Genomic DNA, 144179 nt, shown 5'->3' on the forward strand with positions numbered 1-144179 from the left:
ATTCCATTTTCATACAAGGTGTGCCCAAATTACTAAGGACACCCAAATATAACTTGACCATTTTTCGACTATTCCACAATCAATTCATAATTTCTTATCACAACAACCACAATTCAAACATGCAACACAACACCCATTCAACAATGCAACCACTCTCAAGTCAAAATATAATCCAGCTTGCTAACTACAACATAAACACACAACCCAGATAACTCGAGCTCCACCACAATTCCACAGTTCATTGCACACACAAACAATCGATTCCAAAGTTTCAATACCAGCAACAGATTCTGATTTACCCAACAAGAACCAAACTTCCACTCAAGAAGTCGAATTATACCTTCGGAAGTCGACTGCAATTGAACCCAACGCACTGCCGGGACCGGGAAAGTGATGAGCTGATGATCCCTTGTGCTACAACCCAAAAAGCTTCACAATCTCTCGTCTAGAGCTACAACCGAAGCCGAAACCCAGACCAGAAATGCAGGAAAAGTCGTCGGCGCTGAAGAACACGGCAAAGCCGTAGCTACCCAGAAACGTAAATCATCAAACTTAAGCTAAATCGAAAAATAATTGCACAGACTTGAAGATCATGACGAGGAGAGGAGGTTTTATACCACAAACGGCCCAGAAGGTGGCCGGAGACGCTGGAAATTGCAAAGGTTTCCGGTGAAGGTTCGGACTTCTCGTCGTCAGGTTTTCTTCTCTGTTCAGTGCATGGACGATCCAAGAGCATGAGGCTATAGGCGACGAAGAGGCGAAGAAGATGGTGGTCGTCCGTCGTCGATCGGTGGCCGGACGAAGTGTTGGAGAGTAGAGCAAAATTAGCTTAGTATAGCTGTCAACATTTAACACATTCAATCTGAATCATCACATTGATTCTCTGTTAAATGTTGACACATTCAATCTGAATGATCACAGTGATTCTGTGTTATTAGGCATTAATAGGGCTAGAATAGTTTTCCTTTTTGTATCCTAGAATCAAGTTGTATTCTTGTATATATGTTATACTAATCAATAGAGCAAAACATCTCCAACAAATCAATCTTTGTTGTTTTTCATGGTATCAGAGCAGGACTCACGATCTTGACTCTTCCCTAGCCTTCCCAACAACAAATTCACAAAAATCACAATCACCATGGCTGGTTATAAAGTCCCATCACCACCACCCAATTCCAGCAAGTCCAATAATTCAACATCTGATATCTCAAATCCATTCTTCACTCACCATTCAGATCATCCTGGATTGGTCTTAGTCTCCAAACCATTGAATGGAGACAACTACACAGGTTGGAAGAGGGCTATGACATTGGCTCTCAATTCTAAAAACAAGCTCGGCTTTGTGAATGGTTCAATCAAAGCTCCATCACTCGAAGCTGATCCAGAAGGATATGCGACTTGGTCAAGATGCAATGACATGGTCCATTCATGGATCGTTAACACAGTCAGTTCTGAAATTGCTGACAGTATCATCTACTATCCTACAGCTCATAAGGTATGGGAAGATCTAAGTGAGCGTTTTTCACAAGGAAATGCACCTCGCATATTTGAAATTCAGCGAGACATCGCTTCACTCAGGCAGGAACAACAATCAGTTTCAGCATACTACACGAAATTGAAAAGTTTATGGGATGAATTGGAAACCTATTCAGAAGCATCACAAGGAGCACAAGCAGATCAACAGAAGCTTATGCAGTTCTTGATGGGATTAAATGAGACTTACAGTGCAACCCGCGGTCAAATCCTCTTGATGAACCCCCTTCCAAGTGTCAGACAAGCATATGCTGCCGTTGCACAAGAAGAAAAGCAACGTTTCATTGCAGCAGCGGAGTCCAGTTCAAGTGCCGCTGCCATGGCAGTTCGAAGTGGCAGCCGGCAGAACCAGATTGGCAGCAGAGGCGGTCGTGGTGATCGACCGAATTTTCAGACCGGTAGGGATGCAGAACGCGGCTTCACCGCGCGTTTTGGTTCAGGTCGAGGAAGGGGAAGGCCTCACTGTACCTATTGTGGTGATCCAGGACATTGGGTCCAAACTTGCTTTCACTTGATTGGTTTTCCTCCAGGTCATCCCAAAGCAAAGCAAGGATCGGGCAATTTTCCCAAGAAGCACACTGCTGCACCAGTTGCGCCCTCTCCTTCTGCTAACCAGGTTAGTGCGACAGGCATCGTAGAAGAGGAGACTGGATCAGCAATTACTTTATCTGAGGCCCAATTCAAGCAGTTTTTAGCTGCTCTCCAACAAGCCCAAAAGCCCAATCCAAATATTGAATCGAGTTCCAAAGCAAATGCAGTAACGCAGCCAGGTTTGTCACGAGTCGCTTCCCGCAATTGGCTAATTGATAGCGGGGCGACAGATCATATTACTTCGTGCTCTAAATTATTGAATAAAAATATAAAATATGCATTACCGCCTGTTTTGCTACCTAGTGGAGAAAAAGTGCATATTGAAGCCACAGGTTCTTTGCTTCTGAGTACCGCATATTATCTACATGATGTACTGTTTGTGCCAAAGTCTACTCCTCTTTTGTTGCTCAGCTTAGTGCCGTCGCTGAACCGACCTCTTATTCTGAGGCGGCCAATGTTCCCGAATGGAGGGATGCCATCCGATCCGAGTTGGAGGCCTTGCAGGCCAATGGTACGTGGACCCATACCACGCTGCCCCCTGGGAAGATTCCAATTGGTTGTAGATGGGTTTATAAGGTCAAGCATAAGTCTGATGGTTCGATTGAACAATACAAGGCCAGGTTGGTGGCCAAAGGCTTCACGCAGTTGGCCGGTATTGACTATCAGGAAACCTTATCTCCTACTGCTAAAATTGTTACAGTCCGTTGTCTCCTTGCCTTAGCTGCGTCTCGTGGTTGGTCCCTTTCTCAACTCGATGTCAACAATGCTTTTCTCCATGGCAACCTGGATGAAGAAATTTATATGTCTCCACCACCTGGGCTCCGGAGACAGGGGGAGGAGCATTTGGTTTGTCGGTTGCATAAATCCTTGTATGGTGTGAAACAGGCTTCAAGGCAGTGGTTTTCTAGATTTTCAGAAGTTATTCGATCTGCTGGTTTTGTGCAATCTAGAGCAGACTACTCTCTTTTTACCAGGAGGCAAGGCAAGTCTTTTACAGTCTTATTGATATATGTTGATGACATATTAATTACTGGCAATGATCCTGTGGGTATAGATGATGTCAAGAAATTTTTGCATAAAACATTCCGTTTGAAAGATCTTGGCAGTTTAAAGTATTTTCTTGGCATTGAGGTTTCAACATCTAAGAAAGGGATATTTATTTGTCAGCGCAAGTATGCGTTAGAAATTATAAAAGATGCAGGATTATTGGGTGCTGCCCCTGTTGACACACCTATGGAACGTGGATTAAAGTTGTCCGATAAGACTGAGTTACTCAAAGATCCAGAGAAGTATAGGCGTTTGGTTGGAAGATTGATTTATCTCACAGTGTCAAGGCCAGATATTACATATCCTGTTCATATATTAAGCAGGTTTATGCATCAGCCTCGAAAAGCTCATTGGGAGACAGCTTTGCGAGTGGTACACTACCTCAAGTCAGCTCCTGGTCAAGGCTTGTTCTTTTCCTCAAATAGTGACCTTCGGCTACGAGCTTTTTGTGACTCAGATTGGGCAGGATGACCACTTACAAGAAGGTCTACTACAGGGTATTGTGTGTTCCTAGGGCCTTCTTTAATTTCATGGAAGTCGAAACGTCAGAAAACAGTCTCTCTTTCTTCAGCTGAAGCAGAATATTGTGCTATGACAGGAGCGTGCTGTGAGTTGACTTGGTTACGTTATTTGCTTCAAGACTTGGGGATTTTACACCAGGAAACGGCATTGCTCTATTGTGACAACAAGGCTGCTTTACATATAGCAACAAATCCAGTGTTTCATGAACGTACAAGGCATATAGAAATGGATTGTCACTATATTAGGGATAAAATCCAAGATGGTTCAGTGGAGACACGGTTTGTGAGTTCTGGAAATCAACTGGCTGATGTTCTGACTAAGGCTCTTGGCAAAGAGGACTTCGAGCTTATGATTCGCAAGTTGGGTGTGCAGGATATTCACTCTCCAACTTGAGGGGGAGTGTTGGAGAGTAGAGCAAAATTAGCTTAGTATAGCTGTCAACATTTAACACATTCAATCTGAATCATCACATTGATTCTGTGTTAAATGTTGACACATTCAATCTGAATCATCACAGTGATTCTGTGTTATTAGGCATTAATAGGGCTAGAATAGTTTTCCTTTTTGTATCCTAGAATCAAGCTGTATTCTTGTATATATGTTATACTAATCAATAGAGCAAAACATCTCCAGCAAATCAATGTTTGTTGTTTTTCACGAAGTAGCACCGGTCGGACCCTGTTGCAGGTTTCTAGGTCGCGTCGGGTCAGAGAGCACCGAGCTCTCTCTCTCTCTCTCGAGCTTCCTGGTATTCTTCCACCCTTGATCTGATCAACACCTAGATATATATAGGTTGATCCATTTAAAAGTGAACGGCCACGATCAAGCAGTGGGTGGATGGATGGCCAAGATTGCACCGCGGAAATTTCTTTTTATTTAAATGAATTTCCATAATTTCCAAATTTCGGAAATTCATTATAAACACTTCGGAAAATAGTTAAAAATAGCTCGGGTATCCGGAAAATTCCCCGAAAATTTCCACGAACTCGTCGTGACGTGTACTTTATTATCCAACTCCTAAATTGAGGATTTCACTTGGTGAAAATTCCTGAAATTTTCCTCCAGCGTGGAGACGATTATCGAGATCGATAAGGAAATTATCGAACTATTTTACTTTAACGCGAAAAACTTTTCCGGAGCTCACACTCCTTATCTGATTCCTTTATTTATCATCAGATATTTGCTTTTACTTTTAGAGAGAGAGATACACTGTATTTTTGTTCTAGAGAGAGAAGGGTTGGTTTCCTCTGTTTCTTTTATAACAAAGTTTTGGAGAAAAGTGAGATTCATCTCTGTTTATGCTTTATTTTTACTTGGATTTTTTTTTTTTTGCATTGATTTTGGAGTTTTATTTATTCATTTGAGATTTTGATTTAGTTTGGTGATATTTTGTTTTTGGTATGAATTTCAATTTGCTAGTGGTTGTATTCATTTTCATGTTATATGTTTCAGATGTCAAGTCAGGATGCATCAGATGAACCTCAACCTGAGATGTCAGAGACTAATTTGCAAGAGTATAGTTTGGAAACCAAAAGTGACATCAATCAGTTGAGACATACACATGGGTTTTGCAGATGTTCTTAGAGTCTATGGAGGGCAAAAAACCTCTGGCCATTTTGACCGACGCTGATGAAGCAATGAGAAAGGCTATTGAACTAGTGGTTCCCGGTTGTCCACATCGTTTATGTACATAGCATATTTCCAAAAATGCTCAGAAAAACTTACGCAACCCTGAAATAGTTGCAGAGTTCAGACGCTGCATGTTTGGTGAAACAACTCCTTGTGGTTTTGAGTAATGATGGAAAGCTTTGGTGGAAAAATATGGTCTTCATAATAGAAGTTGGGTGAAGATGATGTATGATAAACGAGAGAAATGGGCAGAAGCATTTGTGAGTGGACATTTTTTCGCTCGCATGCGTAGCACTCAACGATGTGAGGGCATGAATAGGTATGTGAAGGATAGTCTCAGCTTCAATGGAGTGAAATTGATTTAACTCATTCCGCAACTTGATAAAGCATTTGAACGACTTAGAAATAAAGTAGCTGAAGAAGAGTTTTGGTCGAATAACTCCACTCATGTACTTTCTACCCAACTCAGACAGTTAGAGAAGCATGCCTCTACCATCTATACGGATAATGTGTTTAAACTAATATGTGTGGAGATAGATTGGGTTGGAGGACTAATTACTTCAAGGATTATGCATCTCAATTCATGTCGTGTGTACATTACATCTAGTTGTAACAATGATGAAGAGAAAGAGTGCACGACTACTTATTACCATCAGGAAAGTGATCCTTGACAAGTATGCTCTTGCAAACTTTATGAATGTGAAGGCATCCCATGTTCTCATTTATTTAATGTAATGAAGCATGAGTGCATGAGGGAGATACCTTTGTCATTAGTACTAAAGTGGTGGACAAAGCAAGCAAAATCTGAAGTTCACTCCACAGTTCCCAAGGGAAATATGCCTAGTGAAGCTATACGATTGGCCAGGTACATAAACATCCTTGTTAATATCAGTGATAATTTTTTTATTTATTTCATATAATAAGTTACTCTAATGAAAGATCTCTTTTATAAATGTAACTATATTGCAGGCATGGAGATTTAAGTTATTTAAGTAGCAAGATATCATATCTTGCATCACAGTCGACAAAGGAGGGTACCGACATTTTGAAGAAAGAACTCAGCAATTTGGATCACATAGCATCACAAACAAAAGGTATACAATGAGTACTTGTACATCACATTCCTAAAATAATTGCTCAATATATTAACACTTCATCATTTGTAGATATTCATCCCCATCTTGGATCCAGATACTACCACTATGCCAAAAAGGCCTTCAGACGACATAAGTATTGTTTTATGTCGTCTGAGTAATTTTTTTTATGTTGTCTGAATATAGACTAAAACCATACTCATTCAATTTGAAAAAATGGGGAGCATTCAGACAACACATTTTTGTTGTTGTAGAAGATGGTGATTTCCTATATCAAATTTGGAGGGATATCCAAAAGTTGAGAAGTACTTTTCCCTCTCAAATAGCCAAACCCTAGTTGACTAGAAAATGTTGTGGCATTCAGACAACATTTAAATGTTGTCTAAGTGTGGAGGTTGTTTTAAAATTTTTAGAGTTATTTTGACTTGTGCTTTTTGACCTCTATCCCTCGCAATTAACTCATTTTCTCTCCTTCTCACTCTACTCTCTCAACCCGACCTAGAACCCGCGACTTGTGCTTTTTGACCTCTATCCCTCGCAATTATCCTTCTCATCAGCTCTCTCAGATCTTGATTCTCACTCTCTCGATTCTATAATTGGGGTAAACCTTTTGGTAATTACTCCATTTAGAACAATATTTACAAGTATATGGACAATATTAAAAATTGATGACAAATGTGTGCTTAAAAAGGTAATTTTAATTTTTTTAAATTGCCATGTGTTAAAAATTGAATGGGTAACCTGATGACCAATTCATCAGGCTACCATCTTATTAACTTGTTATATATTTTTAGGGCTAAATACAAATTACTACCCTGTGGTTTAGGTCCAAAATCAATTCAGTCCCTAAACTTCTAATTTCATCAAAAACACCCTTGCACTTTCAATTTTGATCTAATAGGTCCAATTTGTTAGTTTTCCGACAATTGAGTTATTTAACTTGTTAATGTGGATCATATATGGCCTATATTTTATGATGTGGTGTCAAGGTGGTCTGCATTGTCAATTTAGGAGTGAGTCCTACTATTAAAAATAAATAGTTTTTCAACAAATAATCCAACTATTTGAAAGAATATTAACGAATTGGACCTATTAGATCAAAATTGAAAGTGCAGGGGTGTTTTTGATGAAATTAGAAGTCCATGGACTGAATTGATTTTGGACCTAAACCACAGGGTACTAACTAGTATTTAGCCCATATTTTAAAAAAATAAAAATAAAAAGGTATGTCATACGGGGGGTACTGTAGCTTGTCTCTTGTTATAGATGGGAAACTTTTTAGCACTTGAGTTTTATCTTGTTCTCTCTTAACATGTTTGGTGCCTCTGTTGGGTTCTATGTTAGGGATGGCGCGCGTGCGCAGCCACACCCACACACACTCATCTCTCAGGAACTAAATTCCCACACACACATCTCTCAGAAACTAAATTCTACCTCTGCAAGAATTGCAGAATGCTTTCAAGGCACAATTTGGGTGTTCTTTAAATCTACAACAAAAAACATGCCGAAGTTGACGACATTTTAACTTTACCTGTTGACTGCCCTTCATAATTGCTTCCATTGAATTTATGAGTATCATGCGACCATATCCTCTAAATTCTTAGGTTTTAATTTGGGCTAAATACTGGTTACTACCCTGTGGTTTAGGTCCAAAATCAATTCAGTCCTTGGACTTCTAATTTCATCAAAAACACCCATGTACTTTCAATTTTGATCTAATAGGTCCAATTTGTTAATATTCTGCTATGGGTTCAACTTGTACGTAGTTGGATTATTTGATGAAAAACTTTTTATTTGATAGATTTCTAATAGTGAGACCCACTCCTAAATTGACTATGCATGCCACCTCAACACCATATCATAAAACATAGGTCATATATGAGCCACGTCAACAAGTTAAATGACTCAATTATCGGAAGACTAACAGATTGGACCTATTAGATCAAAATTGAAACTGCAGGGGTGTTTTTGATAAAATTAGAAGTCCTGGGACTGAATTGATTTTGGACCTAAACCACAGGGTAGTAACCAGTATTTAGCCATTTTAATTTCAATTCTCATTGGCTACCTTCCTTAATTTCAATTGTATTCTTTAAGACTAGGGTCCTGCAAGGTAGGGCCGTATTTCCCAAAGTGGCTTCGAACTCAAGAAAGTCTTTCCCACCTTGATTATGATGTCCTTCCAAGTTGGTTCTGGGGTCTCTTTTCACTCTATACTTTCCATTGCACTATAAATCCCTCTCATAATCAAATTAGAGGAGCACCTTCCGGTTTTGCTTATTATGAATTATTTAGCGGAGCTTCTTCCACCTACCTAGGTGGGTGCTCACCTGGGGACTTTAACGGTGCGTGCAATACATGCGCTGTTAGGCCAAAAAACGTCGACGTCAGTAAAACTGATTTTACTCCACTCACATGCTTTGCACGCGATATACGATGGATGTAATCTAAAAAAAAAATTATCTGAGAGATCAGCAGCTGCATAGAGCCCAAACGAGAAGAGGAGACGCAGAATATTGGGAAGGAGAGATCGAATCAGGCTAATTAAGAACACCTTCGGTGCCTTCTGCCGATTCCCCTCTTTCTTGAAGTCGGGTCCGTCCCGGATTCAGGACCTCCCCTTTCCGGCTACTTCGTCATGAGCACCGGGCTAATTAAGGGGCGGTCGAGCAACTCAAGCGAACCGCCTCTCTAGACTTCGCTATCGCTCATGACTGGTATATGGATCTCTCCTTCCTTTCCTACTGCGAGGTTTAGTGGAGGTTGTTTTTGTGCGAAATTTAGTTCTTGATATTAGTTCAAATACTTGAGCAATCTAAATTTTTTTGCCTTGTCTATTTTTAGATTTGTTCCTCTGTTGTGTGGATACATACGTCTGTTTCTTTGAGTATTAATCTTCATTGTATTTTCTGGTTAAGACGATTAAATCCTAGTGATTTCCAGTCACCGGAATTGTGAAGGATTCCATTGTGGGTTATTGGGTTCCAGGCCATTTGATCTTTGGGGCTGTGCTTTCTGGACCAGAACAACATTAACAGGTTATTCATATGTGATTTTTGTATAATCAATTGTTTATGTTTATATGTGTTCCTGCGCATCATATCATTGAATAGTGAATAGAGTTTTTCCAGAATTTTTGAACAGGTGATGGGCTTCATGATGGAGGAGCATAATCAGAAGCATTTTGAAGAGTCCAAGCCAGGACCAAGAGGGGTACATTTGGTGGATTCTGTTTATTTGGATGTCGCTTGTTTAGAAACAGAAATTGGGAGGTTGGCATACACAGTTGATTGCATGGAACCCAAGCTGGAGGAGTTAAGATTACATGTATTTAACTTAGAATGTGCGATGCTTGAAATATTGAATGGTAATTGCATTGAGGAAATTGTTTCTGAGGTTGTAGAAAATACCATTATATTTCCGATTTAGTAATGATGTAAACTGTTTTAGCAAGAAGATAAAAAGTAGTGCAAATACAATGAAATGATGCAGAACTTAACAAAAGCTATATGTAGATACCTACTAGCATGACTACTTTGCTATCTTACCAAGCATAAGTAACACCCTCTTTGGGACACCCACAAGCCATGGTGAGGCCCAACCGCTACTTGCATCTTATAGCCCTATGTTCAAGCTACGCTACGGTATCCGGAAGTGGCAAAACCGTCGCCGGGAAGCCACTTTCCCGGCCTTGCAAAGTTGCCTTCACAAACATGCTTTCTAGACTAGAATAGTAATTTTAGTCATCCCACATCTAAGAAAATGTAAAGGAGAAGCATTCATTCACCTATAAAATGAACTCTCCTCCCACTTAGAACATCATCCCATTGCATCTCTTGTAATCCCTTTGGGCCGCAAGGCTCAACACACTAGTACAACATTCAAGTGGACGTAGTTTCCCGCTAAGGTGGGAAACGAACCACTATACTTCGCTTGTGTCGTTCTCTCTCTCTCTCTCTCTCATTCTTTATGCTAACTAGAGACCCCTCGGATCTCTAACGTTAACACTATATATCATCCCAACATGAATTAATGAATCAGATAAGCTACCTGTAGCCTAACAAGTTTCTTAGCAAAAGCAACAGCCAGTTATTCTAGCAACCCAGAACACAAAATAAATTAAAACACAAGCTTGCTACATATAACCAGGTAAAAAGATTACAAAAGACTCACCTTAACTGTTCCAATGGTTCTGCAGATAGTCCACTGATAATGTAAGTTTCTTATCTTCTTCGTTTTTGGTCCAGTCCCTTAAACGAACTTAAACCAGAATGTTTGTCATAAACTGTTTCGCTAAAACAAAAACACAAGTAAATACTCATGATGACCAGTGAATAATGTCTGAACAAAAACAAGTACATAGACAAAATTAAACCCAGAATTGAAGCCAAGCAGCATCAATTGTGAAGAAAACATCATGAAAAGTTAGAAAACAATACTACTACTACTCACCCATAGAAATCCTATATTCCTCCAATTGCGGTCCATGAATATAAACTGATAAACCCATTTTTACCGCAGAGGGGCATGGATGGCAAACCATGCGAAGTGCTGCATTCATTTTCAGTTATGTCACATGCAGAATCTAATACTTTAGTGTTCAAACTTTGGCTTATTCACCTTGTTCAAACCATACCAAAAATATAAATCTGAACCATGGCATTATCATAAATTATAAAGCTAATTTATAAAGAAATTGGTCCATGAACGAATGATTAGTAAACACACAGTTGAAACTGATACAAGGAAACTTGTAATCACCCAATTAGCCAAACATCATGCTTTTCTGACTACAAAGTTTTGCACTACTGATCTATAAATATATCACTACCACAACTATTTCATTGCCTGTCAGTTCTGCAAACTTCTGGTTATGAATTTTCTTGGAAGTCTTGACAACATGGTCCTCTGTGAACAAGATTTTACTCTGACCTCCAGCAGGCTGTGTCAATAAAAGAAATGTTTATTGTCAAGTTATAGAAAAGAAAAGTTCTCTTTTCAGATACTTTAGCATTATCCGTGTTACTAGCGTTCAATCTCCCAATTGATCTGTTTGATCAAGATTCAATCTCACAAAATAACATCGCAAGAAACCATACAACACAGCTAATTAAGCAAGTAAGACAACGTGTGGGTGGTTTAACAAACTAAAAGAACTACGTACACCAAATACAATTATATTGAATGGAAGATATACCAATACGCACCTGCAATTGATGCTCAGAAAGGCTGCACGAATGTGTTCCCACCATTTAGATTTGCAGATGGAGCACTCAAGGAAGCCAAAAAGGTGTCGTGACCGGTAAAAAAGTCAAACGTCCTAGATTCTTCAACATGATGCAACACATGTTGAGTGCTAGTTTGATTGAGGAAAGCATCATCCTCATCAGTCTGATCAATGTTTGTGAAACCAGCTGGACCCTTGTATCTATTTTTCAAGTTGACGTAATAATCATTTGAATCATTTGAATAATGTATTAATATAGTAATTGAATAGCTCAAGTTGATAATTTTACATGGTACCTACTAATATGCTATAAATATATGTGTAATCTCAAATTTATCAATTTATACATCTCATAACCAACAAGGTTGAGGAAATAGAATTCATGAAATTCAACCGTTGGATGTTTTCATGACATGAAGAAATGGTTATGATCAAAATTTCAACTATTTTCGTATTCGTTTGGGTCTTGATCTTTGTGGTCAACCGTAAACCCTAAATACACATAAAACTAATATGCACATAACCACTCATCCACAACTTCTTTTTTCGAACTGTCAGGTCTCACACTCTCGTGGGTATGAGCTATATAAACCAATTTAAAAATTCTGGAAATTCTAATTTCTTGTGGTTCAACTCCTCTTAAGGAAGTATAAGCGTAAAAAGGGTCGACCCTTTTGTTCCAATTGAAATGACGGCGGATGGGGTTAAATAATTTTACACGGTACCTACTAAGACGCTATAAATATATGGGTAATCTCAAATTTATCAATTTTCAATTTTGATTATATGGATCGCAAAAAATCCTTATATGCCTACTAATGTATTCTAACTTGTTTATTAGTTGTATGGAAAAGTATACCTTTCATAACCAACAAGGCTGAGGAAATAGAATTCATGAAATTCAACCGTTGGATGTTCTCATGACATGAAGAAATGGTTATGATCAAAATTTCAACTATTTTCGTCTTTGTTTGGGTCTTGATCTTTGTGGTCAATTGTAAACCCTAAACCCTATTTATTCTTTTTCAAATTTTATTCCATTTGATTTTCATGTCACTAATTGCCACCAAATTTGAGATAATAAATTCACCAAAAATGCTTGAGATCCCAAATAATTATACCAAATATCAATACCAAATGATGTGCAAGGTGTCATATCATCAAACTATTTTTAGCATGTATTCTTATATTTTATTTTTATTCTTTAAAATGGAAAGATCAATAATTAAAAGTTATTGTTGTTTAATTAGAAGAAAAAAATGTATATGATAATCAACAACAAAAGGAATGAAGAACCCTAAACCAACCCCTTAAATCATGGAGACTTTAACATGCAACTGTAGGAAAAGGCCATCAACCAAAACATAGTAAATAGAGTAAAAAGTTGTGTATGGCTTAATTCATTAGTTCATTGGTAATTGAATAATGATCTATTATATACTGTTAGCTAGTGGTGGTGGGTTTCATCCTGCTGGAAATAGAGATATGTTGTAATGGAGTAAATGAGAAATGGTGATTTTCAATTGATGGCCAGATCCATATCTACTGGGTTTCAAACGAATTTAATATGAATTCTCATATTGTTAGAGGGAGAAAGAAATAGTTGTACTATTATATATACAGTCTCCCAGATTTGATGTAATTTCTTTGCGCTATTCTCTAGATTTCTCTGCTCTTTTGATTCTGCAGATGTGGTTGTTTTGTTTGAGGAAGGGCGATAGCAGATCTGGTTGTTTGGTGAATCACGTTCTTCTTTTTTGCTGATTAATTAGTTTTCTAGATAAAATCAATGAAATTTGCTAGAAATTATTAAATTGAATGTCATGACAAGTAAGACGCCAACTCAGACGCCATGTCATTTGGTATTGCTTTTTGGTATAATTTTTTGGTGTCTGTAGCACTGCTCTAAATTCACATTATTATAAATTGAAAAAAAAAAATCCAATTGCCACCATATTTCAGATAATAAATTCAGTTTATTATAAATTGAACCAAAAAAAAAAAAAAAGTGAAAACCAAAAGGTTATGAGATGGCTCGAACCTGAGCTGCCATCCCAACACATCATGCATTAGCCACTGCACCAACACCAACACTATTGTTCATTGACCTTGGTTTATCAACTTTAATTCGTTCTAAGGCTGATTCTTCTTCTTCCTTCTCCAAATCCTGCGATTTCAAAGTCTTTAATCCCTTCTTCAACATTCTTCCAACTACAATCAGAAATCCATCTATTCACCCATAAAATTTGATCCACCATTTAATTCCTAAACCCACATATTCTAAATCAAGCACGATCTAGCTTCACCGTCGACTTCTAGAAGAGGATCACAGTCTTGATTGGCTTCAGAAACTTCAACGAGTAATGGCGGAGAAGATGAAAGAAAATGAAGATGAAAAATAGGACTGCAGGACCTCTGTCTTTGTTCCTTCATAGCTTCTATCAGCTTCCAATTTCACCTTCGTTCCACCATGGATAGTACAATTGCAATTGGTCAACATGGGAATATAGGAGTTGGCCACTTACTGAACCCAAAAGTGTTGCAGATATCGCAAAGGATGGCATTTGTTCATCAATCTTGATATACTTCGAACCTGAAGTGACTGATTTTGAATCAAAAAACCCAGAGGATTCCAAAGAAGCTGAAATTGTAGAACTTGATTTGACAACAAAAGCATCTAACTGGCGATTGTTGCCTTTGTCTCCGTATTCAATCTATCCAAAGTCATACCATATAAACACTTACAGATTGAGAACTTTAAAGGTGAATCTTGTGGCTACAAGGCTGGTATTGCATTAACTCGCCAGAACCTGTCCCGCCGTCCTCAACCCAACCAGGCAACGACCCCCTTCCATCGACTACGCCGTCCAACCCCATTTTGGCCTGAGAGATCTGGATATCAACATCGGGCTGCCAAACCTCTCCCAAGATCCAATCCAACGTCGACCAGCCCTCTTGGATGGATTTCCTGTCGCCGACATCGAAGATCAACCGCAGTTCTAATTTACCCATCCCTTGGAATTTTACTGGCCAACCTGTTTCCAAGACTGACGTTCTCCGTCTTTGTTAACTAACGGAGTAACGGCTGATCTAAGGGTTCATACTGGTTAGTCGCTTCAGCATGCATGATTTTTTGCCACGTCATAGGGTGACCACTCACTCGGGTGGGTAGAAGAATTTTCGATTATTTAGATGCTGGGAGTATGGAGCTTGCAATGGTTCCTATGTTGTAGGCTGAGAAGAAGAGGGGTCACCCTAAAAGAAGCAAGAATAAGGCACGCCTCATCCTAAGAAGGTTGCTGCTGGTTCAAATTCTATTCCTGAGAAGATTGAATCTTCTCCAAAGAAGCGTAAGGGTACTATGAAGAAGGGTGGTGTGGGGAGGAGGGATTGTTTGCCCTTTTTGTCTTTTCCTAATGGTTATGTTAATTCCAACCCTAAAAGGAATGAGGTTGCAACTGCTTGGCGATTTGCAGGTTGTTTTATCCAATACTGGCAACTGGTGCTTCTAGGAGTCTTATTAGAAATGCTAGATGCTCACGTACCATAAGCACGTGCTCAGTATGGGAGGCTAGCAAAATATATTTATCGTTTTGAAGGTGAGGCACATTTTGTTTGTAATAGGCACTTGAGCATTTAATTCTTCTGGAACTGTGGTGTACCAGTGTAGCCTAAATTAGTTTTTCGTGTATGTACTATTCTGATTTGTTTCAATGTTTCACTCGTAGATAAAAAATAAATAAAAATTAATATATATGAATATTGTTCAAGTAAAACCCTAATTTGTGTTTGACCCAAACTCTAGGTTACTTGACCTAGTGGTAATAGGGTTTAATTAGAAGAATCTAGAGATTATCTTTCCTTGTATGATTCATACTCTATGCATTGTAATCCTCTATATAAAGAGGCCCCTATTATCAATGAGAATACACAGCGATTTTCTCTCAATTTCTGATTCTCTAAAACACGTTATCAGTACGAAGCCCTAACCCTGAAACAAATAGCCAAACCCTGATTCAAGAAGCTAAAACCCCAAATTCGAATACAAAACCTTGAAGCCTTTTCTGCCTCCACCTCACACCTTGAAGCCCCCGACCCCAGGAGTCTAGAACCGGCGGCGCCACTCCAAGAACCGGCCGGAAACCTACCTAACCGGCCACCGGAAGCTCCAACCCGCAACAAATATTCCACCGGTTCACCACCTTCCGGACCTCCAATTTCTATAAAATTTCGACAAAAGAAGCTCATCCAATCAAAGATGCAGAAACCGGAAGAAACAACCCAAAAACCGGCCTAGAAGAGATTGAACCGACAGGTAAACCTTACAGCAGGAAAACCGGTAGAAAAGAGAAGAACAGAAGAAAAAAAAGGGGAGAAGAAGCTTGGCCTAGAAAGAAAGAAGAAGGAGCCCAGCCCAAACAAGAAAAGCCCAGAAGCCCATTGACCTGACCCGGCCCACTGACACACCTGACCCACCGCCACATCATCTTCCACTTCAACAGAACAGTCATCCGCCACGTCAGCATCCGGGGGACCCCACTGCCACATCAGCATCCGGGACCCACTGCCACGTCAGCTCCGGGTCAACACCGGTCAACAGTCAACGACTACTGGCCAGTTTTCCGGCGACTTTCCGGGCGACGAATTTCGAGGTATTTTTTACTAAACGTTCCCGTTTTTTAGAGTTTTTAATTCAATTTCTCTTCTTTTTCGAAGACTTGCAACCTTCTTTCTTCTACCCCCCTTTCTTCATCATAGGGGAGACCAAATTAAGCCGAACTGTGGGGGTTCGTGCTCACTCCAAGCTTAGAGCTTGTTGAGATCTCCAAACTTTGAGTTTGTAGAGAATTTATGATCGACCACTTACGTCATTGTTTCGATCTAATCCAATACCTCTTGGAATTTAATTTCTTGGAAGCAATTACGCTCAGAAATTCCTAATTTCTTGGAAGCAATTACGCTCAGGAATTTTATATGTTTTCGTGGTAGCCTTTTACGCTCCGAAACTAACCCTAATTTCTTGTTCTCTTTCAGGATGAGTAACCTGAACAAATTGGGGACTTTGCTCCATTGGGAACAACTGGCTCTGAATATCACAGGTGGGTTCGTTATGTCCGCCAGCATCTCAAGGCCGATGGAATCCTGGATACGATTCTCGAGCCTAGCGAGGACGTGCTAACTGTTGGGCAAGCTCAAGCTTTGGAAGCAAATAGAGCAGCCTTAGAGGCAAATATGGCGAAAGCCATCATCCTAATGACTCGTCATATGGATGATTCGCTCCAGTACGAGTGTATGAATGAAGAAGACCGCAGAAGGCTGTGGGTCTCACTCGAAGAAAGATTTGGCAACGTCCGTGACTCCCTGCTTCCTGACCTAGAAGTGAGATGGCATAGCCTCCGCTTCTGTGATTTCAAGTCAGTTCTTGACTACAACTCGGAAGCACTTCACATTAAATCCTTAATGGAATTCTGTGGTAAAGAGATCACAGATGCAATGTTGATTGAGAAGACTCTCTCTACCTTCCCCGTCTCTGCATTGATGGTTGCTAAGAACTATCGAATCGATGTTATTGCAGGACGGATCACAAAGTTTCATGAGCTCATTGGAGCTATGAATGTCGCTGAAAAGCATGACAACATCCTTGTGAAGAACTATAATTTGAGATCCGTGGAAACAGAGCATATTCCGGAATCTAATTATAGTCGCGCCCCTAAGAGAGGGCGCCAAGAGCGAAACCCTAATCTTAGGGATACTTCTGGACGTCCTTGTCACGCCCCGAATTTTGAATAATCAATTCAAATCCGAAACATGAATAATAACAATTACAATTAACGTCCTGAATTTTTTTCTCACAAACAACCACACTTCACACCTCTCAATATTACAATAAATCAAATCCTCAAGTTAATTATTACAACACACTCTCACCAAATCAAATTCTAAGGCTCAATGAGCTTAACTCACCTCACTATTACAAATGCTGTAAAACTATAACAAATTCTCTAACCCGCACGATCACCGTCCTGATTCTCCTGACCTGTAGGATTACCCGCTACACAATTTGAATAGTGTACCGGGATTGCAACAACACAAACCCGGTAAGCTTTTGACAGCTCGTATGAGTAAATGAAAGGATTGCACGATTTAAAGTAACCAAATCGACTCAAGCATAAATTTAACTCAAGTATTTTCTTTGCATAATAATTGAAGTGTACAACGTCACTTCAAGCATCAATCAACTCACATCTCAACATGACTACTCAAAAACAAACAACTGTTTACTCAATATATACTCACAGGCTTATGATTTATTTATATAAATCATCCCATGCAGTATATTATACTTACAGGCTTATGATTAATTAGATTAATCACCCCATTCAGTATATCATACTTACAGGCTTATGATTAATTATATTAATCACCCCATTCAGTATGTCATGTCATACCCAAGGGCATATGATAACTCGTTTATCCCCCAAGCAGTATGATGGCAGACAGACTAGAGCTCTAACTGTATCGTAAAGTGTCACCTGGGCCAAGGTTCACCTTACGAATGACTGCTTTTCTCAATTCACTCGACTCCTCATTTAATTCATCTCAACGACTCAACTATCGCACTTTACTCAATTACCCATTATCATAGACAACACAACATCTAAGATAAATCACATATTCCAAAGGGTAATGCTCAAAATATAACTCAGTAAATTACACCATCCAATATATATTCCACGTAAATATATATATACGTAGTCACCCACACAAGAGTGACCACTAATACCAACTATAGTTCACATGCAATAAAATCTAGAAATTCATTTTTTTATAGTTAAATACATTTTACTTACCTATGGACCGTAGTCGATCAAGTCCATATAATTTAAAACAAATATTTATTTTCATAAACAATTTCCACAATTTCTCAATTAAATAAAATCACCGAATTTCGGTTCGTGAATGAACCATGTGCGATTTACTCACCTCGATATTCCCGCTGCGTCTTCAATTCAACACAATACACACCGAAACCGCTCACCCAAGGAAGATCGTCAATCACCTAGTCAAACATGACCTTAACTTAGCCAACAACTCAAAAACATACTCAAACAACAATCCAACGGTCGGATCGAAATTAAATGATGATCCAACGGTCGGATCCTCACGGATCGCCTTTAGGATCACCCTCCAAAAATCATCACGAAGATCCAACGGTCGGATCTTCCTAAATCGTCCTTACTAACATCTTCACAAATTTATACGAAAATCCGACGGACGGATTCTCACGAATCGCCTCCCTAATCACTGTTTTGCATTTATACGAAGATCCAACGGTCGGATCTTCGCCCATAACCACACAAAGCCACTGGGACAGTCATAAGATCATCATATCAAAACTACAAGTCCATCTGACGGTCCTAACTTCACAGATCACAAATCTAACGATCGAAATCGATCTAAACTTAAAAATTCATAACTTAATCATACGATATCCAAAAATTGCGTATAATATATCAAAATGATCGTATTGAAATATAGAATCTGAAAATGCACAGAAACCATATTTTTGATCCCCGAAGGTGGCCGGAAAGGGCCGCCGGAGTTAGTGGCAGAGCCGCCGCTGACCACCACCAATGGTGTCGGGGCCGGGCTGCTCTTCTTCCTCTCATCATGCTTAACAACTTTCATAACTACCATGTAAGCTGAAAATGACCGGAAGTGGTTGAAATTACCTAAAACAGTCGAGGTGGCCGGAATTTTTCCAGAAACCGGTGAGAATTTGCAGAAACCGGCGAAGCTCCGATCAACGTAAAAATGTCCTCCTTTCGCTTCGATTCCTTCAGGAGACTTGTTCAGAACTTAAAGAAGAACGCACTGGTTCAAGAATCACTCAAAACGAAGCTCTACAGCTCGAGATATCTTGATCGAAAGCGTCGGTGGCCGGAAAATTTGCAGAATCCGGCGAGCTCCCGTTCGACGTAAAAACTTCCACTACTCGCTTCGATCCCTTCTGAAGAGTTGTTCAGAACTTCAAGGCGAGCTCACTGGTTTAAGAATCACTCAAAACGACGTCCTGTAGCTCAAGATATTTGGATCGATAGCTCCGGTTTCGTTCTTGGTTGGGTTTGACTTGCAGCCACTGCTACGGGCCACGCCGCCGTGTGAGGCTGCTTCTGAGAGCTTCAGGAAGTTGAGGCGAGCTCGAGGATGAAGTTTGGTGAGTATTGGTGACCGGAAGCACGAGTTATCAAGCTTGGAACTAAAACGGTTTTCAAAACAAACCGTTTTCCGCCGTCGTATCCGGTTGTTCTGCAGAGAAAGGCTGCCTCCTGCAGCTGCGCAAGATCGAGTTGAAGCTGTGGGAGATGGTTTGGTACAGATTGGTGGCCGGCGGAGAGAGAGAGAGAATTGAGAGCTTTTGCTCTGTTTCTTGGATGCTTTCGAACGAGAGAGCGAGAGAGAGAGAGAGTGAGAGAGCTCGTGACAGAGAAAAAGAAAAGAGAAGCAATTATGCTTGGGACGAAAGAGAGAGACCGAGACAGCCAAAAGGGAGAGTGAAAAGCTAAAGGAAGAGGTGAAATGTTCATATTATTCCTCCAACGAGGTTCGTATTATTCCTCCAACGATCGAGGTTATTACAGTCCTAGTCCATATAATCGCTCTACTTGGGAAGGTAACCGCCAAAATAGGCAAACACGAAACCGAAGAGGTCAACATGGAAAGAGAGAGGGAGGCAACGCCTCTGGCCATGTTGGTGGCGCCACTAACACTAAGAGCCATCTAAATGACGCTGTCAAAACGCCTCAATCAATGGAGTCTGAGCAAAGAGATGTATGTTCTCTATGTGGAGTATCTGGTCATTGGGCACACATTTGTAGAGCTCGTGAAGAAATTGTCACCGCCTACAAAGCATATTGTGAAGCAACAGAAGCTCACGATGTGGAACAAGAAGATCAAGAATATGATCTAGAGTGAAGGGTTGAAGACTACAAATTTGGCTGGGATCAATAGATCGCCAATTCTGTTTAAGTTTTTATTTTTCCAAGAGATGTAATAGGCAATTGCCATATATTTTTGTAGTAAATGCCAATGGTTTAGTCTTTCTTCAAAGTAGGCTCACCCAAAGTAAGTGTGATGTCTAGGAAGGTTCTGAGATTAGTGGTACTTAAGCGAGTCTTGCTCCACCGACATCTCTCTACTCACTTGGTCACATTTAATTTGGAATTACCGAAAGAAGTTAGACGACTACCTTTGTTTTGCATTAGCTAGCATTTTGGATTAGATTTTCTTTGGTCAAAGAGACAATGATGTAACACCGTTGGCTTATGAATAAAATTTCGAGTTCTTTTAATTATGACTCCATTTTAACTCTGAGCTTATTACTTTGTGACTACGATAGCTGGGCCATCAGTATTAATTCAAGGACATGGAATAGCCCAAGTTCCACTTGCCAAATGACACCTTGATTACTGTCACAGAAACTCTCTACGCTTCTAGGGCAAATCGCACCTATGGATAGCCAACGGATTCCATGCGAAAACGCATGTAGAGAACAGAAATGAGTTCCTTTGCAATACCTCTAATGATTGCGAACAAAGGCGCATCTTAGAGAAGTTTATGTGTCTCTCTAGTGGACTCTATGTCACTATTCGAGCTATTAATCCAATAAAACTTATGAGAGAAAATCTCTTGGATTTAGACACATATTGGCTTTGTCACGACAGGATAGGTCATCCTAGTCATGATATGATGATCCGTCTACTAAAGGCTTCACATGGACATCATTTCTTTCGAGCGAAATGAAGCATGAATCAAAGTTGATTCCTGGACTAAGTGTGACCGCCGTCGCTGCCATCCACCACCAGCCTAGGGCTGGCATAGTCCTTATCCATGACACCATGGATAGCGTACATCACGGTGATGATGCCCCAGGTGATGTTGCAATCACCAACTTGCTTCAAATAGCGTTTCAGACGCTCAGGCCCAACCAAAATCCTCATTGGTTGCTTCTAAAGCCTCTCGCTCGTTTTACAAAGCCCGTTCCTTAGGGACATTAGGACTGAGACCATCCTATGCAAATGATATAAAAATACTCGTTCTGTTCTTACATAGAATCCGTGGGGATTCTGTGGACTAGTTCAACCAACTTGCAAACGTTTAAATATCTTATGATGTCGGTTGACACGCAAACACGCTGGTCACGTGTTGTGCCATTGTCCACTTGTAATGCTGCTTATGCTATACTCCTAGCACATATCATACAACAACAGGCTCACTCCCCGGATCATCCTATTCCGTCAATTGGACTTGACGATGCTAGAGAGTTTACATCGAAGACTTTCGATGGATATTGCAATGGGACTGATGTTGGACATCATATTCTCATGAACACACCCAAATGGTCTCACGGACACGACTACGATGGTAGTTAGGACATTGGTAATGCACACTAATCTCCTTATATCCGCTTGGGGTGATGCAATATCGCATGCAGCTATGCTAATTCGTCTATGACCCACCGCACTCAATCTACCTCTGCGTTACAGCTAGTGACTGGGTACAAGAATCGTACTTACGCATATTTTAGTGTGCCATTTATGTGTCAATTGAGCCGCCACAGCGGTCTATGATGGGTCTTTACAGACGAATGGGCAACTACGTTGGATTTGAGACTCCAACAATCGTCCGCCACTTAATGCCCTTGCAAGGCGATCTCCTTACTGCTAGATTTGCGGATGTCACTTTGATAAGACAGTTTTCCCGTCATTAGGGGGAGATAAGAACACAGATGTTCAGCAGGAACGACAGGAATTGTCGTGGCCTGTCCCTACTATGTCTCATCTCGATCCCTACTAAAGTGACGAGATCACACACCTGCTGCAAATATGCCAGCAAGAAAGTACGTCCCTACGAGAGGACGTAGCGCCACCCTACATGGAGGTAGGCATGGCGCCAATGCCAAAGAGAGTGGCACTCTGGCGTTATAGGCCATGGCCCCAGCTAGGATGTGTGGGAGGCCCGTGGGTTCGAAAGATACTTTGGCGCAACCCAATTCTTGGATCATCGACAACTCAAAATCCGTCTCATGAGTATCTTCCGGGTTATGGTTATCGTTGGGGGACGCCTCAACGTCAGAACCTATTCCTGAGAATATAGAGCTCTATGAAAATTACACTAGTGTACATGAGATGTGGGATGGAAACTCCATCATAATTGATGATGTAGTTGCACATTTCGTTGCGCATGAGTTTGTTGGGTTAGATGATATCGAACCACACTCCGTTGATGAATGAATGCCAACGTAGAGAGATTTGGCCTAAATGGAAAGATGCGATCCAGGTTAAGTTGGATTCTCTAACGAAGAGGAAAGTTTTTGAGCCAGTGATGCCAACACCTCCTAACATAAAACCTATTGACTAATGGGTCTTCGTTAGAAAGCGTGATGAGAAAAAGAGATGGCAATCTCGTCTTATGGAGCAAGGCTTCTCACAAAACACCCTGGAATCGACTACGATGAGACATATTATCTCGTAATGGATGTCATTGCACCCCACTACCCTGTCAGTTTGGTAGTTTCCGAATAACTGACCATGCAGCTTACGAATGTGGTCACTACGTATCTCTATGGGGATCTAGATACGGAATATACATGAAGGTTCATGGTGAACTTCATTTACCCAAGTTAAGTGGCTCTAGACCTCGGAGCGCGTTTGCAATAAGGTTGAAACGCTCACTAAAGTGACTACTTGATTGGGAAGGGATATGCCCGCGCGTTTCCATAACAAGTTTCGGATTCTATCGCGGTTCATGTTGGACGTAATCTTCATTGGAAGCCCTTAAAGAGTTAAGGAAAACCACGTACTGAACACTTGAAATCCGATTTTGAGATGAAGGATTATGGGAGAACACTATTATGTCTCGGTTTGGAACTTGAGCATCGTGTTGATAGATGGTTAGGCATTTTGACAAAGTCAAGCCTTCAAGCACCCCCATGATCGTCCGTAGTCTTGATCCTGAAAATGATCCTCTTCGTTTGAAGGATGATGACGAAGATGCGCTAGGGGCAGAAATGCCCTAGTCAAGTACAATAGGCGCATTATTGTACTTAGCTCAATGCACATGACCGGACATCTCATTTTCCATGAACTTGTTAGCTAAGATATAGCTCTGCGCCAACGCGACGCTATTCGGATTAGTGTAAAAGATATCTTTCAGTACTTGAGATGTACGATTGATATAGGCTTGTTCTATCCCTATAGAGAGACGATGGATTCGGACCCATCACACACCAGGAACGTCGCCAACTCTGGACTGCGTCCACTATCCCCATCCCAAAACAACATGTGTTTTGGAAGGTTTTGCTGATGTTGGGTATCTCTCTGACCCACACAAAAGTCTTCCCAAACTGGTTATGTGTTCACCATGGGTAAAGACCATGATATCTTGGAGGTCTACAAAACAGACCCTAGTCGCTATATCTTCGAACAATGCAGAGATCATTGCTATTCACGAAGTGGTTTGTGAATGTATATGGATTGGATCCATAATTACGCATGTTCGAAAAGTTGTGGTTTGAAGTCTACCACAGATGAGCCTACACAAATGAAGCAAGGCTACATCAAAAGAGACAACACCAAGGACAATCAGCAACAACAGAAGCTCCTCAAGATCAAAGTGAACAGGTTCGATCTGATGACAATGTGACAGACTTGTTTACTAAGTCATTGCCTAAATCCACGTTCGAGAAACATGTGGCAAGAATTGGCTTGAGGAAATTATCTGAACTCCCATGATCGTAGTCATCAGGGGGAGGCGCAGACATCAGGGGGAGATGTCTACATGTTCGTCTCGAAGCGTGAAGGGTGTGTTGTGCTCTTTTTCCCCTTCGACCGAGGTTATTTTTGTCCCACTGGGTTTTTGTTACTCGGCAAGGTTTTTAGCGAGGCAACGAGAGAAGCACCACGTTTAGGCAACACAAGGGGGAGTGTTCAAGTAAAAACCCTAATTTGTGTTTGGCCCAAACTCTAGGTTACTTGACCTAGTGGTAATAGGGTTTAATTAGAAGAATCTAGAGATTATCTTTCCTTGTATGATTCATACTCTATGCATTGTAATCCTCTATATAAAGAGGTCCCTATTATTAATGAGAATACACAGCGATTTTCTCTCAATTTCTGATTCCCTAAAACAAATATATATTAATGGATCATAATTTATAAAGAGCGTAAATTAACAAAGAAATAAATGAAAATATAAACAAAGACAGTTTTTTTTTTTAATAAAAGATTGTTGGCCTTAGATTTTTGACCTCAATTAAATGTGGCATTCCATGTCAAGTGTTAACTTAATGAGCAAACCAAGATCGTTTCACAAAATGCATAAACACAACCAAATGATCAATACAATATGAACTAGAATACAACAAGAGGAGATGCATCACCTGCTTCATGCACAACAGCTATTCCTTCAAAAGCAGTAGCAGCAACACAGCTATTCAACACAAATAATCCGAGCTCCAAAACTTCAAGCAGCCACAAGCAAGAAATCTTCTACTCAACTATATGTTTAACTCCTCTCTATGGGGCAGGACTGAATGTTTTGTCACACAGTGAATAGGGACTTCAAGCACCTATATATACAAGCTAGATAGGTCTTCCCATAAAAGAATCCTTGATTCTAGCCAATGAGTTATTTCTGAAAGATGCTATAATTATCATATCAACTAATTAGATATTAATCTTTATCAAAATGGAATCCTAACCATATGAGTGACATATCAAACCTCATTAGGTGTCTAGGTAGATAATTCATATATTTCCCATTTATTGTAATAAGTTTAATCAGTTTGTTATTTACTTAATGTAGATAATATTAGGTCCAAATAATATTTTACAATCTCCCCCTTGGACCAATATTGTCTACATAACAACTGAACCAAAACTCATTCCAGAAAATAGCCAAAGTGTGCACTGAAATATATGGTTTCTCAAGATCCATTCAGTTCTGTCAAGAACGCAGCAGCTAAAATAGAACTTGGAAATAAACATGCTTATGTAAACATATTTGTTCCAAATTACCAATAATAATCTCTGCATCTCACATGAACTACAAAACTGATATGATGAAATCAAGTGGTAAAGTATGTCATTCTGCAGTAAACACTTGATTATAGTCCAACTAAAAATTTTGAATATCAAAATCATAATGCAAACATTATTTACTTAAGCACCAGTGGATTGCATGTTTGCCTCTTACTGAATATATGCATATTTCCATCCACATGATAATCAACAAAACTAAAATAGCAGCAATCAAATATTTTCAAAATAAGATCAAGCTGTGAAACAATATATCTGGAAATACCTCAAGTGTTAATGTCTAAAAGTTCGGCGGTAGCTGAACCTTTGTTAACGCTGATCCGGTGGGCGGATCGATACTTATGGTGTTCTCAAAGCCTCCGCTACCTGCCAAGTAAAATACAAAGGGCGTCAGAGGGAGACCGCGCTGGGCGGTCTTCAACTCTCCGATGCCTAAGTTAGTCAATGTATTTATGTTGACAAAGTAACAGTAGGTAAAGTATTGAATGCGTAATTAATGAGGAGAGAGGAGAGGACCTTTTATAGGTGAGGAAGAGGTTGATCTTCTCTTTGTTTTCGATGTGGGACTGATATGCTTCAATTCCCAGTTTCAGAAGCTTCTGATGCCATCTTGGCGCGGCGCGTGGCGGCGCGTTGGCGGCGATCTGGAGGTGGTCCGACGTTGGGGCTGTAGCCCGCCTGGCGGTGTGTCTGCATGTCATTCCTTTGGTTGGAATCAGTACCTTCGGCGGTACAATGAGCGTAGCCCGTTAGAGCTAATTATGCTTGCAAATGTACATGTATGTACAAGTCCCCCAAGTCCCCAGTCAAGGAGGGCAATCTTGGTTGGGGAGTTGTTCGGCGGTTTGAAGCGTTTTCTTCCGCTAGACTTGCAAGAGCATAATTAGCGTCAGTGCGTTGTCAACCGTTGGTTTTATCGAGCAAACGCTTTATACCCTTTCGGGTGGGCCCCTGCTAGGCCCCCCAGGGAGTCCCCCACTCCCCGGCTAAGATAGACCTCCGGATGGTCGGAAAATTGTTTGTTGAGGGGGAGCTGCACGGAGCAGAGGGTGTTGGGTAGCGAGCCCAAGCTTTAAGACCCAAATGACGGGGGTCAACGTACCTGATCAGGGCCGTCGTAGACTGTTGACAAGTCCCCGTGTCCCGTAGGGACGGTCTGACGGTAACGCCGCGTGGCGGTCGTTGTCAGAGTGAGGCGTGGCCTCGGGATTCGCCGTTTGGCGGATATCCCCCCGCTAAATGCAGTAAGAAGCGGCGCCCGGTAGGCGTGCCTAGCGGTATTTTGTAGAGCGATAGTGCTGAACAACATACGCAGCTAGCAAGCTGAAAAGGAGGTTCCGCTAGATGTTCATAGCGGACGATGCCCAGCTTGCAGGATGGCAAGGGAGAAGTTCCGCTGGCGGGGTTTCGCTCAGTGGAGACTCCGTCACTTGGCAGAGGATAAGTGAGAAGTTCCGCTGGCTGGGTTTCGCTCAGCGGAAACTTCGTCACTTGGCAGATGACACGTGAGAAGTTCCGCTGGCGGGGTTTCGCTCAGCGGAGACTTCGTCACTTGGCAGATGACAAGTGAGAAGTTCCGCTGGCGGGGTTTCGCTCAGCGGAGACTTCGTCACTTAGCAGAGGATAAGTGAGAAGTTCCGCTGGCGGGGTTTCGCTCAGCGGAGACTTCGTCACTTGGCAGATGACAAGTGAGAAGTTCCGCTGGCGGGGTTTCGCTCAGCGGAGACTTCGTCACTTAGCAGAGGATAAGTGAGAAGTTCCGCTGGCGGGGTTTCGCTCAGCGGAGACTTCGTCACTTGGCAGATGACAAGTGAGAAGTTCCGCTGGCGGGGTTTCGCTCAGCGGAGACTTCGTCACTTAGCAGAGGATAAGTGAGAAGTTCCGCTGGCGGGGTTTCGCTCAGCGGAGACTTCGTCACTTGGATGACGAGAAGTTCCGCTGGCGGGGTTTCGCTCAGCGGAGACTTCGGACGATTGGGGAATTCTGCCCAAATGGTTGCTCCCACCGGACGCTTCGTCTGGTGGTGGTTGACACGTGTTGAACCCGTAGAGGGTTAGCGTGTGCAGGCCTGTCCCCTAAGTGTAGCCGTCTTCTCGCCATTAATGATAGTAATGATGGATTTCGTAACCGAGGCGACGCCTCGGTTAATCCGGAGAGTAAGTGAAAAGTGGTGACACGTGTACGGCTGGTGTGTGATGTCGTATTTTAGCGGACGGCCTAGAACGCGTTGATGTTGACATAAAAGGGGGGGAACCTTAGCGAGATTTGACACTTTGTGAAAACTTCAAACCCGAGTCGTCGTCTTCAAGCTCTCTGCGATTTGCGAATAGAGTTCTGCAGGGCGAAAGCTGTGGAGTCACCGGGTCTTGGGAACGAGGTTTCTATTGGTGAGGACAAGCGCTTGCAATCACAGCAAGGGTTTCATCAGTAAGGTTGGTTCTCTGAATCTTATCCCTGTTCCACTAAATTTCTATGTATTTGTTGTTGTCAGTTTTCTGGGTTTTGTGAAATTGGGGTGTTCTGAGTGTGTAAAGTGGGTTTTGGGGGATGGGTTTTGGTGTTTTTGACAGTCGGGATTTCTTGGTTTGCTAGATGGTCGAATCTGGGTTCAGTGTTTGTTGGTTATTTGTTCTTGTTTTTTGTGATTTCTGGGTAAACTGTGACTCATGTTTTTGTCGATACTGACGTAAGAATAGGCTAGATCTGTGTTTGTGCTAACTGGTGTGGGTTTTAGGGTTTGGGATGGCTAACGTCATAGAGATATCGAGCAGTGAGGATTCCGGGTCTGACGTGTCGTTCAGCGCGGCGGATAGGATATTTATTGACTCGTTGCGTCCGTCTGCCCATGCAGGAACCTCACTGCCGGAACCGCTAGAGGTTGAGCCGCTACAGACCATACCTTGGGTAATAGCCATGGGTCGTACGTCACGTCCGGAGAGCTCTAAGGCGGGTGAGGTGGCGGCGGCCAAAGCTAGGCGCGACGAGCGCTTGGCGAGCAACAGTGCCGCCAGCGGATCCGCTGGGGATGAGGAAACAGCGGGGGAAGACGCTGAGTCCGCGTGGTTCCTCCGGGATGGCACCCCCGTCGACGAGGCGGGAGGGCGGATGACTCTCGCCGCTGTTGGCAAGATGAAGCGGACGTTCCGGCTGCCGGGCTCTGTTAAGCTGCGCCCGCCGACTGCGGATGAGAAAGCGTCAATTCTCCCGGTGGGATTTGCGGCCGTTCACGAAGCGATACTCCGCCAAGGAGTGACATTACCGCTGGTGCCGAATCTGCAAATCCTGGTGTGTGAATTCGGCCTTTCGTTCGGTCAGGTTTGTCCCAACATGTGGCGCCTGCTACTGGCGATGAACTCCTTGTGGCGGTTGTCCGGGTGCGAGGGGCCTACCGTGGCGGAAGTGCTTCACTTCTACGAACTGGTGTACGTGAACCGCCAGGGTTGCAGAGGGCAAGTGAACCTGAGCTGCCGTCAGGGAGCGCCGAAGTTGATAGAAAACCTAAGGGATTCAATGTCCTATTGGCGGGGGACCTTCTGTGTCGCCACGGAGGGATGGGAGTACCAGGCTGGAGCGAACGAAGAAGGGCCGACGTTTAGGATTAAGTCGGAATTCCAACCTATCCGAGGTTGGTAACCAATTTCCGGTGGCGGTAGCCGGCGGGGTTTCTATCTTGAAGGCTCTGTACTCTTACTAATGTAATTGTGTTTGTGCAGCGGGACTGCGGTACAACCTAACGCGGGAGGAGGAGTGTCGCATTGCTCGTATCAGAGGCTGTTGGCGGAACCGTAACCTGCTGGACTTCAGACTTCTGACTGGCTGGGAGTTGCTAGTCGACCAGAAACTTACTCGCTCCGTCGGTAAGAAATTTTCGTCAGACCGATGTTTCGTTTGTAATAAGTAGTCGAGACTGACTGGCTTATGTTTATTTTCCCAGAAACTCCGCCAGGAAATAAGTCGAGTCGCGACGCTTTCGAAAAAGCAATGGACCGCGCCGAGGTGGACAATTATTTGGAGACCATGTACGCCGAAGGGCTGGCAGCCCAACAGACACTGGTGAACCCCGAGACACTGGCGCTGAGCCAGTCAGAGGTTCCGGTAGTGCTGCCAATGCCACACCACTCCCATCTTGGTGAGGATGGCCTGCCGGTAGTGCAGGCGGGGGTCCCAGCGGCTGGCGGGAAGAAGGGAGGTGCTGCGGCTGGGCAGCAGAAAGATCGGATGCCCGCCAACAGGCGTGGCCCCCAAAAGGAAAAGGCGGTGCCGCCGGCGGATACTGTCATTGCAGCAAGGGAGGAACCGCCGGTGAGGGTGACAAAGACTGCCGCCGGGAACCAGAGGGCGCCGGAGAGAAAACGTCGGCAAGCTGACTCCCCTGACGAGGAAGAGGGGGAGGACGTGGAGGTGATCGGCTCGCGCCAACAGAAGAGGGCCCGAGGAGCTCCGTCGAAGACTGCTGTGGTGGAGGGAGAAGAGCCCGCCGCCAACGAGCTAGACTCGTTTGCCGAGTACGCACCGTTCATGACAGATGGGGAGCGGGAGTTTCTCTTCCACCTATGCGAACGGCTAGGGTTCGGCGGCCTAGCGGGTATCTCACGCCCGACAGCAATTGACCAATCGCCCTTCAACTTGGCGTTTGGGCAAATATCGGCGGGACTGTACGACATGTTTGCGGCGGTGTCGAAGCAGCCCATGGTCGAGGGGGAGTTGCGGGAGGAAATTCAAAGTCTCCAGAGGGAGTTGGCGGAGGGTAAGGAGAAGCTGGCAGAGGCAGAGCGGCGTCTGACTAAGGCAGAGAGTGACCTTGCCGATGCCCGCGGTAAGCTCCGCGTGGCCATCGAGCGTGACTTGGAGAGGAATGACCGCGTCTCCAAGTTGGAGCGGGACGTTGCGTTGCTGGAGGAGCGGATTGCCGCCAAGGACAAAAAACTTATTATCGTACAGCGGGAGTCCGCCGCCAGGGTGACGGAGTTGAAGCGGTTAGAAGGTGAGGTTGCTCGTCTGAGAGCTGAAGGGAATACCGCTGCGGCGGCCGCTGTCGAGGCATTCAAGCGGTCTGCGGAGTTTAAGAAGGCGATGACTGAGTCGGCGAAGGCCGGGGCCCTGGCAAACATAGAAATGCTGAAGCGGAAGGGTGCCATCGACTTCGCCAAAGCGTCGCAGCCGGATGCGCCGCCAACCAGGAGTACGCCGCCGGAGAAAACTGTCGTAGCAGCTCCAGTGGGAGGCGCTCGGTCAGGGAGCGGGGAAAGTGGTGCACATCCGGCGGAAGACTCCCAGCAGACTCCCAACCCCACCCCATCAGAGGTGTCGCGCGCTGGTTTCTTGGCGGCGCACACCCGTGCGGATGGTACCATAGAGACCCCAAGTCCGACAGCGCGAGGGTCCGATCAGACGAGTCGAGCGGTCGTGCCGCCGCCCGCCGGAGCAGAAGATGCCGAAGAGCACCCCTGAGGCCAGTTGGACCGCTCTAGATTTTGCAACTTCCCTATTTCCTTTGTAGCCGTTGAGGCATATCATTTTGTAATGTTTTGCTGAATAATATGAAATTCTGAGTTTATGTTTGCCCCATGTGTTTGTACCGTTAGTACTTTGAGTTACATTTTGCTTTTGTCAATCAATGACACATTAAAGGAATTAAAATTGGTCCAAGTGCACCTCGTAGCGGACGAGGTCCGCTGACGATCGCTGGCGTTGCCAGTTGCCCTCAGTGCTAGACTTGGTAACAATGGTTTGAATAATTCCTCGTTTCATTGATAGCTGATTGATCAGCGTACAAAAGTGGGGTAGTACCCGTCGGGTAGCTTCCCTTAGCTAAATATTAAACAAAAATTTAGCTAAGTCAAGATGCTCCTGGGTAGCGGTCTGACTATTTGTAATAATAGCGAAGGTGTTCAGTATTCCAAGGGTGGGCCGATTTGACGCCATCCTTGTCCATTAAGTAGAAGGTGCCTGGGCTCACGACTTCCACAATGTTGTATGGGCCTTCCCAAGTTGGGCGGAGCTTTGTCGGAGGTGGAATGACTTCTTTCATTACCCAGTCCCCCAGTTGGAGGTTTCGGGCTTTGACTCTTGCGTTATAGAAACGCGATACCAGCCTTTTGTTTTGCAAGTTGCGCAAATGGGCCTTGAGTCTTTTCTCTTCTAGGAGGTCCCTGTCCAGATTGATGCCGTCGCCGTTGGTGTCGGGGCAGTAGCCCTCGACCCTAGCGGTAGGCTGAGTTACTTCAATAAGGAGGACCGCCTCTGCGCCGAACATCATGCAGAAAGGAGTTTCGCCGGTGGCGGTAGTTGGAGTTGTCCGGATGGCCCATAAGACTTTTGGAAGCTTCTCCGCCCATAAACCCTTGGCGCTGTCGAGCTTCTTTTTTAGCAGCTTCTTGATTATCTTGTTTGCTGCTTCGACCTGGCCGTTGGTTTGGGGATGGGCGACAGATGCAAAACTTAGCTTGGTGCCCAAGTTGGCGGTGAACGATATGAGTTCCTTGTTGTTGAACTGTGTACCGTTGTCTGTAATGATTGTGTGCGGGACACCATAGCGGCAATAGATGTTCTTCCAGAGGAAGCGAATGACCTTGGCGGTAGTAATTGCCGTTAGTGGCTCCGCCTCTATCCATTTACTGTTGTAGTCGATGGCTACAATGATGTACTTGAACTGGCCCTTGGCGGTTTGGAATTTTTCCATCAAATCAAGGCCCCACGTGGAGTGAACCCAAGGGCCGATGATTACTGACAGAGGTTCCGCCGGTGCATGTGGGAGATCTGCGAACTGTTGGCATTTGTGGCAAGACCTCGAAACTTTCCGGGCGTCATCACCCAGTGTGGGCCAGAAGTAGCCTTGTCGCAGTGTGCGGTTGGCCAATGATCTGGCACCTGAGTGGTTTCCACATTCTCCGCCGTGGATTTCCACCAGGACGATTTTTCCCTCCTCTGGGGTTAGGCAGCGGAGGTTGGGGTAGGTGAACCCCTGGCGGTACAGCTTGCCATTCTGAATGTTGTAGCGGGTTGCTCTCCGCTTGAGCTGTCTTGCCTGGATCTTATCCTCTGGCAATGTGCCGTTGCGCTTATATGCAATGATCTCGTCCATCCAGCTGGAGTTGACTTCAATGTTGAAGATCTCCGCCAGGGTCTTTGTGATGCTTGGCTTGTCAAGGTATTCTACCCTTGTGTCCGCTGGACTCTGATGTGGCTGGGCGGTTGCCAGTCTCGCCAGTGAATCAGCCTTGGCGTTCTTTTCCCTGGGGATTTGTGTGATGTTGTGGAATTTGAACTTTTTTAGCAACGTTTTGACGTACCCCAAGTATGCCGCTAACTGCTGGTCCTTGGCTTGGAAGCTGTCGTTGACCTGGTTGACGACTAGCTGGGAGTCGCTGAATATGTTGACGCTGTCAGCCCCTGAGTCAATGGCGAGGAGCAGACCGGCGATGAGTGCCTCGTACTCCGCCATGTTGTTCGAGGCTTTGAAGTTGAATTTTAACGCATACTCCGCGTTCAGTCCCCCGGGTCCTGTTAAGATGATTCCGGCGCTGCTGGCCTTGGCGCTGGCGGAGCCGTCCACATGCAGGTTCCAGTCTGACTGTGGGGGAGCAACCTCCTCAACGGTTACCATTTTTGTTCCGGGACTTGTCTCAACACCGGGCTCCGGCCGTCGCTCGGTTAGCTCAGCGATGAAGTCCGCCACTGCCTGGCCCTTCATGGCGGTTCTTGGCCTGTAATCTATGTCGAATTCGCTGAGCTCGATGGCCCACTTGCTGAGGAGCCCCGAGTGCTCAGGGTTCTGCATCACCTGCCGCAGCGGCTGATTGGTTAACACATGGATCGTGTGAGCCTGGAAGTATTGCCGGAGGCGTCTGGCAGCAACGATAAGTGCGAGGGCCAGCTGCTCCAAGGGAGGATATCTTGTTTCTGCTTCGTTCATGCCTCTGCCGGCGTAAAACACTGGAAGCTCATCTTGGCCTTCCCGCCGGACAATGGCGCAACTTACCGCCGACGCCGAAACCGCCAGGTAGATGAATAGTGTTTCTCCTTGCACCGGAACATAAAGGAGAGGGACTGCCGCCAGGTATTCCTTTAAGCCCTGGAACGCCGCCTGGCACTCCGGGTTCCAGTCGATGACCTTCTTGTGCGTTGTTTTTAGGAGTTTGAAGAATGGGGCGCACTTATCAGTGAGTCGAGAGATGAACCGAGAAAGGGCGGTTAACTTGCCCTGGAGGCACTGGACGTGTACCTTATACTCAGGGTCCGCCAGGTCAAGGATGGCCTGGACCTTGTCTGGGTTAGCCTCGATGCCTCGCTCGCTGACGATGTATCCCAGGAATTTGCTAGCGGTGACCGAAAAGAAACACTTCTCTGGGTTGAGGCGCATGCCGTAGGCCAAGAGAATGGTTACTATGACCTTGAGGTTTGCCACATGTCCGCTGGCCTTTACGCTTTTGACTAACATGTCGTCCACGTAGACCTCGATGATTTTTCCCAGATGGTCAGCGAACATGGCGTTCATCAACCGCTGGTAAGTTGCACCGGCGTTCTTCAGACCGAAAGGCATGACATTGTAGCAGTAGAGGCCTTTGTCGGTGGTGAAGGTGGTGCATTCCTGGTCGCTGGGGTGCATCTTGATCTGATTGTATCCAGAGAAAGCGTCCATCATGCTGAGGAGCTCATGTCCGGCAGTTGCATCGACCAGCTGATCGATACGAGGTAGCGGAAAGCTATCCTTTGGGCATGCCTTGTTGAGATTTTTGAAGTCGACACACATCCGCCACTTGCCGCTGGCCTTCTTGACCATAACCAGGTTTGAGATCCACTGGGGATAGATAACTTGGCGGATGAACCCAATGTCCTGGAGTTTTGCGACCTCCTCTCCGATTGCCCGGTATTTTTCCTCATCAAAGGCCCTTCGCTTCTGCTTGATGGGATAAAAGGAGGGTTTGATGGTCAGTTTATGAGTGATAATGTCAAGGAGAGATACCTGGCATGTCCGCGTATGACCATGCAAAGACGGCGGCGTTATCACGTAGGAACTGAGTGAGCTCTGCCTCCACCTCTGGGTTTAGATGGGCGCCTATGCGGACTGTCCGCTCAGGGTGTTCGTCCGAGAGGCAGACAACCTTTAGTGATGTGTCAGGGTCGACCGGCTCCTTCCTTACATACTTCTCCTCTTCATCCCTAGGATCCTCAAAGATGCTTGGTGGCGGTGCCTCATTACCCACTGTCAGAATTTCATGGCGGCGCGTCGACCGCGCTATAGTTGTTGAGTAACATTCTCGTGCCAGCTGTTGGCTTCCCCTGACACAGCCCGTGCCGTTGGGCGTGGGGAACTTCATAAGGAGCATGTACCCGGCAATGATGCACTTGAGCTTGTTAAGTGCTGGTCGACCGATGATGGCGTTGTACGAACTGAAGCAGTCGACAATAATGAATTCTGTATGTACCTCCGCCATGCAAGGGCTAGTACCAATAACCAGCCGCATGTAATCTGACCCCAGCGGTTGTGTGACGTCACCGGAGAAACTGAGCAGTGGCTCGTGATCCTGGAGCAGTTTTTTGTTCCGCCTGAGATGGTCGTAGCAACCATTGAAGATGACGTTGACAGCGGATCCGCTATCCACCAAAATTCTCCCCACCGAGAATTTGCCCAGAATGGCATCGACCAAGAATGGGTCGTCATGGGGTAAATGCACTCCGCGCTCTTCCTCCTCCGAAAAGGTAATAGGTTCCCAACCTGATTTCGGGAGTTTGGCGGATCTTTCGTAGCGGATATTGCAGACTTCCTTTGGCTGATTAGCGCGCGCATAGCACTTCCTTGCCCTGTGAGACATGCTGGTGATTGGGGCACCGCCATCGATGGTGTTGATGCGGCCCAAGGTCTCAACGTTGGCAATTACTGGTGGTGGCTGACGCACCTTGAACTGGTCCATCTTGCCATCACGGTACAAGGTTTCAATGGCCGTTTTGAGAGCATTGCAACTGTTGGTATTGTGTCCGCTGTCCTCGTGGTATTTGCACCACTTGCCGGTGTTCCTGGGCTTGCCTGTTTTTGGGTATTTTGGAGGGGGTGGCGGTGGGATCTGATTCTTGCACTGATTGTAGATGTCTTCATATGAGGCAGTCAGGACCGTGAAAACTGCATACCGCTGCGAGGACTCCGCCTGCTTGTTGCGGTTATCCCCATGGGTTGGGCGGTTTCCCTTATGGTAATGCTGGTCCTTCTGCCGCTTGCTCTGGTGGTGGCCCTGTTGCCACTCCCTTTTCTTGTCAGTTGATGGTGCTGAGGGGGTCTTGCTAGCGGTTTCCTGATGACTGGAAGATGGCTGTGTTGATTTTGGTGTTAGTGGTGGCGGTGGGGTTTCTCCGTATGTGATGAATTCCGCCTGGGCGTGAATGACCGCCTCACTCATGACGTGGTCATACGTCGCATTGGGATGATTGTAGTTGAGGTGATAGAGGAACGGTCCCTTGAGCAGTCTCTTCCTGAAGGCCGCCGACGCCATCGTTTTGTCTAGGTCACGGCACTAAGATGCTGCCGCCCGCCACCTTGTGACGAAGGCCTTCAGTGACTCGTCCTCCCCCTGCTTGACATGTCAAACATTATGCAAACATTATTTACTTAAGCACCAGTGGATTGCATGTTTGCCTCTTACTGAATATATGCATATTTCCATCCACATGATAATCAACAAAACTAAAATAGCAGCAATCAAATATTTTCAAAATAAGATCAAGCTGTGAAACAATATATCTGGAAATACCTCAAGTGTTAATGTCTAAAAGTTCGGCGGTAGCTGAACCTTTGTTAACGCTGATCCGGTGGGCGGATCGATACTTATGGTGTTCTCAAAGCCTCCGCTACCTGCCAAGTAAAATACAAAGGGCGTCAGAGGGAGACCGCGCTGGGCGGTCTTCAACTCTCCGATGCCTAAGTTAGTCAATGTATTTATGTTGACAAAGTAACAGTAGGTAAAGTATTGAATGCGTAATTAATGAGGAGAGAGGAGAGGACCTTTTATAGGTGAGGAAGAGGTTGATCTTCTCTTTGTTTTCGATGTGGGACTGATATGCTTCAATTCCCAGTTTCAGAAGCTTCTGATGCCATCTTGGCGCGGCGCGTGGCGGCTCGTTGGTGGCGATCTGGAGGTGGTCCGACGTTGGGGCTGTAGCCCGCCTGGCGGTGTGTCTGCATGTCATTCCTTTGGTTGGAATCAGTACCTTCGGCGGTACAATGAGCGTAGCCCGTTAGAGCTAATTATGCTTGCAAATGTACATGTATGTACATCAAGCTTTATTCATTTGACCAAAATATGAATACATATTGTTTCTGACATGAACTGCAAACTGAAATAAAATTGAAACTTTCAAACTAAGAAACTGAAAACATAATCTTTATGACTTTTGCTCTTTCTGAACTCAGGAATCTAAACTAGAGAGAATTCCCATGTCTTCAACATGCTTCTTGAAAACTGAAGCTGGTAATGCCTTGGTAAAAGGGTCTGCAAGCTGTACATCTGTGCTAATGGCAGCTATTTCAATCTCTCCATCTTTTACCCTCTTTCTCACACTGTAGAACTTCAAGTCTATATGTTTTGGATTATTGGACCTTTTGCTATTCTTACTGAAGAACACAGCAGCTTCATTATCACAATAAACTTTTAGCTTTCCATCAACAAGATTACTTAAAATCTTTGTTTCCAAAAGAAAGTTTCTCATCCATAGGCATTCACATACACCTTCATAGATGGCTATAATTTCTGCTTGCATGGTGGATGTGGCTATCAATGATTGTTTCATTGTTTTCCAAGCCACTGCACCACCTGCCAACATATATACATAGCCACAAGTAGACTTCATTAATGCAGGATGTACATACATGTACATTTGCAAGCATAATTAGCTATAATGGGCCACGCTCATTGTACCGCCAAGGTACTAATTCCAACCAAAGGAATGACATGCAAACACACCGCCAGGCGGGCTACAACCTCAGCGTCGGATCACCCCCAGATCACCGCCGACGCGCCGCCACGCGCCGCGCCAAAGTAGCATCAGAAGCTCCCAGAGCTGGGGACTGAAGCATATCAGTCCCACATCGAAAACAAAGAGAAGATCAACCTCTTCCTCACCTATAAAAGGTTCTCTCCTCTCTCCGCATTAATTACGCATTCAATACTTACCTACTGTTACTCTGTCAACATAAATACATTGACTAACTTAGGCATCGGAGAGTTGAAGACCGCCCGGCGCGGTCTCCCTCTGACGCCCTTTGTATTTCACTTGACAGGTAGCGGAAGCTTTGAGAACAACATAAGTACCAATCCGCCCACCGGATTAGCGTTAACAAAGGTTCAGCTACCGCCGAACTTTTAGATATCAACATTGGCGCCGTCTGTGAGAATCCTTGAACAAAAAGCCATCCCACCACATCCACCATGACTAACGGTAGCGGAGGAACAGGCGGACCAGTCCACCATCCCCCAACCCTCCGACCCAACGATAGGCGTTAACCGCGCACTATTTACAACCCCGCCCAACCCCGGCGGCAAGGCAAACCCTAGCGGCAGCCGCCCGCTGGGCCAAGATCTCGTCACTATGTACGAGATAGCACTGGCGGATCTTCATAAGGCAAACAGAGAACGTGAGGAGGAGCGTAAGGAGAAGGCTGAGGCCCAAAAACAGGTGGCTACGCTCTTGGCACGTTTTGAGGAGCTAAAGAGGACTCTGGAGCCCACCGCCCGCCCAGCGCAGAGCGAGCAGTCACGCAGCTCCAGGCGTAGTCGACCCGGCACTGGCACATTGGTGCCAGGGCCAGTCGTACATATGCAGGTGCCGCTGAACCCACCTGAATTGTTGGGAATGGGGCCACCGCCCATCCCCCAACTTATGATTGAGCAGGAGGCGGAATCATTACCGCATACCAACCGTTCAGAGGCTAGGGCAAGGACTGAGGGCCATCCGCCTGCGCCAAGGCGCAGGCAGGTCCAGCGGAGTACCCGGGCTGACACCGCCAGCGATGCAACCGCCCAGATATTGGAAAGGATGCACCAACTGGAGCAAAGGCTGATCCGGGCGGAGTCGGGCGCCCCAGCGCCAACCCAGAATCCACTCTTCGCTTCCAGACCTGGGCCATTCACCGCTGAGATTCTGTAAGCTATCAGACCAGCGTCTGCAAAAACCCCAAAGATGGCGCATTACGGCGGAATGTCTGATCCTTTTGTCCACATGGACACCTTCAAGAAAGTCACCAACAACAAGGGATTCGATGACGCCACCTTGTGTCACTTGTTCAGCGAGACGTTGGACGGCGAGGCAATGAACTGGTTCTTTGAGTGTCCGCCGGGGTCTGTCAACTCATTCCATGCACTATCACATGCCTTCCTCTCCCGGTTCATCCTATTGTCCGCCGGGCACCACAACACAAGTCAACTGTTCAGCGTCAAGCAGGGGGAGGACGAATCACTGAAGGCCTTCGTCACAAGGTGGCGAGCGGCAGCATCTCAGTGCCGTGACCTAGACAAAACAATGGCATCGGCGGCCTTCAGGAAGGGACTTCTCATGGGGCCATTCCTCTATCACCTCAACTACAATCACCCAAATGCAGCGTACGACCACATCATGAGTGAGGCGGTCATCCACGCCCAGGCGGAATTCATTACGTATGGAGAAACCCCACCGCCACCAGCAACTCCAACAAAATCATCACAGCCATCCCCCAGTTATCAGGAAACCGCTAACAAGACCCCTTCAACACCGCCACCTGACAAGAAGCGGGAGTGGCAGCAGGGCCACCACCAGAGCAAGCGGCAGAAGGACCAGCATTACAACAAGGGCAACCGCCCAACCCACGGGGATAACCGCAACAAGCAGGCGGAGTCCTCACAGCGGTATGCAGTGTTCACGGTCCTCACGACCTCATATGAGGACATCTACAATCAGTGCAAGGATCAGATCCCCCCGCCACCCCCTCCAAAGTACCCAAGGACGGGCAAGCCCAGGAACACCGGCAAGTGGTGCAAGTACCACGAGGACAGCGGCCACAATACCAACAGCTGCAATGCTCTCAAAACGGCCATCGAGACTCTGTACCGCGACGGTAAGCTGGAGCAATTCAAGGTACGTCAACCACCACCAGTAATTGCCAACGTTGAGACCTTGGGCCGCATCAACACCATCGATGGTGGCGCTCCAATCACCAGCATGTCTCACCGGGCCAGAAAGCGCTATGCACGCGCTAATCACCCAAAGGAGGTCTGCAACATCCGCTACGAGAGATCCGCCAAACTCCCAAAGTCAGGTTGGGAACCTATCACTTTCTCGGAGGAGGAGGAGCGCGGAGTCAATTTACCCCATGACGACCCATTCTTGGTCGACGCCATTCTTGGCAAATTCTCAGTGGGGAGAATCTTGGTGGACAGTGGGTCCGCTGTCAATGTCATCTTCAACGGTTGCTACGACCATCTGAAGCGGAACAAGAAACTACTCCAGGATCACGAACCACTGCTCAGCTTCTCCGGCGACGTCACACAACCGCTGGGGTCTGATTACATGAGACTGGTTATTGGCACTAGTCCATGTATGGCGGAGATACATACAGAATTCATCATTGTCGATTGCTTCAGTTCGTATAACGCCATCATTGGGCGGCCGACACTCAACAAGCTCAAATGCATCATCGCCGGATACATGCTTCTTATGAAGTTCCCCACACCCAACGGCACGGGCTGTGTGAGAGGAAGTCAACAGTTGGCCCGGGAGTGCTACTCAACGACCATTGCGCGCTCGGCGCGCCGCCATGAGATCCTGACTGTGGGCAACCACGCACCGCCCTCGGATATTTTCGAGGATCCTCGAGATGAGGAGGAAAAATATGTAAAGAAAGAGCCGGTCAACCCGGACACATCGTTGAGAGTTGTCTGCATCTCGGACGAGCATCCTGAGCGGACAGTCCGCATAGGCGCCCACCTAGACCCAGAGGTGGCGGCAGAGCTCACCCAGTTCCTGCGTGATAATGCCGCAGTATTTGCATGGTCCTATGCAGACATGCCAGGTATCTCTCCTGAAATTATCACTCATAAGCTGACCATCAAACCATCCTTTTATCCCATCAAGCAGAAGCGGAGGGCCTTTGATGAAGAAAAGTACCGGGCAATAGGAGAGGTGGTCGCCAAGCTCCAGGGCATTGGATTCATCCGCCAAGTCATTTATCCCCAGTGGATCTCCAATCTGGTTATGGTAAAAAAGCCCAGCGGCAAGTGGCGAATGTGTGTCGACTTCAAAAATCTCAACAAGGCATGCCCAAAAGATAGTTTCCCGCTACCCCGTATCGATCAGCTAGTCGATGCAACCGCCGGACATGAGCTCCTCAGCATGATGGACGCTTTCTCCGGGTATAACCAGATCAAGATGCATCCCGGCGATCAAGAATGCACCACCTTCACCACCGACAAAGGCCTCTACTGCTACAATGTCATGCCTTTCGGTCTGAAGAATGCCGGCGCAACTTATCATCGGTTGATGAACGCCATGTTCGCTGAACATCTGGGAAAAATTATCGAGGTCTACGTGGACGACATGCTAGTTAAGAGCATAAAGGCCAACGGACATGTGGCAAACCTCAGAATCATAGTAACTATACTCCTGGCCTACGGTATGCGCCTCAACCCAGAAAAATGTTTCTTTGCGGTCACCGCCAGCAAATTTCTGGGTTACATCGTCAGCGAGCGAGGCATCGAGGCTAACCCAGACAAGGTACAGGCCATCCTCAACCTAGCGGACCCCAAATATAAGGTAGACGTCCAGTGCCTCCAGGGCAAGTTAACCGCCCTTTCTCGATTCATCTCCAGACTCACTGACAAGTGTGCCCCATTCTTCAAGCTCCTCAAAACAACTCACAAGAAGGTCATCAACTGGAACCCAGAGTGTCAGGCGGCGTTCCAAGGCTTGAAGGAATACTTGTCGGCAGTCCCTCTCCTTTCTGTCCCTGTGCAAGGAGAGACGCTATTCATATACCTAGCGGTCTCAACATCGGCGATAAGCTGCGCCATTGTCAGGCGGGCGGCTCAGGACGAGCTCCCAGTGTTCTACGCCGGTAGAGGCATGAACGGGGCAGAGACACGATATCCTCCCTTGGAGCAGCTCGCCCTCGCACTCATCGTTGCCGCCAGACGCCTCCGCCAATACTTTCAGGCTCACACGATCCACGTGTTAACCAATCAACCGCTGAGGCAGGTTATGCAGAACCCTGAACACTCAGGGCGCCTCAGCAAGTGGGCCATTGAGCTCAGCGAGTTTGACATAGAATACAAGCCAAGGACCGCCATGAAAGGCCAGGCGGTGGCGGACTTTATCGCTGAGCTCACCGAACGTCAGCCAGAACCCGGCACCGGGGCGGAGCCTGGAACAAAAATGGTTACCGCGGAGGAGGCAGCTCCGCTACACTCAGACTGGAACCTGCATGTGGACGGCTCCGCTAGGGCCAAGGCCAGCGGCGCCGGAGTCATCTTAACAGGACCTGGGGGACTGAACGCGGAGTATGCGTTGAAATTCAACTTCAAAGCTTCAAACAATATGGCGGAGTACGAGGCCCTCATTGCCGGCTTGCTCCTCGCCATTGACTCAGGGGCTGACAGCGTCAACATATTCAGCGACTCTCAATTAGTCGTTAACCAGGTCAACGACAGCTTCCAGGCCAAGGACCAGCAGTTATCGGCATATTTGGGGTACATCAAAACATTGCTCAAAAAATTCAAATTTCACACCATCACACAAATCCCCAGGGAAAAGAACGCCAAGGCTGATTCACTGGCAAGACTGGCAACCGCCCAACCACACCAAAGTCCAGCGGACACAAGAGTGAAGTGCCTTGACAAGCCAAGTATCACAAAGACCCTGGCGGAGATCTTCAGCATTGAGGTCAGCCCCAGCTGGATGGATGAGATCATTGCATACAAGCGCAACGGCACATTGCCGGAGGACAAGGTTCAGGCGTGACAGCTCAAGCGGAGAGCAACCCGCTACAACATCCAGAACGGTAAACTTTACCGCCAAGGATTCACTCATCCCAACCTCCGCTGCCTAACCTCAGAGGAGGGAAAGGCCGTCCTAGCGGAAATCCATGGCGGAGAATGCGGAAACCACTCAGGCGCCAGATCCTTGGCCAACCGCACAATGCGACAGGGCTACTTTTGGCCCACACTTGGCGATGATGCCAGGCGGATTTCGAGATCTTGCCACAAATGCCAACAATTTGCAGATCTCCCACATGCACCGGCAGAGCCGCTGTCAATTATCATCGGCCCATGGATTCACTCCACGTGGGGCCTCGATTTGATGGGAAAGTTCCAAACCGCCAAGGGCCAGTTCAAATACATCATCGTCGCCATCGACTACAACAGCAAGTGGGTAGAGGCGGAGCCATTCACGGCAATAACTACCGCCAAGGTAATTCGCTTCCTCTGGAAGAACATCTATTGCCGCTATGGTGTCCCACATACAATCATTACAGACAACGGCACACAGTTCAACAATAAGGAACTCATATCTTTCACCGCCAACCTTGGCACCAAGATGAATTTTGCGTCAATCGCTCATCCCCAAACCAACGGCCAGGTCGAAGCAGCAAACAAGATAATCAAGAAGCTGCTAAAGAAGAAGCTCGACGACGCCAAAGGTTTATGGGCGGAGAAGCTGCCAGAAGTTCTGTGGGCCATCCGGACAACTTCAACTTCTGCCACCGGCGAAACACCCTTTTGTATGATGTTCGGAACAGAGGCTGTCCTACCTGTTGAAGTAACTCAGCCTACCACTAGGGTCGAAGGCTACTGCCCAGAGACCAACAGCGACGGCGTCAACCTGGACAGAGACCTCCTAGAAGAAAAAAGATACAAGGCCCATTTGCACAACTTGCAAAGCAAACAACGGGTATCACGTTTCTACAACGCCAGAGTCAAGGCCCGGAACCTCCAACTGGGGGACTGGGTAATGAAGGAAGTGATTCCACCGCCAACAAAACTCCGCCCAACTTGGGAAGGTCCATACAAAATTGTGGAAGTCGTTAGCCCAGGCACCTTCTACTTAATGGACAAGGATGGCGTCACGACGACCCACCCTTGGAATACCGAACACCTTCGGTATTACTACAAATAGTCATACCGCTACCCAAGAGCATCTTGACTTAGCTAAATTTTTGTTCAATATTTAGCTAAGGGAAGCTACCCAACGGGTACTACCCCTCTTTTGTACACGCTGATCAATCAGCTATCAATGAAACGAGGAATTATTCAAACCATTGTTACCAAGTCTAGCACTGAGGGCAACTGGCAACGCCAGCAATCGTCAGCGGACCTCGTCCGCTACGTGGTGCACTTGGACCAATCTTAATTCCTTTAATGTTTCATTGACACAAAAAAAATATGCAAGTCAAGGTACTAGCGGTAACAACACGTCATAACAAACACAACGTCGAAAAAACTTCGTTCCATTTCAAAATTTCTGTTACAAGCTATTGTGCCTCAACGGCTACACAAAAAAAATTTCAAGGGGAATCTCTGGCGGTCCCAGCTGGCTTCAGGGGTTGCCCTCGGCATCTTCTGTTGCAGCAGGCGGCGGCACGATCGCTCGACTCGTTTGATCGGACCCTCGAGCTGTCGGACTGGGGGTCTCTATTGTGCCATCCGCCCGGGTGTGCGCCGCCAGGAATCCGGCACGCGACATCTCCGACGGTGTGGGATTGGGGGTCTGCTGGGACCCTTCCGTCGGATGTGCACTGTTTTCCCCACTGCCTGAGCGGGCACCTCCCACTGGGGCAGGCACGACCTCTTTGTCCAGCGGGGCACTCTTGGCCGGCGGCGCATCAGGCTTTGACGCTTTGGCGAAGTCGATGGCGCCCTTCCGCTTCAGCATTTCTATGTTTGCTAAGGCCCCGGCCTTCGCGGACTCGGTCATTGCCTTCGCATATTCCGCCGACTGCTTGAACGCTTCCACAGCGGCGGCCGCGGCAGTATCCCCTTCAGCCCTCAGGCGGGCAACCTGGCCTTCCAGCCGCTTCAGCTCCGTCGCCCTGGCGACCGACTCCCGCTGCACGATAATAAGTTTCTTGTCCTTGGCAGCTATCTGCTCCTCCAGCAGGGCGACGTTCTCCTCCAGCTTAATGACGCGGTCATTCCTCTCCAAGTCCCGCTCGATGGCCACGTTGAGCTTACCGCGGACGTCGGCGAAGTCACATTCCGCCTTGACAAGCCGCCTCTCTGTCTCCGCCAGCTTCTCCCTCGATTCCCCCAGCTCCTTCTGGAGACTTTGAATCTCCTCCCTCAGCTCCCCTTCGACCAGAGGTTGCTTCTTCGCCGCCTCAAACATGTCGTACAGCCCGGCTGACACCTGACCAAACGCCGAGCTGTAGGCCGATTGGTCAATCGAAGTCGGGCGTGAGATCCCCGCTAGGCCGCCAAACCCTAGCCTCTCGCACAGGTGGAAGAGGAACTCCCGCTCGCCACCTGTCATAAACTCCGCGTAGGCGGCAAATGAGTCCAGGTCGCTGGCGGTGGGCACTTCTCCCTCCACTACCGCAGCTTTTGGCGGAGCTTGACGGGCCTTCTTCTGATGTCGGGCCCCAATCGTCTCCACGTCTTCATCCTCTTCCTCGTCGGGGGAGTTTATCTGCCGGCGCTTCCTCTCAAGCACCCTGGTATTCCCGCCAGCAGCCCTCGTCACCCTCGGCGGCGGTTCCTCCCTTGGGGCGGTCACAGTCCCTGCCGGCTGCACCGGCTTTTCTTTCTGGGAACCACGCCGGTTGGCGGGTACCCTCTCCTTCGTGGCAGCCGCTGTGGCGGCCCCTTGAACGACAGGCAGCCCATCATCGCCAAGGTGCGAGTGAAGCGGCATCTGCAACACCACCGGAACCTCTGACTGGCTCAGCGCCAGTGTCTCGGGATTCACTACGGTCTGCTGGGCCACCAACCCCTCGGCATACATCGTCTCCAAAAAATTATCAATCTCCGCACGGTCCATGGCTTTTTCGAAAGCGTCCCGGCTCGATTTGTTACCTGGCGGCGTTTCTAAAAAAAAAAAAGGGTCCTTGACCCAAAGCACCAAAATAAGGAAAAATTAGTCCACTTACCCCAATAACAAATTTTTGTTCCCACTTACCTTTTTTCGAGCAAAATGACATTTTTGCCCTTCACTTAATTAATTAATTAATTACATCTGCATATATGTCTCTCTCCTCTCTCCACGATCTGAACTCTCTTTCTCTCATCCCTCTCTGTCTGCTCTCTCTCTCCAATCTCCGGCGGGCGTTAAAGCCTGAAGTTCGGGTCAGAGCTACCGGAGTCAAACTCTCAATCAGAGCCTCAAAAAGCACCGCCTAGCCTCGGACTCTCGATCAGAACCTCAAAACAACGCCGCTTAGCCTCGGACTCCGGATCAGATCGCCTCAAAACAGCCACCTAGCCTCGAAGCTACCTCGACGAAGTCTCTGAGATCGTCGACGGAGTGACCGAACGTCGTCTCTCTCTCTCCTCTCCTCCGCGCCGTCGTCTAGGCTCAGTTTCCAGATTTGTCATGGCCTTGGGGACGAAAGAACTGCAAGAGCGAAGGATCGGAGAAGTCCTCGTCAGAGGATAGATTCTCAGGACATTCGTGTTGCTTTTCTTCTTAATTCTTAATTCTCTGTTGGTTTGTCAGCAATGGCCTAACGTTGATTCCAAGGTCATGACCTTTTTGCTGGTGTGTTGTCTTGCTTTTCTTCTTCAATCTCTAATAATATATAATATATACATAGCCTAGTGTTTTGATGGTGCCCATATCATTCACTAGAGGCCAAAAGATCTGTCAGTGTGGGGATGCTTCTTTCTATCTTTCTTTTGCTTTATATTGATTCAAAAATATAGAAATATAAAACGAAGAGGAGCCTTGGTTGTCCTATCTACTTTGGCTTAAATAGATGTATGTATATTTTAGAAATAGATGGTTGTCCTTTTTTTTCTCCTTTTCTTTTTATTTTTCCTTAATTATCTATTGTATGGACTTGCAACAACTAGTATTAGAGAATCTTTAAAGATTGGAGCCTACTCATCCTGCATATAGTCCATACCTTGACTTGTTTTTTTATGATTGAGCTGCAACCCTCTTGCTTTTTTTATTTTTTTACTTCTTTGGTAAAATAGGGGGCAGAAGTTCGAAAAGGAAAGAAAAAAAAAAGGAAAAAACAAGTTTTATTGAGGGACAATAGACGTCTATTGGGGGGCAATAGACGTCTATTGCGGGGCAATAGATATTTTAAATTAATGTAATCTCCTCTTTTTTTTCTTTAATTAAAGTTATATTTGTGTAATTTTAGAAAAATTAGTTCTCATTTCGGTAATCGAAACGTCTATTGGGGGGCAATAGACGTCTATTGGGAGGCAATAGACGTTTTAAAATTGATATAATTTCTTCATTTTTTTCTTTAATCAAAGTTTTATCTGTCAAATTTTAGGAAGATTAGTTCCTATTTCGGCTACCGAAAGTTCTATTGGGGGGCAATAGACGTCTATTGGGGGGCAATACATGGCTGATAGTCGTCTATTGGGGGGCAATAGACGTCTATTAGGGGGCAATAGACTATCGGGGCAATAGACGTCTATTGGGGGACAATAGAGGTCTATTGGGGGGCAATAGATGTCTATTGGGGGCCAAAAAACCTTTCCGGTGAGATTTTCAACAAATTCCGGTGACCGGAATCCGGCGGCCGGTGATCGGAATCCGGCGAAAGTTGGCCGGAATCCGGCGACCGGTGACCGGAATCCGGCGAAAGTTGGCCGGAATCCGGCGGCCGGTGACCGGATTCCGGCGACCGGTGACGGGCTCCGGCGAAGTCTCCTATGGTTTCTCTCTCTTCTATTTTCTCTCTCTCTCTAAGTAAATAAGGGGTGAGGGGTAAAATGGTATTAAAAAAAAATTAAAAACAAAAAAAAAATCTTAATGGGGTATTAGGGAAGACTCCCTTAGAGTGTATTGGGTAAGAGGGAATTAAAAAAACTCAATGGGGTTAGTGGGAAAAAAATCCCTAGAAATGGGGTAAATGGACAAAAACCCAAAAAAAAAACTCGATCAGTCAGTCGGCTACTTAGCACAAAAAAAAAAAAAGGGGCAACCTGGCGGCAATTTCTTAACAACAGACCGAGTTAATTTCTGGGCAACTAGCAACTCCCAGCCAATCAGAAGTCGGAAGTCCAGCAAGTTGCGATTCCGCCAACAACCTCTAATCCGTGCCACGCGACACTCCTCCTCGCGCGTTAAGTTGTACCGCAATCCCGCTGCACAAGCACAAACCAATTAGTAAAGGTACGTACAATACGGGCACCCGCCAGATGCAGTCAGCGGAAAATGGTTACCGACCTCGGATAGGTTGGAACTCCGACTTAATCCTAGACGTCGGCCCTCCCTCGTTCCCCACAGCCTGGTACTCCCACCCTTCTGTGGCGACACAGAAGCTTCCCCGCCAATAGGACATGGAGTCCCTTAGATTCTCAATCAACTTGGGCGCTCCCTGGCGGCGGCTCAGGTTCACTTGCCCTCTACAACCCTGGCGCTTCACGTAAACTAGCTCGTAGAAGTGCAGCACCTCCGCCACAGTAGGCCCCTCGCACCCGGACAACCGCCACAGCGAGTTCATCGCCAACATCAACCGGCACATGTTGGGGCAAATCTGACCAAAAGCAAGGCCAAACTCGCACAACAGGATTTGGAGATTTGGCACCAGCGGGAGTGTCACTCCTTGGCGGAATATCGCCTCATGTACAGCCGCCGCCCCCTCTGGGAGAATCGACGCCTTCTCATCTATCGTCGGCGGGCGCAGCTTTACCGAACCCGGCAGCCGAAACGTCTTCTTCATTCGGGTAACGGCGGCGGCATTCATCCGCCCTCCTGCCTCATCAACAGCGGTGCCATCCGGAAAGAACCACGCTGACTCGACATGCTCCCCCGCCGTTTCTTCTACCTCAGCGGAGCCGCTGGCAGCGCTATTGCTCGCCAAACGCTCGTCGCACCTAGCTTTGGTAGCAGCGGCCTCGCCCGCCCTAGAGCTCTCTGGACGTTGACCACGACCCATGGCTACTTCCCAGGGTATGGTCTGTAGCGGCTCAACCTCTAGCGGTTCTGGCAGTGAGGTTCCTGCATGGGCAGACGGACGCAACGAGTCAATAAAGGTCCTATCCGCCGCGCTGAACGACACGTCAGACCCGGAATCCTCACTGCTCGAAATCTCTATGACGTTAGCCATCCCAAACCCTAAAACCCACACCAGTTAGCACAAACACAGATCTAGCCTATTCTTACATCAGTCACAGCCAAGAACATCAAGAGCAGTTTACCCAGAAAATCCCAAAACAAGAACAAGCACACTCCACCCAGATCCGACCATCTAGCAAATCCCTAAACACCAATTCTCTGCCAACCACCATAACCCACCCCCCCCCCCCCCCCAAAATCTCACCTCACACCTCAAAACACGGCAAAGCACAGAAAACCTCCCAAAACCCAAAACCCAGAAAATAGCAGATTCAATGAAACAGGGAAAGAAATCAAGAGACCAACCTTAGTGACGAAAACTCCGGAGTCGTGGTGAGCGATAGTCTTCAGGGGGGAAAACCTTCGTTTCTCCGGGAACGATACCTCCAAACTCTGGCAGCCTCTCCCTTCGGTATCACACGAGCAAGGCAGGAAGACGACGACTGAGTTTGAAGCTTTTGCCAAAGTGTCAAATCTCGCTGAGTTCCCCCCCCCCCTTTTATGTCAACATCAGCGCGTTCTCAGCCATCCGCTAAAAAACGACATCATACACCGGCCGTACACGTGTCGCGGTTTTCCACTTACTCTCCGGGTTAACCGAGGCGTCGCCTCGGTTACGGAATCCATAATTACCATCATTAATGGCGAGAAGACGGCCAGGCTTAGGAGACAAGCCTCCGCACGCTAACCCTCTACGGGTTGGACACGTGTTAACCTCCACCAGACGAAACGTCTGGTGGAAGTAACCACTTGCCATGACTTCCCCAACCGTCCGAAGTCTCCGCTGAGCGAAACCCCGCCAACGGAACTTCTCCCTTGTCATCTTCCAAGTGACGAAGTCTCCGCTGAGCGAAACCCCGCCAGCGGAACTTCTCCCTTGTCATCTTCCAAGTGACGAAGTCTCCGCTGAGCGAAACCCCGCCAGCGGAACTTCTCCCTTGTCATCTTCCAAGTGACAAAGTCTCCGCTGAGCGAAACCCCGCCAGCGGAACTTCTCCCTTGTCATCTTCCAAGTGACGAAGTCTCCGCTGGGCGAAACCCCGCCAGCGGAACTTCTCCCTTGTCATCTTCCAAGTGACGAAGTCTCCGCTGGGCGAAACCCTGCCAGCAGAACTTCTCCCTTGTCATCTTACAAGCGGGTCATCGTCCGCTACACACTTCTAGCGGAGCCCTTTATCATCTTGCAAGCGGCGTACTTTGTTCAGCGCAGTATCGCTCAATAAAATACCGCCAGGCACGTCTACTGGACGCTGCTTCCTGCTGCAGTCAGCGGGGGGATTTCCGCCAGCGGCGAATCCCGAGGCCACGCCTCACTCTGACAACGACTGCCACGCGGCGTTACGGTCAGACGGTCCCCACGGGACACGGGGACTTGTGTCAATAGTCTACGACGGCCCTGATCAGGCACGTTGACCCCCGTCACTTGGGTGCTAAAGATTGGGCTCGCTACCCAACACCCTCTGCTCCGCGCAGCTCCCCCTCAACAAACAATTTACAGACCATCCGGAGGTCTATCTTAGCCGGGGAGTGGGGGACTCCCTGGGGGGCCTAGCAGGGGCCCACCCGAAAGGGTATAAAGCGTTTGATCAGTAAAATCCATGGTTGACAACGCACTGACGCTAATTATGCTCTTGCAAGTCTAGCGGAAGAAAACGCTTCTAACCGCCGAACAACTCCCCAACCAAGATTGCCCTCCTTGACTGGGGAATTGGGGGACTTGTACATACATGTACATTTGCAAGCATAATTAGCTATAATGGGCCACGCTCATTGTACCGCCAAGGTACTAATTCCAACCAAAGGAATGACATGCAAACACACCGCCAGGCGGGCTACAACCTCAGCGTCGGATCACCCCCAGATCACCGCCGACGCGCCGCCACGCGCAGCGCCAAAGTAGCATCAGAAGCTCCCAGAGCTGGGGACTGAAGCATATCAGTCCCACATCGAAAACAAAGAGAAGATCAACCTCTTCCTCACCTATAAAAGGTTCTCTCCTCTCTCCTCATTAATTACGCATTCAATACTTACCTACTGTTACTCTGTCAACATAAATACATTGACTAACTTAGGCATCGGAGAGTTGAAGACCGCCCGGCGCGGTCTCCCTCTGACGCCCTTTGTATTTCACTTGACAGGTAGCGGAAGCTTTGAGAACAACATAAGTACCAATCCGCCCACCGGATTAGCGTTAACAAAGGTTCAGCTACCGCCGAACTTTTAGATATCAACACAGGATAATTGCCTGCAAAATCTGAGTCTGTGAAGCCTACAAGTTCAAGTTTCTTTACACGCTTATACACAAGCATGTGACTCTTAGTCCTCTGTAGGTATCTCAATACCTTTTTACCAGCAATCCAATGCTTGTGTCCAGGATCATATTGAAATCTAGACAACATGCCAACTGCAAAGGATAAATCTGGCCTAGTGCACACTTGTGCATACATGAGACTGCCAACTAATCTAGCATATGGTACAGACTCCATTTCCCTTTTCTCAACACTTGTTTTAGGGCATTGATCCTTATTTAATTTATCTCCCTTAGATATTGGAACCTCCCCATGAGCACAAGTAGCCATATCAAATCTCTGAAGTATTTTTGAAATGTAGGCTTGTTGAGATAATCCCAATAAACCTTGTGCTCTGTCTCTCTTTATCTCAATTCCTAATACATAAGAAGCCTCTCCTAGATCCTTCATATCAAAAAATTTTGACAGAAATATTTTGGTATCTTTCAGTAACTTAATGTTACTGCTAGCAAGGAGAATGTCATCTACATATAGGATAAGAAAAACAAACTGGTTTCCAACAACTTTAAGATAAACACATTCATCTACTAGATTTTCTGTAAAACCAAAAGATGCAACCACAGAATCAAATTTTCTATACCATTGTCTAGATGCCTATTTAAGTCCATATATAGATTTCTTAAGCTTACAGACTAAGTTTTCTTTTCCAGTCTCAATATAGCCTTCTGGTTGTGACATGTATATCACTTCCTCCAGTTCTCCATTTAAGAAGGTTGTTTTTACATCCATTTGATGTAACTCCATATCATAGTGAGCTACAAGAGCCATTATGATTCTAAAAGAGTCCTTAGTTGAAACAGGTGAAAATGTTTTGTAAAATCTATACCCTCCTTTTGTGTGAACCCTTTAGCTACAAGTCTTGCTTTGTGTCTCTCAATGTTTCCCTTGGCATCTCTCTTAGTTTTGAACACCCACTTGCTGCCTATAGGCTTGTGATTTGGATCTGGCTTCACAAGCTCCCATACTTCATTATTATACATGGATTCAAGCTCTGCATCCATGGATTTCTTCCATTGTTTTGACTCATTACTTTCTGCAGCTTGCTTAAAATTTACAGGGTCATTATCATCTGCTAAAGTGCTCTCAACTTCTTGCAGATAAACCTCATAAATATCATTTTGACCACCAAAAGTTGGCTTCCTAGTTCTTTGTGATCTTCTAGGTTCAGCTATATTTTGTTGTGGTTCAAGAACATTTTGATCTGGTATAGGTTCAGCCACTTCAACATTTTGGTTTTCAAGTTCTAAGTCACCACCTACTGCATTGTGAACTTCCCTTTCAGTTTCTGCATTATTTTTAAAGTTTGGCATTTCTATTTCTGTATCCTCACTTTCTGCAATTTCCTCAAAATCATCAGTTAAATCTTCAAATTTTGTATTGCAAATACTCTCCCCCAGAAATTTAACCTGATGAGTTTCAAAAATTCTAGGTGAGTAGTGAGGTGCATAGAGTTTATAACCTTTAGATTTTTCACAATAGCCTATAAAATGACAAGTTACAGATTTAGGGTCAAGTTTTCCTAAATTGGGATTGTAAATTCTTGCCTCAGCTTTACAACCCCATACTTGGCAATGATGCAGACTAGGTTGCCTACCACACCAAGACTCAAATGGTGTTTTATCCACAGACTTTCTTGGGGACCTATTGCAAAGATAGTTTGCAGTTCTTAAAGCTTCTCTCCAAAACATTTTTGGCAACCCAGAAGTACACATCATACTTCTTACCATATTCAACAGAGTTCTATTCTTTCTCTCTGCAACACCATTCTGTTGGGGATTGTATGGTGTTGTATATTGAGCTTTTATACCTACATCCTGCATATATAAAGCAAATGGACCCTTTTTTGTCCTTACTCAGTATATTTACCATAAAATTCACCCCCCTATCAGACCTCACAGTCTTAATTTTCATTTCTAGTTGATGTTCAACTTCAGTTTTGAAAATTTTAAATGCCTCAAGTGACTGTGATTATTCTGACAATAGGTAGATGTAACAATACCTTGAATAGTCATCTATGAATGTAATGAAATAAACATTTCCACATATTGTTCTATGCCTGAAGGGACCACATATATCTGTATGAATTAACTCTAGCAGTTTTTCACTTCTGCTAGCATTCTTTTTTCTTAAGTTTGTCATTTTACCCTTAAAACATTCAATGCAGTCTGCTAGGTCTGAAAAGTCTAGTTCTGGAAGTGTTTTGTTCTTTACTAATATTTGCAGTCTTTCTTTTGAAATGTGGCCTAGTCTCCTATGCCACAAGTAAGCTGATTTATCATTGAACAAGGTCCTTTTAACACATGTGATGGTGTTGTTACTTAATGTGTTATTTCTGTCTTCAACAAGTGAGATTACTTGTTGAGGTATTGAACAATTCAATTTCATATAATTATCCAAAATAACACCAGAACCATATAACAAGGAACCTTTAGAAATTTTTATTCCATCCAAATCAATGTAAAAACAGCAACTAGTCTTAACCAAAAGAGACATAGAAAGCAAATTCCTCTTAATCGAGGGAATGTAATAAACATCATCCAAAACTAAAAAATTTACAAAACCTAGATCTAGTCTTAAGGTTCCTATAGCCTTCACTGCAACCCTCATGTCATTTCCCACACAGACATTGGTTTCCTCACTTCTTGGTGCCCTCTTCTTTGTGAATCCCTGTAAAGAATTCGTAATATGCAAGGGTGAGCCAGAATCTAACCAATAAGTGTGAGGTTCAATATTGACAAAATTAATTTCTAAAGAAAAAGTTTCTGTAGTACTTAAGAAATTCTTACCCTTCTTCACCAACCAAGCCTTAAAACCTGAGCAGTCCTTCTTCATATGTCCTACTTTCTTACAAAAGTAGCACTTGAACTTAAAAGCTTTGGTGGTGTTAGGTGCTGAAGTGTTTCCAGATGGCTTAGTGATGGTTTTGGTGAACAAGTTCTTTTTCTTTGGCTTTTCCACCAGGTTCACAAAGGTTGCAGGCTCTCTCTCTTTCTTAATTCTATCTTCTTCATCAGCACAGATAGATATGAGCTCATCTATGGTCCTAGTACCCTTTAGAGCATTGTAGCTAGTTCTAAGCCCACTGAAGGTATTTGGCAAAGAATGCAGTGCAACATGCACCACTTGGCTATCATTCACTCCCATCAGTAACTCCCTGAGTCTAGCATTAATGTGGATCAGCTTCATTATGTTCTCTCTAACTCCCCCAAATCCTTCATACTTCAGCTCATGGAAAGCCTTAGACAATCTTGCAGCCTCTGCTTTCTCACTCTCTTTAAATTTTCTCTCAATGGCCTCCATATAGTCAGTAGCCAAGTCAGGTTCTTCTACACTACCTCTTACAGTGTCAGACATAGTGTTTCTAATGGTGTTCTTGGCCATTCTATTTGACCTGTGCCAGGCTTTAAATGCCTTAACCTCCTCAGCTAAACTATCTTTAGTTAATGCCTTAGGTTCATCCTCATGAAAGACTAGGTCTATATTCTCATGCATCATCATATAACGCTCTACCGAATCTCTCCAGGCTCTAAAGTTTGTTCCAGTGAACATCAAAACATTGTTGAGGTTCATGTAAATACTTCCTAATGAGCAAAGTCAAAAAGAAAAATTCTGTAAGTTTCAGTTTCAAAACTCAAAAAATACAAAGTTTCAATTTAGCAATATTTCTGCAGATTTATATGTTAGTTCCAAAAGCAGTTCAAAAACACATAAAACACCAAAACAAAATATCAACCATAATGGCAACAAGTACTACAAGATACTATGTCAATGAAAATACCCCAAATCTGAATTTCACATTAGGCAACACTTTTTGTAGCAGTAGACATAATGTACTTAAGTTTCTGAATCTTCACCCCATAATTAGAGAACTCAAGTTATCCAAAAAGACAATCAACATCTTATGACAGTAGAAGAGTCTTTAAGTATCAAAATATGAATTCAAAATCATGTGTGAAGCTGTTTGTCACCAAACTATGCTATATTAACACTTCTTTGGAAGACACGAGTAAGCACAGTTTGAAAACAATTAACACAAGTTTCCAGGTCATTTTTATCTTAATGATCAAATGCAAATAATAACAGAAATTGCTTTGTGCAACATGCCTATTTTTATTTAAAACAACCTGTGACCTAAATAAAGTTTAACTAAATTCAATTCAAGACATCAAGGCACTTGAAAAGAAACTTTACTCAATCTGCAATTTTCTCAATGAAAATATGACAACATTTACAGGGAGACAATGAACTTCTTAACTCAAACATTCATCAATTTATCATATAATCATTGTTCAATCACATATATATATTAGCAGAATGCAAAATATTAAGCACAACCATCCATAAACAATCACAGAGAAAGCACAAAATCGTTTCAATTCAACTCAATTCAATTCGGAGACACAAGCACACCAAAACTTAAATTTCATCCGGTCACCATCTACTCTAGCCTAGGTGCACACCGGGAATGCTTCTAGTGTTCTTGTAATTCAACAGAAAACGAATTAAAGCTTTGAATCGAAACATGGTTCTCGGAAGGCCTAACCTTTGCGACTGCAATTCTGCAACAATTTTAGCGGAAGCAATAATTCCTAATACTTGTATTCCCCAAGAACGATCTTTATCCGATTTTAATTTTTGTTTTCTTGGCCTGTTAACCAAAACCCTAATTTCCCAAAACGTTTTGCAATTCAACATAACACAAAACTCTAGTTCAAAATACAATGAATTGATCTTCTAAAAATGATTTATGAATTGTGAAATTTTGCTCTGATACCATTTGTTAACTTAATGAGCAAACCAAGATCGTTTCACAAAATGCATAAACACAACCAAATGATCAATACAATATGAACTAAAATACAACAAGAGGAGATGCATCACCTGCTTCATGCACAACAGTCATTCCTTCAAAAGCAGTAGCAGCAACACATCTATTCAACACAAATAATCCGAGCTCCAAAACTTCAAGCAGCCACACACAAGAAATCTTCTACTCAACTATATGTTTAACTCCTCTCTATGGGGCAGGACTGAATGTTTTGTCACACAGTGAATAGGGACTTCAAACACCTATATATACAAGCTAGATAGGTATTCCCATAAAAGAATCCTTGATTCTAGCCAATGAGTTATTTATGAAAGATGTTATAATTATCATATCAACTAATTAGATATTAATCTTTATCAAAATGGATTCCTGACCATATGAGTGACATACCAAAGCTCATTAGGTGTCTAGGTAGATAATTCATATATTTCCCATTTATTGTAATAAGTTTAATCAGTTTGTTATTTACTTAATGTAGATAATATTAGGTCCAAATAATATTTTACATCAAGCACACACGTCTACTATCTTATCAATTAGCCAAATCATTTTCTGTAAAAGGTCATTTTAATAATCCTAAATCCAATGGTTTCAATTTTTATTAACAATGTTTTAGTTGTATAAGCTTAATTAGTGTTGAAGTTGCTTGTGCTGAAAATTATAGGAGAAAATAAATCTTAAAGAGGATCAATGATTCAATCTCCCCATATTTTTTCATGAAAGAGAAATCTTTTGTCCCAACCGTTTAGTGGATGAGATATCAAGTTCAAATTCTTATATACAATTATCAAATCTGTTAATGGCATAGGCTCATGTTAATTGCCACTCTGAGCAATGAAAATTTATAATATTGGTCACTAAAATTATTCATGTCAATGCAAAAACTCATGTTTGAATCCCACTTAATACTTTCATCGAATTTACATAAAAAATTGGTACATATCTTAGTTACATTATTAAAAAAATAAAATATAAAAATAAAAACTGAGAAAGACACGAATGAAGTTAAGCATATGAATATATAACGGATCTGGAAGATATAAAAAGTATAAATTAACAAAAAAAAAATTATAAATATTTCATTTTTTTAGTCTATGTAAACAATGAAATAGTCATTGATGTATGTTGTTTGTTAATTTGTTTCCTGTACCTGGGCTTGGCCCATCCTTAATTCCTCCTAAAATATCTACATTTGTAAATGAGTTTCCTGTACCAGGGCTTGGGCCATCCTTAATCCCTCTAAGAATATCTATATTCGTGAATGAGTTTCTTGTATCAGGGCTGAGGCCAGCATCCTTAATCCCTCCGAGGGTCTCAACATTTGTAAATTTGTGTCCCGTACCAGGGCTTGGGCCGGAATCCTTAACCCCTTCGAGTGTCTTAACATTTGTGACTTTGGTAGGGCTAGGGCCGGAAACCTTTCTTCCTCCAAGGGTTTGGTTGTCATTGAACTTGTTCCCTTGACCCGGGCTAGGACCCGACTCCTTGATCGATCCGAGACATAAGCCGTCAAAGAAACCCCCGATTGCTCCACGACACAAGTTGCGGTGCTTTATAATATCAAAACGTCGAGCACTTTCCCCAAGAATTGTGGAGTTGAGCAAAACAATGACCAAAAGGAAACCGAGGCATTTGGTTGTCATCTTGGAGAGAGAGATTGAGGGAAAGAACTTTACAATTCTGTGTGTTTTTGTGCTTGTGATCTTAGAATGAGTGGAGCCTTTGGCCGGTGTGTCCTATTTATAAGGGTTTGGTACTTGCAAGCAAGACTATAATAGAGATGAGGCTTCTTTGACTAGAGTTTTGGTGTGGAAAATATCAACCAAACGTGACACATCCAAGTTCCATGGCATGCTATATATGCATGTGTAGGAATTAGGAAGCACCATGCGGTGGTTCGTAGTCACTGGGTAACATGGAAAAATGGATATAAAAACATAGAAGATTTGAAGTCCAAGTTAGGAGGTGTGGAAAAAATAGTATTTTGATGCAGAATGGGATTGAATAAGTTGAATGTTTAGGCCTTAGCCGGCTGCAAATAGCCATCGGAAAGTTCCTCCAGCATGGAGACCAAAGACGAAGACAGTCAAACACCATTCCTATCTTTGAATTCCAATATAGAAGGGTAGGTGTGACTTGATAATTGATTTTTTTTTTTTTTTTTGGTTTCTATGACCAGTCAATTTTCACTAGAGGAATTGGGAAATTCTTTATATGATACACTTCGATTTGTTTTGACGCACTTGTGCATTGCCATACACCACACGTGGATTGAAACAACATTTAGTCATAAGAAAATTTAAGGGAGCCCTTCTAATGAGGACTAGTTGAGGACTTTTGTGTTATACCCACTTTTCTATCAGATTTCCGCAAATCAACTGTTAGATATTTAGATATTTATGTATAGATCACTTATACAAATTTTCAATCAAATTGAAAATTATTAAGACATTCATAATGATGATTTATCAATACACCACACGTGGATTGAAACAACAATATTTAGTCATAAGAAAATTTAAGGGAGCCCTTCTAATGAGGATTAGTTGACTCGACGGTTATTTTTTCATTCAAGTTTGACAATTCAACCATGTTATTGGCTAAATTAATTTGCACATATGGTCTGTAACGCTATCAGTCACTACTAGAGGATGATGCAACTTTCATGTGGAAAGGAAGAATGTCTGCATACAAAAGTACGTACTTTGGGACTTGTCAAGAGAATTGATCTCTCAAGCAGCAGATTAACTGGGGATCGATATCAATTCACTGATCTTGTTGGATTGGTTTCTTTGAACCTTTCAAGAAACCATTTAACAGGACAAATCACTCCAGATATTGGAAAGTTGCAGTCATTAGATTCTCTTGATATTTCCAGAAACCAGATAGATGGTGCAATTCCAACAAGCCTTGCTCGGATTGATCGACTTGCTTACCTGGATTTGTCATATAACAGATTGTCTGGCGAAATTCCAACCGGTACACAGCTCAAAGGTTTTGATGCCTCCGTATTTGTGGAAACCCTCAGCTGTGTGGACCTCCACTTCAAAAGATGTGTGCTCCGGAACGACAAAATGTGTCGCATGACAAAGAAGATAGGGATGAGATCATAATGCAGGGGTTTTACATCAGTCTGGGACTTGGATACGTTGTTGTATTTTGGGGAGTCTGTGGGAGCTTGATATTCAAGAGATCATGGAGATATTCCTACTAAATTTCTTAGATGCTCTAAGTGATTGGTGTTATGTGAAGGTAGCTTTGATCAGACGGCGATTAAAGGATGTGCCTAATAATCATAGACGGTAATCTCTCTCTACATGTATTTGTGCATGATAAAATGATGATATGATTGCCAATTAGTTCTTACTGACTAGTGTTTCTCTAATTCTTTTTATACAGCGTCAGTATCTTCTGCGATGGAAAATCATAAGCAGTAGGTAATCTCTCTCTACGTACATGCATTTATTTGTTCATCATAAAATGTTAATATCATGATTATTAGTTGTTTTATGTTTGTCTTTTTCAAACTGATCACTAGTGTTTCTCAAACTCTTGTTATACAGCTAGCGCTAGCATCTTGCAAGACAAGTGCATGAAATACATTCAATCGAGTAATCGATCAGTTGCGAGGAATAATTGTACAAGTTTTCGAGTATAGGAGTGTTCATGGAAGTACTAGTCTCTAGGCTAATTAATGTGTACGTTTTTCTTTTCTTTTCTTTTCCTTTCTTTCTGTGTTGTTTGTGACGTTTCACAAATACTTTACCTTAGTCTTATCTTTTACTTGCAAAATTAATTTGATTGCATGTCTCCTCATTGTACTTCTTGTTTTTCTTTTTCGAGTATCTGATCCTCATTGTATTGTCGAAGTTTTCACTAATAAATTATCTCTCGTCCATTGTACCATTGAGTTTTAAGATAAAAGTACATACAAGAAATTTTCTTTTGGTAAATGATTTGTACTGATATTGCTAAGAACTCTTTGGAGGACTTCTCCAATCAACTGTTTGCCTTGCATATATAATGACTATTCTAGCTAGTTATATTGTAGAAATTATGCAGTATATATTTTTAAAAACAAAATCAATAGCTACAAAAACCTATTCACTATGTATGTAACCTCTTTCTTTTTTTCCCCTTCTCCTTCTAGCTACCTCGTTTCTGGGATCTGATTATATGTAGGTATTAATATATCTACAAGTACAACACGACATAGCCAGGTCATACACCAAGAAAATATATCATTATATAACATCAAATTCAAATACTGTATATATAGTTCATCAATTTCTCTGATCTCATTGATTTGGACTACAAAAACTCATTACAAGTAGCTATTTAGCATTTACATAGAAAATTAAAAGAACAACACAAGATTGATCTTTACTAATTGACAAAAGCCACCCAAAAAGACTGAGGCTTCAAAACACTTTCACAGAAAGCACCCTTGGCACCTCGAATATTCATAGCTCATCAACTTTCTTCCTCTTCTTTTTCCATAGCTCGAATGTTTCGCACCTCCAGACATTTCACGTAAATAATCTTTAACAATTTTCTTCATCAACTTGCTCTTTGGCCAGTTTCTTTTATCGCAGAGTTATCAACTCTTTGGAGGAATCTCATATCAATTTTATCTCCATGGTGAAACCTTCTTGCAAACCCTAACTTGCCGGCTCAGTTTCCTGTCATCTTTTTTCTTCTCAGCCTTTTTCACTCTCTTTGATTTCTCCCGGTACAACTCCGACCACTTGAATGTGAGATTCCACTCCTTCATTATCTCCGAAACTGAATCGGTGGATTCGATTCCAAACTCCTCATAGAAACTCTTCCATAGCTTATCAGTCACCGGACTCAGATCTCTATCTTTTGTGGACTTCTTCTCTATATGGATCAACTGCGTCTTGGATGATGCTCCAGAAGATCCAAGTCCATGTCGCTCACATCACCCAGAAACCTCCGATTGTCTATGGCCGTACTGACGTCGGCGAAAGACAGAGCCTTTCCCTTCTGATCATCGGTGTTAGCTTGATCCATTAATCAGTTGTTATTATGTTTCCGAATGAGATTGGATTTGCAGTGAGTAAGAGTTTCCATTTGGGCATGTGGTGGGTAATTTATAGGCAAATTGTTCCATGTTTTCCTTTTCCCTAGCTACCGTGTGTTTGGATGAGAAAATTATGAAATCTGTAGGAATTTATAAATGATGAAATCTTTAACTCCATCAATCTAAAATTTCATTAATTGCAATTTCTATTGTTTGGTTGTATCTATTTAGGATTTGAAATGTGTAATAAATTAAGAAAGTTTAAAACAAATAAAAAAATAAAGTAGAAAAAAACCTTGTTTTGGAAATGAAAATTGAATATTGCAAAGGAATTTGTAAATGACACCTATTTTGGTGGAAATTGAAGTGGGGAATTTAAATAATGAATTCCTTATTTTTTTTCCACAGAGAAATTTAAAATTTCCAATATGATAATGCCAAACGAGGGAATTATGAAATCCTCACTTTCAATTAAATTCCATCATTTTTTCCCTCATCCAAACACACTCTTATGGGATTTGGAAATGAATCCGTGGACAGCTGGGACTTACGCATCACAATTCACAAGTTCTAGTTGAAGATCTTTTTTTTATTTTTTTTATTTTATCGTTTTTTTCCTTTTCTCATTTCCTTTTTCTTTTTCAGACAATTTTTTTTTTTGGTCACATTTTCTGTCAAATTGAGGTATGCTAAACTACCAAAAAACAATTTAAAAAAAAACCTGAAAAAAGAATGTGAATGTGAATAATTTTCAAAGAAAATAAAATCAAACTTCATTAAGCCGAAAACAATGAGGGGGAATTGGGACCATAAAATTACAATAGTAAAATACCTGAAAAGTTATCAGGTGCTTTAGAAAGCTTAAGTGGAAATGCAAAACGATCGACTACGATATTGTTTTTCCTCAACATGCATGTTGTGAAAAGAAAAGATGAGCACTGATAAGAAAACTGGTATAGGGATTTATTATTTTTATTCCTATATATTATGTACTGCACTGATAAAAAAGCTGGGTATATTATATATAGGATTTTTTGTGACATTTTCTTATCTAGTGTCACTCGACCAGTGGCAAATCCATGTATAAGGCTGGGCTGCAGCCCTCCTCAATTTTTTTTTTTTGGTAAGAAGTAAGTATAGGCCTAAGTATAATTAATACTAACCCGGCCCAAGAGAAAAAAAAAAAAAAATTTGGGTTAACCTATACCAAAATGAAACCTTGGGTCATTAAAACTAAAAAATTAACCCTGATGTCTTTCAGCTTCAGCTTGCCTACTCGACTATCTATCCATCTCTCACAGACAAAGTCAAACACAAAACCGTCCGATATCCAAGATCACCTTCTTCTTCTTCGTCGTCGGAGCCAGCCAAATCACAGAGGCCGTTTTTGTATCAGTCAGTACTCCGCCATGGGACAAGTCCTTGACAAATTACAAGGTACCCCTTCACTCACTCCCCTCTATTTCACACCCACTTGTTTCCTCCTGTTCTCTTAGCAATTATTAACCTTTCCTAATCTCATGGATGAACCCATTAATTTTCCTGCAACATGGGTTTTCTTTGCTCTTCCTGTTTGACTAACTCTACTGCTTCTTATTATGATTCATGAGTTTTCTGTAGTAGAACCACAAGGAAAGGATATATGCCTTTGAAAATCAAGTTATTCCCTAATTTTTTCAGAGCTTTTAGTTTTTTTGTAGCTCTCAGATTTATATCATGGCCATTGTTGGGTTCTATTTCCGGTCACTTATTTCTTGATTCGTAGCAGTGATATGATCGGTTTGATATTGTGCTGGTAATCATTATGATATGCCACATCAGCAGATAGAATATTGATTCTTCGTCCAGTCATCTGTCCTTATGATATCATTTGTACTGAGGATTAGATGCAATCATATGTAGTGTCTGATAGTTTCTGCGCCTTGCAGGTAAGCAATGGAGGCGACAGCAAATCAGGAAGATTACGGACAAGGTGTTTGATCATTTCAAAAACGAGAGAGGAACGGCAAATTTGAGATTCGAGGATGTCTACATTGGTGTACTGCTTGTGTACAAGTAAGGAGCTATATATACTTACCAAATCTCTACAGCTGATTATTAACTAGTGGCCCTTTTGTTCTAATTAACGGACTTCTTTTGTTTTCCTGTGTGTTTGTAGTGATATTAACAAGCGTTTACCTGGCCCACATTTTGATCCACCCTCTAAAGATGCTGTCAGACTACTGATTCAGGTACCTATGAATGTTTACCATATTATTCTTATTGCTTCAAAGGTGTTTATAACTTGAATTCGGAGGATGACTTAAAATTTAGAGGGCACCTACAATCGTTGCTGTTTCTTAATATATGGATATTTTGTGAATGGTTATGAACCTACTGATAATGTGTGATTCCTCACTGTCCAACCAGTTATGGATAAGATATCATTTGAAACTTTTACTGGTACAGATCCAATAGAGTAACAGATTTCATACAAACTCTTTAGAAAGGGAAGCAGACTTTTTTTTCCTGTCTTTTAGGCACCAGGTTGGATTCAGTGGTTTTAAGGTTACTTACGGTGTACGAACGGTTCCTAAGTACTGACATGGGTTTACTGATGTTATTGCATCTTTATTCGTAATATTTATTTTTTTAGTTTCCTATTTCCATATCCATCTCAGGATTAAGGAAACCAGTAAATCTGCACATTTTTTTGTACCCTTTTCAACCTGGAAATTTAGCATTCACCGTCCTTTTGGTTGAGCATCCACCATATTCCTTTTTACTCAACTATTAGGCCTCAGATTGGATTCGTGATTTTCAGGTTTACTCAACCTGCAGTTAGTAATGGTCCCTTGGTAGTACCATGGGTTTACTATCATTATCGAATCTCTATTGGGGGTATTGATTGTTTCAATTTCCTATTTAAAGTCCATCTCAGGAAGAAGGATATGTAGTTATCTGAACATTTTCGTGTACCTTCTTGTACCAAGGATAATCTAACAAAGAGCAACTACCAAGTTATAATTCTCCGGAACCAAAGTTATATGATTATCTTTCGATGATGCTCTTATCTCTTGGTACGATCCTTAGAAATAAATTTTTTTTTCCCTTCTTCTTCTTCCATTTAACTTTGTATCTTTGTCTTGCTCTTTTACCCTATTTTCGGGCCCTGTATTGGAGCTTAAATAAAGGTTAAATCCACATTCCAACTTTCAGTATAACTAACAGCCTCCATATCTAGGAACCTTCTTCCCCTGAGTCTTTCTTCGACTTGAAAGTAATGTTTAGCATCTTTTTTTTTTTTTTAATTCAGAATGTTACTTGTTGATGGAAAATTTTTGTTATTGCTTTTTCGCATCATTAGTTACTAATGAAACACATCATTTGTTAGTAATTACTTTTGTTAGTAATTTTTGATATGCGTTCATTAGATACCTTTTTTGACACAAGAAGAAGTCTAGCTGGGCTGTAAGGGGGTGTAAACATATGTCCCAAAGTCACTGACATCTTAGAAGAAAGAAAAGAAGATGTGGGCATTCATTGGCTGAACTGTTCCTTTGAGCTTTCCATCAATTGTTAATTCACTTGCTATCTTTGATGCTTCAGGTCTTGGAGGTCTTTTGGGGAAGGGGGTGGGAGGTTTGGGTTTGGGTTTGGGGTTGGGGTTGGGGGCGGGGGCGGGGGTGCAGCATGTTGGAGATATAGGCTCTTAGTGTAGAAGAGAATTAAACAAAGGAGTAGAAATCTTAGAAAGTAATTAATTTCTTTCCATCTGGATTCATCTTTGCACGATTCCTTATTATGGCTAGTCCTTTGGGGATGGGGGTGGGAGGTTTGGGGTTGGGGGCGGGAGCAGGGGTGCAGCAGGTTGGAGATATAGGCTCTTAGTGTAGAAGAGAATTAAACAAAGGAGTAGAAATCTTAGAAAGTAATTTCTTTCCATCTGGATTCGTCTTTGCACGATTCCTTATTATGGCATGGCTAGTCCCTACATATGATGGACGTTTTTACTGGACTGCATAACCCAGTTAAATGTATGAAATTTATAATACCACCTCTAATATTTATAGAGAAGCTTATCTTCTTGAAGGCATGACTAGGGGGCAGCCTTAGGCTTTCTATTTTCTTTTTCAAGTCTTTCCTGTATATAAGAGGATAAAACTCACATTCTAATAAAGGTTGTAGAATGAATACTTTGGTGGGTGGTTATAGTGCCATTGCTGAATGCCTTTTTAGAAATGGGTTTGTTCTGTTTTCCTTTGGCATTTGAATACATGAGTTGATTCCATAACCTTAGTAATCGTGATGTCAGTAACCCCCTCTTATCAGGCTTTCACTTAAACTTTTAGTCCATTGGACTATAGTTTCATATTGAGTAAAACACCTAGAAGATTGTTCACTTGGTCTGTCGGTCTAGTAAACAGTATATGCATATGCATTCTGGATCAAAGAGGCAGACTGCTCAATCTCATTTTAATAATTCTTTTGATTTCTTTGTTCTATGATTTGAAATGTTTAGGTTAGTGATCAGAAGAAGAAGAATTTTACTCGTGTTTCCCTAACTAAATCTTGTTAGGCGCAATGATTCGTACATGGAAGCCTGGAAAAAATTTGGTGAGCTAAAGGATTCAGAAATATATATTGAGAAGTGTTGTTTATTTGCAGGAACACGATATCAATCTTGACGGAGAAATTGACCGGGAAGAATTTGCCAAGTTGATCAAGCAGATGACTGCCGACACATTTGTTGTTATCAGTCAGGGAATGATCGTCACATTGGTTGCAGCACCAACAATTGCAATGGCGACAAAGAAGGCTACTGAGGGTGTACCCCATGTTGGGAAGGTCGTGCAACGGATACCCACTTCAGTTTATGCATCCCTTGTGACTCTTGTTGTCATGATGGTTCAGCATGCATGTCAGGAGCCCTAAATTCTCATATATGTGTTTAGCTAAGACCTTTTGGAAACACTTCATATAAGACCTTTTGGGTGAAGAGTTTGTGTAGCCAGTCAGATAGTTGTGGCTGACAGATATCTAGAAGGAGATTGGTGCTTGAACTTAATACAATAATGCTGGTATAATGGTATTGATGTTTGGTTCTCTGGTTTGCAAATTGTAAATTTCTTTGTTTAAATTATCAATTTCAAGAACAAAATTAAGATCAATTGAAGAAACCCCGGGCCATTTCATTGAGCATAAAATCCTATGACTATGCCTTGAATAAGGTATTTTCCTGATAGAAACATAGGGTACCTTATTCAGTCTTCACTACTTTATGGCCAATTATTCTCTTCTGATGATCACTACAGTCCACCCATTCTACGAAGTTTATTCGCATACTAATGTCTAGGAGGTTAATGTTAATCCTCTTTTTGATCAAGAAAAAAAAAACCTCTTTGAATTGGATAACAACAAGATATGCAAAGATGCATCAATGACTGCTTCGAAATTCAACAGGAGAAAAGAATACATGTTGATGAACTGGAAGCTCAAGATTTTACAAAGCTTGAACAGATGAAAAAGATTTTACAGCACCCACCGCACGAATGTCTGAGTAAAACGGTTAACCAAATTATTTCATCATTTAGAAAAGACAAAAAACCGACAAGGGCTGTGGTTTAAGAGTTCAAAATGCTGAAACAGTAGCAATACACTGTATATTAACCAAAAGGAATAAGATTGATTATGGTAATGTTCACTTTCAGAAACTGTGTATATATAAGCATAGATATCCCAGATAACACAGTAGCAAATATCATCTAACAAATAAACCTTATAAAATCCTAAGGATCGAGTCTAAACATTGAGATCATAATATAGATTAAAATGGTCATCATTTACTTGGACATCCTAATATAAAAGTGGTCTGAAGCATACTACAAAAGAGAAATAGAGCAAGTCATGCCTATAACTGATAGTAATAATTAACTGGAGTCAATGCAGATCAGGCGGTCTCCTCATCATCCTCCTCCTCTTGGTCAGCTGGTGGTGCGAACGCGTAGAGTGGTGGTCGAGCATTCACAGGCATTGGTGGTGGCGTTGTTGTTGTTGGGTAGAATGGTTGAAATGCCGGTGGTGTGGGACTTGGTGTGGTAGAGTTATTGTTTGCCTCAATCTCATGCTTGACAAAGAAAACGATCAATGCCACAAAAACCAGTATCAGGACAGCTGCACCAAAAACTCTGATTTTCGCCATTGATCGATCTGCACCAATAAACTACACCAACACCACACACAATTATAAATCATTAATCTCAAATTAAATGAAAGTTATAATGTGGAGATATTGCCAACTCATGTTCCTGAACAGAGTATAGCTCTCTGTATCTCTCCTGCTCATTTGTAGGCTTAGAAGAACAGCCTCTAACTTCTTTATTCATTCTGCTTAAAACACACTGGTTTCATTAATAGTATAAATATCTCACTTCTGTACAAGGAAACATCTCACTTCTGTACAAGGAAACAAATAAGTGGACTTGAACATTTTTTTTTTTTCAGAACCCAGTAGGATTTTATTTTTTGTAAAACCTTTTTCATCAGCAAAAGCAATTGAAATGGAAATGGATTCTTTACTTATTTGTGAAGGGTAGCTTAAGAACATAACAATTTATAGTGGGATGAAAGCAAGTGATTAACAAATCTCTCTTTACTCCATTTCTAGTGTTATCCGAAACCTTCTCTCTGTTTCAAAACAGAGTATTGGTGGCCCTTTTTCTCCTCTGTCATTGAAGGCAGATCGATAGAACAGCCCTCAAGCCTTTCAATATTTTACAAAAACACACTCTTTTAATAACATTTAAACCCTGAATAAAGCCCTCAACCTCCCCACATTATGTTCATGAGAATATTAAAAGAAAAAGTTCCCACAAAAATTTGGTTCTACATTTTAACATTGTTCAACCATTTGCAAAAGAAACTAAAAGGGAAGATAGCTTCTTCTTAAAGGGTACCTAAGAAATCTGATAACTCTTAAGTAACATTTTCATGCTCTGCTTCACTATAAATCAGAGTACTACTAATAACAATATACAGATTACGCAGATTTTTAAAGAAGAAGAAGAAGAAGGTTCTTACCTGTGTCTGTGTGAAGCTTTCTCAGAGAAGAGAGAGCAAAACCCAGATGAGAGAAAGCTGAAAAGATTTGACCTTTGAAGAGAGCAAGAAATAATGTGAGATAGTGAGAGTAGCAGCAAGTACAGAGTGATTAAGTAGTGAGACTTTGAGGTCAACTACAATAATTATGATCACTTTGGAGCTCTGATATACGAATCAAAAGTACAATGCAGATTACAGCCAGACGTTGGCCGGCTCTGGTCGTATGCCATTTTTGAAACCATGCAATTCTCGTCCCATTTTCCTTTTTCGGCAATTCCTTCCCTATTACCTTTATGTTTCTATAGACTTTATAGCCAATTTGTCTTCTTATATCTAGTGTCAACTGCTGAATTATTTTGCTTGCGTTCTTCTGATAAACTTGAAGCTTGAAAATTGGTGGAAAGAATTTGAAAACAGGGTTTTTTTTTTTTTTTTTTTTTTTTTTTTACAAACATGAAAATGAAAGTTTCATGGGACTTTGCCTACTTTTGCCGAAATTAATCTCAACACACTCATTTGAACGAATTATTCGTATATGTTGTGCTGCATTGTAGTAATCAGAAACGTTTCGTGAATTAACCTTATAGTCTTAAAGACTATTGTTGCTCAATATCAATCAAGTCATACATCATTTATTCATCCAATAGTATCAAATAAATGATTTATTAACATTTTTATGAGGAAATTAATGTTCACTGTAAACCAAATGATACTTCATTTGATTGGATTTTACAATAGGGATTTCGAAAATAAACAATGTTTGTCCAAACACACTTTATTAACTTCATTAATTTGAACATAATGAATATATATATTTTTTTTTATCATGCACGGGCTATTCACTCGTCACAAAAAAATAATAATAAATAAAATAAAATATAAAAAAAAGCTACTCATGCTGATAAGCATTTGTATTAGGAGGTATCTTTTTTTTTTTTTTTTTTTAGTTGAAAGATGTCAGACTTTATTGATAATCAAAAATAATTTCAAGGTACAAACTTTCTGAATGAGAAAAGACGCAACAATTGCATCAAAAATACAAGAAAATAGGAATATAGCAATAGCGCAAGCGCTGTTTTACCACTATGGATTGCTGACGTGTAGTGAATGTTGTAGTCGATGGTATGACTACCCATGCATATCCAACTCACAAAATGACAAAAGTCAATCTGAGAAAGAACAAAGGGCAATCTTCCATCAAAAGATCGAAGCCAGCCAAGGGTGTCAGAACATGGCCGTGTTGGCATATGATCCCTTTCGAACAAATACCATAATCTTGAGTCCTCAACCCAATACAAATAAACATCAGGATCGCAAAACCAGTGCAATAATTGGAAGGGAACCCAATAGAAAAGTTGTAACAAGTTCCTGGGTTGGGTCCAAGACCCACCTGGATCCCATATTCGGATCTGATGTAGACCCCTCCTCCAAGCCCAGCACCATGTGTTACCTGGAGTACTCCAAGTAAACCCGGCAATTTGCTTCTGACGACGCCGAACTGCGCATGCCAACATCTTTTGAGAAGGCCAGATCGGACTCCAAATCCAACTGACGACGAACTCCACATAGGGAAGAGCCTCACCCCAATCCAAAGCCAGATCTGCACCACCAATTGACTTGTGGTACGACCACCGCCAGACTGAATCAACATCATCCTGCTCTATGCGTCCTTCACCGTTGAAAACCCCACCATAAACTTGGCATCGAAGAACGTCGGGGACCCAAAACCGGTCACCAACACCACAAAGCGAAGCTCTACCAGTGGGACACAACACCCACACCGACACACAATCTGGCCAGAGGAAGACCCCCTTCCGCACCCACCGATTCGCCCCCGCATCAGCAGCCCCGTCGGGAAGAGGCAACCCATTGTGAAAGCCGTAGCATCTACCCGGATCCCACTCCTCCCAGTAATAGCCGCCTACCTCCGAACCCGTACCAAAAGAAAATTGGCCCCCCGACACCGCCCCAGCAGCGCCCAAACTTCTCTCCAAAGAGGCACTGCCTCCGAAGACAACGAAAGTAAAAATGAAGAGGCCGAAGCCTGAAAATTTCTCCATGGATGGAGTAGGTATAGGTGACGACGACCAAGAGAGCCGCCGCACAACAAACCCTAGCAGAGAGCTCTGCTAGGTCATTCTTTCTAGTTGCTTAAAAAATGTCATGTATTAGGAGGTATCTTCACCGAGCTTCTAAGTTTGGTTTTTTTTTTTTGCCCTTTTTCTTCCTTCTTTTTTTTTTTTTTAATCCCTAATAAACTTGTACAAAAGGGGTAAGTCAAAGATGGCATATCCAAGTAAAAAATGTTGTTGGTCAAAGTGTCGTATGGTAATTATGAAAATGACCATTTTGTTTTTCATGCGTAGGTAGAAGCTGCAGACTACTAGTGATGATAGTGTCCCTGGTAAAATCTTGCTGGAATTCAATTTTTGTTTTAGAGAAATTGAATTGGGAGAGAATTGAGTCGTACTTTCATTGATAATAGGGGCCTCTTTATATAGAGGATTACAAACATAGAGATAGAGTTGTACATGGAAACATAATCATACATTGATTGGATATCTCCAAAGATTCTCCGAGAATATCTCTAATATAAACCCTATTTCAACTAGAGCAAGTAACCTCGAGTTTGGGCCAGACACATATTCTGGATTTACTTGAACACTCCCCCTTGTGTCACCCAAACGTGGTGCTCCTCTCGTTGTCTCATTAAAAACCTTGCCGAGTAACAAAAACTCAGTGGGACAAAAACAACCTCGGTCGAAGGGGAAAAAGAGGACAACACACACTTCACGTTTCGAGACCATTCATGTAGACATCTCCCCCTGATGTCTGCATCTCCCCCTGATGACAATGGTTATGGGAGTTCGGATAACTTCCGCAAACGATGCTATCAACATGTTTCTCGAAAGTGGAATTTAGGCAATGACTTAGAGAGCAAGTCTATCACACTGTCCTCAGATTGAACCTAGTTCACTTTGATCTTGAGGAGAGTCTGTTGTTGCTGATTATGCTTGGCGTTGTCGCTTTTGATGTAGCCTTGCTTCATTTGTTCAAAACAAGCAGCATTATCTTAAATGCTCGTAGGCTCATCTGTGGTAGACTTCAAACCACAATTGTTCGAACATGCGTAATTATGGATCCAATCCATATACATTCACAAATCACTTTGTGAAGAGCAATAATCTCTGTATTGTTCGAAGATATAGCGACTAGGGTCTGTTCTGTAGACCTCCAAGATATCACAGTCTTTACCCATGGTGAACACTTAACCAGTTTGGGAACGACCTTTGTGTGGGTCAGAGAGATACCCAACATCAGCAAAACCTTCCAAAACACATGTTGTTTTGGGATGGGGATAGAGGACGCAGGCCAGTGTTGGCGGCGTTCCTAGTGTGTGATGGGTCTGAATCCATCATCTCTTTGTAGGGATAGAACAAGCCCATATCAATCATACATCTCAAGTATCGAAAGATATGTTTTTCACCAATCCAATGGCGTCGCGTTGGCGCAGAGCTATATCTAGCTAACAAGTTCACTGCAAATGAGATGTCCGGTCTTGTGCATTGAGCTAAGTACAATAATGCGCCTATTGTACTTAAGTAAGGCACTTCTGCCACTAGCACATCTTCGTCATCATCCTTTGGACGAAGAGGATCCTTTTCAGGATCAAGACTACGGACGATCATGGGGGTGCTTGAAGGCTTGACCTTGTCAAAATGCCTAAGCATCTATCGACACAATGCTCAAGTTCCAAACCGAGACATAATCGTGTTCTCCCATAATCCTTCATCTCAAAATCGGATTTCAAGTGTTCAGCGGTTTCCCTTAACTCTTTAAGGGCTTCCAATGAAGATCATGTCCAACATGAACCGCGATAGAATCCGAAACTTGTAATGGAAACGCGCGGGCATATCCCTTCCCAATCAAGTAGTCACTTTAGCGAGCGTTTCAACCTTATTGCAAACGCGCTCCGAGGTCTAGAGCCACTTGACTTGGGTAAATGAAGTTCACCATGAACCTTCATGTATATTCCATATCTAGATCCCCATATAGATACGTAGTGACCACATTTGTAAGCTGCATGTTCAGTTATTTGGAAACTACCAAACTGACAGGGTAGTGGAGTGCAATGACATCCATTACGAGAGAATATGTCTCATCGTAGTCGATTCCAGGGCGTTTTGTGAGAAGCCTTGCGCCATAAGGCGAGATTGCTATCTCTTTTTCTCATCACGCTTTCTAACGATGACCCATTAGTCAATAGGTTTTATGTTAGGAGGTGTTTACATTACTGGCTCGAAAACCTTCCTCTTCGTTAGAGAATCCAACTTAACCTGGATCTCGTCTTTCCATTTAGGCCAAATCTCTCTACGTTGGCATTCATTCATCAACGGAGCGTGGTTCGATATCATCTGACTCAACAAACTCATGTGCAACGAAATGTGCAACTACATCATCAATTATGATGGAGTTTCTATCCCACGTCTCATGTACACTACTGTAATTTTCATAGAGCTCTATATTCTCAGGAATAGGTTCTGACGTTGAGGCGTCCCCTAACGATAACCATAACCCGGAAGATTCTCATGAGACGGATTTTGAGTGTCGATGATCCAAGAATTAGGTTGTGCCAAAGCATCCTTCGAACCCACGGGTCTCCCAAGCATCCTAGTTGGGGCCATGGCCCATAACGCCAGAGTGCCACTCTCTTTGGCATTGGCACCATGCCTACCTCCGTGTAGGGTGGCGCTACATCCTCTCGTGGGGACTTCCTTCCTTGCAGGCATGTTTGCAGCATATTTGTGTGATCTCGTCACTTTAGTAGGGATCGAGATGAGACATAGTGGGGACAGATCACGACAATTCCTGTCGTTCCTGCTGAACATCTGTGTTCTTATCTCTCCCTAACGAAGGGAAGACTGTCTCATCAAAGTGACATCCGCAAATCTAGCGGTAAGGAGATCGCCAAGCAAGGGCATAAAGTGGCGGACGATTGTTGGAATCTCAAATCCAACGTAGTTGGCCATTTGTTTGTGAGGAGCCATCATATAACGCTGTGGCGGCGCAATTGGCACATAAATAGCACACTCAAATATGCGTAAGTACGATACTTGCACCCAGTCACTAGCTGTAACGCAGAGGTACATTGAGTGGCGGTGGGTGGTAGACGAATTAGCATAGCATAGCTGCATGCGATATTGCATCACCCCAAGAAGATATAAGGAGATTGGTGCGCATTACCAATGTCCTGACTACCATCGTAGTCGTTTCCGCGAGACCATTTGGGTGTGTACATGGGAATATGATCGATGTCCAACATCAGTCCCAATGCAATAACCATCGAAAATTTTCGATGTAAACTCTCTAGCATCGTCAAGTCCAATTGACGGAATAGGATGATCCGGGGAGTGAGCCCGTTGTCATATGATATTTGCTAGGAGTGTAGCATTTACAAGTGGACAATGGCACAACACGTGATCAGCGTGTTTTCGTGTCAACCAACATTATGAGATATTTAAACGTCCGCAAGTTGGTTGAATCAGTCCATAGAATCCCCATGGGTTCTATGTAAGAACAAAATGAGTATTTTGATATCCTTTGCATAGGACGGTCTCAGTCCTAATTTCCCTAAGGAACGGGCTTTGTAAAAATGAGCGAGAGGCTTTAGAAGCAACCAATGAGGAATTTGGTTGGACCTGAGCGTCTGAAACGCTATTTGAAGCAAGTTGGTGATTGCAGCATCACCTGGGGCGTAGAGAGTTTCTGTGACAGTAATTAAGGTGCCATTTGGCAAGTGGAACTTGGGCTATTCCATGTCCTTGAATTAATACTGATGGCCCAGCCATCGTAGTCACAAAAGTCATATGCTCAGAATCAAAATGGAGTCATAATGAAAAGAACTCGAAATTTTATTCATAAGCCAACGGAGTACATCATTGTCTCTTAACCATAAGGAGAATCTAATCCAAATGCTAGCAAATGCAAAACAAATGTAGTCGTTTGACTTCTTTCGGTAACTCCAAAATAAATATGACCAGGTGAGTAGAGAGATGTCGGTAGAGCAAAGCTCGCTTAAGTACCACTTATCTCAAAACCTTCCTAGACATCACACTCATTTTGGATGAGCCTATGTGAAGACAAACTAAACCAATGGCATTTACTACATAGTATGGCAATTGCCTATTACATCTCTTGGAAAAATGAAGACTTAAACAGAATTGGCGATCTATTGATCCCAACCAAATTTGTAGTCTTCAACCCTTCACACTAGATCATCTTCTTGATCTTCTTGTTCCATATAGTGAGCTTCTCTTGCTTTACAATATGCTTTGTAGGCGGTGACAATTTCTTCACGAGCTCTACAAATGTGTGCCCAATGATCAGACACTCCACATCGAGAACATACACCTCTTTGCTCAAACTCCATTGATTGAGGCGCTTTGAAAGCGTCATTTAGATGACTCTTAGTGTTGGTCACGCCACCAACATGGCCAGAGGCGTTGCCTCCCTCTCTCTTTCCACGTTGACCTCTTCGGTTCCGTGTTTGCCTATATTGGCGGTTACCTTCCCAAGTAGAGCGATTATATGGACCAGAACGTCCAGAAGTATCCCTAAGATTAGGGTTTCGCTCTTGGCGCCTTCTCTTAGGGGCGCGACTATAATTGGACTCCGGAATATGCTCTATTTCCACGGATCTCGAATTATAGCTCTTCACAAGGATGTTGTCATGCTTTTCAGCAACACTCATAGCTCCAATGAGCTCATGAAACCTTATGATCCGTCCTGCAGTAACATCGATTCGATAGTTCTTAGCAACCATCAATGCAGAGACGGGGAAGGTAGAGAGAGTCTTCTCAATCAACATCACTTCTGTGATCTCTTTACCACAGAATTCCATTAAGGATTTAATGCGAAGTGCTTCTGAGTCATAGTCAAGAACTGACTTGAAATCACAGAAGCGGAGGCTATGCCATCTCACTTCTAGATCAAGAAGCAGGGAGTCACGGACCCACAACCTTCTGGAGTCTTCTTCATTCATACACTCGTACTGGAGTGAATCATCCATATGACGAGTCATTAGGATGATGGCTTTCGCCTTATTTGCCTCTAAGGCTGCTCTATTTGCTTCCAAAGCATGAGCTTGCTCAACAGTTAGCACGTCCTGGCTAGGCTCGAGAATCGTATTTAGGATTCCATCGGCCTTGAGATGCTGGCGGACATCACGAACCCACCTGTGATATTCAGAGCCAGTTGTTCCCAATGGAGCAAAGTCCAATTTGTTCAGGTTACTCATCCTGAAAGAGAACAAGAAAAAAAGGGTTAGTTTCGGAGCGGAAAAAGCTACCACGAAAACATATAAAATTTCTGAGCGTAGTCGCTTCCAAGAAATTAGGAATTTCTGAGCGTAATCGCTTCCAAGAAATTCAATTCCAAGAGGTATTGGATTAGATCGAAACAATGACGTAAGTGGTCGATCATAAATTCTCTACAAACTCTAAGTTTGGAGATCTCAACAAGCTCCAAGCTTGGAGTGAGCACGAACCCTCACAGTTCGGCTTAATTAGGTCTCCCCTATGATGAAGAAAGGGGGGTAGAAGAAGGGAGTTTGCAAGTCCCCGAAAAAAAAGAGAAATTTAATTTAAAAACTCTAAAAAAAACGGGAACGTTTAGTAAAAAATACCTCGAAATAGGTCGCCAGAAATTTGACCGGAAATTGGCCAGAAAAGTCGCCGGAAATTGGCCGAGGGTTGACCGGCGTTGACCGGAGGTGGTTGACCAGTGGGCTGGACCGTTGACTTCTTCTGGGCCGCTGGACTTTCTGGGCTGGTCTCCTTTTTTTTCTTTTGCAGTGGGCCGCGTCTTCTTTCTGCTTTTCTGGTTCGAGGCAGAGCTGCTGCGACGGTGCCAGAGGTTGCAAGCGAGCTGGAGGCGCGAAGGGGCTGGGCTTGCCGGTGACTGAGCTAGGCTGGAAGTGGGCAGGGCAGCGAACTGGGCAGGTGCAGCGACTGGGCTGGCCGGTTCGACGTCATGTTGCAGCAACATTGACTGGCCGGTCCGGTGATTGTGTGGCCGGTTCTGGGAATTACGATTCCGGTTCCTGGGTCCTGCAATCAAGATGTAGATGGTAACCAAGTTTAAAGGTAGAAGGCGGCGTGGGAGGATACGAACCGGGCAGGGATTGATTTTATCTTCTAGAGGCCGGTTCGGTACTTTTCTAGCCGGTTCTGGATTCCTGGAGCTAAGAGCTTCAATATATGTGCCGGTGGTGGCTAGGGTTTTAGGGCTTCGTGCTGATAATGTGTTTTAGAGAAACTGAATTGGGAGAGAATTGAGTCGTACTTTCATTGATAATAGGGGCCTCTTTATATAGAGGATTACAAGCATAGAGATAGAGTTGTACATGGAAACATAATCGTACATTGATTGGATATCTCCTAAGATTCTCCGAGAATATCTCTAATATAAACCCTATTTCAACTAGAGCAAGTAACCTCGAGTTTAGGTCAGACACATATTCTGGATTTACTTGAACAATTTAAAGTTTTTAATCTTTTGTTTTGTTTTCTCAGCATTTTTACAACATCACTATCATTACTTCATTAGGGTAAATTATTTCCTTAAAAAAAAATTAAAAAGAGGAAGACAAGGAGATGAGCAAACCTTGTGCCCCAATTATTAAACTATCTTGCTGAGTGGAAGGGCAAATCCAGGATTTACCCCAAGCTAAACGTACGTATACATACGTAATCTTTTTATTTTTATTTTTTACTTCAGCAAGAATGAAAAATTGTTAAAGGAAATGACGAGAAATATAGGGGATTGTTTAAGGAATGGAAAGAAAAATAGGGATGGACGTCAGAAAGTTTTATTTTGTTAGAGCATCAGCAGTGAAGACTCATTTTTTAGACTCAAATTTGGGTCCAAATAAGCTGGAATAGTAATTTGGGTCCATCTGAATAGTCTACAACAGGACTTACTTTTATTAAGTGCTGCAATGATGCATGACTTATTTTTGGACCCATATTTTGGACTCATATTTTTAGACTCAAATTTGGGTCAAATTTTTATTCAATTATTTTCTGACCGTCAGATTGAATTAATAATTCAATCATGACCTTTGATTTCAAAACCAAAGAGCCGTTGGTTTTTTAAAATTGCGGGACCCACTCCTTTTCTGATCCATTCCCACTTGCCACTCCCACTTGCATGCATCAGCAACACAACGTGGCGGGTCCCACAAATTTGGGTCCAATTTTTTTTGGGTCCAAGACTGGATCAGATTTGCTCTCACATTTGGGTCTCCGACAGTATTAGGTCTAATTTTTTCCGACCCACTGCAGCTCAGTTCCTACACTTTGGACTCAAATTTTGAGTTTGGACCCAAATTTAGGTCCCCATTGCTGATGCTCTTGTAGTAAGTTGAACACTATTCAAGGTAATAAGAAAAGATACACTGCGGTTGAGACGGTTAGAGCGTCCTCGATGCGCCCACATGACTACTCGCCACGTGTAACATAATACCGAATCACATGCGTGCTACTCTCAAGACTCTCAACTGTTTTAGTGATTTTTTTTTTTTTTGAATTCAAATCCTCTCTTTGATTAGTCTAGTCTCTATCTTGGTATCCTTTTTTGGATTTATATCCTCTCTTTGATTAGTCTAGTCTCTATCTTGGTATCCTTAACTTTTAATCTCATCCATTGATTAGATATCCAAAGGTTACCATTTAACCACCTCAGCATTTATTTATCAAATATTCAAAATTTGGTTTCCCAGTATAAACAACTCTGTTGTCTCTCTTCCTCCATTAATAGATTGGGTCGGAAAAAAGATAGTACAGAGTGACGTCTTAATGCCTCATTTTCCTATTCATATCTCTCTTGTTCAGCTCTGTTCTCTAATTTCTATCTCAACAACCATAGCTATGGCAATAAGCGATGTAAATTTATTCTTAGTTCATATTATTGAACCCGATTTTCTTTCTTTTTTCTTTCATCTCTTCATCTGTTCTTCTCACTTTTCTCTTCCTTTTGCTAAATTTTTTTCTTCTACTTTCTATATATGAAACCGCAGTACGCACCTACCCCAAAGATCCTTCATTTGCCACGTAGGCCGCGCCAGAGGGCACCCAAGAGCAACGTCTACATCGTTGATGAAAAACCACCCGCACCCACTTCAGTGGAGGACAAGAATGGAAATTTGGGAGCTCTTTTTTCACAAGCTGGTTTTCACCAGTAATGGCGTTTGTTTTACCTGTCCTCTTTGCTTTGCTCTCCCTTTTTCAACTCTATTGTTCTCCTACTTATGTGGGTAAAAATTTTGAAAGTGAACTCATAAACACAACGAGAAGACATCTTGTCAAGGAAGAAATATCTAGTCAAGGAGGAAATATTTTGTTGAAGAGCATATTTCTCGTCTAGGGGGAAGTATCTCGTCGAGGAGAGATCCGAGTGAAATGCAATCTCCTCGAGCCACAGAAGAATCCTCTCGAGATGGATCCGGATGAGGCAAAATCGGTCAGTAGGCTTAGCCAACTCATCCGAGACTGACGTAAGCGGCAGCACTTTCCCACGATGTTCTAGAAGTGGCGTTGTTGACCCACTCATGCATAACTTGCAGATAAAGCACACCATTACGCTTATTAGTCGAAATATCCATTCGGGATATATCGTCTATAAATACCTAGCGAAGTAATGGGTGAGCAATCAACCCTTATACACACTTACTACAACTCAAGATATTACTAATTTAGGCATCAGAGTACCTTATGCAGTCCCCCCCACCCCTCTCTTCTTTCTTTCGGAAGCTTGATTCGTCAAACACAAGACCCAATTTCAAAGACCATAAATCAATTTTTTGATTTTGAAGCTTTCGCTCTCGCTTCAGTCAGAAGAAGTAAGTGAAGAAATCTTCTAATAAATTTTTCTGCACCAATAGTTGGCGCCATTTGTGGGAAATCGTTTTCTCGAAAACTAACATGGTAGGAGTGGAAGGTCTCAATCCGGATCCATCCGACGAGACTGGATCAGGTGGATCGCAAAACAACCAGAATGCAAGCATTCTCGAAAAGATGAAGGAGAGGAACTCGCTCAACTGCCAAAAAAAAAGGAGCTCTAAGAAGCCCGTAAACAGAAGCAAAAGGAAAGTGAACAAGAACCAATTGAATATTCAAGCGATGAAGAAATAGAGGAGAAGGGTGCCAAAAAATCTACTTGTGGAGACGCCGAAAGTTGTTGATATTAAGAAAAGATACACTACGGTTGAGACATACAGTTAGAGCGTTCTAAAGGCGCCCACTGGACTACTCGCCATGTGGAATATAATACCGAATCACATGTGCCAATTGCACCAACTAGTTGTCTTACAGATTAGTTTTTTGAAAGGAAAGAATGAGTAAATCTTTATAGGACTAAATTCAGTTTGCCCCATCCAACTTTAGAGCAAACATCAGTTTGGTCCTTTACCTTTTTTTTTAAATACTGCTTACTCCCTATACTTATAGGGTTTCATCGTTTCAGTCCCTGACCTTCGAATTTCACCTAAATAGTCCCTGAACTCCTAATTTCCTCCCAATTGGTCCCTGCCGTCAAGCATCCGTCAAAAACTCCGTTATCTTCCCCTAAAAAGTCTATTATACCCTCATTTACTTAAATATATATATATATATATATATATATATATATATATATATATATATTTTGCTTCCTCTTTTTTTTTTTCTTTTTACCTCTTCTTCTTCCGGCTCTCTCGCCTCCTTCTGTTCATCTCCTCATCAAGATGGTTCCAATCCATAGACCTTCAAGAGGTGAAATGAAAAAAAAGAAATAAAAGAGAGAGAAAAAATAAATTTAAAAAAAAGTAAGTGAGGGCATAATAGACATTTTCAGCAACTTTAACAGAAAATTTTGACGGCAGGGACCAATTTGGAGGAAATTGAGAGTTCAGGGACTTTTTAGGTGAAATTCAAAGGTCAGGGACTGAAACGATGAAACCTTATAAGTATAGGGAGTAAACAGTATTTAATTCTTTTTTTAATCATGATCGTCTCTATGCTTTCAATTTTCATCAACCACGTTTAAATTCTCCAATTGTGATGTCACAAGCTGAGTTAGCCCCAACATGAGGGCCCACTTTGCAGACTTTGACCCTCAATTTGGACAAAATGTCCAAACTACCCTTCTCTCCTCCTCTCCTAAATCCCACAACCCTCTCTAATCCCAAAAACCCAGATCCCTTCGCAGCTCTGCCTAACCGCCACCATGAGCGCAACCCAACCCTCCTTTCCTCTCCTACCACACCTCACGCTCTCAATCCGCTTCACCATCAAAACCAATCTCCAACTACACTCTCTCTCTCTCCTCACCTTCATCTCCCAACTTCCCCAAACCACTATTTGTACTCTCCAGATGCATCCCCACCACCACCAAAACAATCAAAACCATATTTCACTTCACATTTGCCACCCAAATCATCATAACCAGAATTCAATTCGCCTTCACCATTAAAACCATATTTCTCCTCTACCTCTAAGAAGCAACACACCGTACACGCCGACAACTCAACTCAACCACTGGCCATGTCCACAAAAGTCCATAACCCAGATTCCATAGCTGAGCAAACCTGCACAAAAAAAAGGCCAGAACCAAAGATTGAAATTTTAGCCAAAATGAAAGAAACACAGAAGAGAAAGATGAAAGCTTTAGAAATGGGTTACCTTGGAAAATTGATAGGGGAGTTGTTGGGATTTTTGAGGTGAGTATCATCGTCGGTCTGGGTTAAATAGGGCTGCTCGAATCTGAGAGTGGCGGAGATGAAGACGAGTATGAATCTGAGACCTTCATCTTCATCCTCTTCCGTCTTCTTCTTCTTGTTTTACAACCATCGCCGCCTACACTACCACCCCTAACATCAAAATCCCGCTCACTGAACAGGGCCTGACCCATGCCCAGCTCGCCGGAACTCAGCTCCTCTGCGTCGTGTCTCTGCCACATCGTCTTTGTCGACAACGACTCCAACCCCCCAGATCGGATGGTCCTTCTCCCGAATAAGATAACAAGATTTCGCCAGGAGAGAAGAGAAGATGGATCGTCGGTGGAGAAGAAGAGGAGCGGCGACAGAAAACGTTGATCTGATCCAAGACTCATATATTATGGGATTTATTATTTATTAATTTTATTTATTGAGATTATTGGGTTTAAATGTCCATTATGCCCTTTTAAGTCTGCAATGTGGGCCCTCATGTCGGGCCAACTCAGCTTGTGACGTCACAATTGGAGAATTTGGACGCAGGTGATGAAAATTGAAAACACAAGGACGATCATGATTAAAAAAAAGGTCAGGGACCAAATTGATGTTTGCCCCAAAGTTGAAGGGGGCAAACTAAATTTAGTCCTTCTTTATATGTTTTGTTTTTAACGATTTATTTTCATTTGGTGAGAATTTGAAATCTCTACTAAAATTCTTGCATTTTTTTTTTTATCAGACCAACAACTCAAATGAACTAGTTTTCCGTGAGTCGAATTCACGACCTTCCACTTACAAAGAAAAGACTTATACCACTAAACCAAATGAAATTGGGCAAAATTCTTACGTTTTGATTTTCTTTTTTTCGATAATAAAGAATAACATTAGTTTTATTTGATAAATGAATTGAGTGAAAAAGATATATATTAATAAATGAATTGTCCATAAGTTCGGGACGGATCGGTAGCATATTAAATTATAGTTAAGATTATACTTCAATTTTGGTCCATTAGATTCTTATGTAATTAAGGGCTGAGATTAAACACTTTATTTCTTTGTTTTCATGTTTAATTTAATTTAATTAATTGACTGATTTTAATTAAATAAAAAAAGTAAATTGAAAACAAAGCCATAGCTGCCCTGAGGATTCAAAAAGGATTAAGGTAGATGAAGATGCCTCCTATTACGTCTTCTTCATCCCTTGATGGAAAATCAAAAGGGATTGAAGAAAGCCCAGGCCATTATCATACATATCTAAACTAAATAATTATCACCAAACCATCTAATTAAAACCCCAAAACTAGAGCATATTTGATGCTTTGCTTATATGCAACACAAACGCATACAAAACCGGCCTGCAACCATCAACAAAACCTACCATATGCTAGATGTTCGGCAAATTCAATCCTAGAATATAACGTAAACTTTTGCATCATAAGTATGAAGGCGAACAAGGGGCGCGCTGATTAAAGTCGAAGTGAAGACGGAGACGTAGTCGTTAAGGTGGTGAGGACGCCAATGATGGCGGAGGTCGCGAAGAGAACAGCTTGGTGGGTGGGACTGTTGGGTGAAGGATTGGCGACTACTCTCTCTGGCAACCGGCAAACAGTTTTTTTCATTTTTCATTTAAGTTTCTAGAATTTAAAATTAATTAATTAACTTTAATTAAAGATGCAAGAGAAAAATATAAGATTTAATCTCAACTCTTAATTTCGGACTAATCCAATGAACTAAAATTGAAGTATAATCTTAACTATAATTTTGTATGCCATTGATCCGCCCCCCCCATAAGTTTTATGATAAGTTATTATTGATTTTTTTTTTTTAGAGGAGAAAGGAAGATATATTCCTGTGATCTTTGATCATACAACCATACAAGGTCAATCTAGGAGATCCGAATACCACCCCATTACATTCGTTGCTTAAATAATGCACTGACTACTTAAATAGTCAGGCTAACATCTAAACGAAAAATGCAAAAGAACTAAAATCTAGAAGCAAATTGCAAAGAAAAACAACTAACAACTAATTTATTCCTCCACAACCCTAATTCTTCACATCTGCCTTGACTAGCTTGGGACCAAATGTCCCTCCAGGTGTACCCCTCCACCAGACACTGCAGTAAACAGCCAAAATTTGTGTTGGGTCAAGCCCACAACAATTTCACCAAAGGGCCCAACTCCAAATCCAGCCCAAGCTAGAGAAAGGAGGGAAAGTGGGCTTAAACCAAAAGGCCCAACCTACTCCCACTTCCCTCATCCCTGCACTCGGACCAGTCTTCGCGGGAACCCTAGCGAGATCACTAAAGCCGTTGTAGCCACCAATTCAATCAGGCGGCCTACGTAGATGCAAAACCACGGCGGCCATCCCGCCCAAAGCTCGTGCTTTTGCCGTCGCTGTAGTAGCTAGATTCCGATCACGAGCCAATGGCCTCCTTCAACAACCCAGGAAAACAGCATTGTTCTCTATGCACCACCTACTCCTCGATACATGCAGCACCGACGAGCGCTACTCAACCCCATAGACTGAGCTGACATCATGCCAAAGATCCCAGCCTGAAATCGCTTCTCACGACACAATTAAGAGATAGACACCAGAGGTCGTACAAATCATGCATAGATCCGGAGAGTGCCACCGCCCTGCAACACAAAACCCTAGAGATTCGATTTGCTCAGTTCCGAAAAAATGGGAGTGATTCTTTTGGAAGTTATTATTGAATTTAAATTCGAAGACTTAAATTAAATAAAAATAATCTGAGTGTTTTAATTCTTGGGTTTTTGTCCATTTACCCCATTTGTAGAGATTTTTTTCCCACTTACCCCATTAAGTTTTTTTAATTCCCTCTTACCTAAAACACTCTAAGGAGGTATTCTCTAATACCCCATTAAGATTTTTTTTTTGTTTTTTAATTTTGTTTAATTCCATTTTACCCTCACCCCTTTGTACTTAGAGAGAGAGAGAGAGAGAAACCATGGGAGACTTCGCCGGAGTCCGATCACCGGCAGCCGGAATCCGGTCAACTTTCGCCGAAATCCGGTCAAAGTTGACCGGATTCCGGTCACCGGCTGCCGCCCACCGGAATTTGCTGAAACTCTCGCCTGAAAGTTTTTTTTAACCCCAATAGACATCTATTGCCCTCTAATAGACGACTATCAGCCATGTATTGCCTCCCAATAGACGTCTATTGCCCCCCAATAGGACTTTCAGTTGCCAGAATGAGAACTAATCTCCCTAAATTTAGAAAAATAAAACTTTGATTACAGAAAAAAAAAAAAAAACAAGGAGATTACATCAATTCAAAACGTTTATTGCCCCCTAATAGCCGTTTATTGCCCTCCAATAGAGGGGTAATAGACGTCTATTAGGGGGCAATAGACATTCAAAACTTTTTTTTTTTCTTTCCTTCTGTCCCGTTACTTAAAAAAAAACAATTTAAAAAAAAAAAAAAAGCTAGAAATTGATTTGGGCACCCAATCACCTCTCTCCTCTACCACAGCTTGGGTCGAGCACCGGCGGCGTCCAGGAGGCCATCGAAGACGTCGTGTGGTCGTCGTTGTCAGTATCGGCCGATCTTGGGCGAGCTGCAGCAGAATCCGGGCAAAAGTCGACCCGCACCGGCGAGGCGGTTGGACGCGGTCGAGCCCACCTGCGAGTTGCAGCAGAACCTGGGCGAGAGGTCGAACCTCGCCGGAGTTGGAGATCGGGGAGCGAATCGAAGGCTGCCGGAGGTGGCTAGAGAGAGAGAGAGACGCCTGCCGGAGGTGGAGAGAGAGAGAGAGAGAGAGTTTCAGATCGGATGAGAGAGAGATTGTAGGCATATGTGTAGTTTATTAATTTAACTGAGGGTAAAATTGTCTTTCTATGTTAAATTGGGTAACAGGGAATAAAAATCTGTTGCTGGGGTAAATGAGATAACTTTGCCTCATTTTGGTGCTTTTAGTCAAGAACCCTTAATTCTATATATACTATTTGACGGTTATAGCACTGTAGCTTAGGAACAGTGCTGGCTTAGTAACAATGCCAGCTCCAATGAACCAGAATCCACCCTGTTCTTAACGAAAGAAAGAGTGAGGAGGGAGCGGAAAAAAAACAAAAAAAGTTGCGGTGGAAAGCCCTACATTGATATCAGCAAGGTCTATATATTTGCAGTTATTCTGCAGATTAAAAACTAGATGCATGCCAAATTGAATTACTAATTCTCTGTGATTGTAGTGAAAGAAGAAGGGAATGACTGCAAAGAGAAGATGGTTACTGCACTGCAGCCGTGTTGGATCAATGGCTACCTGATAATATAAAGACACATTATCATGTTTTGCAACTGGTAAATTATTGTTATTGGACTTAATGAATCGATTGCATTTCGTGCTTGGTGAATGATAGGTGATGTTTTTGGTGCAGGGTGATGATGTGTATGATGCCATGTTGAACCAGACGAATGTTGGCCATACCAATAACAAGTTCTATGTGCTTCAAGTTCTTGGTGAGCTTATTTTCCATTCAGCATTTTGGAATTATATAAACTTGAAATGTTTAGTCATTCCAGGTTATTAAATTATTGTGATTTGAAGTCATGGCAATACAAATGGGGTTGGGGTGGTTGATCGAGCACTTTAGTGGTTCAAGCAATCATGTTCACGAAGTTATACATAAACTGCTGATAAATTTACAATTTTTAAGTGCAAGCTGTATAACAATTCAAACAACATAAATAAACTACCATCTACTCCAATAAGTCTATGCCCTTATGGCATTGGCATATTACAGAAGTAAATATGTACTTATCTTTCTTTCTGAATGGACATGCAGAATCCGATGATGGTGGTAATTTTGTGGTTCACTATAGATGGGGGAGAGTAGGTGTCAAGGGTTAAATGGAGGAGATTGTAATAATAAGATGGTGGAAACTAACCAACTTGGAACTGTCGCATTTTGGGATATGCCTTTCTCACGTAAGTTCAAATGTTGAAGAAGCCTAATGTTAAGAAATTATATGCAGGCATAGATGGACAAGGAGATATGAAGTTCATGTATGGGACCAAGGGTCTTGGCATCCAACATAATGGAAGAAAGGAAAGCAAGTTTATCTGGGAAAGTACTTAATTACTAACTAGACTGCTCAAAACCACTTAATTGTCAGATAAACATATCTTGAATCATCAAACACAGAATGTATATGCAGGGGCTTATGGTGAAGAAGAATCCGCAGTAAGAGCATATGATTTGGCAGCACTCAAGTATTGGGGAACATCAACTTTCAAAAAATTTCCGATGTCTGATTAAGAGAATGAAATTGATCTAATGAAGACTCTTAACATTAGAAGAATACTTGGCCTCTCTAAGAAGGTCTTTATTCATCTTCAAATTAATAAACATTGAGTAGTTACCTTAACTGTTGTAAAAATTTCAAGTCAGTGATGCTTTTATTTTTGTCTATTTACAGAAGAAGCAGTGGCTTTTCAAGTGGTGTATCCAAGGACAAAGGAGTTGCAAGGTAAGCTTCATAATCAATGCTTTTGTTGGGTCTGTATGTACTATTCCCTGGCTCCAATTAAACAATGCAAGCTTTCTCTATTCCTACTTAATCTTAGTATTGCCCTGTTCATTGAGTTTATTTGTCTATTTACTAATTATTTGATAGCTTTTTGTCAAACCAGTTAAATATTAAATTCATACTAAACTGTACTCTATGAATGAGTGGGCAAAAAGACACATCTTTGTAGACAATTTTGTCTCTCATTTCTGTTTTTCTGGATTCCAGTCAACTGATATGTGGATATCTGTTGATTTTCAATGAGGTAAAGTTCAGTGAAACTAACTAATGCTTTTGTTGGGTTTGTATGTTTTATTCCCTAGCTCAAGTTCAACAATGCAAGCTCTCTATATTCCTACTTAATCTTAGTACTGCCCTGTTCATACTCTCTTTTATGTTCTTTTTTTGGGTGAACTAAGGCAAGATCTAGCTCTCACCAAGCAACTTGGTCTGTACTGATTTGGATTTGTAATAGATGATATGGTTTGTCTATCAGCCGCGCATTTGTTTTCTTATTATTGGCTTCGTTGTACACCCTTCTTAATTCTATAATGAAACCCCAAGCCTGTATTAGGAATCCACACCATTTTTTGCCACTTGTCTCCTTTTATTAGTGATCTTTAGATGATATGCACGTTTCAATACATATTTGGAAATGAACCAATTAAGCATAGAGCACCTGTAATACTCTTTAACTTCAGGCTAATTAGATTTTCAGTTGTCCAAAGCACTCTGGTTACGATCTTTCCATTGCTTTCTTTCTATCAGTTGGCAGTGAAGTCTCAGTTTTTTCTCTTTTGCAGGACAATGGCAATTACAACCCCTTCATCAAATGTGACTGTTATGATAATGTCACTTGCCACATTACCCAGCTGTAATTTAGTCTCTTACTGTCTTTGTTTTTATTTCGATGCAACTCTGAACAACCATACTTTACCTTCAAAATCACACCCATCCAATGATCATGATTTGCATTTGCATGAAAGTCTATACCTTCGATGTTGTTGGCCTACTTCCACATGAGCTATGGACATCGAGCTACCTATTCAATCTGTATGTTGTTCTAAATTATTGTGCTCGAGATTCACATTTAGCTAGCCAAGTTTAGTACCAAATTCGTAAAATTTGTCATATTTTGAAATATGTAAATCCACAAGTCTGGTTAGAATACCAGCTTTTGTAGTTTGTAAATAAATAACAGCTTCAATGATAGTACATATTCGGCATATTCGGCATGAAAGTAAGCCAACGTTTCTTGAATTGCAATTGCTACTCTATTATGCAAAAAATTGAGGTGGAAAACAAACCTGCAGTATCGCGCGGGATTTGTAACTACTCTTACATTAAATGAAAATAATTTGAGTGTTATAATCTCAACTTGAAATCAACATTCGATGATAGATTGATTAACAGAGTGATATTAGGTGATTGAATATTGTGACCAGATAGTTGAATCGGAACATCAAGACGGGTTTCTTCAAAGCCAATGTCAAAGCCAATGCCAGCAAAGACATGACGTCAATTGCTAGGAAAATGCCAAGAAACATTAACTCGTATACAAACAACCATTATTATTCAATAGATACAATTGTCATTCATGCACAAGTTATATGTGTATATATAGGTGCATACTTACCATATATATAATATGAGCTTGTCATATATATCCCATCACGATATCTTCTATACTTGATTCTGTCCTCACAAACTAAGCTTGAGCAAAATACCTCTCTTCTACCTCAGGCTACTTCCAAATGAACAAAGCTTCAGAGCTGATCTTCATCCCAATCCCAGGGATTGGCCACATCGTCTCAACAGTTGAGATTGCAAAGCTCCTCCTCTCTCGAGATGACAACCTCTTCATTACAATCCTCATCATGAAGTTCCCCTTCACCGCAGACGGCAGCGACGCCTACATCAAGTCCTTGGCAGACCCGTCGTCGAAGACGCAGCGCATCAGTTTCGCCAACCTCCCACAAGAACAATTCCAAGGAACCGGGGCCACCGGCTTCTTCACCTTCATCGACAGCCACAAGTCCCACGTCAAAGATGCCGTCACTAAACTCACCGAGTCCGGATCCGAGACTCGAATTGCCGGGTTTGTCATCGACATGTTCTGCACGGGGATGATTGACGTGGCCAACGAATTTGGGCTTCCTAGCTACGTTTTCTACACCTCTGGAGCGGCGGATCTCGGGCTCATGTTCCACCTCCAAGCCCTACGTGATGAAGAGAACAAGGACTGCACCGAGTTCAAGAACTCGGATGCCGAGTTGGTCGTCCCGAGTTTTGTAAACCCCTTGCCGGCTGCTAGAGTCTTGCCTGGTGTGGTTTTCGACAAGGAGGCGTGCAACTTCTTCCTCAACTTTGCCAAAAGGTATAGAGAGACCAAGGGTCTTTTGGTTAACACGTTCCTGGAGCTGGAATCTCACGCGCTTCAGTCTCTCAGTTCGGACGGTAAGATCCCTCCGGTGTACCCGGTGGGACCTATATTGAACGTCAAGAGCAGTGATAACCAAGTGAGTTCGGAGAAGTCGAAGCAGAAGTCGGACATCTTGAAGTGGCTTGATGACCAGCCTCCGTTGTCTGTAGTATTCTTGTGCTTCGGGAGCATGGGATGCTTTGGCGAGGACCAAGTAAAAGAGATCGCACACGGACTCGAGCAAGCTGGGTTTCGGTTCTTGTGGTCTCTACGCCAGCCCCCGAAGAGCAAGATTGGTTTTCCAAGTGATTACGCGGATTACAGTACCATCTTGCCAGAAGGGTTTCTCGATCGGACGGCTGAGATTGGGAAAGTCATAGGGTGGGCCCCACAGGTGGCTCTCTTGGCTCATCCGGCGGTCGGAGGATTTGTGTCTCATTGCGGGTGGAACTCTACGCTGGAAAGTATTTGGTATGGTGTGCCGATTGCCACGTGGCCGTTTTATGCCGAGCAACAAGTGAATGCCTTTGAGCTGGTGAAGGAATTGAAATTGGCTGTTGAGATCGACATAGGTTATAGAAAGGAAAGTGGGGTGATTGTGAGTAGGCAAGACATAGAGAAAGGGATAAAGCAGGTAATGGAGCAAGAGAGTGAAATAAGGACGAGGGTGAAAGAAATGAGTAAAATGAGCCAGAAAGCTTTGGCGGATGATGGGTCCTCATTCTCATCATTAGGGCGTTTTATTGATCAAATTCGAAGCTCGTGAACCTAGTCTAAGATGGGTGGAAACAAATTCATTTCCTTAATATATGGTCTTCTTTGTATTTAATTGATTCTTATACAGTTTATAATTTACGATTTACATGATCATATCTATATTGAATTCTGTACATTGAGAGCTAGCGCTATTTTAGTACATCCAGGTCATGTTGCTCTTCAACGACTTTAGAATATTTAGCTACCATTGTACTGTTTATTTCCTTCATTTTCTTTCGAAGGATTAAACACTCCTCATTCTCACACGTCCCCGCATATGTGGCAAATTTTCAAATTATCCATGTGAATTATTTATATTAGATAATGTGAATGACGTGTGACTGAGAGGTATTTATGCGTGATAAACCTACTTTTGCATTATGATAAAGTAATGTGTGGATCATAATTAAAATTAATTATTGATAAGGATTAATTACAAGAAAAATTATCGCCCTAGACCATGGTCACGTGGTGGTCCTAATTGATGTATTTGACCCATATGGCTCGGACCATCACATGGCAATGCCACGTGGTAATCTGGTGTAATACCCCGGAAAAAAATCCAAATTAAATTCCGTGGATTTTTAGAAATGATTTCACGATAGTAGGAGCGAGTACGAAGCTTGGAGAAGTTGTGGAATTAGTTCGAACGATTTTATTTTCGAAAACGAACGTTTTTAGGGGGTCAACAAAGTTGACTTTTTATACGTTCAAAATTTGGGAAAACTTCCTTCATGAAAGTTGTAGAGCTCGTCGATACGAGTTCGTGGACATGTGGAACGCATTATTCGGAGTTCGTATGATTAAGTTATGAATATTTGAAAATTGGGAATTTTCTATAAATAGGAAAAATTTCTGATTTATTCATTAAGGACGAAACTTTTCTGTTTTTGCGGAATAGTCCCCCGGACTCTCTCTCTCTCTCGATCGAAAACCCTCAGACCCGGCGGGTCGAGCTCGACCCGACCCGGCTTTTTCACCACCCTCCGGCCACCTCCAGCTCAGGACCCGGCGCCTCCCGAACTCGCCGCCGCACGCCCAGTCGCCTGGTGGTGTCATCTTGCTCCGCCGCTGCCCCCAGAAGTGGATCGAAGCCCCCCCGAAGCTAGAACCCGACCCGACCGGAAAACCACTTTTCCGGCGTTGCATGGGCCGATCGTTCCCATTTTCGTGATCTCCTCTTCATGCTGATCATCCCCATGTAAGCCTTTCATCACGATTTTGTGTATAGAACGCTAGATCATGGTTTGACTTTTTCGACGTCCCTGATTTAATCTGAAATCTGATCAGACGCACGAGATTAATCCAACTTCAACGCTTGATCTAGGACGATCTAGGCCAAACCAGACTTAGCTCCAGGTATGAAAGTCGACCACCCTTTCATTTTGAACCAGTTTGTAGTTGGTCACTTTGCCATCTGAGGTGGTTGACCGGCGTTGACCGCCGCGTTGACCGCCCACTGACCACCGCTTGTGGCGGCGCATCAGACCATATTTCGAGTTTTCATTATCTAGGCGATGATCTATGCATCCATACGAGCGTTTTGATATATAACATGGTCATGTTAGAAAAAGTTGATAAATAGTGGATTTACGTTTTGACGTTACTATTTAACGTTTTTACGTTTATCTTCGGTTTACGATCTGTGAAGATCTGACCATCGGTTTTGCTTCAATTTTGGATATGTTGATCGTATGACTGTCCCGGTGACTTTGTGAGGTCACGGGCGAAGATCCGACCGTTGGATCTTCGTATAATTGAGAAATAGTGATTCGGAAGGCGATTCGTGAGAATCTGACCGTCGGATTTTCATATAATTTTATGGAGATGTTTGTTAGAGTGATTCAAGAAGATCTGAGTCTTCGTGATAATTTTGGAGGATGATCCTAAAGGCGATCCGTGAGGATCCGACCGTTGGATCATCATTAAATTCAGATCCGACCGTTGGATCATCGTATAATTTCGATCTGACCGTTGGATCATCATTAAAATTAGAATCCGACCGTGGGTTTCCGTATATGTGTGCTTTTGAGTTGTTGGCTAAGTTAAGATCATTATTGGATTAGGTGATCGATGGATTTATTTGGCGGACGATTCGTGAGATTGTTAATGGAGCTGTTAAGAAGACGCAGCTGGATTAGAGGTGAGTAAACCTCACGTGGTTCATATTACGAACCCAATATAATTAATTGCTTTATTTTGCAATCATATGAACTATAGTTGGTATTAATGGGCATTCCTGTGTGAATGTCTATCTATATATATATTATTTATGTGAAATAATATGTATTGTTGAAATTGTGAGATATTATGTACTGTTATGGTTGTGTTGAGTTTATTGTTGAAAAGCAACAATATTGTGAGAGGTATTAAATTTATTGTTGAGAAACAATAAATTGTTGATTTGTTGAGATATATTGATCTGTGGAGATCAATAGGTCACGGGGGTGACCATGGCATCTATTAGTGAACCACGCCCTTGTACCGGGTAGGTGGAAACTAATAGCATTAAATCGTGAACCACGCCCTCGCGCCGGGTAGGTGGAAACGATCAGTTAGAGCTCTAGTCTGTCTGCCAAATGTTGAGTGACCTTATGAGGGTAACGGGGAGTGACTCATAAGTGTATAATATTTATATATATATATATTTATATATATATGAGAGTGAGAAAGTGAAGTGGTTTTGTGGTGATCATTGTAATTGTGATGTTTCTACATTTCTATACTTGAGTTAAAGGAAATGTATTTTATTAAATCAACAGTTCTTCTTGTTTACTCATACTGGCTGTAAAAAGCTTACCGGGTTTTGTGTTGTTGCAACTCCCGGTACACTATTCAAATTGTGTAGCGGGTAATCCTACAGGACAGGAGAACCAGGACGGTGATCGTGCGGTTAGAGCAATTGTTAGAGTTTTACAGCAATTGTACGTTGTGAGGTGTGTTATGCTCATTTGAGCTTTACAATATTGCTTGTGAGAGTGAATTGTAATAATGAACTCGAAGTTTCGAGATTTGGATTTTGTAATTGTAATTATTCATGTTTCGGATTTGAATTTATTATTCAAAATTCGGGGCGTGACATCTGGAGCTATAGAATAATTATTTTAATTACAAAGACCAAAACCTTTATATATAAACACATTTACAAGGTCTCAATTTTGTAATAAGGTAATTTTTTTTTTCCTTAAATCTGACCGAGATTTGAAGAATTGTTTTTCGAAAAAAAAAAAAAAACTAGATATTTGATATCCCAATTAAGTAGGATGTAATTTCCTCTCTACCAACTAAGCTCGGGATTGGTTTATTTTCATGTAACAAGCTATGTGTCTTTCATGAAGTTTCGCATAAACTGCATGGTTCTATGCTTGTGTTTTATTTTGACTTGGTTTCCAAGTCTTTATGGCCCCGTACAAGATTTTTCAATTCAATTTTGTATCAAATTGAAAGGTTCAGACACTGAGAAACAGCATTTGGCCAATGACAGCAAAGGCATGACATCGCCTAAATCTTGGAAGACAAATAAAGAAGTTTGACTGGTATCTAAAGCACAACCCAACTACATGCATGCACGTGCATATAAATAGACGTGTCTGTTAACTGAGCTTTTCATTGCAACATATCTTCAACAAAGATAAGTCAAAGAGAAATTTTATTTACACACCTCTAAATACTAAATACATATCTCTTTTTTCACACACCCAACATCACATTTTATGGGTAAATTAAATTACCAAAAGAGATATTTATATGAACAATAAAGAAACATAGTTGGAATTAAAAAATATATGCAGTTTTTTTCCTCTAAGTCTACCGCAGATGGATATCATGAATTTGATTCTCAATAATTTAGCATGCATAGAATCGAGCCTTCTTATCAATCTAGTTTCAAAAATGTATTAACTGTCCAGTTGATATGGACAAACAAGAGCAAGTGAAAACCGTTGAAAAATTCCTCAAGAACTCTTGTGATGTATTGTTTTGTTTCGCTCCAATTTCATCATCAGTAGTTCACAAATCTCAACAATTGGCATATGAATATTGTCTTGGTCAAGTCCTCAATGACAAGCAATTCCCTATTGGCATTTGAGTATGTTCAACCCAACAAGTGAAAAGCAATTAAAACATTCTTTGGGTGCCATTGTATTAACTTTAGTGATGACCATGTGATTTACTGAAACTCTCACATTGAGCCATTGAGGAATTGATGCTAAGTCTTCTAGTGTAATATGTCATTCTTTGGGTCTCGTTTTTTTTTTTTCAATTGCAGCAATGCAATAGGTAGTCTCTTGTATAAGAAAAAAAATAGGTAGTCTCTTACCAGATATTTATCTCAATTTATTTCAGCAAAAAAAAAAAAAAAAGGATATGTATTTAATGAAAAGATATTGTGTATTGTGAATGAGGATAGTTTAGGAAGTTTGGGGTTGTGTTTCTAGTAAAATATTAAAATAAAAAAGTTAATAGGTTGTGTATTAAGTAAGAGATGTGTATTTATCATTTAGCAATGTGTGAATAAAATTTCAGAAAGTCAAATCATTACTATAGGAAAAAATATCATTTATGACGTGCAAAGCACGCCGTAAAATTTGACGTACAAAAATATGCTCTTATAGACCGCGTCATAAAACTGAACTCAATTTTTTAATTTTACAACATACATTTTTCACGCCTTAAATGTATTATTTTACACGCTGTAAAATTTTCATTCACGATGCGCTTTGCACACCATAAATTTGTTTTGCAAAATTAAAAAAAAAAAATCAATTAATTTCCAGTTGTTCCAGGGTCACCCCTGTAATAACCCGAAAATTAGTGTCAACTATAGAGTACTATATTATTAGTTATATTCAAAATGTCTTACTTTGTTATTAAGCTCAAGACTCTCATCCATATTATTTTTATGATGCATGTCATTTTAGTACTAATTATTGATATTTTCTTTTTACCTTAAGAAAGCACTAAAGTTCTTTACTTATCAATTAGGTAAATGTGTATCTATATATATATATATATATATATATATATATATATATATATATATATATATATATATATATATATATATATATATAATTGGCAAAGCTGCTTTATGTTTTCTTTCTTTTACTACTCTTTTAATTTTACTCTTCCTTTTAATCATTTAACCTAACTAGTGGATTAGCCACTTGCATTACAATATTAGTCACTCACTTATCTTAGTGCTTAATTCTAGCCTATATATATCATTATGATCTGATCATACTCAACTTGAAGATCAAATGCAAAATTTGATCAAAAAACTCCCTTAGTTGAAGAGAAAACCCAACTAAAAGTTCCTCACACAAAATATTCATCCTATTTCCCTTAAGAAGTTTCCTTTTGTGAACCTTTTGTGAAAGAAGTCCAAAGTTTGATCACAAGACCTTCTGAGTTCCTTAAGTAAGTACATGAATACATTTCTATATTCTTTTGTCTTTAAGATTTATCAAATTGCATAATCAATGATAAAATGGAAAAGGATCTGCTTTGCTGCAAACCTGTATTTTCGTATATAACAAAGTCTGTTTTGTCAAAAATATTTACAGTATTAAATTCCTCATCAAAAGTTCTTCAATTTAGGCTTTTGAATCACTAAAAAAGGTTAAGAAATGAAGAAGTTATGGCTAATCAAAGTTTTCAACTTTTAAACTCGCTGGAAATCTCATACAGTTATCACAACTTCAAAAATTCATATCTCCCTCATTCCTTAATCATTTTCTACAAACTTTATATCAATTTGAAGCTTAGGACCTCTACTTGTGATCTGGAGAGTTTGAGAATTAATGGTAAAATACACAGAACGTAAAGACTTAAACACCAAAGGTCAGTAACAAAAATATCGGTTTCTGCACTGTTATGGTTCTTCACCATTTCTGGACTATATCCCTCTGATCTGGAATACATGACTTATTCCATTGAATTCCTTGTGAAAAACCCTTTGACATGGTGTACTCATTTGACTAATTCGGACTTGTGATGGACATCATAACACATTTTGAAGTTTGATGAACTTCAATGGATTTGGACATAAGAACTGAAATACTAATTATAATATAATTTTGTTAAATTCTGTATATTTACTTATTTAATGCTTGTACTTTATTATTTTACTTTATTTCAGTTATTTACAAGCTTATTAATTGTGTATATTTACTCATTTAATGCTTGTGCTTTAATATTTTACTTGATTTCAATTATGTATATGCTTATTTATTTTATTATGTTGTTTACTAGTGAATTTACTTATTTGTGTTATACAATTATGTTACATATGTTTTCATATAAAATTATTCCTAAGTATATGTCTCTATATGTGTGTGTACATATACATATATATTACGATCTATAATTCATAAAGATTGTATTTTGCGAATTTGATTATGTTTGAAAAGTACAGTTGTGAAGCCGGGTGATTTCTACAACCCCGTGCTTAAGTGAATTACTGGTAAATGTGTTTTGGTGTTATGAGACGTTAAGCTTGGGCCCTAGTCCCTATAGATAGTGCACTATTATACTCATAGGAAGGAAGTAGCCGACCTTGGGTATACATACTTTGGTAGTGTCCTTAGTATGCTACGGCTTACCCGTGCTTTGGGTATAGTAGACATACCCTAGTACGTGGATTTATGATTCGTTGCCAGTTAATCCGAAAATTCACTAAGAAGAGAAGTGTACTTATATTATTTCGATCAAATATCTGTCTGCGATATATTATTAATATGTTACGATGATAAGTGAAAAAGAGAATTGAGCATGCATTTCTTTGGGGTTATTTCACATATTAATGCTGCAATATATTGTTGGTTCAATAAGGAGATGTGACTATATGATTTATTATAAACCATTCACACGGATGAATATATTTGTATATATGTGTGTGTGTATTGTGCGTATACATATACATATTTAAGAATTCGTATGAACATATAAATGGTTCCCGGTACATTTTTACTTGGTTATTCACTTTGATTTCCTATAAGACACATTAATATAAGAATGTATGTTGTGTACTTACTGGGCTTGTGTTGCTCATGATGCTACACCTTCTTGTTTTCAGGTAGCGATTAGATGCTTGGGGAAAATGGGGCGATTCTCTAAATAAATGAATGTTTTATTTTCTACCGCTTTCTCAAAAGAAATAATGTAATATATTTTGTTCAGCTTTAGTATTGTAAAAATAATAATTTCAATTTCTAATAAAAGTATTATTCAGACTTATTTGCAAATTCTTTTACTTTAATTTATCCATTGAGGAAGTTTTATTTGTAATAACCCACATCACGAATTCGGGTACCATATTTCAGTATAATATTGGTCTCGGGTTTGGGGTGTGACAACCCCAACATTGCAGCCATTAGCCATATCATGTTCAAACACTTATCGAAACAAAATAGAAGGACAAGATACCAAATGTTAAAGCTGGGGCTAGTGGTGGTGGCAGTGCCGAAGCAACAGGAGCTTGTGGTGCTGGCTTCTCCAAGGCTTTACTTCTTTCTTATTACCAGCTCTAGATCTAGCTGCTTCATTTGCAGCTCCAAAATATCTCTTGAATCCACTAACCTAATCATGAAAATGATGCCAACATATAAAAAAATGTTTAGGGTCTGATGCATAGTTGCTGGTAACTTGCGACAAATATAGGCATACAATGAAAGTCGTTGCAACTTAATTGACAAGGTCTGATACTTAATTGGGCGATGAATGCTGAGATTGATGATGCATTTGGAATATTGTTCAATACCTTTTTTGAGATTTTCTATTGGGACCTCCCAATTTGCTCATTTGACCTCTACCCCTTTTGAATTATTGAATTACATATATATCCTCTTATAAAATGACAATTATAGACAATGAATTTTAATTAACTAATATTTTCTTTACAAACCTCTCTACCTAGCTAGTTTTCACAATACAGTGGTTTAAACCCTAGACCTGTGATCTTACTCTCATCCATGATAACGTTCCTGTTCTGATCACAACGTCAAAGCCAACAACGTGCATAAGAGCTATTGCAACTATTTGAAATAACGTTATTAATGGATACACAATTCAATGTTTCAGAGCCTCCAAGCAAGGTATTATTTGAATACTAGTATAAAGTTTGTTGTTGATTAAAAGGCTAAGAAATTTTTTCAGAACTCTAATTAAGTTCTTAATCTAGACTTTGTTTAAGGTTTGGTTGGAGGAGGAGAGTTTTTGGATGGGAGACGATGGCTTTTAGTTTTTTTTTTTTTCTGCGTTTGGTTATTGCTGGTGTTTCTTGCTTTGTTTTTTTTTTTCTTCTGCGTTTGTGTTCGACTCTAACATTATCAATCTTCTTAATGGCCTTCAGTGTGTTTAATCACCACATAGGAGCATATGAGTTTGTTTCGATTAATAGGAGCATAGGAGTTAATGAGTTAACTTTTATATATAAATATTGTAGTCAAACTATGTGTGCGTACTGCAAGTATGGTTCTAGCTAGAATCATGATTTATTTTTTGTTTAGTAATAAAATATGGTCCAAGTTTGTGTTTGCATGCAAAATATAAAAAAAAAAAAAAAATCAAGGAATGAAGGTGTAGTGAGTGAATTAGAGGTATAATGAGTAATTTCTTGTTTTGTATGTGAATAATATAACTAAGGTTATTTTAGGAATTCAAAAGGAGGTCTAGTGAGCAAACATTGGGTATTTAAAAGCAAGAAGGAGGTGTAGAGAGTAGAGAGGTCAGATGAGCAAATTTGGAGGTTCCAATAGAAACTCTCTTTAAGGAGACATTCAATTCAAAAATTGGACCAAAAAAAGAAATTTAAATTCAAAACTTAATTTATCACCGTGAAAGGGAAACGTAATTTATGTCACAGGGATGATGCATTTGGAATATTGTTCAATACCTTTTAAGCAGACATTCAATTCAAAAATTGGACCAAAAACAGAAATTTAAATTCAAAACTTAATTTATCACCGTGAAAGGGAAACGTAATTTATGTCACAGAGGTAGTACTCTTTACCTGTATACAATTACCTCAAATTAAGTCAGAATTACCTGACATGCCACACACCAGTTGTAATAAAAAATATTTGAGGTGGAATAATATTCTCATTGATACTAGAAGATTATATACATACTAGGTTCTTGTACAGCAAGTAAATCCCTACAAGTTAGGGATACCAGGAATATTACAATGATTTCCTAAAGATACACATAATTACAATATTAATTACAGAATATTCTTAACACTCCCCCTCAAGTTGGAGAGTGAATATCAAACACTCCCAACTTGCATAACAATGCTTTGAACTTGTCTTTGTCCAATGCCTTTGTGAATACATCTGCTAACTGTTGTAAAGAACCAACGTATCTGGTGCTGACTGAACCATTCAATATCTTGTCTCGAATAAAATGACAATCCATTTCAATATGACATGTTCTCTCATGAAAAACTGGGTTTGCGGCTATGTGTAGAGCTGCTTGATTATCACAATGCAAAATAGCAGGTCTAGAAATAGGCATATGTAAATCAGCAAACAAATATTGTAGCCAAGTGAGTTCACAACATGTACCAGCCATTGCTCTATACTCGCCCTCGGCACTAGACAATGAGACCGTCTTTTGTCTTTTGGTACGCCATGAGATCAAAGAATCTCCTAAGAAAACACACTATCCAGTAGTAGACCGACGAGTAATAGGACAACCCGCCCAATCTGAATCACAAAAAGCTCTCAAATTCAAATTGCTATTGGAACTTAAAAGCAAACCTTGGCCAGGAGAGGATTTTAAATATCTGACAACCCGAAGTGCAGCAGCCATATGAGGTTGACGCGGCTCATGCATGAATCTACTAAGAACATGAGCAGAATAGGTAATGTCGGGTCTTGTGATTGTAAGATATATAAGCCGTCCAACCAAACGTCTATATGCAGCCGGATCCTTAAGTAGCTCACCTCCATTTGATAATTTGGCTTCTTCCATGGGAAAATCAACTGGCTTTACACCCAAAAAACCAGTGTCCTTGATAATTTCTAAAGCATACTTGCGTTGAGATATATAAATGCCTTTTTTTGAACGAGCAATCTCAAGTCCAAGGAACTATTTAAGTTCACCCAAATCTTTGATGCGAAAGCGGGTGTGAAGAAATTGTTTGAGAGCTTTAATGGAGTCAAGGTTGTTCCCAGTAATGAGGATGTCATCAACATAAATTAATAATACTGTGAGGGAATTACCAACCTTTTGAACAAAAAGAGAATAGTCAGCCTTTGATTGAGTGAATCCGGCAGCAAGAATTGCTTCTGTAAACTTGGCAAACCATTGACGAGAGGCTTGCTTCAAACCATATAAGGAATTGTTAAGGCGACACACATAATTCTCCCCCTGTCGCCGAAGACCTGGAGGAGGAGACATGTACAACTCTTCTTGCAAATCACCATTAAGAAAAGCATTATTAACGTCAAGCTGGTGAAGAGACCAACCTTGACAAGCAGCAATGGCAAGGAGGCATCGGACAATAATCATCTTTGCTGTGGGTGAAAAAGTATCATGATAATCAATCCCAGCAGCTTGAGTGAAGCCCTTGGAAATAAGGCGAGCTTTATACCTCTCAATAGAACCATCAGTATTATATTTAATTCGATAAACCCATCTGCAACCAATAGGACGTTTGCCAGGAGGAAGTGGGACGAGTGTCCAAGTATTATTTGCAGTGAGAGCGGCAAGTTCATCGTCCATTGCTTGCTGCCATTTAGGATCAGAGGCTGCATCTGCATAAGAAGAGGGCTCCTCAGCCCTGCTGATGGAAGCAACATAAGAAAGATGGGACGGTGAGTACCGTTGATAAGAGATGAAATTACAAAGCGGGTAATGCGTACCTGGTGGAGGACTTGGCGGAGGAGATGATAAATGGTGTGGTGGCAGAATCACCTGCGAGCAGACATAATCACGGACACGAGTGTTAGGAGCATGGGAACGTTGGGACCGGCGGAGCACGGGTTCAGGCGCTTGTGCTAGCACAAGGTTAAGCACGGGTTCAGGTGCGGGTTCAGGAGTGGGGTCAAGCACCGGGTTAGGGGTAGGCATAGGCGCTTCAGGGGCCGATTCAGTCGTTGAATCGGGCGCGTGTGCGACAGAAAATGGTGGAGAGTGAGACGCAGGTACATTAGAGGAAGATGATGGCTGCAAATCTGGGACTGGATTAGGTAACACGGGATCAGAAGGAGAAAAAGGAGAATGAGTTTGGGGAGGAAAATGAAAGGTATCTTCAAGGAAAATAACATCCCTATTGGTAAAAATTTTCTTTGTTTCTAGATTGTAGAGCTTATAAGCTTTTTGACCCATTGGATACCCAAGAAAAATGCATTTTTGAGCTCGTGGAGCAAATTTTGAAGCTGGGTGAACAAAAGTAGCAAATGCAACACATCCAAAAACACGCATTCGAGAATAGTCAGGAGGCTTATGATAAAGAACTTCAAATGGGGTTTTCTTATTCAATAAAAGTGTAGGAAGTCGATTAATTGTGTAGGCAGCGGTAAGAACACATTCCCCCCAAAATCAATTGGCAAGTGAGATTGGAAGCGGAGGGCCCTAGCAGTTTCTAGAAGATGTCTATGTTTGCGTTTAACAACACCATTTTGTTGGGGTGTGTAAACGCAAGAATGTTGAAAAATAACCCCTTGTTCAAGAAAAAAATCCTGTAAAGAAAGAAATTCCGCCCCGTTATCAGTACGTATTTGTTGAACATGAGTCTGAAATTGAGTTTTGACATAAGCAAAAAAATTTTGAAGCAAAGGTTGTGTTTCACTCTTATGGCGCATTAAGAAAACCCATGTAAAACTAGAAAAATCATCCACAATAGTTAAAAAATAATGAGCGCCATTGAGTGAAGGAGTTGTATGTCGTCCCCAAATATCACAATGTATAAGAGAAAAACATCAAGAAGTTGATATTGAACTAGAAGGAAAAGGTTGGCGAGTTTGTTTAGCCAAAGGACAAATTTCACACTTACTGTTGGAATCGAAATGAAAATGAAGCGACTCATTGGCTATATATTGTAAACGGGCAGGAGAAGGATGCCCCAAACGGTGATGCCAAAGGTCGGAAGAGATGGTAAGGTGAGAAGCAAAAGGATGTTTGGATGGGGAGATGGAAGTTAGAGCCACAAGATAATAAAGGTCTCGTCGTCACTTACCCACACCAATTATCGTCCTCAAAGCCAAGTACTGCAAAATACACCAAGATGGAAAAAAAGTTACCGAGCAATGTAAGTCATCTATAGTTCTTCCAACAGATAAAAGATTGACATCAAATGAAGGCACACACAGAACATCTCGAAAAAAGGCATCATTTATTTTAGGACTAATTTCAGTTTACCCCCCTGAGGTTAGGGGTCGTCATCATGTTAGTCCCTCTAGTTTCAATTTAATCATGTTAGTCCCTATACTCTCAAATTTCATCATCCGTGTCCAATTTCTACTATTCTGTCCAATTTGGACCGTTAAGTCTGACTTTTGAGGGCTAAAATGGTCATTTCAAGACAAAAAAAAACTAAAAAAAAAGAAGAAGATTTTTTTTGCATTTTTTTTCTGTTTTTTTTTTTTTTTGCATTTTTTTTATTTTGTTGTTTTTTTTTCTTTTTCTTCGCTTATTATTATTATTATTATTATTTTATAATTTTGTCTTCAACCTATACACCACAAGTTATAATAGGTTTATAAAAAAAAAAAAAAAAAAACTCTAGGTGGTTAAAAAGCCGCTCGCTGGTCTACGATATTTGTGATATATCTCCGATAAAGCGAAAAATTTTAGGATATATTTATAAAATATAATAGGTTTATAAAGTGAAGAATAATAGGATATATCCCCAACAAAGTGAAGAAATATCTGTAAAATATGATTAAAAAAATAAATACAGATATTTCTTCACTTTATTGGGGATATATCCTAAAATTCTTCGCTTTATCGGAGATATACCACAAGTTATAATAGGTTTATAAAAACAAAAACAAAAAATACTTTAGGTGTTTCTTTTTTATTTTTTTTATTTTTTATTTTTATAAATTTTTTCTTCAACCTATACACCACAAGTTATAATAGGTTTATAAAAAAAAAAAAAAACACTCTAGGTGGTTAAAAAGTCGCTCGCTGGTCTACGATATTTGTGATATATCTCCGATGAAGTGAAAAATTTTAGGATATATTTGTAAAATATATCTATAAAATATAATAGGTTTATAAAGTGAAGAATAATAGGATATATCCCCAATAAAGTGAAGAAATATTTGTAAAATATGATTAAAAAAATAAATACAGATATTTCTTCACTTTATTGGGGATATATCCTAAAATTCTTTGCTCGCTGGTCTACGATATTTGTGGAACATCTCCGATAAAGCGAAGAATTTTAGGATATATCCCCAATAAAGTGAAGAAATATCTGTATATATTTTTTTAATCATATTTTACAAATATTTCTTCACTTTATTGGGGATATATCCTATTATTCTTCACTTTATAAACCTATTATATTTTACAGATATATCCTAAAATTCTTCGCTTTATCGGAGATATATCACAAATATCGTAGACCAGCGAGCGGCTTTTTAACTACCTAGAGTATTTTTTTTTGTTTTTATAAACCTATTATAACTTGTGGTGTATAGGTTGAAGACAAAATTATAAAATAATAATAATAATAATAAGCAAAGAAAAAGAAAAAAAAAACAAGAAAATAAAAAAAATGCAAAAAAAAAAAAAAACAGAAAAAAATGCAAAAAAAAAAAAAAAAAAAAACGAAAAAAAGAAATTTTTTTTTAAAAGTTTTTTTTTGTCTTGAAATGACCATTTTAGCCCTCAAAAGTCAGACTTAACGGTCCAAATTAGACGGAATAGTAGAAATTGGACATGGATGATGAAATTTGAGAGTACAGGGACTAACATGATTAAATTGAAACTAGAGGGACTAACATGATGACGACCCCTAACCTCAGGGGGGTAAACTGAAATTAGTCCTTTATTTTAATTGACCCCTTCATGGAAATATGAGCCTTGGCACCACTAGGCAAAGAAACTGGTGGTAGTAAAGTATTCTTCTGACAACTTGCGAACAACTTTGGTGAGCTAATAATATGATTGGTCGCTCCACTATCGATAATCCACTGATTAGGGGCAACTGGTGACAAAGCAAACTTAGAAGCACAAGCCATGAGAAGATGATGAAAAAGATAACGTAGCAAGTGGTGCAGCGCAAATAAAATGAGAGCTAGGGTTTTTAGGCCTGCTCTGATACCATATAATAAAAAATATTTGAGGTGGAATAATATTCTCATTGATACTAGAAGATTATATACAGACTAGGTTCTTGTACAACAAGTAAATCCCTACAAGTTAGGGATACAAGGAATATTACAATGATTTCCTAAAGATACACATAATTACAATATTAATTACAGAATATTTTTAACACCAGTAAGCCATAAACATCTGATTCCCTTTAAAGCATAGCCAATTAGTGATGTCTTTCACATCTTTGTAACTAGCCTTGCCTAACAGGAAAGTACTGCAAAGAAACAGATTGAAGAGTTGGCATAATAAAATGTGAGATCAGCATACAGGAAAATAGTAAAAAAATATGTTTCTCATACCTTGATTATCCTCTCTGCACAAGTAGAGATTAGCATACAGGAAAATTCGTATAAGCAAAAAGGAATAGGGAACTGAGACCTGGGCTGGGCTCCCAATCAAATATTGGATGCAGGAGTACTTGCCCAATCCTCTGCAAAAAGGAATTAATCTCCTAGTGACGAGGGGAAACAAAAGTAAATGAAGCAGGCTTTATGTCTACAAGCAAATTACCCTTCTTATATCTATCATGGCCACCCCACAGCTTGTCAAATGTAGGTCTGATTGGTGCCTCAGATGCATTGCTCCAACAGTCCAACCTAGGTACACCCAAATAACCAAAAAATTAAAGCAATCTGTGATTCTTATTCAGTCTCACAATCACAATCTTATAGAGCCATATATGTGCCACAAACACACATGAACTGAGAACTCCAGTCTCCAGGTAATGACATAGAGAGCTTATCATATTAGCATCCCATCAACTTTGCAACTCCAAGGCCATTCTAAATGAAGCCTGAGTGTGAGCTGTACATGTATTTTGGTGCGATTTTGTTCTGCAATACATACATTAGTTACAATTGACTATATCTTGAATCAAAAGAAAATGATAATTCTACGTAACATAAAGTTTTGTTCTGCTACCTAAAGATTTCTTTTGAATTATTCTGGAACTTTCCACACAACATGAAGAGTACCTGAGGGTCATCTCATCTTCAGGAGTCTAACCAACAGAACTTTGAAACCTAACATGCCAGTTTCATACACAGAGGGGTGCTTGAAATCTTTCTGAAATGTACTTGATAGGGACTCTTCCAGCATCAGAGGAAGATCATACTCTTCTTTGGGACATTTTATTGATCAGATTTAAAATTCATGTTCATATGTGGGGTGTAGAAAATGTTCAGACATACTAGGTAGATTTGTTGAACAAGTTTGCTTACTATGACTGTTGATGCATTTAGAGTTAAATAAATAGAAAATTACTCATAAGTGTCACTTTGAAACTTTAATTAGCCATAAAGCCACCTATTGTTTTTTGTACAAATAAGACCATTTCAAACCCAAATTATTTTCAGCAATGACAATTTTGCCCATCCACCTTATAACAAACAAAAAATTATCATATCTCTTCGCAATTACAAAAAAAGAATTCTGAACTCTCTCTCTTTCTCTCTCCCCCTCCGTCTCCAGTGAAATACTCCTCTCCACCGTCACGTCGGCGATCGGAACTGAATCTTCTACACACGACGTACGACGCCGTTTCGCGACTGGATCTCCGACGCACGAACTGGATCTCTGATGCACGACGCGAACTGGAACCAGATCTCCGATTCTCTCCTCTGCCTCTCTCTCTCTCTCTCTCTCTCTCTCTCTTTCCTGCGAAACATTCCTCTCCACCATCACGTCGGCGACTGGAACTGAATCCCGACAGACGCGCCGTTTCGCGACTAGATCTCGGACACACAAAATGGATCTCTGATGCACGATGGCGACTAGAACTAGGTCTCCGATTCTCTCATCTTCCTCTCAACTCCACCGGCCACGACTCCGTCTCAAGCTCCCTCGACGACTCCCTCAGATTCCTCCATCTTAAGTGTGGTTTGATCGTACACCTTCTATGTTCATAGTCATCCTCCTCCATAGCTTGAGCTTCAAGCCTGCAAACTCGGTAAGTAGATTTGGTTTGGAGATCGGCTTTTGGAATTCCTAGCTTAGAATGATGTCTGTTTTTCATGTTGTATGCAAATTTTATTTAATTGATGAATCGCCGTTAACTAATTTCAGAATTTGATGCAAACTGTGCTCCTTTCCATTACGTGGAAGAAGATTCCCTTCCAAAAGCACAGAGAGGAGGAAGAGGCCAAGAAAAAGGTGCATGTAGATGGTGGTGGTAACTTTCCTCTGGATATTGTCATTTGTTTTATTTAGATCTTCTTACACAACTCTGGATATTGATAAGGTGCATGTAGATGGTGGTGGTAACTTTCCTCGGAGAAGAAAAATTAAAGGCAACAAAGAGCCGTCTTTAAAACAACCTAAATTCAATTTTTTTTTTCTTTGGAGAAATTATTGTTTACTTTCAAAACGACTCGCTCTAGATAAGAATGACAATAATGCGGCTCATTGGGATTAGTCCGGATGGATCCTCAATAAGAATAAACTTGGCGACAACTCGAGAAATATAGACAAAAATCTCCCATTTGTATCTGGAATTGGTGACAGCAGCTAGCATATTCTAATCACTCATCTTAAATTTGATTTATGGTAATATATAGTTGCTGCTGCTATTTTTTTTTCTTCCGCTACAGCTATTAGTAACTTATGTTTCACACGATTAAAAAAAAAGACAGGCTTCACACCCTATTATTTCGTTTTGGCACTGGCTAACCATCATGTTGCGGTCTATCCTTTCATTCATTGAAGTCTTCTTATTGGATCAGGATGAGTTTGAGAACCTAATACATTCCCTATGGAGATGGAGAATATTAGGGGAGACCCACGGGAAATGGAGTGAAGATCACAGATGATTTTACAATAACCAGGCATGTCATGGACATTGCCCCATCCTTAGTCTCATTTTTAGATCGACAGTCTCAACTCTCAGTTAACAAAAACTTCAAAGTACTTGATATAGAGTAAGAATAATTTGCCGATTAATTCTCTAATTAAATTATATTGTGCCCTTAATTAATAGTCGTGAGTCATGATTGTTAAGAGTATAGAAAAGTCCAAGTCAAGAAAGTCAAGGTGAACGGTGCATACATCTGCTAAGTAGTATAAATAGGGATAATCACTTTTGGTATAATCAGTTGCAACCATTGTACAATTACCAAAGCATTTCAATACCGGTTGCCTCTTACTTTTCTCTCTGTTTCTTCGTCTTCAACCTCTAGTTAGGTTTTCAATTTTCGCCATTGTTTCTTTACCTTCAAGCTTTCATCATCATGACCTTGATTTTTAGCAATGATGACAGAAATCATGTGCATCGTTGTTTGTTCAGCTCTTCAACCATTAGCTTGGTCAACATCAAACTTCATCTTCATGGTACGTTGTAGTAATCCATATAAAATAGTAGTTTATTTTTTCTTTTTGATAAGAATGTTAATAAATTATTGTTTATCCAACATTGCTTTCCTCATCAGTTCCCTACAGATAAGTATATTTTGATATCGTTCTTTTCCTTGGTCCACTACAACAAAAATTGGCATTAATGACCACCGTATTGGTCACTAAAAATAGCCATTTTGGTCACTAAAAATGATTAGTGACCAAATATTGTTGGTCACTGAGTGGTCACTATAGACTCGTCACTAATTTTATTTAGTGACCAAAATATGATTGTTGGTCACTAATTGAAAAGATTTAGTGACCATGATTATTTGGTCACTCATCATGAAAAAATTAGCGACCACAAAGTTCCTCACTGAAATTAAGTAACAGACTTGATCACTAAACCACATGATTTGGTCACTAAAACCCAAGTAACATGCTTATATTAGTAACCAATCTGTAGGCCACTAAAGTTTTGATCACTAGGAAAAAAAAATATCTCATAAACTTTTTGATTTTGGTCTTTACAATAGTTATCGAATAATAACTTGCTGAAAATAGAACTCCAATAGTAGTTAAACTTCTATATAATAGAAATTGTATTAAAGTAAATACATTGTATTGCTGAAAACAATCCACATTATCACTTGCTGATCATGATCACAAGTACATGTGCCTTGAAAACTAATTTAAAAGCCTAAAACAATTTCAATACTTCCATGACAACAAAATACATGAGAAAGATGGACAAGCTTTTGCAACTCTTCACATGTAATATATGTAATTGATGTCACTAAAAGAAAAAGTAGCTATTGCACACAGATATATTTGTCACGGATTTTTACACAGATGAGTATTTTTGGCTTATAGCACCATATGATACAAAACTCCGTATGAATTAGTAATACATACAGACATTGTGTGGAATCAAAGGGTTATATGGGAATAAAGTAAAATTGGGATGCTATTGCACACGGATAGCCGTGGATAAAAAAATTGATTACACATTCACATCAGAGATTCTTACACTCTATCATATTTAATTTTCCTTGCACATACAGAACTCCGTGTGATTTTGGTTACACACGGATTTTTGTGTAATGTTAATAATCGTGTCAAGAATCCTGTCTCATCATGTACTGTTGCCTTTTGTTATCACACACGACTATCCTTGTGCATCTCTTTTTATACACGAATTCCTTTGTGAGTCTTAAAAGGAAATAAGGTAATAAACCACAAAAAAAAAAAGGAAAAGGAAGACCGAGTGTTTACCAACACTTAACCAACAAAGCTCCCCAAACCTCTTAGAAGCCAAAAGGGTCTTCAACTCCATCGCCACCGCCGGAAAAAAACCCACTTGATCCCCGCTTCCACAACGCTGTCCTTCATCCTACGCAGCAATCTCCACCGTCAACTAGGGACTTAACCAAATAGCCTTGGTCCATGGAAGCTTTCTGGTAAACTAGTTTTCTTTTCTTATATATGTTATATATTAAACTGGGCTTTTTGAGGTTGAAATTCTTCTCTTTTGTGTTATTCCTTCTCAGATCTCAATGGTCTTCGGTCGGTTGTCCAAGTACATGCAGAATTGCAGAGTCGCAGTTCACCCAAATCGTTCTTGTCCTTATTAGTTTTATCATGGTATGAACTGAGTTTCTTGATTTGTAGACTCGCTATCAAATGAGTTATTGAAACTTCATGATTGGAAATTTTCCAAACTAGTCTTCATGTTTCATTTAATTTTCTTGATCTAATACCCGCAACTCTTTCAAATCAGTAGTCATGTGCAAATGGTTTGATGAAGAAGACGAAGTAGTAGTTTGGGATCTGCCCTCCTCCACTGACTTAATCTTTGCCGTTGCAACTACTGACCTCTGGATCTAGATAATTGACTTAAGATTTCGTGTGCAATTCCTTTGCCCAGAACTTTTCTAGATCAGTTCGTCCTCTGGGAGAATGTATTTTTAAAACAGGAACCATGTATTTTGAAACAGTAACGAAGGAAACAATAAAATTTCTAAAACCAAGATAAAATACCATTCACACGGACCAGTAATATATTATAACAAAAGCTCGTCAGATTGATGTGACTGGGTTTCAACATATGAGAATAGTGTGGGACCCACCAATTTCTTCCACACGAACAAGTTTTATCGTGCACAAATGCATTAGCAACGTTGGCAATATGTACAGATCAAAAATCCGTCACCGTATCGTGTGAAATGGCAAGTTCACATGGAAAACCGTGTAAATTAAGAGAAATACACACAGATTATGCACTATGTCCACTGGCTATATTTTCTAGTAGTGTGTGCATTGAGATATCTACCTCTGAACTGACAACCCTCTTCACCATTCTGCATTATAAGAACACATATTGACCAACATGATGTACTGTAAATGAGAAGGCATTAGGCTAAGTTTGATAGAATAGAAACTATTGAAGCAGACATTGACATTGTACAACGGAAGTAACTGACATCAGTGATACCAACATACACAATCAATCATTACAATGGAAAACTAGAAAACAGCAGGTAATGCAATGTTCTTTCTTCAGTTGTTTTTTAATTTGATAAGTGAAGCTGTACTTTCACCATACAATCAAGAAAACTATGAAATTATGACATTAACATCTTAATCTGTTAATTCATAAACTGCATTAACAATCAAGTGCCACAAATGCCATGAAATGTTTTCCCCTTAAAATAACCACAGTTCATAAGCAGAAGAATATGAGACTCAAATAGATCAACAACAGGCATTCTACAAAGGAGCTTTAGTTGCCTTTCAAATAGAACAGAGCTTGAAGACAATTAATTGGAAAAGAAGACAGAGGGTACTAACCTGAGGAGATGATACAATTGTAAGTAAGCATGGGAACAAAGCGGGAATTAGTGTCGGGACCACTGTATCATCCAAGTCCACAGAGAGAAGAGCCAAGCATCTAAGAGCTCTGTGCACTGCAAAATTTAGGAAACGTGTAAATCTAAAGCAGAAAAAACTTGTCAAAGTTAGGGGTGTGCAAAACACGGTACAAACCGGCCAAACCAGTCAAAACTGACCGGAAAATATGGTTTGGTTAAGGTTTTTTAACTTTAAAAATTGAAAGCCGGTTCAATACCGAACCAAACCATTTATGAATTGGGTTGGTTTGGTTTCTCTTTTCCTTAAACCGCGGAACCCAAACCGACCGGTATGTTTGAATGTAATAAGAAATTTCTTTAAATTTATATATATATACAGATTTTATCCAGAGCGGAGCTCCGCTTTGAAATTAACGTGTGAAGTTCAAGTTTTGAGTCACTTTTCGGTCGCATATCCACATCTCGACCGTTAAGTTTTTAGGTACTAGTGTATAGATCATCTCTACAAATTTTCAGTTAAATTGATGATCGTTAAGGTATCTAACTCGCTTAAACCAATGGACAGACTGAATCTGTCAACCTGAACCGTACTAGCTTTAAGGCAGTTATCAATGCCTTAACGTCATCATTTTGGCTGAAAATTTGTAGAGATGATCTATACACTAGTACCTAAAAACTGAACGGTCGAGATATGGATATGCGACCGAAAAGTGACCCAAAACTCGAACTTCACACGTTAATTTCAAAGCGGAGCTCCGCTCTGGATAGGATCTGTTTATATATATTCATTTGTCCAGTTGTTCTAAGTATGTTCTAAATATCCAATTATAACTTTATTCTAAAATGATATACTACCATATCGAATCCAATGACCAAAGGCCTAGAAGTCTAATATATAATCGCTACGATTAATTTGATCCTCTCATATCACATATCTCAATCTCTCATTCTCTAACCTTTAATACTATCATATTAAGCTAGTATTTATAGCTAAGCCATCAAATAAGTCAATCATTTTGAATCTATTCTAGATTTTGGTTTTTGAATATTGGTTTTGGATTTGATTATTGTATTTTAAATTTAGAATATGCTTATTTAATATAATTTTTATTATTTAGATTGAATTTTACTAGAATTTTTTTTCATAAATAGTATGTTAATATAATATAGGTTAAAATCGCCTAACCGACCGAACCAAACCATCTTTAATTGGATTGGATTGGATCGGGTTAAGTTTTTTTTTTTTTTAATGACCGGTTGTCCAAAATGCTTAAACCGCTCACTTTAGTATAGAGACGGTTTAGAGTCAAAACTGATCCAACCCAATCCGTGTGCAGCCCTAGTCAAAGTCACAAATATGAAAAAGCACGACAAACAATTTAAGACACTTAATGTTTTTGATAGACTCATTTTGGCTACAGAAATAGAATCAAGATGGAGTTGGCAAATCACGAATTGGAAAGGCTTACCTCCATTCATATTGGTTTGGAAAATTTCACAAACAGTACACCAAATAAAATCCACTAATAATTTTTATACATAAACTTCTAAACCGATCATTTTGGTACACGAAATCTGAAACCCGACCCACTATCCATACACGACGTTAATGATGCCGTTAACTTCATGTAATTTTTCATTTATCAAGGGATAATTTAGAACTCTCTCACTCTAACTCTTCGTTTTGGTCAAAAAAAAAAGAGAAGAAAAATGATCCTCTCCCTCTGACTCTCTCTCTTTCTCCACACACCCAAACCCCAAAAACTCTCCGGCGACCACCGCATCTCGTCCACCTTCCAAATCCACACCCATCAAACTCAATCCCCACTACAAAAACTGAATATGTGGACACCTCATTAAAAGATACAATGACGCAATTAAAAAAAAATGTCCTTATAAGTGATTAAGGACGTTTGAGAAACACGGGGCCTTTGTTTTAAAGTCGGCAGTATTCTAAAACCACGAGCGCTTCACTAAAAGTGAAAACTTTTCTCCTTTGCCTTCCCAACACAGCCTCAACGCAATAAACGTTAGTCTTTCTCCAGTACCCTAGTAAGATAGAATGCGCCTCACGCGCGGGAAAAAAACAGAGAGATTGAGAGCGCTCTCTCCCGGCCGATCGTTGGCGGCGCCCCTGCTGCTGCGTTCCGGTCCGGGAGGGGACGATTACGGAGGCTAGCGGCGTGGCTCTAGGGCGGCGGTCTGGCTCAGGGATGGGTATTGGCGGCTGCTGCTTGGATCGGGGCGGAGTTACCAGATCTGGGTCCGTTCTTCGTCGATCATGGGTGGGAGCTGGTTTGGTCTTCCGGCGTGTTGCGATTTGCCGGCGGGGTTCGATTTGCTGGTTGTTGAGGGTGTCTCGGCTTTGGACGGTGGAGTGGCAGTGGCCGGATTCTAGATCTCTTGGAGGTGTCGAGCCCAGTGGGGCTTCGATTCTTCTCGGGTTTCGATCTGGGATGCCCGCCATCTTCTGGTGTGGTTGGCTTTGTCTTGTGTCGGTGCGGTGGCGTTGGGATACACAGCCTCAACGCAAACACAAAATCCCTTCTCCATAGCTGAAATCTCGTCTTCTCATCACCACCTAGAATCCATACCAGGTTCACATCAGTAGATCTTTCGCTATCGCTCATGGGTCAGTAAGGGTTTCGAAGAACACTCGGAGATGGAACCTCTCTCTCTCCTAACCATTCTTATCTTTACCCAAGCCTCAATTGGGGAAAAATCAAAAACCCTAACTTTCAATTGGGATAATATCTACCAGGCATGATTCGCCTCTTGGTTTTTATTTATTGTCTTATTTCCTTAATACTCAATTTGATTGGCTTGATCTTTATCATGAGCAGATGGCTCGTGTCTGAAGTGGTTCTGAGTTTAGAGATCGATTTCAGAGGTTGATTTTCCAGAGGCTGGCTTTAACTCAGAGGGGTAAGTATTTAATTCAAATTGAGATTCAAGACATGCTTGCATCTGTGTTATTTGGAATTGCTGTGTAAATTTACAAACTCTAATTAGTTTTAATCTCTATAGAGAAAGACTTGGAAGATTCTCCTTTTTCAGTGTTGGCTTCGAACTTAAATGAAGAAGTTACAAAGTTCATAAGAAGGTCCTGACTGGATCTATGGAAGAGGTAAAGTCCTTTTATCTTCTGCAAGTCAGCCAAGATCTCTCATTTTGTCCATTATGCTTTTCTTAGTATTTGAACAAGTGTAGGTGACTGTTTTCTTTCTTCAGTATGTTGATTTGTGTTTCTGAAATGAGTTTTCTTTCTTGAGTATGTTGTTTTATATTTTATGTTTTAAGGAGCTCAAAATAGGGTAACACATCCGAGCAGAAGCTTCATTGTTTTTCTCAAGTCTCTAATTTGAGAGGTACCCACTTTGTGCATCACAACAATTTCTTATATCAGCTAAAAGGACGTCTGATCTGGGGTTTGTATAGTTCTCTAGCTTCTGTCAGGTGCTGAAAGTCTACTGATTTTGTGAGATTCATCGAAAAATTGACCAAGAGCGGCAAGAATCAGAAGATTCAAAGTATAGCAACTAGGTGGGTCCTCACTGTCATTTATATTTTTATCATGTTGATTTGTTCTTACATCTGTATAGTTTGTTTTTTCCTCTTGTTTATTTGAGATGTCTTGTACGCACTCTACTCTTTGTGCACTTGGGTATCATATATTGTTAAGAAAAGGTAATCTCTTTGAACCAAAAAAAAAAAAAAAAAGAGGTAATTAATTTCAATGGTTTGGATGCAGAATCTAAATAAGACTGGGATTTGTTTGTGTAGGACGATGATGGTTGCTAGAAATTTCTTGATGTAAGCAACTTCACTTTTTGTGGGATATGGTTTTTGTTTTCTATTTCCTTGTATATACTACCTTATTTTGTTATTTTTTTTATCTGCAGGTGGCAGGGTTGCTTCATTTCTTTTGAGGTTGCTGCATTGGCTTTGAGGTATATTCTGTATTGACCTTTTGAAACTTTTTGTTCCATTTTGGTGAAAATAGCTTGAATCAATGTGGTAGGCAACGTTCACTATGTTGACGAATGATATATTTATACATCTTTATGTTCGTGCTGAAGTTTGAATGGACTTGTGAACACAATAGGGGTAATCTAATTAAGATCATGTACCATATTTTCAGTTTCAATATTTCTGTGATAAAAGTTGGAACACTTATATGTGTTGATACTACTTCTAAGTTTTAAATTCTAGGCAATCATATGTTCGCTGTTACTATTATTTACCACTCTTTTATTGGTTTTGCAGTTAAAGTAAAAGACATTCATGCTGAAGTTTGAATGGACTTGTGAACACAATAGGGGTAATCTAATTAAGATCATGTACCATATTTTCAGTTTCAATATTTTCTTATAATTCTCTGTTATTTGAGTGATAATGTAAGGATGCTGAGTTCATTTGTTGATTTTTGGGTATGTAAATTACAGGGAATGAAAGATCTAAAGCTTGATAGAAACATAATTAAAGACACACACTGCCCTTCTTCATTAATGAGGTAAATTTCATCTAGTTTTTTCTTGATTTATTGGCACTTGTACAAGTTTATGATTTCCAATATTGGTGGGTTTTTTTGCCTAAATTTCTGTGATAAAAGTTGGAACACTTATATGTGTTGATACTACTAAGTTTTAAATTCTAGGCAAACATATGTTCGCTGTTATTATTATTTACCACTCTTTTATTGGTTTTGCAGTTAAAAGTAAAAGACATTCATGGACCCTCATGATGAATATGATCTGATTGAACTTGTAAAGTAGTTATTAGATTGGATTGTAATTTCTAGTTTAGTAAACTTATGTAAATGAATGTGCTCATATTTTAGCTATTAATTTATAATGGTTTGTAATCATTTATGTAAATATGTATATTTTGTATTTTTTTTTTGTGTCATGGAAAACATACAAGGACGTTTTTTCTACATCCTTATAGATTTGAGAGGACGTTTTTATGAGATACAATGACGTTTTCATAGCGTCCTTATAGATATCAGATGACGTTTTTTTTGAGTTATAAGGACGTTTTTCTAGTGTCCTTGAAAATATTAGAAGACGTTTTTTTATAGAAACAATGATGCTTTTACAGTGTCCTTGTAGACATTTAAGGACGTTTTTCTAACGTCTTAAAAGATGACTTACAATGACTCCTTGATAGATGACGTTTTTTTTAAGCGTCATCTAAAGTTTTTTAGGACGTTCTTCGAACGTCCTTAAATGCATTTTTTGTAGTAGGGCCCACTTCTAAGTCCACCACAACCCATTCCACTTCATTCGAACAAGACTCATCAATCTCTATCCTTCTTTCCCCAATCTCATCTCTTCTAATCCACTTCAAATTTGGGGGTTTAATTAGGGTTTCCACCTTTCAAATCCTGCTTCCAATTCATGCCTCCTAGAAAGAAACCCAATTCTTCTTCTTCCACCGCTTCGTCTCGGAAATCGAACTCGAAAGCTCATCCTCAGCCTTCCAAGTTCAGTACACCCAGAACTCTCAAAACCCCCAAACCACTGCCTCTTCCGCTCCTTACAACCCTAAGCCCCCAATCCCCGACTCTTCCACCACTCTTCTTCAGCTCCTCCACCAAACACCAACACCTTCTCACACCTGAACCGGCCTCCTATCCTGCAACCCTCCATTCTCCTTGTTTATGTAAAGCCACATCTCATTGTCGGTCCCTCCCGTGCTGTTGCCGCCGACGAAGACGCGGTTCAAGTCGGCGTACTCGTTTAGCCATTGATCCGGCCTGGTTCCGTTCGCATGGGTGGCGACCCATTGGAGAGAGGCCCAGGAGTCCTCGTAGCCAGTGGGTATGGGCCGGTCGGGAAGAGGCCGCACTCAACGGAGACCGCGATGACGTCGACGATAGAGCAGATGGTGGAGACGTAATCGTGGTAGGTGGAGGAGAAGGCTGACAGCGTAAGATATGGGTGAGAGAGAGAGAGAGAGAGAGAGAGAGAGAGATGGGTGGCCAGAGCAAGAGAGAGGGAGAGACCAATTTACCCCTCAAATTATGCTAGGTGGCAGAGGTTCTAACGGCGTCATTAACGTCATGTATGGATAGTGGGTCGGGTTTCAGATTTCGGGTACCAAAATGATCGGTTTAGAAGTTTATGTATAAAAATTATTAGTGGCCTTTATTTGGTGTACTATTTGTGAAATTTTCCCTATTGGTTTGGTTGTTAATCAACTTTATTAGATATGGTAATAAGTCCGACCAATCATAACTTGCTATTGATGCTACAACCATACTAATTGCTGTACAGATTTTCCTATGAGGATCATCTAATGAAAACAAAAGAAGTTTGCGCACAACCACCTGAAAATGTAACCATTACTTAATTAGATGTTGGAGGAGATTAAGGTATATTAGTTTTGACTGTACGATAAAGTTACTCTTAACTAAAGGTCAAATGCATTGTCAAGATTAACTACTATTGAAACAAAAAACAAAAACAAAAAAAACTAGAGGCAAACACAAAGCATGAGAGTGCATGACGTCCAAGTTTGGGAGAGCTGGATTTACTCCACATTTCTTGTGATAATATTATCACGCTATCTTGGGAATTCAAATGATAGTTGCAGTTGATGGAGTTTATTGCAAGAGTTTTTCTATTGGAACCTCTAAATTTACTCACTTGACCTCCTTGCTTTTTACACCTCCTATCAAATTTTCAAATACTAAATTTACTCACTAAACCTCACTCAAGTTCCTGAAATAACCTCACTCATATAATTTGCAAACAAACTATTAATTACATATTCATTCATTATCCAGATTACATAAATCTCTTATCTAATAACAATGAAACTCCTTGAAAAAAAAAAAGATTTTATAAAACTTTAGTACCTATCAAGTAGGGTATAGGAGAGAACGCTGTTGTTCGTCTTTACACCTGTCCGGCTGTGCCGGTGCACGCTACGTGCGGCCGGACGGGCTGTGTCGCTGGTTGGCCTGTCTGATGTTCAGAGATCGGGGTGGGAATGGGTTTTCTTTTGTCGTGCTCTTGGGATGGTTGTGGCTGCATCTGTCTTTGGTCTGCAATCTGGATTGTGGCAGGTTTGGTTTCGATGGCTGATGGGGTTGGATCAAAGGGTGATTGGGATGGATCAATGGTGTGTGAGTTGGCCGACGGTGATGCTTGGGTTTTCGTTTCAGATCCCGCCGCAGAGCAGCCGGTTAGCGGTGGGGATGGTGACGGAGGTTGTCGTCCGCTGGTGGTTGGTTGGGGACGGTGACCTAATGGTGGCCCGACGCAGGTGGTGGGGTGGCAGATCTGGAGGCGGGATTGGAGGACTGGTGCAGACGCCGACTTGGGCCGAGAGCAAGAGAACCACCCGTGACCTGGTCTTCTGGGCTTTGATATGGCTTGTGGGCCCTTTCTGGGCTAGAGGGTGGGTTTGGGCTCAATTCTTTGGCCCAGACCATGCTGTTTTTTTATTTCTAGTTATTATTTATTTATCTTTTTTATTTCTGCTGCGCTTTTTGCGAGTAATAAGTCCCTACATTAGTTGTGTAGGGTTAGTCGGGCTTTGTGCCTGTGTGTGCACTCAAAGTGCCTTGTCTGCTCTGGGTAGGTGGCGAGTTCCTTGCTTTGTCAAATGGTCGCTACCTCCTAGTGGCAGGGTGAAACTTGATGTCACTGGAAGTATTTTCCAGTGGCAACATGGTGGGAAAGCTGTGAGAATGGATATTATGCTATGCTGTCTTCGTGTTGTAGACCGAGTTATCTTTCCGTTGTGTCATCGCTGGGAAGCAAATAAAACCGTCTGGAGCGCGTTCTTTGCTAGTTGGTGCGTATTTGAATACAATTGTTTAGTAGAGACTCATGATATTATTTCAGGATGTACTCTAAGTGCCTATTGTAATCAGGGGTTTAGGCTTAATGTCCCCCCCTTGTATTCGACGGTTTCATTAATCAAGGCTTGAGGGCAGCCGCACCAGTCCTTTATTCAAAAAAAAAAAAACAAAGAAACTCAAACACAATGTATTGGCCTTTAAAAATTAATTTCTAATAAAAAAGTTTTTTTTTTTTTTTTTTTTTTTTTACTTGTCTTTTCTCTTGTAGATGTGCAAAAAAAAAATGAAGAGTAATTTTTCTTAATGTTTAATTATTTTCTCTATTTTATGTACCTCATGATTAAATCCCGCTATTATTTTTTTTTTTGACCTAGCCTCCTCTGCTAGGGTTTACTTTCTAGGTTTCTAGAAAGCAAGATTCAATTGACCATGGATATGGACATACTGAGTTGGAATTGCAGAGGAATCTGCAACGACATCACAATTCGGGCGTTGAAGGATTTGATATCCCAAAACAGACCCCAAATTATTTTTCTTTGTGAAACCAAAATCAATAATATCAGGGCCTTTAACGATCTGCGTTTGGCGCTTGGTTTTTCTCAGGCTCAGGAAGTGTTGAGTGTAGGACAGTCTGGTGGTTTGGGCATGTTCTGGAATGATGATGTGAAGGTGGAGGTGGGTACGACGTCACAACATCATATTGATATTATGGTTGATGGAGGACCTGGAACCCCTAGGTGGAGACTTACAGGTTTTTACGGATTTGCTCGAACGGTGGATAGAGACAAATCATGGCAGCTTTTGCGTGATTTGAGTGATTTGGAGACCCTTCCCTGGGTCGTTATCGGGGATTTTAATGAAATCCTAAATAGCAGTGAGAAGAAAGATGGTCCGATTAGGGCAGAGAGGCAGATGCGTGGTTTTAGAGAAGCCCTAGGGTATGGGGATTTGCTTGATCTTGGTTTTCAGGGGCCTCAGGCAACTTGGTGGAATTCTGAAACCCAGTTACGGTTGGACAGGGCTGTGTGTACACCGACCTGGTGTGATATTTTTGGTTTTGCACGTCTGAAGCATCTCCCACCAAGTGATTCCGATCATGTGCCAATACTGCTACAAGCTAGTACTGTTCCTCTTCCCACACGTCCTCGTCATCATCGCTTCAAATTTGAAGCACATTGGTTGCAACATGAAGAATGTGATGGCGTTGTACACCAAGCCTGGCAGACAGATGTGTCCGGTTTGCCAATGTATCAATTGTCCAAGAAGATAGCTTATACTAGAATGCATCTGGATGCTTGGCAGAGGAAGACGTTCAAGGGTAGACAGATGGAAATGTTAGGGGTTCGAGCACGTTTGGAGGAGTTGCTAGATGCAACGCTTTCTGATGCTGTGATTATGGAGAAGAAGCTTTTGTCTGAACGTCTCCAAACTTTATTATCTCAAGAAGAATCTTTCTGGCGACAAAGATCGAAAGTAACTTGGTTGAAGGAAGGAGATCGTAACACGGGTTATTTTCACCGGAAGGCAGCAAATAGAAAAAGGAAAAATACTATACATGGTCTATTTAATGAGGCTGGTGAGTGGTGTGAGGATGATGAGGGGTTGGAGCGAGTGGTGACTTCCTACTTTTCTAATATGTTCAAAGCAGGGGACATAGATGTTGAGGCCATGGGTGCTACATTAGAGGCTATTCAACCATGTGTTTCTGAAACTATGAATGAACAATTGTGTGCTCAATATTCTCAAGAAGAGGTTCGATGTGCCTTGTTTCAAATGTACCCAACTAAATCGCCAGGGCCAGATGGTATGCCTCCTCTATTCTTCCAACACTATTGGGAGTCAATAGGAGCTGAGGTGACTGCTGCTGTTCAGAGTTTTTTATATTCAGGTCAGCTGTTACGACAAATTAATTTCACACATATTTGTCTTATCCCAAAAGTGAATGATCCGGAGCACATGTCAGATTTAAGACCTATTGCATTATGTAATGTAATCTACAAGCTTTGTTCGAAAGTCATAGCAAACAGGTTGAAGTTGATTTTTCCAAACTTGATTTCTCCATATCAGAGTGCTTTTGTGCCTGGCAGGTTAATTACTGATAATATACTTGTCGATAATGAACTTGCTCATTTTGTTCATAACAAAAGGGATGGTGGTGATGGGTGTATGGCTCTTAAACTAGACTTGAGCAAAGCCTATGATAGGATGGAATGGGTTTTTCTTAGGAAGGTGATGGAAAGGTTTGGTTTTGATCCGGTGTGGATAGAGATGGTGATGCAGTGTGTCTACTCTGTCAGATACTCTTTTTTGCTGCGTGGAAAGCCTCGTGGTCTTGTTATTCCGAGTAGAGGATTACGGCAAGGTGATCCTCTGTCCCCATATTTATTTCTAATTGGGGCAGAGGGTTTCTCAGCCTTATTACAGCAAAAGCAGGAATTGGGATTGCTCCCTGGGATTGAGATTTGCAGTGAAGCCCCTCGGGTGAATCATTTACTTTTTGCTGATGATAGCATGCTTTATGCTGACGCTTCTCTAGAGGCCTGTTTCCAGATACAGGATGTTATAGAAACATATGGTAGGGCATCTGGTCAATTGGTTAATTTTGATAAAAGCTCTATTGTTTTCAGTAAAAATGTTTCAGAAGTTATGAAAGATGAGGTGTCCAGCCTATTGGGAGTTGAGGTGGTGGCTTCCCATGCAAAATATTTGGGTCTTCCAACGTATGTAGGGAGGAAGAAAACTGCTACCTTCCAGTATATCAAGGAGAATTGAAGGTCTCCAATTGGCAAGGAAAATTTTTGAGTGGTGCAGGTAGAGACATTCTCATCAGAGTGATGGCACAAGCTCTTCCAACTTATGCAATGAGTGTCTTCCAATTAACAAAAAATTTCTGTGAGGATCTTGAACAACTTTGTGCCAAGTTCTGGTGGGGGAGTACTCTTGATAAAAGAAAAATTCATTGGAAGACTTGGAAGGCTTTGTGCAATCCTAAAGAGGAAGGAGGGCTAGGTTTCCGTAGTTTATCAGAATTTAATTCCGCTATGCTAGCCAAACAAGCATGGCGTGTGATCAGCAATCCTCAATCGCTGATAGCTCGACTCTTTAAAGCTAAGTACTATCCAGAAGGTTCTTTTTGGACAGCTTCATCCCATGCCTCTCCTTCTTATTCCTGGCGAAGTATCTTTTCCACAAGGGATTTGTTAAGGAAAGGCACTTACTGGCAGATAGGCGATGGGACATTGGTGAACATATGGAGGGATTCGTGGATTCCTGGGGTGCCGGATTGTAAGCCTAGAGAAGGTAATTTGGCTATGAATGAAGTCAATAGGGTGAGTGACTTGATTTGTCATACAGGGGTTTGGGACATTAATCTCATTCGAAGGGTGTTTTCGGTTGATGAAGCTGAAGCAATCTTATCAATTCCTCTATCTTCTAGGGAGGTGCATGACAGGGAGGTTTGGAGACTTGAAAAGAATGGCAAGTTTTCGGTGAAGACTGCTTACCGATACTCTTTCTCTATTTCTTCTTCTAAGAGCCCTTTTGAGCTGCCAGTTGGAGTGAGTTTTTGGAAAAAGCTGTGGAAGGTTGTCATCCCTAATGCAGCCAAAGTTCATATATGGCGGGTGTGTCACAATATCCTCCCATCTTTGGAGAGATTAATCTCAAAGAGAGTTGTGTTGGATTCCATGACTTGTCCGTTGTGTATGCAGGAGTTGGAAACAACACTGCATTTGTGTCGTGACTGTCAGTTCACTAGACAAGTGCTGCAAACACATGGGGTGTTGTCACAGGTTTGTTATAATCCTCATTTTGCTCATTTGGGTCTGTTGGAATGGATTAGTTCTTGTGCCAGAGACTTATCTCTACAGTTACTTGGTGAGTTGGTATACCTTCTTTGGGGGGTGTGGAAAGAACGAAATAATCGAATTTGGGAAAACAAAGTTGGTACGGCTGTTGATGTAGTTATCGTGTCTATGTCAATGCTGCATGAATTTCATTTTCTGCAAGGGAAGATTGGGAATAGTGGAGCTGGTACTATTAGAATGACTCGGTGGGTTGCTCCCTCTGTGGGCTGTTTTAAAGTCAATGTAGATGGTTCTTTCTTTCAAGCATCTAAAAAAGGGAGCACTGGTTTTGTTGTCAGGGATTGGCAGGGCTCATTTATAGCAGGAGGAGGTAAATCTCTTTCGGGTTTACTATCACCTGAACATGTGGAAGCTGTAGCCTGCAAACAGGCCATTGAGTTTGTAGTTACAAATCATTATTTGCCAGCTATTGTGGAGACTGATTCACAATTGGTGTATCGACAATTGCTTAGCCGAGAGGGGAGTAACTTGTCCATCTTGGGACGTGTTTATGATGATATGGAGTACATTTTGGATGCTTATGCAAACCTGCGCGTAGTTCATACAAAGAGAAGTGCAAATAGGGTGGCACATCTGATGGCTGCTCATACTAGGACTCTCCCTGTGGAGACTTTTTATTTTTCTTCCCCTTCTTTTTTACAAGCTAGATTAGCAGCTGAAGTTGTGTAATTTTTAGACATCTTTATTCAATAAAACCTGACCTCCTTTCCCTCAAAAAAAAATGTACCTCATGATTAATTATTTAATAGTTTTTTAGATTTTTTTTTACTGCTAGCTCTTTTTTTTTTTTTATGTAAATATAATGGATAGACTGGGATTTAGGTCATAATATGATTTCTTTTGTTATCCCTCACCAATATGCGTTCAACATATATGATGATAGGAATTTTTATGTTACATGATCTTGATTATAGTTTTAATTCTTATTAAATATATATAAATGCTTTAATGAGTATGTAGTGAAATTGGAAAATGAAAATAGATAAAGGAAATAATAAAGAATGCAATACAATATTCTTGAATTGAAAGTCTAGAGAAATTAAATATAATATTTTTTGGTATAATTATTGTCCTTAATAGTCATTTTATAAGAGGTTATATATGTCATTTAATAATTCATCATAGAGTGAGATCAACTGAACAGATTTAGAGGTCCCAAACTCCCAATAGAAAATTCAAATTTAAAAAGGGAGGATGATCAACAGCTTGTAGCTCACGTGTTGAGAGGAAGCATGAAGCTTCTAAAACAAAAGTGTTCAACTTTTCTTATCTGAAGAGTTTAACTCTTAGTGGGTTCATCATAAATGGACTCTAGGTTTGTTAGACATTTCAAGGAAATAATCTCCAAGGGATAAACATGGAGCCAACCCCACATTGGAAAGAAAAAGGATGGTGTTTCAAAAGCAAGTCTGGTCATGCATTCAAACAAAGGCAAAATCAGATTGACTTATCCACAAAATGGGATTGACTGCACCTCATGGAGATTCAAAATGCAATTATGGCAGCTCACAAATTAGCCACGTTGAAATAAAAGAAACTAACAACCTCAACGGAGCTCAGGATCACATATTTGAAATTTGAAGTTTATGGAATCCAGTCGAATTCAAATTTTGGATATCCTCGAAGCTTATCTCTAGCTGATCCCAAGTCCCTATGAAATGGAGGATTTTGCATCAAACGAGGAGGCGAGCAGAAGCAGAAAAGGCTAGAGAGCGGCAATACAAAAGGCTGGAGAGAAGAAACAAGAAATATGATTACACGCATAGAAATGCGTGTAATTGTATCTGAAACACTAGAAATAAGCTAATCCTTAAGTCAATTATTATGTAATTAATCCATTTTTATTTATTTTGCAGAAAATAAGCAGAATTACGGAAATTATGAGAAAATGGTGCGAAAATGAAGTAACTTGAGAATTTTGACAAAAGATATTTTAATAAAACAATTAAACTTAATTATTTAATTAGCAAAAACGTGCTGCAACTATTGTTGTCAATTAAACAATGTTTAATTGACCAAACTCACACTCAAGCCACCTGCACGTGACCTGATCATCTTTCAATTTTTATTTAAGTTAAATTCTTTTATTTTCTCTCTTTAGCCTCTCCCATGCTGCCACCTCATCCATTGTTTTGTTATCTTTTGCTGTCTCTCACCAGACCACCGAGGCCACATGATTGATTGACATATATATACCACCTATCCCATTCATTCGAGAGAACCCTAGAGAAGACAAAGTAGCCGCACCACCCAAAAAAACAGAGGCAGTCTCTTTCCCATCCTCTTCCTCCATTTTTCATAGTAGCTTTAATTTTCTTTTGGGTATTTGTAGAATTTCTCACACAAGCTTCAAGCTTCAAGGAGATATCAAGAACTACAATATTCAAGTTTTAGGTATTTATGGGAGTTGTAATCCAAGGGAAATCATATTAGTTTCCTAGCTAATTGTGGCTACCTTTGTTTTCTCCTACACTTCTATAATCTTTTCTCTTTGAATTTTGTATCTTTGATGTTCATAATTATGAGTTGTGAGTAATTTCTTTGTTGGGGGGTTAGGGCTGTGTGCCCTAGCCCAAATTTGATGTAATGGATGCTTAATTTAATTTAGAGTTAATTACTGTTTACTCCCTATACTTATAGGGTTTCATCGTTTCAGTCCCTGACCTTCGAATTTCACCTAAAAAGTCTCTGAACTCTCAATTTCCGCTCAATTCGTCCCTGCCGTCAAAAACCTCGGTTATCTTGCTGACGTGGCATTCATTTCACACTAAAATGACGATTATACCCTTACTTACTCTTTTTTTATTATTTATTTTTTTCTCTCTCTATTTTTTCTTTTCTTTTCACCCCTTCCTTCGATTTATTTTTTCTCGTTCTCTCTCTCTCTCTCTCTCTCCCCCCCTCCTTCTGCTTCCAAAGAAGAAGCAACAGCAGCAGCCCAAGAGGCGGAGCTGCAAACCCCAACCGGCCTCGTCAAGCCAGAAACCTCAGCCCAATTTGAAAAACTAGCCTCCTCCATCTGACGTTCTGATAAACTTGAGTTAGATAGAGAGGGGTGGTGGTGCTTGCCGGCATGACGGGGATGATGGATGGATGGTGGGATGGCCATGGATGGACACCGGATCGGTCTGGTCGACTCATCTCGACGGCACGATGCGTATCCCGGTAGTCTCTGCTCCGAAATACCGGTGACTGCAGCAAGAGGAAGCCCGAAAATTTCTGGGTTCGCCGGTGGGTTTTCCAGTTCCGGCCAAATCGCGGTGCCACACCTATATCAGAGTCTTCCTCTTGACCTCGCCGATCTATCCATGGTGTTTATTTGTTCAGATGATAATCCAAGTGAGAGAATCGAAAGGGGGAAGCTTTTGGGTTTTTACGGCAACTTTTCTTGCTTTTCCGGCGGCTCCGGCCATAAACCACTACGCCGCCGTCATCACAGCCATAAACCACTCCAGCTTCGCCGGCCGGAAGCCCTCCTCCCTGAGCCCTCAGGTTCCAAGCCCTCACTACTTTTCCAACGCGGACAAGAGCCTTCTCCGAGTCATCGATGGATTCAGTGCGCCGAGGAGACCGATGATCAGGAGGTGAGATTTTGTTTAGGTCTGTTTGGGTTCTCAGAGATCGTTCAGGAATAAGTAAAAGGATTAGATTTTGATGCTTGGGAATTGTCAGTATTGGTTAGAATTCAGTTGGGTTTGTTCAGATTTTAATTATGATTTGTGATTCTGGTTCTGTTGATTAGTGTTTGGATTATTTGGTAAGAACTAGATGATATTAGTTAGTATTATAAGAATTAATCTGTGTTTGATTTGGCTACTTTGATTGTATATGTTGGGAGTTGAGAGAAATTCAATAATGGGAGACCCTTTTTGTATTTATGCATGTAAGGATTTCAGACTGTGAGGTGTCTGGTGGTATTTGGGAGGTGAGAGAGGAGGAAGAGGTGGTGGTGGTGTTGGCATTGTCGTTGGTGAAGGAAGAGAGGAGGAAGAGGTGGTGGTGCTGGTGGTGTTTGGGAGGTGAGAGAGTGTGAGAGAATGGAAGAGGAAGTAAAGAGAAAAATAAAAATAAAACAAAATTTTTTTTAACTAAGGGTAAAATAGACATTTCGGCATAAAATGGCTGCCACGTCAGCAATTTAACAGAGAAATTGACAGAAAATTGACGGCAGGGATGAATTGGGAGGAAATTGAGAGTTCAGAGACTTTTTAGGTGAAATTCAAAGGTCGGGGACTGAAACGATGAAACCCTATAAGTATAAGGAGTAAACAGTATTTAATCTTTTAATTTATATATGGAATTTGTTAATTATTGGATGCTTGTGTTTTGTGATAATCGATTAGAATGCATGCTTAGGAATTGTCAACTCTTGGGTATGTGTTTTAATATTCTAGATTAAAATTTAGGGGATGACATCCTTAGATTTTAGAGCTAGAACCCCGATTTAATATTTGTGGGAAGTACAAGCATGGTTCACTACATGATTAGCTTGGTTGCCTAATTCCTCGAACTCTAGGCCTCTTGATGTGAATTAGTGACCCTTGAACCGGCTCTAATTCATGTCAAGTGAGTTCCTACGGCCCTTGAACCGGAGTAGGAATACCATGAAAAGGAATTTTGGCCCTTGAGCCTTGAAAAGCCTTGGGTACGGCTTCTACCATCTTTAATAAATTGCACGTAAATTAAATTAGCATCTAGAGCATTGAATTAGGGTTAGGATTCACCCCTAACTACCAATCCCATATTTATATCATTTCTTACTTTTCTTTGCTTTATTTAATTTAGTTGTTAATTAAAGTCTTCATTTAAATTCTCGCACTTTAGTTGTTAGAAATGCAAATTACATTTTCGGTGACATTTCCTACTTCATTGTAAATAGTCATCACTAGGTCTTAGTTTTGATTAGGCTTCAGTGCAAACCAAAGCCGAGCATTGCTAAGGCTTGGTGCCTTAGAGTAGCATTTTTATTTATTTTCCTTTTCTTTTTCTTTGTGTGCTAAGTGTCCTTATTTCCGATTACCCAAGGATTGTGGGTTAGCCACTAATCCCCGTGGTACGATAACTTTGGGCATAATACTTCCCTATCTTGACAGTGATACGTACGCTTGTGTAAATGTGTATCCAAGTCAAAATACATCAAGAAAGAGGCGAAGCCTTGCTACAAAAGAAGGAGAAGCGTTCAGAGATTTTGATCGTGCTTCAAGGGGCCAACAAGTGTCGAGGAGCCAACAAGCAGAAACAAAGGTTGAGGTCTCTCTGATCCACCAGTGGTACTTCTTTTCTTTTTACAGCGTCTCTTTTACTTGTGTCACCATGGAGCTATGGAGGTCCCCGGAGCGGTCACAATCTCGTTTACGATACATGTGTATGAGTGTATCAACAAGTGCATGACCAATCTGGTGGAATTTCTTTTTAAGTCTTGTTGAGTACCAACAAGTGCTTTGCAGCAGCAAATAGAGTGTCAACATATAAGGCTCCAATGCCCATTTGCTTCCACAACAGCTGTTTTGCAGACCAACAACGGTCACCACCAAAAGCCTTCTACCTCATGCCTTCCTTTCCACCGCAACAAAACAAATGGCCTTGCACCACTTGCAAAACAAGCCACACAAAGAACAGACCAATACTTCTAGCAACCTGCAAGCAAGGAGGGAAGGAGATCAGAAACTTGAAAACCAAGCTGACGAAGCTGAAGCTTTTCACTTCTCCGGACCCACCTTGTCAACTAAATCCCAGCGGTGAAATGGCGTTCGCTATCAAAGTCCTTCCTTGCACTTGTACCTACAGCATATACAAAGGCTCTGTCAAACATGGGATTATAAAGAATTGCTAAAAGAAGACGATACAATTGATCATAGACACAAATTGATTATTGTTCTCAGTCTAAAAAAAAAAAAAAAGATGACGTTCCTGTGAAAGACAAAGGCAAAAGATATAATTCTTTGAAACCATAAATGTCAAAGTGTTGTGTGTTGTATGATGCAACTTTTTCTTTTTGAAAGCTAAATGACAAAGAACGAGGCTATCTCCAGGTGTTTTGAAGAATCACAAAATATATGTTATGAAGCTAGGGAAGAAAGGTTGATTTGTTAGAGCAAGTGCACCGGTCTTGCTTTGCCCGGGCAAAAGGGGAGAATGATGATGTGGTGACTGGGCAGAAGGAAAATTTTGCTTCCACCGGCCAAGGTTTGCCTTTTCATGACCGAGGCCAAGAAAAAAGGCAAGGCTGTGACTTTTTTCTTGCCCAGGCTCGCCGGCTGCCAGCTCGGCAGAAACCTGTCGTGGCTGACGTCAGCGTGTTGTGTGGAGAGAGAGAGAGACTCGACGAAGGACGATGATCAGATTCGGCCTGATTTGCTCCGAGATCATCACTTCTTGATTCTAGGACGAGAACCAACATCAAAACAAGCCCAGACATTCCAGAATCGCCGCAGTGCAAGGTAACTCCGACGAAGCCGAAGGTACCCAGAATCGAAAAGCATTAAAAATCGATCAATTCCAACAAGTAAGTATACCCAGATTAGAGCTCGACGAGAGGATTATGTTTCATACCTTAGGTGACCCAAACGATGGCCGGAGTCGCAGGAAAAGTCAGAAATTGCCGGAAAAGCTTCAAGCTTCCGAGCTCGAATCTCTCTCCACGGTCCGTGCATGGACGATCCGTGGCTAGAGGTGCGCCGGCGTCGTCAAGACGAAGCGAATGCCAGTGGTCCGCCGCCGTGATATGGCCGGAATAGAAAGTTCCAGTCGGGTCTTCCATACGGGTCGCCAGTTCTCTCTCTCGGGTCGAGGGAGCTCGATGCTTCTGGAACGATCTTGGTCGTTGAACTGTGCGGAGGGATATTTATACCCAAAACTCAGTTTAATCCGAGGGCTGAGATTAAACGGTGAGGATTTGAATGGCCCAGATCGCTCCAAATTAATAAACAGTAAAAAAATGAACACTAAAATTAAAAGTAACATATTTGATGAATAGTAGAATATAAACAGTAAAAGTAGATGAACAGTCAAAAGTGAACAGTCTTGACCGGTCAAGAAAAAAAACGGGTGCAAACCTATGTCCAGTGGCAGTGAATAGTAACTTGACTGGTCGAATTCTTGACTTCTCGACTTTGCCTTTTCTTGACTACGGGTGCACTTGCTCTTAAAGCATGCTGCAAGTTCACATGGCATGGCATGCAAGTCAAACAACAAAAGACCAAGTAAGATGCCTAGCTACGTGGTCTTTTCTCAATCAAAAGAAAACAAAATCAAGGCATAATGCAAAGGCTACTAGTCTACCTTAATTAATCATGGTGGATAATCTTTTGAAGCAAAAAAAGACAAGTACCGGTATAAAACAAAGAGACCAAGCGGTGGTGTTGCAGACAAATATAAATCAATTGAACTTTGATAATTGAATTATATGCCATGGTAACAACTCACCTTTTGGGGAAGCCACGTTCAAGTTGATATGCCTGCACACAGAGAACAAAAGTCTTAATCAAGCACTTGAAATTCATGTAGATTGGTAGCTACAAGACAACAAATTTCAATGAGGTAGCAGTTACCCGTCCTAGTGCTCACCAGGCGTTCAGGAGAGAAGCAATGCAATCCCAGCAAAGGAAATGGAAGAATACGGAGACCAAAAATTGCCCCAAATTTTGATAAAGAGTGCTGGCAATTGAAAACAAGCAAGATTAATTGTCAGAAACTTTTCTCTCTGAATCAAAGAGGCTCAACAAGAAAGAGTCGCTACCCAATACACATCCGGGATTGTTTGAAGTGCAGAATCAGGATGATAACCCCCTTTACTCATATGGGGCAGGATATTACGACTCCACCTCTGAATCGAGCTGATAGAATTGATCTCCATCTCCGATGCAATCTCTAATCCAAGTTGATGCTCACTCTGAAAGTTTTCGAGTTTAGCAAATCTGCCAAAGTGGAGATGACGTCAACCAAGTGGCTTCTGGGGTTAAATTTGTCGGAGACATGAGCTGGGTTTTACATTGGGTGTCCATATCATTTCACCTCCGGCCCGTCTGAAGTGTTCATCGACAAATTAAAGAGGCAGCACAAAACCCATTTTAAATGCCAGAGCCCATTACAAAGCTCGACACATTTGGGTGCCCAAATCAAAGCAGTGGATGCTCTACTAAAATTGGGTGTCCACCCAAAAAAAAAAACGTGTTCTTTCGACGGGTTCAAAAATATATTTCGGTTGAATAAAAAGATCGATATAAAACCAAAAATCCCAAAATTACGAACCACAATGGTTTGATCCATTCAAATGATATGTAGGCAGTCTAGCGACTCACTAGATGCAACCACATCTCCAAACAGAATCCCTGACTCCAAATTCAGCCAGTCCCAAATGAATCACTGACTCCAGTCAAATTCTCCCAACACGACAAAAATCAAATCAATTCCAAATCACACAAATAAAGTCCAAACCAACTTCAAGGGCTTTAAACCCTCTCCCAAACACAAATTCAAAATAAATGAGTCATCTACCCATTTAAATCTTAAATGCCAGAACTACATGTGGTTTGATTCCGCAAAGGGTATGTAGGCAATTTAGAACCAAATTTATCTAGATGCAACCGCATCCTAAACACAAAATCAAATCTCTGATTCACTTCAACCAAATTTATCTAGATGCAACCGCGTCCTAAACACAAAATCGAATCCCTGATTCACTTCAACCAAATTCACCCAAACACTATTCTCATTCAAAAATCACAGCCCTCCAATAAGTCATCCACTCATTGAAACTCTTGAACTACGAGTGGCTTGATCCCTCTCCAAGGGTATGTAGGCAACCCATTCAAATATCCTGGTGCAGCCGCAAAAACAAACAAACACACATCACATCAATTGGTTTCTTCATAAACAAAATCAAATGGTGTTTCCCTATAAAAAAAAATCTTAATTAAAAGACGCATTCTGTCTTGCATTGGTCGAACCCAAAATAATAAAAATTATATTCACTAAATGAATACGAGTGAAATTATGTTGGGTGATATTTCCGCTCACTGTGCAATTTTTACCCAACTACTACATATTATAAAGTACTGAATTTTCACCAACTTACTTCACCAGCAAGTACACCCATTGTTAAATATATAATATAACAACATCAAAAGTAGATAATCTAAAATAACAAAACACTATCAAATTATGGGAGTCGATATCCAGAAACGTAGATGCACAATGTCAGTTCAAAAAATAATGAACAAAAAAAAAAAAAATATAGGTCATATCTCCAGAACAACATAGGAAGAAAAGAGAAAAGCTACTAATACAAAGGTAGGCAACTAAATTTATAGATACATGCCCAACTTGTTACCAAAGTCTCTAGAAAGTGAATACAAAGTAAATATCAAGGTCAACAGTATTACAAATTTGAGCACTTGAAAATGTCAACTGCTGGAAATACCTTCTCAGCACTTGAAACAGCAGGGTGTTCAAATGCTTCATCGCCCTCATTCCAGTGTTTTTTAATAAACTGCTTAAGAAGGACAGTGGCTAGCTAGCGAAATCTGAAACATGAAAATCTGTAAAATACATGAACTAACATGGGACAATCCAAAATCTGAAACATCAATATCTGTAAAATACATGAACCAATACGGGACAATGATATACCAAGTATAGCAACCACAATGATACGTGCAACTTCACTAATATTTGAAGATATCAAATATCTGATGACTTGCTTTGTGTTATTGGAAATTGCCACTTATGCAACCAAAAACCACGTATTGAATGATAGAGAGAGTTTTCCTTTCACGATTGCTTGTGACATGAAAAAGACCAAGTAGCTCAATAAAAAACAAACTAACACAAGCCAAGCAAACCTGACCTTACAGAAACTTTAAAAATTGATTGCATTTAATTCATGCTCAATCTGAAGGTATACCAACACAAGCCAAGCCAAAGTAACATTACATAAAGTTTTAAAAATTTGTTTGCATTTAATTATGGATTGATGACTAGCTTACCTACAGACTAGTGGTTGGAGGAATGCATATGTTGATAGTTGACATGTAAGGTCTCTTACTGTCTAGGTGATGCAAGCTTCAATTTTAAAACAACACCAGCAATTGTGAAGAAAAACACCCACCTGTAAAAGAAACAAGTATATTAAATGCCTCAAGTAAAAAAAAACTACTACTAGAGAACATAAATATACTGCTACTGATGAGCTTAAATAAAGTGCTACATAGTAAGATATAACATTTTGTAAACTGGCGACCAGTGCACCAAATAAAGATTGTTTTCTCCTTTTCTTTTACTTTTTCTTTTTTCTTTTTTCATAGTTAACATGCATATAGATAGATCTAGCTAGAGGAGTGTCAAGCAATTGCTTTGAGGTTTTACAAGGAAACAACTCCCTGTTCCAACAGAATCCTGTAGCTTCTACCAAAATACATTTGTCAAGCTTCAGACACTAAACTTTTAACATGAACTGTTGACTAAAATATATATGCACCAATATTATTACAATTCTAGATACAGATTGCAGAAAAAGAAACAACCCACCACTCATACAGAATCGTGCAAAGCCAACTTCTGACCACCAGTACGTTGAACTCATTTTGCATCTACAAATCCCTTCTCCTGGTAAAACACAATTATCAAGCTTCAGACACCAAACATTAAATGGAATCTGTAACTGGAATATAGAGGCATTGACAACCACAAAGTGACTAAGACCCTTACATTCTTTATATATTATCTAATTGATATAAAAATCTCTGAACAATCTGACCTCTTTGTCGATTTCTCCACTCTTCTCCTTCAACTTCTTAAGAGAAGTTCTGACTTTAACTTGGTCGTTGTTAAGGCCTTCAATGGTTTGGCGCAATTCTTTAACTTTGGCATCTACCTCTTGAAGAAGAGGCAACTCCTTTTCTCTTGCTTCATTGAAATCTGCAATCTCAGCATTCAACAACAAAACAAAGCATTGGTGAATTGATGCACAGCTAAATAGTGACCCTTTAGTTTATTATAAGATACCATTTCTCTATATGATATACCTGGGAAACCTAACCCTGCAACAATTCGTGCTGCTCCTTAATATCTGTTAATGGATTCATAAGTTCGATGAGTAGATTTACTTTTGTTTCTCTGATAATGGATTCGTGTTGCTCCTCAATATGTGTCTCAATTCATTCACATCAATGACCATGAACTTTTTCTCAACCCAAAACTTAAATCCCCAATTCAAAATATCTGCAAACTCAATTAAAATAATATCTAAAATTTTTGAAGTACCAAAGCTCTCGGATTTGGTTGGTTTCCAGATTAGTTTCTCTAGAAGAATTCCACGCCCATTCAAACCAATTTGTAGTTAGAACCAAAATAAAGCAAAAGGCACATTGCAGACATCAATCAAACAAAAGTAGTCACAAATCGAAAAAGAAAATACAACCCTAGAAAACACATGAAAATGAACAAGAACAACATTATTACAGACCTGATAAGCCATTCTTTCAAGGTTTCTGGCCCCATAGAAGAGCTTCACTTCGAATCCCTTATCAACATTAAACCCTAATTCAATCAAAGACCTGATCGGACTCCAGAATAGAAATTGAAACATGTTAACAATCGAATTCATTCTATTGCCTCGAAATTAGTGAATCCAAAATCAATTGAATGGCAACAAACAAACCTGATTCCGTATCCTGTTGTGAAAATTAGAACTGTAGGATAATTCTCCAGCGGTTCGATCTAATCAATCTCGAAGCCTTTCCCCATGACCAGGGTTAGCTCCACAACGTCCCCCTTCTTCAACCCGCACAGTATCTCAGCGATGCACCATGAAGCAAAAGGGTTCTGTTCCCGAGAAAAGGAGTGAGGGAAGAGGACAGCGAACTAGAGATTTTTTTTTTTTTTTTTTTTTGGGTATAAATTATGTGCGAATTAAAATAGCGCTTTTTGAATGCCGCGCTCGTAAAAGAATTTGGTTTTTAATTTTGAAACCAACCCGCCTACTCTAAAGTCTAAAGCATAACCATGTGTTATAAAGTCTAGAAACATCAGTGACCCAACATAAATGATCACTAGTACTAAAACGTTCGGTCATTAAAAGTGTTAGTGATCAGCTGGGGTAATAGCGGTCACTAATTATACTATAATCTAAAGCCGAATGTCCTTGACTGTTCATCCCTGTTCATTCAACTGTTCATAAGGGTGCAAAATGACGGTATTGCCCTCTGTTTTCTCTGAATTGCCATGCTGCCATGACGGTATCCCTAATTTTTGTGTCTTCGGGAAGACTCTATCAAGATCGACATTCACTGTTTCGCAGAAGAAGAAGTGATCGATCTGGATTTATTGCAGAAGAGGTAGAGAGAGAGAGAGAGAGGAAAGAAGAAGTGATCGATCTGGATTTATTGCAGAAGAGGTAGAGAGAGAGAGAGAGAGGTATCTGCGTCTGGAATAGTTGCAGGTCTGGATTTTATTATTATTATTATTATTATTATTATTATTATTATTTTATCTCTCCTCGCTGTTGCTGGGTTCTGAATGATGATGGGCGTTTATCAATCTTGCTTTTTTTGAATTCAATTTTTAGATCAGTGTTGTAATTCTTCAATTTTCTGCTTTATTTTCTTAGATATGATCTTTGGTTGATTGTACTTTTGGCTTTTGCTAATTTCAATTGGGCCTTTCGGATTTTTTCTCCGATTCTTCTCAACCGGAAAATGCAGGAAGTCTTTTCGATAAAAGCTGAGAAACCCAGAAGCAAAACGTATGTGATTTGTTGATTTGGGAAATTGGGAATTGAATTTTGTTGCGTTTGGTTTCTGATCTTAGGCCTTAATTTTGTTTGATTAGCTTTCAGGGTTAGGGTTATTGAATATACTCATGGATTTTTTTCAAGGGAAAAGACTATTGCTTTAGGCAATTGGATAACTGATTTGGTTTTTGACATAAGTAAATTGGTCAAGTAATGTTGTAACAAGTGTATAATGTATACGATTTATAGCAATTCTGTTTGATCTGTGGGTGCTTGGTAGAGCAGTGGCTATTTCTTGCAATTCATCGTTTTACACCCCTTTTCTTTCTGAATTTCTATGTGTTGGTTGAAAAGAGACATTAGGTTGTTGAGTTGAGTTGTTTTGTTCTGTATCGTTATGGAAGTTTGTTAAATTAAGGCTGTTCAATTGCAATGGGTATTTTTATTGGATTATATTTTTTTCTATTTTTTTAATTTTATTTTTCAGACATTAGATAGTGGCTTCCTTGATTGGATGAATTTTTGTATGTCTTCCTTCATTTGATATGATTATACTTGAAGTGCTGGTGTGAAATTGGAATGTGTGCTGCTGCTATCTGTTTTTGTTTGATTTTTTTTTGTTGGTCTGTTGATTTTGGAGTTTTTGCTCGAGGTAACTTTTCTTTGTTTAGTGTTCTTAATAAGTTTGATTAGTGTCTTTTGGTGGTGAGTTCCCCCCCCCCCCCCCCTCTCTTTTTTAGAAAGTGAGCTGTTGGAGTTTGGTTTTCTTAGAGAGGTTTTGGGTTTGGTTTCATAATTATCGTGCTCTGAACCATATTTAATAGTGGATTCTGAGTAAGTGGGGATCAATAAGATGTGATCTTCAAACAGCTAAAGCATTAATAGTAATCTTAAATAGTATAAGTGAAAATTGGCTGTCAGCTTTATTTAAAACAACAGAGAGAACAATTTCTGTTTTATGGGAATTTGTGACTAAAGACAATGTTGGGAATTTCTGATGTTAGAACTAATTTTCTTTTATCTCTAAATAACTTTTGATTTGCCATAATTTGCAGTCTTTGTAAAGTCTGAGGCATTCAAATAGAAAAGGGAAGAAGGGAAATCAGTTTCATCTTGAATTTCATAGGTGAGACTTCAATCGTTTATTCTGTGCCTTTTCTCATTTAAGTATATTTCTCGCTTTCAAATATGATCAAGTAGCTGGTCCTATGTTTGGTTGATTGAGTATTCTGTGCCTTTTCTCATTTAAGTATATTTGTCACTTTAAAACAGGACAAGTGGAAGTTATTTGTGACTTTGTGAGAATGTGATTTGAAATTCTTTCTGGGTGCTGTATTTGATGGGTGAAAGATTGGAATATTGATGATAAGGAATGAGGTTTTGAATCATTTTGTGATTGCTGTTGATGAGCCACGGCGTCCTTTTTTTTTTTTCCCCGGCTCTCTCTTCGCTCTTCTTTTCCTTAATCATCGCTCCTTGATACTGATTGTTGAAATTAAACTATGTTGTTTTGTTTCTATGAATTTTTTTTTTTTGATTCGTGTTCTTTCTGGGAATTATTGAAGAAGTAGGGATTTAGACCTTCTTGGCTTATTTCTGAGGATTGATGACTTTTTAGGGGCAGTTGCTGCAAATAAAATAAAAAAATAAGTTTCTGTTTTTCTATCTATGTATTTATTCATTTTTTTATTGTTCTTCAGTCAGTTCAATTGCAATTTAGAATGGTATGGTCCTAACACCCCAAAGACAGGAGAAGTGCTTCTGTCCACAGAGTGGAGGAGGTTTGGTTAGACCTTCACAACCGGTATTTCTCTCCCAACATTTCCCATCAATTTCCTCCTCTTAGTAAATTTCTGGATATTGAGTATGAATTTTCCTTGCTCTCGATTTTTGTTTGCAGATTTTGAAGAAATTTTATAAGCAGTGTGATCCTGGTCAGTGCTCACTGTTCAGTCTCCTTTTCTAAATTTTATTCCCTGCTCAATTACTATTTGTTGCTGCACCACTTTTTGTATAGATAGAACTGCAGCAAGCAATGTTTTTGGAGAGACTCCATGACCAACTTTTGATAGGCTAACACCTTTTGTATATATACACCTGGAGCAAGTAGAACAACTATTTTTTGGAAAATGTTCCAGCAGCAATTGTAACCAAGTTGACCTTAAACTAAGATAGCCTATTTTTTTAAAACTACTATAATGGAAAATGCTGCCAGTAGAAACTTTGATAAGATCTCAAAGCTAGGGCATGATTTAATTCATCTTTTGTTTTAGATGATCTGCAGTGATGATATTGTACTATTTTGTCATATTGTACAATTTTGTTTGAGATCCTTGATTTATAATGTAGCAATGGTCTCAAGACAATTGAAAACAATTTTGTCGTCCTTTTAAGTTTAGTTCTATTACATTTAATTCATTGATAACGGTACATCCCGCAGCAAAGCGCGGGGAAGTTTTCTAGTTATTATACATACATCTAAAGCCCGTGACTGTTCATACTGTTCATTTAACAGTAAAATGCCGGTTCTGCCCTTGCTTTTTCTCACAATTTCACACTGCCATTGACCAAGGTATACTAGATGTTTCCATCGGTTTCTTGACTTTCTTCTTTCTTCTACGGACTGTTTCTTTTGTTCTCACTGCACTCCCTCTGCTCCCATCCCGGCGATTTCTGTTCGGTATTCACCTTGAGCCGACGTCATCACTAGCGTGGTGCTTCAATCGATTTCTCAAGTTTGAGACTTTGTGCATGTGTGAGTTTTTTTTTTTTTTTTTTTCTAATTTCTATTGAATCAGATTTTAATCTTATTCAAGTGAGTTGTTGATAGGTATAATTTGGCTCAGTCTCAATTGGTGCTTGGATATGGTGTGAGGCTAGCCAAATTGGCTCAGCATGTTACCAATTTGTTCATATTTTGCCTCTCTCTTTGCTAAAACGAAATGTTGATGGGCGTTATTTTATTGAAAGAGTAGGTCTACTGCTTGCCTTCTCAATTTTGGTGGCTAAGTGGGATGAGTGTTGGTTCAGGGAGAACGAGTAGAAAGAAAGCCATCCTTGACAGCCGCAGAGAGAGAGAGAGAGAGAGAGAGAGAGAGAGAGAGAGATATTCAAGAAGCAAAAATCTGGGTTGCTCTTCTCAATCAAATTGTCAAGGTATAGACTCTCCTCTGTATATGATCGATTCTGAGTTTTCATTGCATGTGCTTTGTAATCTTTGTATTATTTGCGTTCTGGGTTCCTAGAGTGATTGGTTCTATGCTTTTCCGGATTTACCGTAAATTTTGGTTCTCTGTATATGAAATTTTGATGATACAACATACTATATATGAATGGACAAAATGCTCAACTTCATCTCTATGAAGAACTTCCACAATGAAATTATTCTAAAAATATTTTTTTCCCGTCATGCCTGTACTATTATTCTAATCAAATTGTAAAGAATTTCCCCAAGTCCACTTTCCATGAGTACTTATAATTTCCCTTGAAAAGACACTTCTTTCATGAAAACATTCCCAGTTCCTAAAGTGTTGAAGGGTATACCAAAACAGAAATATACTCTTTGAGAGTCATCTATAACTCATGTGCTGCTCTAAAAAATTGAACATTTTTCTGATCAGTAAAAATGATCAGCTTAGCTATTGGTTATGCCCTCTCTGGGTTTTGCATATGCTGTACATATGGACCTGCAGCAATTACTATTTTGAAATTTGAAGGAGTACCAGCATGGCATTTTTATTGGCGAATTAAATCATTTAGCTTTTATCCTAATTTGACATTCTTATTTATGCTTTTGAGTTTCGTTGGTTAAATTTCTGAATTGGTTGGTTCTGCAATCGGTGTCCTATGCTTGAGTTAATTCCAAATCGATGCACTTCTTTTCCGTCCCTGTATAGAGCAGTATAGCCTATCCACTATGGTTCTAAGTAGTAACAGATATGCATGATTTGTTAACAAAGAGTTGACAGATGAAATTTTGGACTCACTGTGTTTGCTGGAACATTGTTATCCTTTTTGCTCCTTGCTCACTGATTATATTTCATTACCTTTTCTCACTACTTATAATTGGTCCTATAACTGATATGTTAATGCTTTTTTCACAGCTTATAACTGGTCCTCTAACTTTATTTTTATTCTTTTTTGCCAATTTTCCAACCTGACTATACAAAAATTTTGATTTTAGGCATTAGAAACATTCAAAGGCAGTAGGCAGTACAACCTCATTAAAATTGGGGACTTATGCTCAAAATATGTGATCCATATGGTAGGTGTTACAAGAATTTGCTTCCTTTCTTTTTAGACACCAAGTCTCTTCAACTTAATTTAAACTCATGTTGAATTGGAATCTGTTTGAGCGAAGTCTCACACTTGCTTTGCTGGTATCTTCTATTATGTGCAGGAGGAATGTGTTAGATGGTTAGAACATGGAGAAGACTGTAAAAGTACTTGGGCTCCCTCCCCTTTGTGAACTAGATAACTTCATTTGATTACTATTAGTTGTTAGTTCAGTTAGAAAGCAATTGATAATTGTTATACAACTTGAACGAAGTGATACTACCCGCAGCAAAGTGCGGGATTTCTAACTAGTAAATATACTAAAGCCCCTAGAGCTAGCACTGTTCATAGCCCTGTTTAACTTCAAGGACGGTTTTGCCCCTTTTTTTCTGGTAATTTACGACTTGCCATTGAAGATCTGTATTTTTCTAAAGGACGGTGGTCAGACCTAAAACAATTTGGGCTTATCAGTAGGCCATTGCAGGGATTTTTTTTTTTTTTTCTGCGCGATAGAAGAGTTCTGGTCAGACCAAAAACAAAACGAAGAAAAAGAAAAGAAGTGATTGTCGTGTTTGAGCAGGAAGCAAGAGAAGGGTCCCTGGTTTTGTTTTGATAAGATCGACTTTGTAGCTTGAGTGGGTGCAGGTTCGTAAGTTTTCTCCTTTCTGCTGCTATTGCGTTTGTTAGTTTTTGTGTGGTTTGGCTTTTGATTGGGTCTTTTGTTGTCGGCGGTTTTGAATTTTTATGGGTTTTTGATTGGGTCTTTAGCTGTGAGGAAGAAGAAGACCTGCGCTAGCTGCTATATCCTTTCAGTATATAGGCGAATCGAGCTTCATCTTCGCTGTTCTGTGTGATCAAATTTTGCCGTCGACGTCAACCTTGGTGGGATTTTAATTAGGTACCAACAACAGACTCTTAACTGATTTTCTTGAATCGGTTATTTATTTATTTATTTTGTTTCAGTTTTGTAGCTATTATAATCGATGTTGTTTCCTTTTGTTTTGTATTCAGTGCTTTGCGTTTTGAGTGGTTTGAGTTTATGACGGGAAGATTGGTTTGAAAACAAATAGAGTAGGTGAGGTATTTGATTGTAGTTATTTTTGTTTAATTGATTAGCTGAAAATTGTCTTTGATTCCTACTTCCGAATATGTGTGATCATCTGTTGACCATAAAGATCCAATCTTGCCTTGCGTGTTTTGATGGCTTCATAGGTTTTGTTTCTCCTAATTAGTTTGAGTCATTATATATGACTTTGACTAACATGGGAAATGGGCAAGAGAAAATTAAACAACTCCCATCTCAAAATCTCATCTCCATATATTTGATCCATCTTTGGCAACGGTGCTTATTCTTTATAACACATATGTCAGTAGCCAAAAGAAGCATTGGCTTTGAGGTCTAGAATAGAATTTCATTCATAGTTGAAGGGTTCTGCGTTGAATAGAATTTCATTCATAGCTGAAGGGACGTTCTGTTACAGTAACATATAGTAATTGTCTTTCTCCTTTCTTTTTATAATCAATCGATCATCGAGTAGAGAAGTATGTATCATGCACTGCAAGCGATATTTCATGGTGTTTGAAAGAAAAATAATGTAAACCCTATTCATGGTGTTTGAGCCAAATTCAGATGTGAAGGAACTCAGGAAGTATGAGTTTTAAAATTGAAGCTGAAGCAGCAGAGGATAAGGGGTCAAGGCACATCATGATAATTGGTTTTGTTTATTATGCTCACTGTTTAGGTCTGAAATAGTATTGTGAATGAAGTATTGTTGGGAGGTGTTTCGTAAAGTTTCGAAATTTGAATGTTAAGGTGTGCAGATTTTGCAATTCATGATGAGCATGGAGGTTGATTAGCTGCAGAATATGCTAAGAAGGATTTGCATACATGTGAGTTGCATTACCATGTGAGTTGGTTTGTTTACTCGGTTTGATTTCATGTATATACTAGGCAGTTAACACCTTATATTGAAATAATCATGATTTGATGAAAATTAATAGGTAGTAAGATTTGATTTGAGTAGTAAGTCTCATGCAGGAATGATGTAACTGTCTTCCGCATGCACATTAATAGATAACGGATCAATTTTCTTGATATCTTACTTACTGCATTCCTGCAATCTGTTCGAGTCTAATTGGATTCTGTGGTGCTGCAGTTGATTGAGAAAGCAGCCGAGAAAGCCATTCTGCATGGTACAAATTTATTATGCAATTCTGCAACTTTGCAAGATGTGTCTTTTTATTCTATACTTCATATATTTTGGATTGCTTCTTAGTAGGTGAATGTATTTGAGTTTTGATTACAGGGGCTATGGTTGGTTGCTTCTTATGAATTAGCTAGCCTAAAGCATTTTTTAGTGGATAAATAAGTGGATGGTGCACTTCAGCAACTCAGGTAATTGTCTCTCTAATTTCCAACTTTGGCACCTCACTTTATAAACTTTTGGTAACAAGTCAAATAATTCTCTATATGTTTCTATATATTACCAGCTTCAACATTCTTCGATAGCTTCTGCAATGACCATAAAATTCCTACAAGATCTACATAGATTGGAAGCAGTTCTATATGTTTCAAGAGTACATCAACACAATTAATGATCTGTAATAGTTCTGTATCAATGTTCACACCTCACAGGATTGTAGTTACAGTTGCCACTAATTTTGGAGTGAAACCTACTTTTGCTCTTTGGGTTTAACATAAACATACTACTACGCCTACTACGTAACATTAAAAGATCAATTGTATTACAACTTTAACTATCATATAGCAATGATTCCCGCAGCAAAGCGCGGGCTTACTTTCTAGTTCAATACTATTTGTGACCAACATTGATGTGGTCACTGACAATTTGGTCACTAATGCCAGAATTTGTTGTAGTGTGCGCTATTTTAGTACATCCAGCTCATGTTGCTTTTCAACGACTTTAGAATATTTAGCTACCATTGTACTGTTTATTTCCTTCATTTTCTTTCGAAACAATATCCATTCATTTCTTGACGTACCATTCATTAACTTCTCTCACACCATTGAATTTTAGCTATCATTGTATGTACTTTTCATTTATTTCCTTCCTTTTCTTTCGAAACAATATCCATTCACTTTTTGACGAACCCTTCATTAACTTCTCAACTCACGTACACCATTGAATTTTAACTAGGGCTACAAACAACCCTTTCTTTTTTTTTTTAAATAAACAAACAACTCTTTCTTTGTTGCGAAGAATTTTTGACAAATTTTGTTGCCGACTTTAAATGTAGAAGTGTAGACCTAAAATTGAGTGAATGAGAATGACTTAATTTGCTGATAAGACTTAATTAGCTGATAATTTTATTAAATGTGTATGGGACAGACTAATCATCTGCAATTCTGCATCATAGGTCATGATATTCAATTCATCAACGTACTTTGACGGGAGACCAAAATAAACCTTAAATATGGTGCTTTAAGTGCTTAGCTTCCATCCCTCTTTCGTAAGTCGAAAAACAACCTAAATATCTCCCACCTAATTAATAAATTATAAACTAAAGCGTAGTTACTACTAAAACTAATTGGTAATGATCATCGAGTTTCGAACTAGATATTTGATATCCCAATTAAGTAGGATGTAATTTCCTCTCTACCAACTAAGCTCGGGATTGGTTTATTAATTACATGGTCTTTCATGAAGTTTCGCATAAACTGCCAGGTTCTATGCTTGTGTTTTATTTTGACTTGGTTTCCAAGTCTTTATGGTCCCCGTACAAGATGTTTCAATTCAATTTTGTATCAAATTCAAAGGTTCAGACACTGAGAAACAGCAATTGGCCAATGACAGCAAAGGCATGACATCACCTAAATCTAAATCTTGGAAGACAAATAAAGAAGTTTGACTGGTTGTAATCCAAAAAAAAAAAAAACAAGAAGTTTGACTGGTATCTAAAGCACCACCCAACCACATGCATGCAGGTGCATATAAATACATGTCTGTTAGCTGAGCTTTTCATTGCAATACCTTCCAGACAATTTATACCTTCTTCTGAGAACTATTTGCATCTCAATCTCCTAAATGAAGCAATCGGCAGAGCTAGTGTTCATCCCATCCCCAGGCATTGGCCACCTCGTGGCTACGGTGGAGGTTGCAAAGCTCCTCCTATCTCGAGATGATCAACTCTTCATCACCGTCCTCATCATAAAGTTCCCGTTCAGCTTAGACGGCACCGATGCCTACGTTGAGTCCTTCGCGGACTCTTCCATATCACATCGGATCAAGTTCATCACCCTCCCACAGCAGAATATGGAGACACAAGGTAATAGCACCATCAACTTCTGGAACTTCATTGACAATCAGCAAACCAACGTTAAAGATGTTGTCGCCAAACTCATCGAGTCCGAGACCAAGAATCGACTCGCCGGGTTTGTCATCGACATGTTTTGTACCTCTATGATCGACGTAGCCAACGAATTAGGGGTTCCTACCTACATGTTTTTCACGTCCAGCGCCTCCATGCTCGGGCTCATGTTCCACCTTCAAGCACTTCGTGATGATCACAACAAGGACTGCATTGAGTTCAAGGACTCAACTGCTGATTTGGTGGTCCCGAGTTACTCCAACCCCTTGCCAGCTGCTAGAATCTTACCTAGTGTCCTTCTCGAAAAGGAGACCGGCAACATGTTCCTCAACTTGGCCAAAAGGTTTAGAGATGTCAAGGGTATTTTGATAAATACATTCACAGAGCTGGAGTCGCATGCCCTTCTTTCTCTCAGTTCTGATGGTAAGATCCCTTCGGTGTATCCGGCGGGACCCATACTAAACGTGAAGAGCGATAACAACAATGACCAAGTGGATTCGAAGCAGTCGAAGCAAAAGTCTGATATCTTGAAATGGCTCGATGATCAGCCTCCGTCGTCTGTAGTGTTTCTGTGCTTTGGGAGTAGGGGAAGCTTCAGTGAAGACCAGGTGAAAGAGATTGCCGGCGCATTGGAGCATGGAGGGTTTCGGTTCTTGTGGTCCCTACGTCAGCCTCCACCAAAGGGAAAGATTGGAATGCCCAGCGACTATGCCGATCACACAGGGGTGTTACCTGAAGGGTTTCTTGATCGAACGGCTGGGGTCGGAAAAGTTATAGGGTGGGCGCCACAAGCTGCCATCTTAGCCCACTCGGCAGTCGGAGGTTTCGTCTCTCACTGTGGGTGGAATTCCACTCTGGAGAGCTTGTGGTTTGGAGTGCCGGTTGCCACGTGGCCCTTGTATGCCGAGCAACAACTAAATGCA

At 40.9% G+C, this 144179-nt stretch overlaps 4 protein-coding genes and 3 long non-coding RNA genes across 28 annotated transcripts in view; 5 read left to right on the forward strand and 2 right to left on the reverse strand.

Moving 5' to 3' along the window:
- The window catches only part of LOC133714271 (uncharacterized), a 12892-nt gene extending 1102 nt beyond the window's left edge, over nucleotides 1-11790 (reverse strand). The window contains exons 1-3 of the long non-coding RNA XR_009848531.1: nucleotides 11624-11790; nucleotides 10869-11358; nucleotides 10590-10701 (exon numbers count right to left, since the gene is read on the reverse strand). This is a non-coding gene — a long non-coding RNA (uncharacterized LOC133714271). The remainder of the gene's footprint in view (nucleotides 1-10589; nucleotides 10702-10868; nucleotides 11359-11623) is intronic.
- Nucleotides 11791-58783: 46993 nt separating this feature from the next.
- LOC133716410 (receptor-like protein EIX1) lies at nucleotides 58784-59245 on the forward strand. The gene has a single exon (XM_062143122.1). It carries the CDS (start codon nucleotides 58784-58786, stop codon nucleotides 59243-59245), a length of 462 nt encoding a protein of 153 aa, XP_061999106.1.
- Nucleotides 59246-62407: 3162 nt separating this feature from the next.
- LOC133717649 (uncharacterized) lies at nucleotides 62408-66274 on the forward strand. Its single transcript, XM_062144356.1, has 4 exons — nucleotides 62408-62613; nucleotides 63105-63231; nucleotides 63335-63407; nucleotides 65824-66274. Exons 1-4 carry the CDS (start codon nucleotides 62427-62429, stop codon nucleotides 66088-66090), a joined length of 654 nt encoding a protein of 217 aa, XP_062000340.1. The 5' UTR covers nucleotides 62408-62426; the 3' UTR covers nucleotides 66091-66274.
- A 21832-nt stretch (nucleotides 66275-88106) lies between these two features.
- LOC133716925 (UDP-glucose flavonoid 3-O-glucosyltransferase 6) lies at nucleotides 88107-89846 on the forward strand. The gene has a single exon (XM_062143559.1). It carries the CDS (start codon nucleotides 88289-88291, stop codon nucleotides 89720-89722), a length of 1434 nt encoding a protein of 477 aa, XP_061999543.1. The 5' UTR covers nucleotides 88107-88288; the 3' UTR covers nucleotides 89723-89846.
- Nucleotides 89847-130323: 40477 nt separating this feature from the next.
- On the reverse strand, nucleotides 130324-133793 carry LOC133713986 (uncharacterized). Of its 4 annotated transcripts, XR_009848381.1 has the most exons (8): nucleotides 133582-133793; nucleotides 133387-133477; nucleotides 132947-132990; nucleotides 132679-132839; nucleotides 132450-132527; nucleotides 131909-132030; nucleotides 131344-131446; nucleotides 130324-130740 (listed from the first exon to the last, which is right to left on the reverse strand). It is a non-coding gene; the product is annotated as an uncharacterized LOC133713986 (long non-coding RNA). The 4 variants fall into 4 exon arrangements; XR_009848383.1 differs by lacking the exon at nucleotides 130324-130740 and having other exon boundaries at nucleotides 130769-131461; XR_009848380.1 differs by lacking the exon at nucleotides 130324-130740 and having other exon boundaries at nucleotides 130774-131446.
- Nucleotides 133794-134222: 429 nt separating this feature from the next.
- On the forward strand, nucleotides 134223-141732 carry LOC133714936 (uncharacterized). 19 transcript variants are annotated; one of them, XR_009848890.1, is made up of 15 exons: nucleotides 134243-134257; nucleotides 134317-134361; nucleotides 134624-134664; nucleotides 135708-135778; nucleotides 136553-136586; nucleotides 137093-137407; nucleotides 137628-137808; nucleotides 138836-138916; nucleotides 139052-139572; nucleotides 139696-139825; nucleotides 139939-140002; nucleotides 140558-140834; nucleotides 141084-141120; nucleotides 141234-141322; nucleotides 141418-141732. It is a non-coding gene; the product is annotated as an uncharacterized LOC133714936 (long non-coding RNA). The 19 variants fall into 19 exon arrangements; XR_009848897.1 differs by lacking the exon at nucleotides 134624-134664 and having other exon boundaries at nucleotides 134226-134361; nucleotides 140558-140669; nucleotides 140749-140834; XR_009848899.1 differs by lacking the exon at nucleotides 134624-134664 and having other exon boundaries at nucleotides 134226-134361; nucleotides 140558-140642; nucleotides 140749-140834.
- A 1170-nt stretch (nucleotides 141733-142902) lies between these two features.
- LOC133717541 (putative UDP-glucose flavonoid 3-O-glucosyltransferase 3) overlaps nucleotides 142903-144179 on the forward strand; it is a 1731-nt gene continuing 454 nt past the window's right edge. Inside the window, exon 1 of the mRNA XM_062144258.1 lies at nucleotides 142903-144179. This exon is cut by the window's right edge and continues 454 nt beyond it. Within this exon, the coding sequence (XP_062000242.1) occupies nucleotides 142974-144179 (1206 nt within the window). The 5' untranslated portion in view covers nucleotides 142903-142973.

This window comes from Rosa rugosa, chromosome 6 (genome assembly GCF_958449725.1).
Source record: "Rosa rugosa chromosome 6, drRosRugo1.1, whole genome shotgun sequence".
Classification (NCBI taxonomy): Eukaryota; Viridiplantae; Streptophyta; class Magnoliopsida; order Rosales; family Rosaceae; genus Rosa; species Rosa rugosa.

Excerpts from the sequence above, each read along its gene's own strand:
- LOC133716410 (XM_062143122.1), top strand. The coding sequence starts at position 58,784 with ATGATGCAACTTTCATGTGGAAAGGAAGAATGTCTGCATACAAAAGTA.
- LOC133717649 (XM_062144356.1), top strand. The coding sequence starts at position 62,427 with ATGTCTTTCAGCTTCAGCTTGCCTACTCGACTATCTATCCATCTCTCA. Across the intron at positions 62,614-63,104 it reads AGTCCTTGACAAATTACAAG|GTAAGCAATGGAGGCGACAG; the intron begins GTACCCCTTCAC and ends TGCGCCTTGCAG. Across the intron at positions 63,408-65,823 it reads CTGTCAGACTACTGATTCAG|GAACACGATATCAATCTTGA; the intron begins GTACCTATGAAT and ends GTTTATTTGCAG.
- LOC133716925 (XM_062143559.1), top strand. The coding sequence starts at position 88,289 with ATGAACAAAGCTTCAGAGCTGATCTTCATCCCAATCCCAGGGATTGGC.